This window comes from Phodopus roborovskii, unplaced genomic scaffold (assembly GCF_943737965.1).
Source record: "Phodopus roborovskii unplaced genomic scaffold, PHOROB, whole genome shotgun sequence".
Classification (NCBI taxonomy): domain Eukaryota; kingdom Metazoa; phylum Chordata; class Mammalia; order Rodentia; family Cricetidae; genus Phodopus; species Phodopus roborovskii.
In genome coordinates, this window is record NW_026125281.1 from 11,833,860 (window position 1) to 11,952,219 (window position 118,360).

The 118,360-nt window shown below is 45.9% G+C and overlaps 3 protein-coding genes across 3 annotated transcripts; all 3 read right to left on the reverse strand.

Annotated features, from left to right (window-relative positions):
* Positions 1-38,727: 38,727 nt before the first annotated feature.
* Positions 38,728-58,216, reverse strand: Vxn (vexin). The gene is made up of 6 exons (XM_051197304.1): positions 57,714-58,216; positions 54,881-54,936; positions 48,521-48,671; positions 43,669-43,730; positions 40,589-40,680; positions 38,728-39,280 (listed from the first exon to the last, which is right to left on the reverse strand). The coding sequence occupies exons 1-6, from the start codon at positions 57,778-57,780 to the stop codon at positions 39,097-39,099; spliced, it is 612 nt and encodes a 203-aa protein (XP_051053261.1). The 5' UTR covers positions 57,781-58,216; the 3' UTR covers positions 38,728-39,096.
* Positions 58,217-77,554: 19,338 nt separating this feature from the next.
* On the reverse strand, positions 77,555-103,943 carry Adhfe1 (alcohol dehydrogenase iron containing 1). Its single transcript, XM_051197292.1, has 14 exons — positions 103,885-103,943; positions 99,756-99,793; positions 98,403-98,449; positions 97,058-97,111; positions 96,743-96,897; positions 96,356-96,552; positions 94,607-94,684; positions 93,093-93,198; positions 91,933-92,085; positions 90,646-90,744; positions 88,386-88,464; positions 88,066-88,162; positions 85,047-85,204; positions 77,555-78,034 (listed from the first exon to the last, which is right to left on the reverse strand). The coding sequence occupies exons 1-14, from the start codon at positions 103,941-103,943 to the stop codon at positions 77,951-77,953; spliced, it is 1,404 nt and encodes a 467-aa protein (XP_051053249.1). The 3' UTR covers positions 77,555-77,950.
* Positions 103,944-105,424: 1,481 nt separating this feature from the next.
* On the reverse strand, positions 105,425-106,596 carry Rrs1 (ribosome biogenesis regulator 1 homolog). Its single transcript, XM_051197189.1, has one exon. It carries the CDS (start codon positions 106,578-106,580, stop codon positions 105,483-105,485), a length of 1,098 nt encoding a protein of 365 aa, XP_051053146.1. The 5' UTR covers positions 106,581-106,596; the 3' UTR covers positions 105,425-105,482.
* Positions 106,597-118,360: the final 11,764 nt, after the last annotated feature.

Genomic DNA, 118,360 nt, shown 5'->3' on the forward strand with positions numbered 1-118,360 from the left:
AGGAAAACTGTGTAAATTAGAAAGATGTCTGTTTTTATAATTTATTTTCATTTTTAAAGCTTAAATGTAGATATTTATATATGTATGTATGTGTATACACATACATACATATATATATTTATATACAGGGTGTCTAGAAGCCAGTGTTGCTCCTTGTCATTACAGCTACATAGTAAAGAATAACTTTGACTTTCAAGTATGAAATAGTTAAGTTATAGCTGCAAAGAATACAATATCTATACTGTATGTCACATCTACCTAAATATTGCACTATACCCTTTAAATCATGTTGGTTATAAAGTAGTTCTAAAATGTACTAAATAATAATTTAATATTTTCTTTTTAAATTATATTGGAGGTCATAAATTAATCTGGTGATTTGTGTATGTGTTTGAAATTTTCATTTTGTTTAAAAATGATATGGTACCCTGCTCCCTAAAAGAGTCTGCACTTAGAAAGTTTATTGTATTTACTCAATGTTTCAGAATTAGAAAATATTATCTTTTATTTATACAAATATTTTGTCCTTTTATAAATGTTTTGTGTTTCTAGGTTACAACAGTTGCTTCAGTTGCCTGTTTAGGTGTTTGCACTTATTTTATTTCTTTTTGAAAGAATGTCTTTGCTTATGTGGTAGAGATTTTAATCTAATTTTTGAGACATATAATGGTGTTCTGTCAACCTAAACACTGACAGGCAAATAGAATTGTACACTGTAGTTTGAATTATTTATAATTGACACACTCTCTCCCTCTCCACTCCTGAAGTATGCTGCTATAGAAAGTAGCAGCATCGGCTTGCTGCTATGAGAGATGGAAAGAGCGACCACCACTTGCACTGTGTGAAAAGATAAGCAAATGATGGCAAGTTCTCAAGTTAACTTAATGGGTTCAACTGTGACCAAGCAGATTCTTAGCAAGACCAAAACACTACTATGCCTCAAGACCAAACCAAACAAAACAGCTTAAGATTTTTTTAAATCTATTTTTCTGTTAATAGAAATGGGACTACTGAATATTTTAATGTCTAGTTCAACAGTAGACCTGAAAGGGTTTTAAGCTTTAAATCCAATTGCTAGTTTTGGTATACTATATGTTAGTGTGAAGGAAAGAGCACATGTGGTGGTACTAAGATTATGCCTTCTTGATAACCAATAGGTAAAGCAATTTGACTCTTCTTAGCATGTTAAATATGTTGATTTTTTCTAATTAATGAACTTCTCACAGAAATGTTGCTTTGTAAAACCAATGATTGTGAAAAGGCATACTATATCATTTCAGTTACTTTGGGGTAATAATAGCACATAATTCCTTTTAAAAATGTAGTCTTTAGCTGCATTGGATACAATAGTCTCCCATTGCCAAAGTAAACTATCTCAGAAACGCTACATATTTTAAAACAGAATTTTTCTTGAGCATTAAGTTAATACAAATGTTAATATGTTGTATATAAGCCGGAGCTTATGGAAAGTAGTACATATTTGGGTTGGTGTTGGTTGAATCCTCAAGTTAACTGCTTTGTTGCTTTTTTTTTTATTTCAAGATTTGTAATCATAAACATGTCAGGCATCTTAAGTCATCTTTTTTTACTATTCATTTGGATTCTTCAATTTTCTGAAGATGCCAGGCATACAGGTAGCAGCCATACACGCATGGAAACTGACTACACAATACCATACTGCATTTTATTGTAAGGTTTTTGCATTAATACAGCAATTACACTGACTAAATTGAGTTTTTTTTTAATATATGAGAAAACTTTGCATTGTAAGAGAATCTTGCAGACAATGTTGAAATCTATTAACATCTAAATAAAGCATCTGTGTACAAACTGACATGGTGTTGCTCATTCACTTTGGCTCTGTGTAATGGATTTGTTTGAACCTGTAAGACCTGAGTCCAACATTGAGTTCTTACTCTATGCACTCTTGGAACTCTTGTGCAGGTAATTTCCTCCACTAACAAATGTGGCTTCTCTACAAGGTTTCAAAATATTTCAAGTTCCTTTTAAATACTTCCATGTAACTGTTATTGACATTGGTAATAGAACGTTCAAACAGATTTCTTTTTTCCCACCTGGACCTGCCCTTCGTCATGCTTCTAAATGCAATTGCTTTGTTTATCCACTGAATAATTTCTCAGCTTCTCTCAACCTCCATATTGAAATCTGTCATAAAGACTCCCTGTATAAGGCCACTTTTATCTCTCTATTTGAATTATTACACATTGCACTGAGCACATTCTGTAGGAATAGCAAGAGACTGCCCTGGCATTAGAGTGTCTCCTGGGAAAGGCCAAGTGGCCACCAGTCAGGTATTGGCAATATTGCATCATCTAGTGAGTTCATCACTATTACTTAGTTTCCTAGGCCTAACAATCTGTTGGAATTAACTCACTGAAAATGAGTTTACCTCTCAGTAAACGACTTACATAATTTTTAAAAACTTGATATATGAAACCAGAATTCTACTCGTTTGTATGAAGCATCAAGCTGCAGAGGACTAGGTACATTCTCACTTTTAGATTTAAATAGAAAGAAATGATAACCACATGTAGATGTGATCAAATCTCTGAGGTTGCCTAAATAATGGTGATTCTTATTTGTTTTCTATTTGGGGCCAGTTTCCACACTTCATTTGCAATCCTACTGGTGACTTAGCTTTCCCAGGAACATGTATATACTCTACTTCTTTTTCTCATGTCTGTTTTTGCAATTTTACTTTTTTTTCCCCGCACTGTCTCTTTAGATTGTTAAAGTGTCAGCCATATAGCACAGGTCTGTGAAGCATTTCCTGAGTGCTTCATAAAATGTTAACCCTCTCCTTCATGCTGTTAATGAGTATTTCATTTCTAAGTCTTATCAGTGGGGCTAGAAAATCTTGGTAAATGTTGAAAGTCTTTTAATAATTAGGGGTTTTTTGTTGTTGTTTTTGTTTTCCAGGAAATAATAGCTATACTCACATAACAGGTTTATAAATAGCTTTGATTTCTTAGTCATTTTTCTTAAGTTTTGCCTTACAACTAAGAAACTTTCTGAGAATCTTTTAGCTCACTTTTTGTAACTGTGATTTATTGCTTGATTTAGTTAAGGAGTGATAAGCCAGCCAGGTAATCAGATCTTTAATTTCTAATATAAAACAGATGATAGTATTTGAAGAGGTACTTAGTCTCTGAGAAATGAAAATATATTCGGTAGTGGAGGTTGAGTTGAATCAAGAGATATACTTTGGGATATTAACTTTCCACTGTTTGGTTTTGAAAACAAGTACAGATATACTCAATGAGAACATGTGAGATAGAAAGGCAAGACTAAGAACGCTTGGGGAAGAAATTATGTGGCCAGTCTGATAGAAGACTTTGAAAACTTAGTATCTCAGTGCAAGCACTTTTAAAGCTATTGGGATTGAGGGAAACTTAGTTTCATGGTATATGCACTGCACTTCTTTCTGAAATTCCTAGGACTAGTGTGCTTCCTCAAGTGCCAAGTACACAGTGTGTTTGAATCACATGGGTTCCAGGAATGGAATTCAGGCAAGCATTTTTTTTTTTTTTATCTACTGCGCCATGTTGTCACTGTTCAATTTTAACTTCTACAGTTTTGCCTACCATAGCTTAAAGGGTTAAGTATTCTGGCAATTTCTTTTTTTTTTTTTTAATAAATTTTTATTTAAATTAAAAACAATCTTATTTTACACACCAATCCCAGTTCCTTCTCCCTTCTGCCCTCCCATGCTCCCCACCAACCCCCATCCACTCCCCAGGGAGGTTGAGGCCTCCCATGGGGAATCAAAGTCTGGTGTTCTGGCAACTTCTTAAGTTCTAATACAGTTAGCATTTACTTATTCAGCTAAACTCAGTACTTCGATGCTCCCCTGCTAGGTTCTGAGGATACTCTAGGAAGGTAGTGTGTGTGTAGCGGTTATAATGCTATTCGTTAAGGTCACCAGTAACAGAGAAGCTAATATTATAGAAAACATGTAACAGAAATAGTTCTCCTTTGGTCAAAAAGTGAGCTAGATCCAGCAGCCAAGTTTGCTATTACATATGAGTGGAATATTAGGACTCAGCCAAGAAAGTGAACCCCACCCCATCCCCAACCCACCAAACAGAACTAGGGTTATATGGCTCCTTGGAGGCTTTGGCAACTAAAAGTTTGAATTCCATATAGCAGCTGTAGGCACATGCTGGTTACTATGCTAAACCCTTACATACTTAATCTCATTTTAATCCTTACAGCACTCGTTTGAGATAAATACTCTTATAATCAATCCACTTCTGTGGATATGGAGTAGGCTTATGTTAAGAGACTTGTCCAAACACGATGCTGAAGCTGGGCTTCAGTTGGCCATGATTTAGACCGATTCTTCACAATTCAGCACAGGGTGCAAAAGGTTATATGGTATATGATTCCATTTATATGAAAGTATAAAGCCAGGCAAAGCTAATGCGTGCTGTTAGAAGTTGGGATGATGGTCACTCGGTGTGAGTTGGTCTGTAGGGAGCTGTAGGTGCTGATTTCGTGGATGTGCTCACAACTACAAGCTGCAGTGTTAACAACAGGGAAACTATTCTCTTTGTACATTACGTTTCAGTAAGTGGTAAAACTTAATCCTAAATTGGATTACAAGAAAACAAAAATGTTCAGGCATTCAGAGCAAAATGTAATGAAGTATTCCCAGTACTGTTCTACCTACATGCAACAACTTAGACCTTCATGCCATTATTCCCCAGCATATGGCAGGCTCATTTCTCCTGCTAAACTGATCTTAAAAGCTTCTGCATGGCATAAATGACTTCTTCCCGTGTAATTATGTATTGCATTTTTATGAGTAAGAGCTTATTCTGTTCCACTAACCTTTGAAAGACCCCCCCCTGCCTTGTAAATATCCGCGGTTTGTGCAGTTGCCCATCTGCTAACTTTTCCCAGCCTTTCCCCTCAATCTGGTTTATGCTTTCCTTCCCACCCCCCACAGAAATGCCCACACTCACCAGATCTCTGGTCACCAAATAGTTATCGATGTAGCACACCACATGTCCACTAATTCCTTGTACTTTGTTAGCTGCTGTATTTCTTTATAACACCATGTGTTATATCTTGTTTATTTGGAGTTGACAATCTACCAATTTCACTTAATTCACTCGTCTTATTAACCCTTAGTCTTTGTTTCTCTCTTCACATAGGGCTGACTCTTGCTCTTATCTAAGCCCTGATAAAAGAGAAGATATCTAATTTTTCACAGTTAAATGATCTATTTTATTTAAATCAATATATTTAAAAGATTGACATGGGACCACTTCACAAAATTACAAATTGAGTATTTGTCTTTTCCTTTCTAATTCTTTGAAATTCAATGTTTATCACACTTCAAGCAAGGACCAATATCCAGAATTTACAAAGAATTGCAGAAATTAAAAAATAAGGAAATAAAACAGCCAATCAACAAATGGGCAAATGAACTGAGTAGACAGTTAAAAAAGAAAGAATGAAACACAAATGGCCAATAATTATTTTAAGGAGTGATCAGTATCCCTAGCCACCAGGGAAATGCAAATTAAAACTACTTTGAGATAGCACCTCATCCCAGTCAGAATGACAAAAGTTATAGAGATTATGGTGAAAAGGGGATCCTTATTCACTGCTGATGAGGGTGCAAATTGATACAGCCATTGTGATTTATCAAAAATTTTAAAATCAAAAAATTGAAATAGAACTATCATATGACCTGCGACTTCACTGTTGGCCATACACCCAGGGGACTCCACAGCCTATCATAGAGATGTTTGCCCGCCCATGTTTGTTGCTGCTTTATTTACAATAGCAAAGAAGTGGAATGAAAGTAGTTGTCCATCAAAAGATGAATTGATAATGAAAATTTTGTAATTATAAAAAATGGAACACTACTTAGCTACAAATGGATTTTTTTTCCAGGAAAATGGATGAACTTAGGATGTGTAATATTAAGTGAGGTCACACAATTTCAGAAAGAAACTTGCATGTTCTCTCTCATGTACTGTTATGAGCAGTTTTCCTGCCAGCCTGGACCCACAGCTGCGTCAGCCCCAAATAGCACACAGAGACGCTGTATTAGAGATAAAGCTGTTGGCCTGTTACTAGCACTTCTTATTGGCTAGCTCTGTCTTAAATATTAACCCATTTCCACTAATCTGAGTGTTTCCACATGGTCTTATCTTACCAGAGAGAGGGTCCGGGCTGCTTCTCTCAAGTCTCTACATCTTGAATCTCCTCTACTACATTTCCCAGAATCCTCCTTGTCTCCTAGTCCCACCTATCTTGCCTTCATATTTGCAAACAGTGCTTTATTCATTAACCAATAAGAGAAACATATTTGCAGAATGACATCTCCCATCAATGTATAGAATCTAACGTGTGTGTGTGTGTGTGTGTGTGTGTGTGTGTGTGTGTGTACATGTGAACAAATGTACATGTGGGCGCAGAATAACATTAAGAAAAACAAAACTAAGGGGCTGGAGAGATGGCTCAGATGTTAAGAGCTCTGGCTACTCTTCTAGAGGTCCTGAGTTTGATTCTTAGCTACCACGTGGTGACTTACAGCCATCTATAACACTTTAAAAAAAAAGCAAAGCTAAGGGGGGAAGGACTTAACACAGGTAATAGACAGGAGTTATAGAAGAGAATATAAAGTTAATTGTGCTAATTCTGTGATGGATTTTGTTTTGGGTGATAGATAAGTGCATAAAATGCTGAAAGTGAAATTTAATCCACAGTTCCACCACTTCCATTCCAAATGTTTATTCTAATTAGATAAAAATTCAAAGAGTTGTATAGACTTTGGTTTGGGTTACTTTTCATGTATGATGTTCTTTATTTTTTTTATAATGAAGTTTATAAAATTTGTACAAATAAATAAATAAATAAGTAAATAAAAGTAAAGTCTATTTCTCACATAAAGAATTCAGATCAGCCACATTTCATGGACTTGAAGGCCACATGTGGTAAGTGACTGTTGTATACCGCTCGGTACATTCATAGCTCTGGGCAATTCTAGATTATTGCCATCCACCGAAGAGACACCTGTGATTCATTAGGAATACTGTCTACTTTAGGTCACAGCCGATAATTTAGTAAGTGGTGGACAGTGTCTTCTCTCCCTCCCTGAATCTTTTGAGTCTGCTCTGAATCCTGTCTTTCTTGCCTGTGACCTTGAGCTAGCCACTGGCTTGGGTTTCTCCATTATGAAAATAGAGAAATATCCCATTTTCAATCCTCGTTCTCTCCCAGTAGATTGTAAGGCCCCGAAGCCAGCACAGTTTGTCTTAATCACTAGGACTTACCTAGCGTTTAGCAGACAGCCCAGACAAGCACTGCTGGGAGAACAGACAGAAAGTGCTATGCAGGGAATAATTGGAGTTTCGTAGGTGGTGACAAAAGGAAGAACCTGTCTTCCTGGGGAGACAATCATGTGTGAGGTGGTGAATCCCAGACTGACTGGCCTGAGGCAAATGGGTAAACAGATTGGGGAACACAAGGTAAAGACCTGGGGGGAAAAAGTCAGTTCCATATTTAAAGATCCTAAGGCAAGCCTGATGGAAGGTGCATGCCTTTAATCCCAGCACTTGGGAGACAGAGACAGGCGGATCTACAGAGTGAGTTCCAGGATAGCCACGACTACACAGAGAAACCCCGTCTCCAAAAAACAAACAAACAAAAACAAAAGCCCCAAGGTTAGGGGGTTAGTAGAGGGACTGGTGGGGGAAGGGATGGTAGAGGGGGCTTCCTGAAACCTCCTACCCTAGTAGGCTGTGCTTTCTATGGGAAGCAGACTGGAGACCAAAATTAGCATACAGCACAAGGGATCTAGAAGTGTAGCACGAATTCTATTTGATATTCGTAATAAAAACTCAGAGCCAGATATTGGGGTTAAAGCTGGAGATCAGAAAAGCAAAGCAGCCAGCCATTAGGTCAGACATAAAGGGGTGATCCTGTCTCCACCAAACCTAAACTTCTCTTGCCTCCTCCCATCTTATATTCCCCTCTAGTGCTGGGATTAAAGGTGCATCATCCCAACTGCTGCGATCAAAGGTGTGAGCTCTGTTTCTCTTTCAAACTGACTCACTCTCATGTAGATCAGGGTGGCTTTGAACTCACAGAGGTCCATCTGCCTCTATCTCCTCCTGAGTGTTGGGATTAAAGGTATGACTACTACTGCTTGTCCTTTCTTGGCTAACTAGTGGCTTAGGGGTGTGGCTAACTCCTGGCTTAGCTCTGCATTCTGGTCTTCAGGTAAGCTTTATTAGATCATAAATTAAGTCTCGCCACATAGAAGAAACAGAATTGACAGAGAAAAGCTGGGCTGTAAGGGGTCTCTATGGAGGCCTCTGCTAACTTCATGACTCTTCTGGTTATACAATTTGAGGTGAAGAGATCCAGGTCTTCATTGCATGTAAGGCTATCTAGGAATCAGATTTGCTCTTGGGTGAGGACGCATGTCAGAAGATGAAATTCCTTAAAATGCCCATGTGTTCTTTAAAAAGAAGATAGAAGCATCAGCTGCAAGGAAAGGAGGAATCATTGCAGTGTGTGTGAGATCATTGTCAATGACCTCAGAATAAAGACTGTTGGGTGCTTAGCCCTAAATGGCCACCCCTTCTGAGGTTCAGAGAGCATCACAGAAGAGGGGCGAAGTGAACATGAGAGCTGGAGGACTGGAAGGAGCGCTATGAAATGCTGCCTTTTGGATGTGACATGAGCATCGCACTCCTGAACTCAAAAGCAGCGGTGGACACCGGCACAAAATCCCACTGATACTCTCTCGTGGTAGGGAGGGACCTTGGAACCCCCGTCTCTCTCAGTGTGTGGACAGCTTAAATAAACAAGCCCCACCCATGCTCCTGAAAGTAACCCTAAATTAGACTCAGTGGGCCACACATCAAAGGAAAGAACAGGAAGGGGGAGGGGGAGGAAGGGGCTGGATGGGAGGGGAATTAGGACCACGTGCAGCAGTATGTTTAAGGAACACATGTGAATGAAATTGGGAAGGCATGGAGAAAATAAGTCCCCGAGAGAACGAGGAAGAGAGGTGACTAAGGAAACGCAGCTGCCGAGAACGCACAGGGCATGTTTCAGGCTGGTATGCGTGCGTCCTGGCCCTCTGCTTGGCTCCTAGCGATGCCCTGTGCTAATAAAGTTCTCTTTTCCTTTGGCACGCCATGGGCAGAAGAAGCCCTGCCTGCAGGCACAGTGACAGTGCAGGCATCGCCCTACAGGACAAGGATGATGTGGAGTAGCAGCAGAGGAAGCAGACAGCGTGCCCTTTGGTAAAAGGGCAAGGCAAAGGATAGAGAAGCAAATGGTGTGGGGGTATTACCAAGAGGCATGGTTCATGAACGAGGCAGGATAGTTCTCTATGGTAAGCCACTCTGTGAGGTGATGTATTATTTATGGCTTATTAAAGCATGCCTGAGGATTCAAAAAGCAAAGTCAGCCACAAGCTACAGAGGTCAGGAGGTGGTGGCACACACCTTTACTCCCACTCAGGAAATGAAAGCAGATGGATATCTGCTAGTTCAAGGCTACCCAGAGATACATTAGAGTGCATCAGGCTAAGAGAGAATTAGAGCTCACACCTGTGCTTACAGGACTCAGAATTAAGAGGTAGTTGGATCTCTGTTAGTTCAAGGCCACCCAGACAGATCTGCACAAGATCGATCCAGTCCCAAAGAGAAATAGCTCACACAAGGTGCTCAGCACCTTGGATCACACGCCTTCAATCCCAGCGTTAGAGGGTTATAAAAGATAGGAGCAGGGCCTTCAGTAGTATCAGGGATTCATTCTCCAGTCACATTGAGAATGAGAGCATTCATCTTCCAGCTACATTGAGGATAGGTGGGATTTGTTCTCCAGCCACTCTGGGAGGAAGACATTCAGTCTCAGGATTCTCCAGCCACGCTGAGGAGAGGCAGCAGGGCCAGCCCATTCAGCTGGAAGTAGAGGTAAGAACTAGTGGCCACTACTTTATTTTACTGACCTTCAGCTTGAAGCTTGAACGCCAATATCTGTCTCTGGGTCTTGTTACAATTCTACTTCTTCTGAATTTTTATCACCCCTTAACTACTCGCTTATTTGTACTGTAATTGCTGCCATAGTGTGCGTCTGTGCATACATGTACACTTGTGTGTGAAAGCTGGGTTTGTGTGTGTGTGTGTGTGTGTGTGTGTCTAAGATTCCTGCTGGAAGAATGCAATCAGAGCAGAGCTCACAGCTGCAGCAGACACAGATATGGGTATGATCTTCCAAAGTCTATCATACCGCATTTTTATTCCTTTGGGTGTAGTCCTAGGAATAGTTTAGCTGGGTCATAAGATAGTTACGTTTCAGTGACGTTTTAAAGACTCCGTCTGGTTTCTGTGGTGGTCACACTAATTCACATCCCCCCTCCAATGATGTGTAAAGATTCCTTCTCCTAACATTTTTCTCAGGTTTTATGATACAATAGGTTTATTTTGTTGTTATGGTTGTTTTGTTTCGTTTTTTTTCCTGGATGATGACCATTCTAATGGGGAAAGGACGAAATTGTAATGTCCTTTGAAGTTGCATCTCCTTGATGACTAAAGATTTTGAACATTTTCCACACATTTATTAGCCACTTGTATGTCTTTTGAGAAGTGTCTGCTTAGCTTTGCTAATCTATTGGTGGAATTACTTGTCCTTTGGGTGTTAAAATTTCTAGGATTTTTAACAGAATCTAGGTACTAATCCTTTATTGAAAGAGTGGCTGCACAGAATTTTCTCCCATTTGTAGGCTATCTCTCCACTCTGTTAATTGTTACTTTTGCTGAACAGAAGCATTTATTTATTTATTTATTTGCCTTCATGTAGATTGAACCCAAGGTTCTATGCACGTAAAACAAGTACCCTATCGCTGACTGTCAGTTTGGGTCAAGTTACTCAAGAGGTAAAATCTAAGGTTTACCACAGCATCACAAGGTAGTAAATCAAGCAAGTATCTCTTCTACTTTCACAGATTTTAAATTTAAAGATTCACAAATCTTAAATTTAAAATTTAGATAAGGTCTCTGTCTCACAGAGTGGGTAACTGATAGACGTCTACTATAAATGTGATCTGCTTATGTATATTCAACTATCTCATCTCTGTAATTTAAAACATATATTGCTTACCTCATCCCCACCCCCACCCCTTTTTGAGGAAAAATCCAGCCTATGTTGGACTCCAAAGGTGTTGAGCCTCTAATCCATCTTCCCTCCACCTTCCAAGTACTGAGATCATGGGCATGTGCCACCAAAGCGAGTTCATGATGTGTTGGGGATGCTGAGTAAGCACACTACCAGCTGAGCTCCATTCTCAACCCCGCACAGAGACATCAGGGGGTGAGAAGCGAAGTCACCCCCCCCCAACTTGCTTCCTCTCACCCCAAGCTGTATGTGGAAGTTTTCTTGCCCTGGCACCCAGAGCTGTTTGGGTTACTATTTCCTATCCACCTTGTAGCTCCTCCCTTCCATTGCGTCTGTGATTATTGCAGACAGGAAGCGCGCTCTGGGCTGTGGCTGCGGTAATCATAATTGCAAAGGGGTTTAGTAGACTGTGGAGTAGTACCTGAGTGACAACTTTCATTGGTCACTGCCAAGGCTTTGTTTTCCTTTTATTTCCTTAAAAACAAAACGAAACAAACAAACAAAACAACCTGCAGAGTTTTCATTTGTTTTTACAACAGTCACCCCAGGGAAGTATGTTTCTGGTCATGAAGCCTTTGTGGGTTAAGCTCAGAATATGGTATCCCAGCAGTAAGGAGAAAGTCTTTACAGCCCAAGCTGGATTTCCCTGTAGTGACTGTAAAAGCAACTCAGAGTCCCTTTGATGACTTTAGGCCACCAGAGAGGCCAGCCCTGGGCAGTGTGTACCTCCAACCGGGCGTGAAACACTGTGTCTCCAGGCTTTTGTTCAATATGCAGAGCAGCGTGGGCAGGAAATTCACTGGAGATGGTCCTCAATTAGATACCACAAAGTTATTACAAAGTTACGAATGGCCCGTCTGCGCACAGGCCAGAGCCGTTGAATCTCTGGGGGTCTCTAGATGCGTCAGTGCTCTGGGGGTGGGGGACCAGATCTTACTAGTTATTGTTTGCGGAAGGGATGATCAAGGGAACGACTCCAGATACAGCACTGCTTTATTGAATTCCAATGTTGGCCATTCATTGCCAGGGAAGCAAAAATATACAGTACCTGCTATTCTAAAAGAATCCATGAAAAATGACATACGACAGGAAGGGACGGATTGTTTGCCGAAAGCTGGCAATACTATACCGGGAAGAGCTGGTTTCTCCGAGGAGCAGAACACACTCCTGGGTGTTTCTGAGACAGTATTCACCACCTGGCCTCTGGGACCTAAGAATGCTAACTGACCTCCGTGGAGTTGCAAGCTTTCCAATACTACTTTCTGATTGGCATGTACTTGACTGTAGCTTCTGAGTCCTTTTGATGGATGAGCAAACCAAAGGCTGGAAGTTATTCCGGCTGCTCAAGTTCACACTGGTGGAGGTGAATTTATTGTTAACTGATGCTTAAATGTCAAGGCCGTCACTTGCACTGGTCCCTGTGAGCGCTGGGATTCTTGGGGTGTGGGAGGGAATCAGACTGCAGTCATTGAGAGGATCTAGCTAAGCATTTCTGGTTAAGTTGCCTAAAGAAATCTTAGGGAAGGGGATCTTAAATCTTGATGTCTCCAAATGTGTGTTTCTATTTTCTTTGCCACTGAAAAGCGATAGTCAATCCTACCTTTTCCTTTGCATCCTTGAAAGGGAGCTCCCACACCGTGATAATGTTGAGCACCACAAAAATTTCTCATGTCTGAAGCTACAGAGATGGGTTTGAATTTGGGTCTTCTGATTCAGAAACCTAACTTTACAGACTTTGTAAAAATAATAATAAAAAAAAGTATAAACAGGACATTTTGTTGAAAGTGTGAAGGTGGAGTGTGGGGATTGCAACAAACCCCCCACAGAACTGTGTCCAGTCAGAGATAAAAAGGGGACATTTTCAAGCTCAGAGGTGGTATGCTAGAATTTCTGTATTAGTGATTGTTCTGCCTTTCCTATACAGACAAGCTAAATTACTTTAATTGTATAGACAAGCTTGGAGATACACATGACTTACATTTAAAATGTTTACCATCATAACAAATTATAATGATAATTTTGAAAGATTTAAGTGATTCCAAAACAAATCCCAATAAGCAGTGTGAACTTCAGATGATGATATCCTTTAGATTTATATTTATCTTGGTGGAGAAGGGGGGGGGGGAGGATCTGGGATGAGTTGGAGGAGAAACCATAATCAGAACATATTGTATTAAAATCTGTTTTCAACAAAAATTTTATTTGCATATATTGACTGTGCACACTGGAATTTACTGTGGTATTTTCATGCATACATGTAATGTATTTTTTTTATCATTATCCATTAGCCTCTCCTATTCTCTTTCATTGATCCCTTCCTCTTCCCAATTAGTCTATCTTTTACTGCTTTCCCTTCTGTATTTCTGATGACCCAGTGAGTTTCATTAGGGTTTCTTACACGATTCTGGGTGAGGCTTATTTATCAGAGCACTTTGCCAGTGACTACACTACTGAAGAAATGACATCCCCTACCCAGTGACAATTAACTACCCATAGTTACTTGTTGGGGACCATCACCATCCTCACAACCTCAGGTCTCTGAGATAGAAAATTACGGCCTCTTAAAGAAATAAACAGGATGCAAGGTACAGGCAGTTTCACAGCCAGCTAAAGAAAGAATAGCTCAGGGCTATCTCTCCTGCCACAATTTACAGCCAATTACAGGCTAGCTAAACAACTTAGGGCATCCTTTCTACTGCCCTTCCTCACCTTGCCTACATGCCAGTGTCCATGCCCTGGCTACAGGCAAACCCTGCTCACATTCCTGCCCACAGTCCTATATAAGCCTCTCCTGAGAAAATAAAATTTGTCAGCTTGATTAGAATACTGTCTTGCTGTCCATTCTTTTTATCCCTTACTCCTCCATTCCCTTCTAGGTGTGTTCCCTGGTTCATCGTTGACTGCCCCGCAGGTTCGGGGCAGATACTCAGGATGGGGGTGGGCATCATGAAGCCTTCCTTTTATCTACCATTATCATTCTATAGGTTTTAGGAAAGGTGGTGGCTCAAGGACCCTTCTGTCTCCCATAAGGGAATGCTGATAATTCCAATCTTGTGTAGGTCTCCAGCCATTGGTTACAATTGTGTAAGATCAAGAGTGCAATAATCAAGTCATGTCCTAGTGACTGTGCTTGGCCTCACTCCACTTCCTCTTCTACATTCTTTCTGACCCATCTTCTGTGATGCTTCCTGAACCTTGGACGTGTTGATGTTGAGGCCCGATATATGGCTGAGTCCCTCATTGTGGCTGTTCAGATGGTTTAGTAGCTAAAAGCACTTGCTGTGCCAGCCTGATATCCTGAGTTCAGACTTCTACAACCATGTAAAAGCCAGGCATGGTGGCATGTGTTTGCAATCTGAGCACTTCTACAGTGGAACGGGAACTCAGTGGCCAGCTAGATTGGAATACACACTGTGGTGTCAGAGACAAGAGAGACCCTGTCTCCAACAAGATGGAAGGCAAAGACTGGCAGCCATGGTTGTTTTTGGACACAAACACACTGTGGCATGTGTATGCCCTCACACATGAACCTGTATATAAACATATTGTATGCATAAGTATATAGATGAGTAAACAAATGAGTAAAAAGTATTTTTAAAACACCAATCCCTTATTCTCTCAGCTCTTAGACAAGTTTTAGGTCACTGTAGTTATTTCTGCCCACCACAAAAAAAAAAAGATTCTCTGACAGATGATAGTACCAGTTATTTAGAAGGCCATTTGATGGACACATCAAGTCCATTGAGTGAAACGATAGTAGTGGCTTCTCCACTAGGGCCTATGAGGTCCCTAGTCACATGCTTTTGACCAGGTTTACAGTACCAGCTATGTAGTGGGCCTGCATTCTAACCAGAAGTTGGTTACCCCCGTATTGACTTGCCACTATTGCACGAGTGGGCACATTTTTCCGGGCTAGTTGGTAGTATAGTTCTCAGGGTTCATAGCCAAGTAGGATTCCAGAATATTTCCCCCAGTGGTCCTAGTTTTATATTTTGTGCACACACACACACACACACACACACACACACACACACACAGAGAGAGAGAGAGAGAGAGAGAGAGAGAGAGAGAGAGAGAGAGCACATTTGTATGTGCTTGTCATGGAACAAGTATGGAGGTTGGAAGACAACCTTTAGAGTCAGTGTTTCTTTCCCCTTTGAGTGAGGGATTCTTGCTTTCCTGCTGGGTACCAGGCTAGCTAGCCTGTGAGCTTCCAGGGCTCTCTTGTCTCTGCCCCCCCCCCCACTTCTCCACAGGAACACAGTGATGGAAGACACTCCTGTTATGCTTCTAGCTTTTCTGTAAGTTCTGGGGATTTGAATGTAGGTTTTCATCTTGTGCAGCATGTGCTTTTACTCTCAGAGCCGTCTTCCCAACCTGTTTTTTAAAATTATAAAATGAAATCCAAAACTTTGGGTACCACTCGAGCTTCTTAGATAAGAGGCTTTATCCATATAGCTTTTTGCTAGAGGGTCTTAGAAAGATCTCTTATATTTCTTTCTGGATACATTCTTGTTGTATTGCTCTTGAGTGGCATGTCATGAAACTTGCTGAGATTATTAGCCTTTATTTTCATTCTTTCCTTGGCAAATTGATATGAGAAAATACACTCATATTCTTACCCTAGTCAGTTTCACAATATTAAATACATAAGAACATGGCAACGCTGTATTTCAATTAAAATTATTGACACTGCAGCCAGGGTGATGCTTCATTAAGGTCACTGGTGAAAGAGAAGGAGGTTGGTGTTTTAAGATCTGGGATTTTCCTACAGGGCACAGAGCCATGGTGAAGGTCAAGGGGACACAGGGCCTATTGCATTCCCAGCAGCTGCACAGATTTTCTTCTTATAATCCGGAGAAAATAGCTTTAAATGACAAGGCGGGATGTCTAAGTAAAAAACCACAAGGCTAGGGGAGGAGATGTGATGCTGGTATTGGGATAAGAGGAGACCTGGGGTAGCATGGCTCTGGGCCCTCAATTAAATCATCAGGTGTCAGCTATCAGCTTTCTCCTGCAGTGTAAGGAGAGAGCCATCTCCTCATTTACGACTATGTTCCCTCCTTTCATTAAAATATAAGGTGGAGTGTGTCCTGGAAAGAGCTATGGAAGGGAATCACTCTCAAGACCATGGCTATTGTGTAATTCCCATTGAGTTGAAATTGTTCCCTGCAACTGATGTAAGTTATTCAACTGAGAAAAAAAAAAAAAAAAAAAAAAAAAAAAAAGAGTTAGGACATACATCTTTGGGGATGGAGTTATAGGTATTAGGCAACTCATTTCATTAAAGAAACTAATGATGTGTCTGACTTCAATTACATGAATACAATTAACACAAGCCCTGTGGTGTTGTCGTATAACTGTAAGTTTACTGAAAATTGTTGAACACTTAAAGTTAATGAAATTCGTGAAATATAATTACATTGCAATAGAGTTATTAAAATAATTGTGGAGCTAGCTCAGTAGCCCAGCAGCAGAGCTCCTGCCTACTATAGAAAAGAACCTGGGTTTAAGTCCTCATCAGCCAAATACCCCTCCTGCTCTTGCTCTCCCCCTTTCTTCTCTTAGTGTTTGTTGTGTGGTGTATATAGCTAATGAAATTGTAACAAAAGAAAATACAATAAGAAAATTAAAATACACAATTCATAGCCAGTCATGGTGGCTCACATCTCCAATTCCAACTCCAGTGGGCTGTGATTTCGAGGCCAGACTGGGTTCCATCTTGAGTGCCAGGTCAGTCTGGGCTATAGACTCAAAACAAAACCAATAGCATATAAATCAGCGTCTACTCACATGTAACATCGCAGAGCTAGCTAAAAGGGAGACCAGTAAAGACTGTTCGGGATATGTGGATCAGCATAACTACCCCAACCCTATTCAGTACTCAGACCACTGACAATTCCATCTGGGTGCTGAGATACCTAGGGGGCTGTTTTCGTGGGAGAATGACTCACTTTGAACACATAATCCATCATTTAAAATGGTACAGTTTGGAGCTCAAATGTGGCCCTATTAATAATGATGCTGGAACAAAACAAACAGATCATACGCACAGTCTCTCTAATTCCAAATTGTGTTTAATGATAAAGCAAATGTTTGTTTGCAACTCTTGGCTTACAAGAGTCGTAACTAGAAATACAGCTTCATGGCTGGGCCCTTGCCTGGCACCTATGAGGCCTCAAGTTCTGATCTTGGCGCTACAAAACTCCTGTCCTCAGTGGCAGGCCTCCCCCAGATTTCTGTGGGGTGTGGCCCCCAAATTAAGGCTTGAAGTCGGAACAAGTTTCAGGCAGGGGTGCGGAAGTTGTTCCCAGTATAGAGGTGAACGCCGCCTGGAGAATCATGCCAGCGCAGCCTTGAGCCCATGTGTGCAAATTTGGTGGAGGTCAGTAGGGTACCAACAGGAAAACTCCCAGACGTGTCCACTGCCTCGTGAAATGTGTGACGCCCAGAGAACCAAGAAGTCCCTTGTGTGGCTAGATAATCCTACCTACGGGGAATCCTCTCCTCCTGGCTCAGGGGATGGTTTTCTCGGGGCGGGGAGGCGGGGGGGGGGCTGGGAAAGGGGGGGAGTGGATCTAATGTCCTTTACTCTTCCAATCCATACTGCAAACATGCGACAGCTAGAAAAACCTCATTCGTATCCCCCACTTACCCACCAAATTCCCTGGGTCACGCCCATCTTTGCTTTACTGTCTCTCCCTGGCACGAGTGGACTTCCTGGCTCAAGCTACCGAAGAGCTTGAACCTGCGCCCCCTCCCCTCAGCTGCTCATGGTAGTGTCCTTGTCTGCATGTCCCCGCTCTCTCCTCCTGGTCATTTTCATTATGCCCCAGCTCCCACCATCACACTTACTTTGGTAATGTCCTCTCTCCAAACTGTGCGGGGTTCCCTCCATCTTTGACTGCCTCCTTGTAGGGGTCCCCAGAGCCCCCCTTCCTTTACGGGCCTGGCCTCTGGGACCCTGCTTGCTGCTCTCTTCTCCTGGACACTCTTACTTGGCTTCCTCTTGTCCCTTGCTGCTTCTTCCATGTGTAACTTGTAAATACTGGCGTCCCCAGGCTCCCTTCTCATTTCCCCGCGAAAACCAGTGACGTTTGTTAACGAGTGGAATATCTGTTTCCACAGGCAATGTCATACAGCCTGTGGCTTCATGTGACATCTACACAAAAACTCAATGGTCCCTAGAATGTCATACATTTCTCCTTTTCTGTTACACAAACAACACAGAGATAGATGAAAGTCATAAACTACAAATACCCAAAGCCAGAGAGTGAACCCAAGTTCACTACCTAGAAATAACCACTGCATCTTGATGTTCTGCTTTTTGTACATCACACATATATACAGGGATGCGGATACAAGTGCAGCATACGTTATGACAAATATTTTCTTTTGTAGGGATGCACCCTTGTGCATATCCTTTGATACCAACACTCAGCCAGTGCCATCTTTGATCACGTAGACTCTGTTACAGGGGTAATTGCTCCATGACTTGTGACCCGAAATATTTTTTCTTCACTCCCTTGTCTCATTCTCCTTCTTCCCAGCCCTTTCTGTTTTAAGGATAGAATGCAGGGCGTGGCTCTTAACTGGGTGGATGCTCTATGGCTGAGATGAGTCCTAACCCAACCCAACATCTCTCATTCTATCTGTCAGTCTATCTATCTATCTACCTACCTACCTACCTATCTATCCTATCTATCTATCTATCTATCTATCTATCTATCTATCTATCATCTGTCTATCATCTATCTATCATCTATCTATCTATCTATCTATCTTCATCATCATCATCTATCTATCATCTATCTATCTATCTATCTATCATCTATCTATCTATCTATCTATTTATCTATCTATCATCATCTATCTATCTATCATCATCATCATCATCATCATCATCATCATTATCTATCTATCTATCTATCTATCTATCTATCTATCTATCTATCTATCTATCATCTATCTATCTGTGCTCTTGATTTCTGAAGCAGGCTCTCCTCTGTAGCCCAGACTGACTTGGAACTCACTATGCCTCCCAAGATGACCTCAAACTCTTCCCTCAAATGCTTGGATTTCAGGCAAGAACTACCACGCCTGGCTCCTTCATTCTTCATTTTTATTGTGTTTTCAAAGTTTTGCTGCTACACACACACACACACACACACACACACACACACACACACACAAAGGGCAGTGCTCGGCACACTTGGCACCACTCTGTAGGCCATCATGTGTTCTATGCCAGGGAATTCCTAGATTGAACCTCTGAGCCAAAGGCGTGCGCGCATTAGAGTACCAATGCTAGACAGGGCTCTAGGGCCCCTAAATCCCCTGAGGGTTGCTGAAGGCCAATTGAACAAACGATGTCCCCTGTTTAGGCCTGAGGCTGACCAGCTGTCTTCTGTGCGGCCGAGGCAGGGGGCGGGGCCGAGGTCTTTGTTTGACTCTTTGCTCCCAGCCGGCACACGCCTGCCAGAAGGGTGTCGCATCCGCCTGGCGCGAGGCGGCTGTGGCCCGTGTGGCACAAACGCGCAGCCCGCCCGGTGCAGCGGCCGCCAGCCTTTGTGATTGCCAGACACCAGATGGGGCGGAATTAGGGATGGCACCCGCGGGTCAGATCGCAGGTGTCCCCGCGGACCCGCTGCTGATGCTGCAAGCATTTTGGCGGGAAAAGAAAATTAAAAATGAATAAAGAAGTAAAAGAGCTATTTTCTCTGTGACAGGCCTTTTGGACTATTGTCTTTTTGACTTTGTGTATGCATGCGGGGAGCAGTGGTGGCTCAGGACCGGCCTCTTCGCTTCTGAGATAAAAGCCATTTATTTGCCTGTGCTATCTGGGCCAACGAACGCGGGGGTGGGTGGGTCGGTGGGAGTTTCCATCTGGCCTTTGAGGGCAGAGACCAGGGCGATATTTGCACTCCAGCGAGCACTGATCACAGGCTGGTCCCACCCGCCATTGTTAAAAGCCTGAAAATCTATCAGGGATGATAGATTCGCACTGAGTCCAGGGTTGCCCCACGAGCTCCAAAGGAGTGTGCTTGTGCAGACAGGCAGGACTCTGGCAGAAGGGGACATTGAGATCTGCAAGTTTTCCCCAAGCACCAGAGTTTTTGGCCAGAACAAGACTTGGCGGGAAGGGGAGATGGCATTTCCAATGCGGGCTTCTGGTATGGCTGGAGCTGTGGGTAGGGGCCAGGAGAATGCGGCTGTATCCATGTACTCTGATTCTAGTGAACACGACTAACCGGGGCTTGGAGGTGACCTCTGTTTAGACGGAAAGGGAAAGGCACCATTTGAATTTGAACAGCAACAGTCAGCTCTAGAACACCTCTACCCTGGGGGCAGAAACTTTTCTTTTAAGCACTCCACCCACTGACTTCTTCTCAGCAGGCAGGCATTCCCTCTAGAAGGCCCATTATAGATGTAAAGATGGTCTGGTCACTGTGGCATGCCTCATCTTCCCCCTCTGTCCCTCCCCGGTCCTCTTCCTCCACGGTGGTGGTGCGTTTATTGCTATTGGAGAGCAGCACCCAGTTTGGGTGATACAGGTTTCGGTGCAGCACGGGACCTGGGAGAGAGCTGAGTTGCTGTGAGAGATAGAGACTAGGATATCAAGGTGAGTCCCCAGCAGAGGGTCCCTACTGTGGAGCTAGCTAGGAAAGACTGCCCACTAGGAGACCTGAAAAGCAGCTTCTGTGGATCGGTCCACAATTAGTCTGCTCGGCTACTGCCTGCACTACCGTCATTATGAGACGCTATCCTGGATAACATGCACAGGTGTGTTTGGGTGACATCACTGGTCTTCTAATGGTAAAATCTGGGCATGGTGGCTCCTGGCATTTGGAAGGCTCAGGTAGCAGGGTGAGCTTGAGGCAACCTTGGGCCTTGGAATGAGGCTGCCTCAAAAATAAGCAACCCCCACCCCCAGACTAAAGTCAAAGTCACAGAGGTGTGCTGTCATCTGCACACACCGTAACCCACGTTCACTGCTATGTGATATGACCTGGATAAGTCCTTAGTGTGTTGACGCTCTGTTCCTCCCTCTCCGACTCCTCCTCTTCCTTCCCATCCTCCGTTTGAGATACTTTAGTTTCTTTATTGACAATTAGAAAGGGGTCATACCCAATGCACAGGGTCGGGCTACAGATGGAAGAAGGTCTGTAAAGATCACTGCAGCATGGAATAAAGAGATGACCGTGACGATGCTGACCATGGCTGTCTCGGGACTTCCCAGAAGATTGGCCACTCTCCTCTGCCTTCCCTTCCTGAAATAGGCAGCCTTTTTTTTTTTTTTTTTTTTTTTTTTTTTAAATCCCTTAGAATACTGATATCCTTAGGTTATCTTTCTTACTCACGTTGACTTCTCCAACTCTGAGAGACTCAGTAGTAGCCATGCACCACAGGCTACCATTCATCACTCAAAATGAGGCTGGCTTGAACTGGAATGGTCTCTACGTGCAGAAAGCACATTACACCAGATCTCCAAGATTTAAAAAAAAAAAAGTTACACATCTTACTTATATTGAAATGACCGTATTTTATATATGTTTAGGTAAATTAAATATTTTTTTCTCTTTCCTTTTAAAGAATGTGGCTTCTAAACAATTAAGCTTATATATGAAATGTGTTAGAAACAGATCCAATTGTGATAGTTAAGAAAAGCAAACTCATCCCCCCTCAGAAAGCTGGCTGGGGACAGTAGCGGCGTTAGGGGCATGTGAGGGGACAGTGACAGAATGCTTTTATCTGTCTTTGCCTTGCCCTTGGGAAGCCCAGCCCTTCTGGCTTCAGTGTTTTCTGGGGAACCACAGTGAGGCCGAGCTCAGGTGACCCAAAGCTGTTCTGAAGTGGAAGTTCTGGCTCTGTGCCCGTTCTTCTTAGCCCGGGTTATTGGAGAAAGCCTGGATCAAATGGTGGATCAGAGATCTGTTGTTCTTGTTCGGAACAACAAAGCTATTAGGCCCTCACTGCAGCGTCTGAGGTGGCCTTTCTGCTGTCTTAGCATCCTGGGTCCTGGGATTACAGGACACACTCCCATTTCTAGCTCTGCCAATGACTTCTGATTCGAATGATTAGATAATTGAATCTAATTGTCACCTTACTTAGCTGACACCTTGTCTCTTCATCAGCTGACACCAAAACACAGTGAAGCTAAAGCCTTGCAGGGCGTTTTGGTGGGGGAGAGCTGGGGCTGTGTGGGGAAGGTGTCCTGACTTCTCTTCCTGAGCAGAGATAAGCCCTACATCCATCACCACGAAGGATCTACCCCACACATGCAGTGGGCGCTCCGTAGCAATCATGAAAAGATCTCCTCACCTCCAATGGGAAGCAATTGAATGTGTCTCCCCCCCCTTTCCCATCCAGGAAGTGATTTCACACCAATCTCTTCGTATTTGGTCTAGGCCAAGTGGAATAAATGTCATTTTCTTTATTTAAAACTTGCTTCTAACTAGTTGACTTATGTCACTGCATTTCTTTCTCAGAGTAAAAAGAGGCTTTGGAAGGGGCCAGGGTGCCCAGACCACATCACAGGTGGTCATAAATGCTACCTGCTCTGGCACTCTGTGTAAGCCCATATACAGCTGGCCTGCAGCCCACAGTGTGGCTAGAGCTGGCCGTGCCTAGAAATGGTCACAGCCTTACAGGTGTGGGTGACAAAGAACTCCCCCTTTCAGGGCAGGAGAATGTCAGACATTCTCTTCCAGTTTCATATTTGATATATATTTTTACAAAGGCAATACTCTAAGCTTGGCCCACCGCAATCGATAGGTCATTTGTGTTCTATATTAAGCAAGCGAGCAGAACGGCTCATTGTTCTCTCCAGATGCCAAGTACTGTCACCTACATTGCACAGCAAGCATGTGACCTTGTGGATCTTTCAGGGTCCACAACCAGATGCCTCAGCCCCTCAGAGAAATTATTCACCTTCCTCAATTTTGGGTATAAATTCCCTTCTAAGTTTAATTATTTTCTATCCATACATAGAACTCAAGTCTTCACAGATACCAGGCAAGTGCTCTCCTCCTGAGTTACATTCCCAGCCTCACACACCTTTAAAAAATGCTCTGGGGGGGGGGGGAGGGCAGAGAGATGGCTCAGTGGTTAAGAGAGCTTGAGGCTCTTGCAGAGGACCCGAGTTCAATTCCCAACATCCGTATCAGGCAGCTCTAGGAGATCCGGAACCTTCTTCTGGGTTCCATGTGTGCCTGTATATACACAGCACACACACTCATGAACATTCATGCTTAAAAGTAAAAATACAAAGACATTGTTAAAAAAAAAAATCTAGATCAGTGGTTCTCAACCTGTGGGTCGCAACCCCTTTCACAAGGGTTGTGTATCCGATATTTACATTCTGACTCATGAAAGTATCAAAATTACAGTTGTAAAGTAGCAACAGAAATAATTTTCTGGTCAGGGTCACTACAACACGAGACACAGTATTAAAGGGTCGAAGCATCAGGAAGGTGTGAGAACCACCTTCCTCTGCCTCTGCCACTTCCAAGTCTCCCCATCCAGTCAAGGCTTAGCCACTCTACTTTTCTCCTTCGTGAAGCCTGCCAGGATCTCCTGAGCCAGGACCCTGGTATCTGAATATCTTCCCCCTTGGCTTTGTATTTCCCTTTTGCTATGACTCCCTTCCTGTCTGTTCACAGTGCTCTCTGCGTGCACTTGGTGACATCTTTAGGCGCCCTGGAGTGTCAGCTCCTGCAATGGACATAGCTGCTGTCACGTGACTTAGTGTTCCAGTACTGACGTGGGCGGCAGCAGGACAGCTGGCAGACAGGTGAAACAGTGATCTGAGCTCCCAGGTCTCCTGCCCACCTCAAAGCAGCGGAGTCAGTTTCTAGCACTGGATCTAGCTGGGGCGGGGGTGGGGGGGTGAGGGTGGGGTGGGGTTGCCGCCAGCCCGATCTGCTTCCTCGGGAGGGCCCATTTTTCTCGTCTCTTTTCATCTTTGCGCACCCCACACCTGCATCCCCTCTTAGGGGGAGTACTATACGAATTAGAAATATAAGATGCACCGGAGGGAAAGGACTACTAATTTTGAAAGATTATATGGTGGTTAGACTAATCTTACCATATGGGCCGTTTGGTTTTCTGCTTACTTTCTGCTTACTTATTTTCTTAAGGACCACATTTAAAATGAACGGTAGTGTCTCACGAGCTTAATACCAGCACGCTTCCAGCTTGAATATGAACACATACCAGCAGAGAGTTCTCAGGAAAATGCAAATCCCAGTGTGGTAGCTCTGGGCATGCACTGTAATTCTGCATTTCTAACAGGCTCTGGTCTCTGGACTATAACTCAAAAAGCAAAGACTATAGGCAATTTTTAAAATTTTTTATTTAAATTAGAAGCAGCCATATATATCAATCCCAGTTCCCTCTCCCTCCCACCCTCTCATGCCCCTCACCAATGTAGTGATCACTATATTTTCCAAATCTTTTCTTTCATTTAAATTTTCTATAGTATCTTGTCTGTGCTGTTATGAAGGCCCATGTCTTGTTGGAGCTATGCCACACCCTAGAATCTCCCTTGGAATGGAAGCCATTTATTTTCTTGTTTTCTTTGTATTCTTATCACCTTTAGGTGGCTAGAACACAGGAGGTCTTGACAAATGTCTGTCCTCTGAGTTAAGTAATGAGTAAAACAAAACCGCAAGAAAAAGCCCAAGAGAGGAGACCATCCCTCCTGGAACTGACCTCCCATCTAAGAGGTAGCCGTTTTTATTAGTAATTTGATTAGGCCAAATGCCATTTTGGATGCTGTGAGTTTCTAGTCACACTTGAGGATGTGTCACCAGGTATAATGTGCCACTTAGCATATGGCAGCCCACTCTACAAAGGCTCCTGGTGTGTATGCTTCTGCAGTTTCTCTCTGTAGTCTTTATAATTATCCGAGGATGATTGGAGGACCCACGAAGTACCCAGATTCAGTTTCACTCCGTTTCTTCATTCTTGGTCGTCTTGGTCACTAACATCGTGGCATCACCTATCATGTTGCTCATGATCAACGTGACCTGCTGATGATCATACACAGTGCTCTCTCTAGGGGGCAGCTCGGTCATGTGGGCTTCCCATGACTCCCCGCTGTAATCACAGCAAATCCAAGGCTTAGCATGGCCCTCTCGGCCTTGCCTTCAGGGTCTCCACTATATGCTCTTCTCGGTTTTCCAGGGAAAGCTGATTTGTTTTAGTGCATCAGTCCTCTTATTCTATTAGATGCACCGTTCCCCTAAGCTCGTTCTCAGGCCTCAATGGCTTTGCTTTACTCGTTGTTTTGTCTAAAACTCTTTCCGTTCCGTTACTAAGCAACCTCCTTCTCCTGGCACTTCCCTATCCCAGCCTCCTCTGCGGCCCTGCCTCAGCTGCCCCGTGTCCCTGCATGCATCACACCACACTGCCACCGAAGCCTCAACTCTGTCCCATCTGCTTTTCCCCTGTGTCCTCATTCACCTCACAGAGAACGAAGTCAACAGGGATGCACTGTAGCTGAATGCTCTATTTATGTCAATATTTTCCCCTTCTTCTGACAACCGGAAAGAACTCGAATCGATTTGACACTTGTTGTTGTCAACGTCATGACTTCCCTAACATATATAATATCTTAGTTTCCTTTCTATTTCTCTGATAAAGTACTCTAACAAAAGAAATTCAAAGGAGAGATGGCTTACTCCGGCTCACAGCTGAAGGCACAGTCCATCCCGGCAGAGCAATGTAGAACCAAGGCAATTAAAACTTGCTAATTCAGCTGGATTTCTCCAATTTGGACAGACCAGGATCCTCTGCCCAGGAAATAGTCACGTCTGTAGTCTAGATGGCTCTTCTCACATCAACTAATGCCATCAAGATAATCCCTCACAGACATGGAAAGAGGCGGTCCTAGGATGAGTGAAGTTGATAGCTAACACTAATCATAAAGTGCAATTTCTCCTTGGACAAGTGTTAATCTGGACTCTAGCTCACAGCTGAGCCACCTGCTGAAAGCTGCGGCTCTGGAGGGCCAAGCCCTGCTGTTCTGCTCTGACTGTGTGTGTCTTCTTCCAAGGGGTGGCGGGTTGCCATGCTTGAGTCACCCATTCTTCAACTCAATGGAATCCCCCTTTGTCCTGTCCCTGCCACACTGGCATGACTCAAGTGGAGGCCACAGTAGGTTGGGAGGTCACTTACTAACTCCAAAGGTATGACATTGAGGACGGGGCAGGATTTCTCTTTCCTTCCTCATGGGGGTTATTACCAGTCATGCTCATGTGGCTGACAAGGGAAGGCATTTTCAAAAGGTTTCTGTTTTTCCTCTTCCCGTTAGACCTAAACTCAAGTGAGTTCACACTTGCTTGCTTGTGTTTCAGAGACACTGTAGCTGTTAGGTTACCGACCATCCAGGATCAGAGCAGACACAAATATACTCCAAGCCTCGTGTCCTTGAGCAAGTGGCTGAATCTCTGCCAGCCTCCAGTTTCTCACCTGAATATACCTGCTGGGTGGATTTCATGAGACTCTCTGTGATTTATTAAAAAGCCACTCTTTGCAGTCAGTGAGGGTCGGCATGTTTTTCTTCTCTGAAGTCACCCCTCACTGTAGACCTGCTCAAACGGTTCTGGAAACAGATTGGGCGTGACTGACAAGGCAATAGTCGATGACGTGTGGGATATTGAAGAGCCTGTTTAGGGTTCTTTTTTTTTCTCTGCAGGAAAGCCCAGGCTGTGGGAGCATGCAGGGGAAGGGAAATGGAAATGTTGGAACCCACTAAGGAGGTGGGGCCAATTGGCTCACTGGCACCCGGGTCCCCTGAGGTTTCATAGTAGCTGACACCTTTTCAAAGTTGTTCCCAAGCCTCTCATAACCTCTGGGCGAGAAGCCTAGGACTAAGCCTCTGCGAAAACTCAGTATGTGGCTGTAGGTGAAGGCTAAGAATTTGAGGTGACTCGGATGCTTTTCTTAGAAGTCACTACCGAAAAGGGCTTTACTGGTCTCCTCGTTGTGCCCCTCCGTCCTGCCATGAGGGTGCTGGGGACTGAAACCATCTCCTGCAAGAGTGGCAAGTTCCCCTAAAAGTTGAGCTATCGCTCTAGCCCTCGGTATGAACTTCTCCAAGCCCCTCCCTCTATTTGGCCTTTGCTTTCTTTCACAATCCCACGACTAATTCTCCACTTCTAAGATTTCCTGATGTGCTCGCTCTCTTTGAGCTCCCCCTTAGAGCTTATAAAAATTCCCTCCAGTGGATCCGCGCTTTTCAACACTTTCTCTCTTCCTCCAGGGACTCGGATGTGATCACCACAGCTTGGCCTCAGTACATATAAAGGGTTATTCAGATTAACAAAAGCTGATTTAGAGATATACACTAACTACTTATGTCTTTATTAGCTTTTCAACACCAAGCTTCTAGAAAATTTAGATAAGTAACAATACATGTTTGACAAATAAGGTATATTTGCTAATCAAGATCTATAAATTCCTATGCTCTGCTAAGGTGCACAGTAGTATTTGTTTAGTCTTATCTTTGTTTACTTTGTTAAACTTTAGCTATTTGGATAAACTAAATCATACAAGAAACTGTAATAATCTCCAATGGTGCAGTAAAAAAGGAAAGGTCACTTCATTATGGTTTATTTTGATGCTAAAAGAGCTTTGATTAAGTCTTCAACTTGAATTTTTAAAGCTGAAACTTAACAGGGATATAGCTGTAAACTCCTAATTGTAGAAAAACACTAACTTGTAATCTGCTCCTAAGTAATAAGCTTTATTTAGTCTTCTGTATGTGTTTTCACCGTTACACCAAAAATCAGGTATTCTTAATAGATGGTCCTCAAACTCTTCAGAGATCTGCTGAATATGGCATTTAAAATGGTTAAGCTTCCCATAATAGACTTGCCCCTTCCTAGTGGGAACCCAGTGGTCTCCCAGGAAGGAGAGAGACACTCCACCTGAATTGTGGTTACACTAACCACCGAGCATGACTGCCCTATGCCTTGCCTGCCCCAGTTTGGGTCCTGTTCAAACTGGGCATTTTGGGGTTGATTGCCTTACATTGCCTGGTCAACAAAAGGTCAGTTCTTACAAGTTCCACTACAGGAAAATCCTCAGGCCTGGGTCTGACAGCCAAAGCCATGCTGCTTTGTGTGACAGGCAAAGATCAAATGCTATCCCGTATGACAGTCCAAGATGGACCATTTCTGCCAGCAGTGAACTATAGGAGCTCAGGGTAGCCCATCTAGGTAATGGGTCGCAGTCATTTTAATTGATGCATAGACCATTGAGATCATACTTCCAGCTATAATCTATTCTTCTCAGATCTCTGAGGGTATGGACTGACTGTAGCTTCAACAGCAGCCAGCATACCAACTCCTTCCACAGGGCTTCAGCTGCTTTGTCCTTCTCTTCCTAAAATCAGGCTTGACTGGAGAGCTCCCAGGCTTCCAGCCCACATGTGCCTTGCTCCCAGGCTCTAAAAGGAGATAAACTCACAAAACAGGTTTGAAAGTAGCTCTTTACCATTCCTTTATTTCAAAGGAACTTGTTTTACAATGACTGCTGTCAGTAATCTGTGTCTGGTGGTAAAGAACTGAATTTTTTTTTAAATAAAGTTTATATAAGTTCTGAGGGACTGAAAAATGTTCTGTGGTATTATAAGTACAAGTTATAAAGATCTAAGGAAGCGATTTAAGGTATATAAAAAATGCTTCCAGTTTCTTTCCCTCTGTATGCTATTGTTATATTAAGGCTTCAAAAGTTCCATTAATATTAATCAATGGAATTCTGATAAACTATTAATCTAGCTCTGGTAAAGTGCTGCTAATATTATCATAGTCACAAAGTCAAGATTTTAAGTTTCCTCTGGTTGTCTTCTAAGTATAGACTTAAAAATTGCTTCCCATTGTGCTAAAAACATCAGTTCCATCTAACACACCCAGTGTTCTGGATACAGGAAAGAGTGTTTGTGCTTTTAATCCCAACTCACTTTCCGAGTCTGTCTTACTTAGGGTTCCTGTACAGAGACACCATGACCAAGGCAACTCGTTCAAAGGGAAGCTTTAATTGGGACCGGCTTATAGTTCAGAGGTTTAGTCCATTGTCGTCATGGTGGGACATGGTGGCATGTGGGCAGCGTGATGCTGGAGAGAGCTGAGAATTCTACATCTGGATGTTCAGGCGCCAGAAGGAGTCTGTGTTCCCACTGGGCGTAGCTTGAGCATAGGTGACCCCAAAGCCCGACCCCACAGTGACACACTTCCTTCAACAAGGTCAACCTGTTCCCCACAAGGCCACACCTCCTAATAGTGCCACTCCTTTGGGTTTATGGGGCACATTGCTTTCAAATGACCACAGTTCCCTAAGCTTTTACTACGACTCAAAGGCAGGAAGGAGGCTACTCTTTGTACAATGTGGATTTCAGTAAACACTGCAAACAACCATAATGCTAACACACCTGAAAAATTTTGCATTTTTCATAAACTTAAAATTTTCTTCCCAGTTGTCCAGGTGAGCAGAGGGCAGCCACAGGCCTGCCTGGGGCGCCATGGCCTGGGTGGGCTGGTGCCACTATGAAAACAGATAGGAGGCACAGAGTGGAGAGATGCATAACTGAAGACACCGTGGCCTGAAGAACAGGCTGATGTGGATGGCCTACTCTGTCGCCTGGAGCTATGTGATGTCCCAGCCCTTGCTGCCACTGAGGACCGCGTCTGGGCTCATGGCCCTACCACAACTGGGGCTTTTGTTGATGTCCATGGTCCATGACACCAATGAAGGCCACATGGATGCCTATGTTCTGGGACCCTACCTGAGGACACCCGCATTGGTGTCCGAGGGCCATCCTGCCGCTGGGCCACACTGATCTAAGAACCCTGTACTGCCACTCAGGGCCATGATGATGTCTAGGCCTATGCTGCTGCTGAGGGCCCTGTCTGGGTCTGGGGACATACTGCCGCTGGAGTCTGTATTGATGTCTCTGTGACCTCAGTGGAGCTGTCTCCCCCTCTTAGGAGAACTGGCCCCAGTGGTGTGGGTGTGGGAGATCCGGCTCCAACCCTTGATAGCCCTGGGAGAACTGGCCCCATCTCTCACCGTGTAGGGAGAGATGGACCTGACCCTTGCCTAAAGGGGGGGGGGTTGGAGTTTGTATGTGGTGTGTGTGTATGTGGGGTGTGTGTGTATGTGGGGTGTGTGTGTATGTGTGGTGTGTGTGTATGTGGTGTGTGTGTATGTGGGGTGTGTGTGTATGTGGGGTGTGTGTGTATGTGGTGTGTGTGTATGTGGTGTGTGTGTGTGTGTGTGTGTGTGTGTAGTGTGTGTATGTGGGGTGTGTGTGTATGTGGTGTGTGTGTATGTGGTGTGTGTGTATGTGGTGTGTGTGTGTGTGTGTGTGTGTGTAGTGTGTGTATGTGGGGTGTGTGTGTATGTGGGGTGTGTGTATGTGGGGTGTGTGTGTGTGTGTGTGTATGTGGTGTGTGTGTATGTGGTGTGTGTGTATGTGGGGTGTGTGTATGTGGTGTGTGTGTATGTGGGGTGTGTGTATGTGGGGTGTGTGTGTATGTGGTGTGTGTGTGTGGGGTGTGTGTGTGTGTAATATGTGTACGTGGTGTGTGTATGTGGGGTGTGTGTATGTGGGGTGTGTGTGTATGTGGTGTGTGTGTATGTGGTGTGTGTGTATGTGGTGTGTGTGTATGTGGGGTGTGTGTATGGTGTGTGTGTATGTGTGGTGTGTGTGTGTGTAGTGTGTGTATTATATTTATTTATTTGGAGGGGGAGGCTACAAGGGTGGAGGGCAGACATAGAAGGAACAGAAGATGCGTGGGATTGGGAGCAAGATGTGAAATTCCTAAAGAATCAATAAAAGATTTATGTTGATTTAAAAAGAAAAATGTCTTGTAAGCTCTAAGGAATGGACTTGGATCCACTTCTCACAGATCAAACAGACTCCAAATGAGTACACCTGTTCACCAACGGCCCAAGTTTCCCCACCTGCTGCCTGTTCTTGAGCGGGACCTCTCCACTTTTCCTGGTCTTGGGACTCCCCTCTTAAAACTGCCAGGACCATGGTGGCAGTTTCAAATGGTACACCTAAGAAAAAATTTCCCCTAAGCCCCTCAGCGACTTTCTTGCCATATAGTCTATCTGCCCCAGCAGATTTCAAACCAAACACAGACTGCTCCAGCCATTAGCTGGCTGCGGATATCCACTCAAAATCTGCATCCTAGACAGCTCCACTGTGGCTAGCCACAGGTGGTCCAGCCTCACGAACTGCCCCCCCCCCCAGCTGCTGCCTGCAGGTCCCTAACCTCAGATGGCCCTGCACAGCCTGGTCAGAGAGAAACAGCCAGCATCCCAGCTTCCTTGGGCACCCCCCCCCCACGACAGTGATGTTCTGCTTTCAGCAAGAAGCAGTTGTAGATTACTACCATCGCTTATCATTGTTTATTATCAACAAAAGGGCTAGAATGGTAGCTTTCAAACCTGGGGCTAATGGCCTATTTAACATGTCAAAGTGGCCTCTGGGTTCTTCCTGCATTCATCAGTCCCTTCCCGTTACAGGGCCTTCCTAGCAGCCATACCCTACCCACTATCCCAAATTTCTCCAGCCCAGGGCCCGGCTGCCCTTCCCTATATACTCCAACCATTCTGGTCACCGGCTCTTTTTACCTTCGGGCCTCCTCTCTTCCCATCTCTTCCCTCTCTCTTCCCCTCCCCCTCCCCCCACGATGCTCAGGGTCCTGACTACTCTGGGCTCTGCCAGATGTTCCTGAGATGGGTTACACTCTCCCTTTTATGTGCAATTAACTTTCTGCTCCACTGTACCTAGGAACAGCCGTGTCCTTCCTTTTTTTCGTTTTTCTTTGTTTTTCATTGAGTCTCATCGCATTGCTAAATTTATTTCTTTAAGGCGACTTTTGCTTTTTTGTCCTCTTCTCTGGAAGTGCAGCATTAAATTGTGGAAGGGGCACATGTTTCTGAGATCTCTGTCACAAATCCAGGTTTCCTGGTGGAGGAAGCCCCTCCCCCACACACTTGGAATCACCCCGGTGGGAAGCAGGCCTGTGGTTTTATTGACCGTACACTCAGGCAGAATGAGAGGTTAGAAATGTCCCTGGGTGGAGGAATGTTCTCACAGCATCGAGAGGCCTACCTGCTTCCCTGTCCCCTGCCCCCTCTCACCACACACGCCACAGGGGAACTTTTGTGTCAGGGAGGCCAGGGCATTGACCCGTGTTATGCACACTGTTTGTGCTGTTGCCCTGGACATTGGGATGACAACTGAGCCACTGTCTTTCCCAATTAGCTTACCTGCTGAGTAATGGGCTGGCTGAGGGCCATTCTTGGACTCCTGCCTTCCGGAGCCACAGGCAACATTTTCTTTTTGAAAAGAAGCAGCGGCTCCAGTCAGAAACATGGAGTTTCTGTCCTTCTAGTCATGTGTAGGGACAATGAGAGCCCTTGGTTGGAATATCACATGAGCTCTAGCTTAGAGCCTGGCACATGTAATCCGTGTATGTCAGCTCCTATTATCGGAGCTGCTTTTGTCTTCATACGCAGCAGTCCACTGATCCCAGAGTGGATGCTACAGAAAGATGTAGGGCTTCAACCTGAGGATTTGGGTCCATCATGACAAGCAGCCTCGGGTTGTATGTATCAGGGTATCCTCGCCCAGTTCAGGGACCAGGGACAGCTCTTTACATTCCTCCTTAGGCCGGGCAAACAGACTAAAACGTAGCCAGAACAGGAGCATTTCCCCTCATCCCAACTTCCTACTTTCCCTGGGCTTCAGCTCTAGCCACACCCTAGGGAAGAGCCAGATGGGGCAGGGTAGTTTCACAGTGGCATCCATCTCCCCGCAGCTGCAGAGCAGTCTGCCTCAAGAGCTGGCCAGGCCCTAGAGAACCAAAATGACAAGCAGCTTTGGCTTCCTTTTGGTATCTACACGGTAGCAAGGGGGCAGGTCCTTTCACTCCCGAGGCATAAGGGGAGGTCTCTCTAGATGAGACCCCCCCCAAGCCTCCACACCATACCTGCTGTTCCGCAAACAAGAGCTCTTGGGGGGGGCAGTTTTCATGGTACACAAGTCTCCCGGATTTGTGGGGCTTGTGTGTGACACTACATAGCTTGCTTTCCCGGTGAGGCCACTGTTTCTTGAGCTATTGTCTTTTTCTTGCCTTGGCCTGCGTGGACAGCAGGAATGTGATGTAGGAGCGTCTGTGACACACACCGAAGCCCTGCCTGGATTTACCCAACCAGCCCAGTTCCCGCCCCACTTGGTCTCTGAGTGGTATTTGCATCCTGGGGTCCTGGACCCTGTCTGGAAGCCTAGTGAGGCTGGATGAGCAGGGCTTGGCCTCCTTCCTCTGGGTTGGAGCACACAGACCGGGGCCTGTGATCTCCTGTACTTTGTAATTTTGATGGTAGGGAATGCAGGCGGGAGGCCAAGGGCAGCAGTTGGCAGCGAGTAGAACCTTTTGAATTCAAAAGAGTAGTCACCGCCCACGTCTTGCCTGTGAGCCAAGGGTCACTGGCCTGTGCTGACTTGGAACAGTGTGTGGCTACCTGGGGCTGCAGGATTAGCCCCGATGCTCAGGTGGGAAATGGGGAACCTTGGGTTCAGCCAGCTTGGAGCCCTTCCCCTGCCCACCATCGTCGTCTGAGAACGCTGGCCCCTGGGCTCAGGAAATGATTCTATTTCGGGTCCCTGTTTAGTGTTCAGTCCTCACGCCTGCCTGCTGCCTGAGTCACTTCTCCCCGCCCAGCTCTGTCTGCTTCTTCTGAATGGGGCGGATCATCACAACACCATATGTTAGCACAATTCACAATTTTCAAAGCCGGGTTAGGCCTGGGCTCGGTTGAGTTTTCATCGGCCTGTGAGGTAGATCGGGTAGGTAATTCAATTCTCGTGCATGGGTGAGGCAAAACAGAGGCCCAAAGAAACTCAAGCAGCAAGGACATGGTCTCAGTATGAGAAAAGTGAGCTGGGGTCTTGGCGCCCAGTCTTCTTGCCCGAGTCCGGCACGTGTCTGTCGTTTCTAAGCTGTCAGGGCTCCATAGCTATTGGGCTGAAGGGTGGGACCCTGCCAAGAGTTTTCTGTGTTCTATACAGAGGACATTCGCTTCTGAAGACTTATACTGTGAATGCAAAGAACTCGAAACATCACTTTGCAGTCCTGAAGACAGTCTCTCTTCTCCATCCCTCCAATACTTTCGGTAAGGGCTATATGACCTCTAACAAGGTGAAGAGCAAAGTCCACGGCTTGCTTATGTGGTCTATACTTCAGTCTGTAAGTCAGGCTCGTTCTAACGCATTGTCTCCAGGACAATCCCGCATTTAAGAACTGCCAGAGCCTTCAAAAGTGACGGGCGAGGGTAAATACTGGTCATAATACTAAGTGATTTCTGAGCCTCCAACCCTTCTGCCATGTGGGGCATTACCCATGAGTTCTGTCCATAGAAAAGTTGGTGAGAACCCCAAGGGAGGGGCCCAGTGACCAGAGACAACATGGGATGAAGGCTCAGTGTAGCCCCGGACATTTTCAGCTATCATGGAAGTGTTCCAATATTCTCCCTTGAGCAGTCACACTAAATTCAGCGGCATATTGGCACAGGTGAATTTGTTCAATCATTTCTGGGACACAGAGGAAGGTAGGACATTTTGTTTTCAACCAAGGAAGAAAGTGGACTCATAAGTCTTCAGGGGTTGCACAATGAGACCCAAGTTCTCATTGTCAGGGTCTCTGCGGTTGGAAGTGCAGAGCATGGGGTACTCAAGACTGGGAGAGATAAGAGTCCTGGGTGGCCAAAGGGCCCTGGGGTCTGAGGTCAAGGTGTAGTGTGTGGGGAAAGCAAGGAAGGGAACAGAAAGTGTGTGGGTGTGTGGGTGTGTGGGTGTGTGTGTGGCAACATGGGGTTGCAGAGAACAAGCTTGCCCTCATGATTAGCTTTGGTCTGAACTAGTCCTGGGTGGTACCAAGAACAACCATGCATAGCTTATGCAGGCTCTTGTCTTTATCTAAAGGCTGGCATGTGGGGAACACGCTTGTTCTTGGAGCATTATCTGTAGGATCTAGTATGCTACAAATAGCTGGGTTTTGTGGAGTGAGTGTTGCTGCTGGACTGATGTCCCCCCCAGCCCTCTTTCTGCCAAGCCCCTCCATTTCCTGGTGGGTAGAGTGCTTAGCTCTGTGGAGTGAGACATGAACAAAACGGGGCGACATTGAGGTGGGCCTCTCCCTGGAGCTCAGGTGGTTGGAAAGGACACTCAACTTGTTTCTCATGGGTAGAATCCCCACATGCTGGTCAGCACTCCAGGGACAGGTGTCTATGGAGAGGGGGGGTCAGGCAGGATTCAGACCACCTGCCCCACTGGAAAATGGCGGCTTCTTTAACCTCAGCCACCTGGGGACAGGAGAATTTGCAAACATCCTCTCTGTGGGCCGGCCCAGAGCTCAGTACAGTGACCCCTGCCCGTAATCCCAGCTATTTGGGAGCCCAGTGTGAGGGGACTGTCTATACAATGTAGTGACAACTTGATTGAAAATACACTTTAAAAAATGAGACGGGGAAGGCTGAATGTGTGGCCCAGCAGCAGGGCCTTGCCTAGTGCTAGAGGACCCTGGATTCAATCCTACCACTGAAGGGAACTGGGGGGAGCGGTGTGCTGGTGGTGTCCCAGAAAGGGCCCTTGCCTTGGCCTGAGAAATCTGAGGGGTGTGGGGAGAGACTTGGACACAGAGTTGTAAGAGCCTCTCAGCTTGGATCTTCTACAGAGCCCAACAAGGGCCAAGGGTGTGGCCAGGGTAGGCTTAGCCATCCTGTCCATGACTGTGCCGGTGTCAGAGTTCAGTCTGTAGCTGTTTATCCACTTTCCTGCCCCATCCCAAGGAAGGGATAAGAATCTCGTCCCAGGCCCCATGTGTCGTCAAACCAAAAGGCCAGGTGTGGAGGCTGCTCTTCAGAGCAGTCCTCCTTGTCCTTTGAGAGGGACGGGGACACCCTCGTCAGGGTGGAGGATGGCATGCTGGAGACTAATTAGAGATGGAGTGCTATTCTATCCCCCCCCCCTTGCCTGTGCCCTTCCTTTTTTCTCTCTCTCTCTAAGTCTGCCAACTTTATGTCAGAGACGACCTGCCGCATTCACATGATTCCTTTTTAAAACTGGGCTTGGCTGCCTTGCTTTTCCTACCCACTGCCCATCTGCCGGCTCCCGGCAACCTTGGTGCTGGCTGGGGTGGGCCATCTCCAGACAGAGTACGAGCTGAAATATGGGACTGGCCACTGTCCTAACAGAGGCAATGTTATTACCCTACATGTCCTGGAAATGCTGTCTCCGGCTCAGGCAGACTCCAGTCTTGGCTATTGCCAGACAGCAGCCTGTAGTCAGCCTTGGCACCCTTCTGTGAGTGGCTGTGCTCTGAGTCACGGGGCAGTCTCCAGCTAGAAGCATGAGGTGGGCACAGAGGAGGAAGTTTGCATCTTTCCAGGCCAGGGGAGAAGCCAGCAGGCCCGGGATGGTCACTGGAACCCTGGAAGTTGTGCTGGGTACTGAAAGGTCTGAGCAGTGGAGGAAGGCAAGCCCTGGGAGCATAGGTCATTCAGCCAGTCCCTTCAGAGGAGACCCTGGTACTGACTGGTGGGCGGGGCCTATAATATCAGACCCAGACATTGCCTCAGGATGGAAAGAGCATGCTGGCTTCATATTTCCTGTGAAGCCCAAATGCATAATCTTTTCCCATTGTGCAAATCTTCTCTAATGGGATGTGGGAGCCTCAGATACATTCTTCAAGTGGTTTATTAGTGTCACAAACAAGGCATACTTTATTTTGATTTGAATTAGCCATTTGAATTGAAATGTTCTACACAAGGCAAACGCTTCACCATGAAATACTTAAAGATAAATGAGTTCCAGCCTGTACAGAAATCTGCAGGTACCACACACGCACATTGAAGATATCCATTTTTAAGTTAAATAAATCCAACCATTGGAGACTCTTTGACCTGTTTGTTCCCTAACTTCCTTCTAGATTCCAGCTTAATATTGGGTATAACATCAGATAGTCCACAGGGACTGTCCCCTTAGTGAGAAAGCCCTTGAAGCCCAAATTCCAGACTGTTGGGCTGTGAGGGTCAGGTGCTGGGAGTCTCAAGTGGTGTTGAAGATGAGGAGTGAGCAGGATGAGAGCTTGGAGGTCCGGGTACTGACCTACCCTGCCACATGACAGTTCACCTCGAGGGCCAGACTCGAGAGAGCAGACGCCACATGACACTGGGCAGCAGTGAGTTCAAGACCCAAACTGCTCAAACTCTTTCTGTGCCAAGACATGGCGATTCTCAACACAGCCGTAGGGTCGGTTTTAGCACGGTGCTTCTGCTTTCTATATTAATTTAAGCCTCTTAATGAGGACATAAGACTTCTGGGGCAGAGGAGAAATATAGAAGGTCTGTGTTACCGATCACTCCACACGCAGACGCCACTCATCAAGTTAGTCTAATACCTCACATTCCATCTCCATCCTGTCTCCTCCAGGCAGCCTCTCCCAGGCCACTGAGATGATTCATTGCTGATTTTGGTCCTTCCCTGTCCCTTGTTTTGTGCCAAGGAGCAGATAGCTATAACATGGGCATCGAAGACAGGTGACTTCGAACTAATCATTTAACCATTTGGAACTGATGTCTTCATATACAGTGGGCAAATTCTCCTAACTGAGTTGTTAGGAAGGATAGAGTACTTCACGTGAATGGCTCAGCACTGTGCCTGGACAGGCAGGCAGTTAATACAGATAGCTATAGTTACCATCATTTCTTATATGATCATTTTCAATGAGAGTGATTATTAGTTTGAGCCACAGCAAATAGGTTTTCAGCTGTTTTCAAGCTATAAAAATGGCAATTTCTTCTGGTTTCTCTTTGTGTCCTCTTTCTCTCTGTCTCTGTCTCTCTCTGTGTGTGTCTCTCTGTGTTGTTTTGAGACAGGGTCTTGCTAATCTGCCCAGGCATATCTCAAACATGTGATCCCCTTGCCTAACTCTCTTGGGAAGCTGGGATCCTGCCCTCTGCTACCATACAGTGCATTTTAATAATCTAGTGCATAATGATACATCCCATTTATTTTAGTCTGCCTTTATCAGAATCTTCTTTCCATTGAAAATTTCCCTTACATCAGTTATTAGAGAGAAGCTAAGACCCGGTGATACTCTGCAGTCTAGTCCCATGACATCCAGAGGCCCTGGTCTTCCCATCTGTTGTTGGGAGCCACAGTGCTTTCTAACGGTGGCTTTGCAATGGTAGGAAGATACGACAAAGGGGAAAATCACTCTAAGCTGGTCAATTTCACCGCTTCACAAAATGGAAGACACCAAAATTAACACTGAAGTTCTATAGAGAAACCCCACGTAAGAGAACTCATGCCTCCATGCCCGTGGCTAGCAAAGCAGAGATGATGCTGTTAGGTAGCTATTGGGACAAAGTAAAGATGAAGTGCCTTGTATCTCATCAAGGCAAAAGCCACATGGAACAGGGAAAGTAAGAACCACTGTGTCAGGAGTGTCTCAGAGCCACGCATGTCTTTACATTTACACCAGAAATCACACGTTTTGGGAAAACTCACAAAGGAGACAGAACAACCACCTTCTGTTTTCCTGGGAGGGCTTTCAAACGGGCCAGGAAGGTTTGCTTTTGGTTTCCTAAAGACAGGGGTATAGCCTTTATAACCTCCCAACAAGACTTTATACCCATGGCTTTAGCAGGTCTGGGGAACAGCTTTCCTGCCTTCCCGGAAGGTACTTTCGTTACTTTCCACGGCTCATGCCAGAGTGTGAAGGAGGGTGATGTGTTTGGACTAGCAACCAAGCAGAGGGGAGGGTGGCTCAGTCCCAATCCTCAACTCTTCTCTCCTTCTGTGACCCTTGGCCAATGCAAGGTACCCAAGAAAGGGCACCTTTAGTCGGCTTCAAAGGCGCTGTTGGTGGCTCCCACGTATTCCGACTTCTTCTTATGTCTGGTCCATATTTTTCGTAGGATGCCAGGGACACCGCAGGAGGCACTGCCTGTCAATGGCAGGGAGGCTTCGGCTCCCTGGGGAAGGGCTGGGAAATCTTCCGCTATCTTCTTGAGGTGTCTGGATCTAAACGGAAAATCAAAGAGCGGGGTGGGGATTGGTCGGGGATGGGGTGGGGGTGGGGTTTGCCTCATGAGTGGATTAACTGATTCTCGGGTTAATGGGCTTTCTCAAGAGAGGATCTGCTGTAAAAGGCAGTTTGAATATGTCTCTCAGGTGTTTTCTATTACCTCAGCCCACAGAGAGGCCATCTTTGGGTATAGTCCATTGGCATTGGATCACATCTATTCTTTATAATGTACCAGTCTGTAGTATTTTGTAGTTAACAAGAGAAAACGAATTATATGCTACTGTTGTTTTTAAGGTTATTTATTTATTATGTATGCAGTGTTCTGCCTGCATGTCTGCCTGCACACCTGAAGAGGGCACCAGCTCTCATTATAGACGGTTGTGAGCCACTTTGTGGTTGCTGGGAATAGAACTCAGGACCTCTAGAAGAGCAGCCCTCTTAACCTCTGAGCCATCTCTTCAGCCCTTACTATATTGTTTTAGCCTGCATCTCTTCATATGTGTACTGAGGTATAAGAATCCATGTTGAGCCAGTCGATGGTGGTGGGCACCTTTAGTCCCAGCACCGGGGAGGCAGAGGTAGGTGGATCTCTGTGAGTTTGAGGTCTGCCTGGTCTATAAAGTGAGTGTCAGGTCAGCCTGTTACACAGAGAAGCCCTGTCTTGGGAAAAAAAAAAAAAAAGAAAAACAAACAAACAAAAAGTCCACATTGAGACTCAAACTCTGGGGTTCTTACTACACTGAAGGCCTATAGCATACTGCGGGAATAACCTTCTTGCTACCCTAGGCTGGCTCTTTATCAGATGGAATTAAAAGGAGCCATGGTTACAGTGTGTTTTACCGCCCCCTGTTTTTGTTTGTTTTGTTTTTACAGCACTAGAGATATAAGCCAGGACCTCACTCAGGCTAGGCAGGTGCTGGGCCACAGAGCTGCATCCTCATCCCAAAAACTATTGGAGCCATTTCTGCACCTGTGGAGGAGGGTCCCTAAAAGAATTCATGAGGTGTTTCTGACACCGTCTACGGAGGTTCTAGCTATGGCTCCTGAATCCATTCAGCAAAGCCACACAGCAGTGTTAATGGAGTAGAGTCTATGAAAAGTGCTCTAGTTTAATCCTAGGCAAGCAGTTGATGCATCTGTAGCTGGACACATGACTGTAGGCTTCACTGCAAGGTCATTTAAAGCCGGCAGGGGTTTTGTTGGGTACATAAAGTGTGAGGACTGTAGGCTACCTGTTCTCCCCTCCATGACTGGGACGGGTGGAGAGCTGTTCAGGCAGTATAGTGTGAAGGCATGATACTTACCCTCTTCCCAGAACAGCTCCACTTTCTGAGCCCTTGCCTGCCACCTCCACCACAGCTGGAGCTTTCACTGAGATCCGGGCCACTGGAGAGATCTGCGCCGTGGGGAAAGAGACTGGGGGTGGAGACACATTCCCACTCCGGCACTTATTGGAGCCATTTATAAGAGGGCTGTCTGGAAGTACCACCTCCAGCCTCACTCGGTCAGCATCAGACATGCTGGGGGCCTTCCGAGGGTAGTGTCGAAACCACTGATTTAGCAGGCCAGACATTGCCTGAGTCGCTGAATTGAACAAGGCCTGTGAAACTGTTGGTCCTGGGATTCTACTTCAGCCATTCAGTCTCCCAAGGGAACCCTCACTCTCCCACCCGCTCTGTGGCTTCTGCTCGTCACCAGCACAGCCTTGCCATTTGCCTTCTTGCTCCCTTCCAAAGATGTCTCCTCAGACCTCATTTGTGCCCAGGCTGGCTACAATCTCCATGTCCCACTTGGACTCTCTAACTGTCAGGTGTCCCCATCCAACAACTCAGCATGGAAGACTCGTGCACCCTTCTCCCTGAGGTCTTGCAAAGCTGACTCGCAACTTGGCCTTCTATGACTACGAGAGTCAGCTGACCCAGGGTTACCTCTAGTGGGCACCCTGTCTTGTCTACTGCCGACCCACAGCTCTACACGGCTTTGTCCTTCTTTGGATCAAGGCCTCGTTTCCGTCAGCCTTTCAAGCACACCTTCCCCTAGGCTGCTAGCTGTGTCCTTCTTTCTCTGTGCCAGTGTCCCCAGAGCACTACATGGACTGTGACACATTGTGCCTTCTCATTTTTGCCCTCTCTAGTTCTCTCTTGCCCCGGCCCCAGACAAGTGGGAGAGTACGAGACGGAGTGCTCACCATCCCTTCCAACGGCCCAGCCCTGAACTGAAAATTAGCAGATGACCTAATCAGGGCTAAGTCCAGAGGTTGCTTCATCACGGGCACCCACTATGCTTTGTTCTTCGGTTCCAAGCCTCATCAAAGTGTCAAGTCACCACATTTCCTGCAGCCTCTGGAAAAATTCCAGGTCAAGGACACCACTCTTTACCACCTCTCTCCTGGGGCGGGGGAGGCTGAGGGCAGAGTTACTGTACCACCTAGCGGCCCTCCCTAGCTGTTACTCCTTCCCATCATGCCACCGCTCAGCCTGAGGCTCCTTAGCTGGGGAAGGAGAGCCTGGTCCCCATCCCTTATCCTCCTTAGTCCTGTCTCATCCCTGTCAACCCTGAATCAGAATTAGGTGGGCAGGCTCTGTGTCTCTCTCTTGCCCAGGACAGCTGGCGTCAGGTGAGGGCTGGGGCATAGCTCCACTGGTTTCAAGCACATGGACACACTGCCCCTCTGCCTCTTCACCTTCGTCACCGCCCCTCACTACCCCAGCTTCCTCTGGTCCCTTGCTGCAGCTGTGCATCTTCCAAGGGCACCATCTAAGCCGGTCTGGAGGCCGGGGAACAGAAATCCCAAGCCACTAGACACTCTTTGCTCCTTCATCCCCACCTCATTTTTTTGTTTTTTGTTTGTTTGTTTTTGTTTTTTCTTCCATCTCAGCAACTCTAAAGTCTGCCTTCCTTCCCTCTCTGCCTTCCTTCCCTCTGCCAGTGGCCTAGCCACCCTGTTTGCTGAGTCACATTGCAAAGTTTCCCCCATCCCATCCTTTGTATGGGTTTTCAATACAATGACCTTACTGAAATCCGTGGGTCAGCTCTCCCGCCCAGAGCGTAAGTACCCATAGCTGTCTAATTTGTTCCATATGGATGAGGGGCTGGCCCAGTTGACTTCTGGCGTCTTTGTAATTTTCATGTTGAGTAGTAGCAGCTGCAAGGGCCTAGGGTGTCTGAGATGATCTCACCTCCGTCCACTCCTGGCTCTATTACGTGAGAGGGAACCCCACATGCATTCCTAGAAGACTACAAAGGAGAAGAGGAGATAAATCGGGGGGCATGCCCCCGATTTCTCTTTTAAGAAGGACAAACTATTCAACTCTGGGCGGGCAAAGGATAGGCAAGTTTCTCTCTGCTGCAGGGGACCACCTTGCTCAGAGTCACATGCTTGCTGGGACAGCCTACAGACCCTACTGGAGTGACCAAGAAAGACGAAAGTTGGGCCATTTGAGACCTGTTTGTATAGGCAGCTCACACCTTAGGTCCTACACTTAAAGGTGCTAAGCCTGGATCATGGTCCAGCGACTCCCTGCATGCAAGCTACCTCTCTACTCCTAAGACTGGTATTGATGCCTAATGAACATCTTAAACCTTGGTCCTCAGTGAACCTGACCTGTACGGGATGCTCTGAGAAGCACCCTGCCCTCAAATGACTGGCTGTTAGGGACCGATGTTCGAAAGTGACTCACTCTTTTGCTAAGGTGGGCCTTACCCGCCCCTGGCGTGGGGGTGTTTAGAGGTGGACCCTCTGGGCAGTACCTAGGCTTAGATGAGGCTGTTGAGGTGGGGCATCTATGATAAGATTAATACCCTCAGAAGAAGGGAGAGTTTCAGCACTGCCTCTACTTGTATGCCCAGAAAACACAGTGGAAACGCGTACACCTGCCAGGCAAGAGGAAGGCCCTCCCCAGACACCAAACCCGCTGTCACTTAGATCTGGGACTCCCCAGAGTGAGCCATGCCTCAGTGCCCCAGGCTGCCGTGTGTGATGGCAGCCAGGCTGACCGAGCCTCCGGCGATTTGTGCTTGTATGGTGCCGGAGCCACTCTTAGCGCCCGGGATCTTTGCATCACTTGACCTCAGAGCCGCCGCACCTGGGAGTCAGTCAGGCATTGCTGTCTGGCCACACCTCACAGTTCTCCCCCATGCGTGAGATGCCAGCAAGTCACAGCTTCTGTTTGCGATTGTGAACCCAGCTCTTGTTGAGAAAGAGAAGCAGCCAGTGGTGTGTCCTAAGTACACAGCGTGGCGTCAATGGCGAGTCCCAAAAGCAAAGAACCACTGTGATTCTCAGCCTAGGGCAAAGGACACCAGCCCCCTTTCTGGCACCAGAGAGACATTTCAAGATGTTTCCAGCACAGCAGAGACAACCAATGTGGCTTCTTGTACTTACCAGCGATTTCCCATATGCTCGATTCCCACACAGACTTGAAGCTTTGGGTTCAGAAATCCCCGCTGTGCAATTGAACAGAAGAGGTATTACTCAGTTGTACTCTGAGCTCTGCCTCCCTCTGCTTCTGAATCAATTATCTGGCTGGCCATCAGTCTCAGAAGGCTTTCATACCCAGCAGCCAGGCACTGTGGTGCTGGCCAGGCAACACTAGCCGCCCAGTGGGGTCACCCCCCGACCCCTGCCACTCCTCCAGGAAGCTGGAGCTAAGGTCAGTGTGGTTCAGCAACGGTGACAAGCACGCCATGGTGGTGGAGCTGACTGCATGTGTGCAGGCAGAAGGCAGAGCTCAGCTTTGCTGTGACCCTCACAGTGCCGGGAGAAAATGAAGTCAATTCACAGAGAGCATTTAGCACTGTATCAGCGGGCCACGGGTGCTCAGCACCTCCTACTTTCCGGAGACCTCAGCTCCTAAGAAATTAGTTGCATTACTAGGGTGTTTGTTTCTTCTCACGGGCCCCTCCTCCGCTACCCTCCCGAGTCCCCTCTCACTTCCTCTTGGTCTCCTTCCTTCCCTCATCTCTCCCATCTCTCCCGTATGTTCTTAACCCCCCCCCCCAGATCTCTCCTTGTCTTCTCACATTCTCTTCGAATCTCGTCACACACACAGGCCCATATAAAAAGACCATCTTAGGATGTGCGAGGTGGCTCGGTTGGTAGAAGTAAGTAGCTGCCATGCAGACCTGATGGCCTGAGTTTGGAAGTCGGAACCCGTGTGCTACTGTGGATCTGTAAATTGTGTAGGCAGCCTTAGATTGGATGCCCAAAGACCAAGCAAATAGCGTTCAATCACAGTAACCGAGTTTAAATGGTTGACTATGGCCAGATGACTATTTGGGTTGGAAACTAGTTAAATGGGAACCAACCGGCTGCTTGATTGACTGGGTTGTAGCCAAGTCCGTTGTTTTCTGAGCTTTTGTGTAGACACTGCTTTGTTCTCTGTAGACGCTGCCTGCCAGTGGTACAGGGTACAGGGAGGGCCCTGTCCAGGAATTGCCTAATTTTTCCTACGACTTTACACACAAACACATGCTACTAAATTCAGTTGGTCTTGGAAAATTCCCCCTTGACATTACCAAGATCAAACCACAGACAGCAAGTGGTGCCCTTGAATAAACAGTAACAGCGGCTCACTTTCAAAGTGTGCCAGGCATTGTGCTGAGCATAAACTAACCGCACAAAAGGGGTTGGCTTCACTACCTGTAGGCCCCACATTCTTAGCTGAAAAGTACTTCAAAATGTTGCGTGGGGGGGGGGCTTGCCCAGCATAGGAAAGACCATGGCTTCAATTCCCAGATAAAGATGATTTTAGGAATTGTTAGGCCTCCTGTGGGCCTGGACAAGCTTGGTCAAGGAATGGCATGTCTCAACTCAGGAGTTTTTCTCACAGAGAACGAGAGCCCCAGAAAGAGCATTAGCGAAGGTTTGGGGAGACACGATGGAATGGGCCACCAGGGAATTAGCCTGCACTTCAGGGTTAGTCTACCTTACAGAATGGCCAGGGCAGGGGTTCCACAGGGGGTGGCCGTGGGATGTCGTGGCTGGGAAGATAGATGGGAGAGAAGTGGCAGGCAGCGGTGTTAAAAATGGAAGATGACAGAGGGAACTTCCTGTCTCAGGAGAACATTCTGGGAGTTTTGTGGAGAGAGGCTGCGGACTGAGGCCCTTCCCTGGCATTGTCTACATATGGGAGGTGTTGGGGTCTGAGCCTGGGACGCTTGAGGTAGGTTTACAAGAGTGTCAAGGCAAGAGCTGTCTGGGGCGACACTGGGGTTAGTGTGCAATGTAGGTGGGGGGGGGGACAAGTTTCAGGGAAGAAACGGAAAGCTGGACAATCATGCTTGATAAAAGGTCACTCCTTGTAGCTTGTTCAGATAAATTCGTCATCTCTGAGAAAAAGTCCTACAAACAGCTAGTTTCCCAGGCCCGGGAGGTGGGCACGGTCTCTTTCCAGCATCTAAGCCCTTGTGGTGAGAATGTCTTACTTGGTTCTACCTACAGCATCCCCGTGATCTCCAGGTTTCCTCACTTCTCCCCTACCTGAGAAAGCTGTAGCATCCAAAAGCTTATTCTACAGTTCAGAGGAAGAGCAGGCCCCTAGACTTGAGGTCCCCAGAGAAATGCAGCTTACTGACAGGAGAAAGTAAGAATTGACACTCATGGGCTGGTGCCTAGCCTTTCCTTGGAGAGCACTGGATTTGGCTTCCGCTCAGCAACACTCCCTCCTACCCATCCTGGAATCTATCAGATTGGAGGCGCTGAGGGAACTGAATCAATGCCCAGCTGAATCTGCCCCCCCCCATCCAAACCTGACTAGCACACCCTGTGTGAGCTGACTGTCACATGTCGGGCAGACTCACCATTTCGTAACTGACTGATCTTGTCGTTTAGATTAAAAGGCTGACTTGGGCAGTACAAGATGACAGCAGCTCCCTACAAAGTTGTGAACGCAGTCAAGCATGGTAGTGCACTCATAATCCCGGCTCTTGGGATGATGTAGCAGGGGGACCACGACCTTGAGGTCAGCTTAGGCTCTGCTATGAAATACTGTCTTTTAAAGACTCCAAAAGTGACCCCTAACACTAGACAGTTGGGGAAAGAAGCACTGGACACAATAACACCAGGGGACTGGAAATTATATGCTGCCAAGGGATGTCTGTCACCTTGGATGGGGCAAACCATTTCTACAGCATTGGCTTTTCTGTTCTGTGAATTGGTAGAAGGATGCTGCAGAGGTCAAAAGGAAGGAAGATTTTGAAAACCCACAATCTCCCTTGTGGCATGAATAAGAACTATTTCAAGGTCTCTTTCTCTCCCCGTGTGTGTGTGTGTGTGTGTGTGTGTGTGTGTGTGTGCGTGCGTGCGTGCGTGCGTGCGTGTGTGTGTATGCGTGTATGCAACAAATTTACGGGTGCTGCTCCTGGGACCCCACTTTGAAAGTCTGCAGTAATTTCTTTCTAAAACCTTGCTACTCAGTGTGTTGACCCTGTAGCTGTAATAACAGCATCATCCAAGAGCAGGTCAGTAATGAAACCTGGGCATCCACAATGATCTAGCGTCCTTCTCAATTACACTCTGCATCACAGAAAGGCCCCTAGCTGATTCTTGTGTACACAGTAATTCAAGAGGTAAGGCTTCTAAATCCCCCTTTTGAATTTTGGAGCAAAGAGGAATATTCTGCCTATTTTTCTCTTTCCACATGCACACACACCCACTCACCTATACATAGACACCGAGAAAAAGCTATCTTCTCTTAATTTGCAAGGCAGATTGTGACTTTTCTAATGCTTCATCCTATTTACATGTATGCAATCCATCGTAACTGAGAACATAGCTTGGTTTGTATGCTCTGATACTGATGATCATGAGTGCAGGGTGAGACCAAAGAAATCTAATATGACACCTACAAAAAGCAACAATTAAAGCAAGCAGCCACTATAACAAAACTTGGAACAAATACAACCAAAGGAGGTTTCACAACATTTTGGTGCATATGCACGCGCATTTTAGTGCGTGTGCATGTGGGTGTTGCAGGTGTGTGTTCATGTTAGTGTGTGTGGGTGCATGAAATGAAGGGGGACATGTGGAGACCAGAGGTTAACCTTAGGTGTCATCCATCCTGGTTTTGAACAGTCTTTCATTGAGATCTGAAGCTTGTCTATTAGGCTGGACAGGGAGCCCTGGGGTTCTCCTGCCTCTGCCTCCACAGCATGGAGGCATTCACACTGCACACCCAGCACGGGGCTGCACCCACACTGCACACCCAGCATGGGGTTGCATTCACACTGCACACCCAGCACGGGGCTGCACCCACACTGCACACTCAGCACGGGGTTGCACTCACACTTGCACACCCAGCACGGGGCTGCACCCACACTGCACACTCAGCACGGGGCTGCACCCACACTGCACACCCAGCATGGGGTTTCACTCACACTGCACTCACACTTGCACACCCAGCACGGGGCTGCACCCACACTGCACACCCAGCACGGGGCTGCACCCACACTGCACACCCAGCACGGGGCTGCACCCACACTGCACACTCAGCACGGGTTTCACTCACACTGCACTCACACTTGCACACCCAGCACGGGGTTGCACTCACACTGCACACTCCAGCTCCTCATTCCCAGGCTGACCTTGAACTCATGACAGTCCTCCTGCCTCAGCCTCTCAAATGCTGAGGTTACACGTGTAAGCCATCATTCTCAACTAGGTAGTTTTGGAATTAAAACATGAATGATTTTAGGTTGTTGGCACATCAGAAAGAAGCCTAAACTATCAATTAAAGAGAAACTATTATTAGAAACTCTGGAAGGCTAGAATGTGAATAGTCTGTTACTGTTCAGAGTGGAAACCAGTTCAGAAAAAAGAGTATCCAAGGTACCGTTACTGTTTCCAGATTTCAAAAAGGTTCGCTCCTAAATTCTTCTTACAGATTATTAAGTCACTCAAGTGTGGGGGAAAAGTGGTACAATTTGGGTGTTATGGCTGTGGTGCCGGTCCCAGGGCCTTTTATTGAACCTCTCATGCTGCACCTAGGGAGGCAGAGCCGCTGTAGGGAGGTAAAGGTGTTGGCCGTCTTGTGTCTATAGGTGAGACCCAACAGCCGATGCTTCCTTAACACTAACAGGGTCTTTTGCTTTTAGTTTTTGTTTTGAAAACTGGATGCTCAGTCCTCCTGCCAGGGAGGCTCACAGGATAGACACATGAGCAACTGCTGTGCTTTTGGTGGAGTGTCACTGGCTCTCAGGGGTCCCTGATTCCTGGGGAACCTGAGGAACTCACTTACCAGGTCTGACCGGGGTTTTGGTAGAATGACTCCCAGGTGGCCTGGCGGTCTGCAGCCTGCCAAACCTGCGGTCTCCTGTGTCCCTGCGCTCACAGCGTTGTGGCAGCAGCTCCAAGGGTCTTGGTGGATACAGGTCCGACTCGATCACCACCTACAGGGAGCAAGAAACACGGTCAGTCATCCTCCCCTGAGTCCTCCAGTGCTTGGAGCTGCCCCGCACCCACCTCATGTCCATGGGCAACTGTAACTAGCCTGGACCAGAGTGGCGGTAAGTGAATTGTCACTGAGTAGAGATTGCAAAAACCCAGAAGAGAGTGTTAAAAGCTAAGGTGGTTTCATTACAATAGTCTGTTAGTACTCATCCACAAATGGTTCATCAATAACCTGACCCCAGGACTCAGGGACCATTGGGGAACTCACAGTAGCTGTGGCTACAAGATCAAGCCAATCCACATTCCAGCATAGAGGGAGGAGAGCATCAGAAGCCCCATTCCTAGCCAAAAACCCATGGACAGTTGTTGGCTGCTCGGGGAAGAAGAGTTTGTTTACTTCAGTGATGTCACCTCTGGTAGGTCAACCATGCTTCGGTGGATGGCCCATAAGCATATAGACAGCACAAAGGAGGGACTTATCAGATTGTTTTTTAAAAAGGGACATGACCCTGGGAGGTGGGGTGGATGTGAGAGGGGTTGGAAGAGGAGTGGTGGTAAATGTGATCAAAATACATGGTATGAAAAGAATCAACAGAAGATTATATTTGCCTATGCAGAGAAGGGGAAAGATGGTAAGAACCAGAGGTGGTGGGTGACTTCGAGGACACAGGTCTTCTAGAAGCATATGACGACTTACAGAGACACTGCAGCATGTGCATGCTCAAACCGGGCAAACCCAGTATGGAGGAAAGGGCCAAGGGCATGAAGCCCCGCCCCTCGCCCAGAAGCGATTCACAACTGACAGCCACTAGGAGAGGAAAACTCAGTTTTTTTTTTCCGATGGAGTGACACTGGGTATATATATCAGCCACACTCCAGAGCAGGTGACCCGCTCAGGAGTTGTCAGCCAACACTGATCTGATCCCATGATTGGATGTTTCTGCTTGTTTTAAAGAGAGAGAAGGAACTGAAGTTGGGCGGGTTTGGGAGGATGGGGCCGGGAGTTGGAGGGAGAGGAGATAGGATCGAACTATGGTATGAAAATCTTTATAGACTGCTTTAAAGACACCCACCTCTGCACTGAACACACACAGGGAACTTAAGCATGTGAATGTTGGTTTCTGTGGATGTCTTGGAACCAATCCCTGAGGGTCCTGAGGGACAGCTGTACTTAAACCACTGGAATAATTTAAATGTGAAAACAGGAGAGAAATAATAGCAGGCATTTTATCTTAATGTGGGGAGTCATGGGGGACTCTTGGCAGCCAGGGGACAGATGCTGCATATTTTATCCATTTGCAGGACACAGGGCCATTCATTCTGATTGCCCTTACTCCATGGGGCTCATTCATTAGAAGCTCCAGTATTCCATAACTCCACAGCCTCCCTGAGGCTTGCATGGCCCGCCACTTCCTTCTGTGCACGGCTGTCCTGCAAGGGCCTGTCCTGTGTCAGCTTCCGGCTCCTGTGCATCTGCGAGCGAGGCGGATGGGCTCGGCCCTGATAGTTTAGCTTTTGGCAGACCCCCTTCAGTTGAGTACACAGAACTGTAGTGTTGCTTTTTGGGAGATGCCAGAGTGAAAAATAAATGGGCTTTTAAAGACGTGATAACAGGGTGGTATTTCAAGTCAGTGGAGGAAACTGTATCTTGAATGATATTGTTGGAATAAGTATCAGGTCACTGGGGGAGAGCAATTCTGTTTGGTTTGGGTGATGAGCCATGTCAAAGCTGTGTGTTGAGTAACAAACACTGAAGTAGAATGTAGCTTAATATGACATAGCATTACATATGATGAGCAATTACCCTATGCTCATAAAAGTCTCTACCAAACAATAGAAAATGGAGGGAAAATATGAGTAAAGCCTGTAAATTTTCTGAACATTAGTGACTAAATGCATATTAAAACAATAAAATCTCCCTTTCCTATCAGATTGCCAATGAAAAACAAACGTTCTGCTAACCGAGGCATGTTCTAAGCCCCAGGTTTGACAGGAGTTAACAGAGCAGGGGTATTCATGCCCACCCTTGCTGGGCTGGCAAAATCAATGCCCATTATTATTAGCAAAGATTCCTGATATCTTCAGAGCACGTATTCACCTGTCACATTTGCAAGTGGTTTTTCCTGTTCTAGGACATCACGATGTCTACTGAGGGCATCCATCCCCTGACATCCCAAATCCATCCTTCCATCTCCCAGCTTGGAGATCAGATGAGGAATTAGAGGCCGAGACCTAGATGGTGGGACACAGTCATGGCCTGGGTCAGAAGGAATCTATAGGAATGTTCAAGCTGGCTCTAATAGGAAAACTGATGTCCGGAGGAGCTTTGTGTCTTTCTTGATGCCATAGAGCTGCACTTGCAGAACCAATGTGTACCATGGCTTCATGCCTTCTGAGTAAAACCTCAGAAGCTCCTACACCCAGCTGGGAATGTTCAAGTGCAATTGAAGGTTTAGTGCATAAGCCAGGAGCTTCCACCCACATGTCCCCACACAAGCATCAAGTCTTGGGACAAAGCGATATTTACAATCCTGTTTCTCTGTTCTTCCTCTTGCTAGCTTCCCTGATGATTATCAAAGGGCTCCATTATCCTGGGATGCTAAACAGACCCATTCCTCATCTGGGTGCATTCTCTTGAGATATTTCTATGACATCCACAGACATCAGGATGATTCAGACGTCAATAAAGCAGAGGGAGGCAGGGAGGGAGAGAAAGCACCCTGGAGTAGTGGATGCGCTTTAGGATTTGGAAGAAGATGCAACTCCAGTGACATCCAAGAGGAAGTGGCTCAGTAGGAAAGTGGTATTCACAGAGGAGGAAGAGAATACATCTCTGTCCAATGGCAGCCCAGCCCAAGGGAGATGCAAATGAGCACTGGGAGCCAAAGAACTCTGTAAATGTTAGCATCTGTGCACAGTAGGATAGGTTTTCCTGGGGCACTTTCAGAAGAGGACAGAAACCCTTGTCTCACCAAGACAGGGATTTCACGCTTGTGTCACCCTGCCCAGCCTGGCCTGTGTGTTCTGTGCCTTGGCCTGAGCTTTGTAAACAGAGGGGGAGCTGGGCAGCTTGGCCAAGGCTTGAACACCCTCAGTGAAGTTTCCTGACCCTGAGTTAACTGTGAACAAGCCTATCCTCTCCACCCCCCTTATGAACTAGGTTGTTAATTCTCAGGGTTTATGACTGAGGTCAGGAGCGCATGACTCAAACCCTTCTCTTTCCTAGTATAGCAAATGCTCCCCAAAGTCCTTATGAAAGGACCTACAACTGACATAAAAGCAGGCAAAGGAGATGAATAACAAGTCCACAGGGAAAAATATTGAGTGGTCAATAAACCTATGAAGGACATTAAGAATTACACTCAAACAATAAGGCATTTCCACCTATCAGCCCATGAAAGCTGAACAACAGGAATATCCTGCAGTATTGGTGTGGTGTTCTAGAACAGCAGGACTTTGGCAACAAATACAAAAGTCTTCTCATCCTCCTGACTAGTCTCTTCACATCCACAAATTTACCCTCAAAGACGTGTAAGAGTAAATGTCTAAGAACATAATGAAGGGCCTGGGCCCTGCTCCAAATGATGTGACAGACTTTGAAGATCTTCCATGGAAGGCCTCACCCTCCCTGGGGAGCAGAAAGGGGATGAGATTGGGGGTTGGTGGGGGACAGGGGAGGAAGGGAGGGAGAGGGAACTGGGATTGACATGTAAAACAAGGTTGTAATATAAATTAAAAAGTTAAAAAAAGAGAGAACATAACAATATTGTCAAGAACCTTCCTTGGGGTATCATCTTTATAGAAAAGTGGAGAAACACTATTTATTTATGACTTTGGACAATGAATTTTAAAATTCCAGATTTGACTCGGTAATTCATATATTGGAATACTATGCAATCATTAAGAGAGGGACATAATATATATGTATATATGTATATATGTATGTATGTATGTATGTATCCTATACAATATATTACACACATGGATATTCACATATTTTTTGGCATGGAAAGATATTCAAGATCTGTTGTTAATTCAATAAAAGCAATTCACAAAAGTAGTCCATTGCCAGACAATGAGCATAATTATACAGTAGTATATGGAAAATTTTCACTTAAAAAAGCACCAGTGACTGGAGTGGTGCTTTGAATAGGCATGGTCCTCATAGACTCCTGTGTTTAAATGCTTGGCCCATAGGGAGTGACACTATTAGGAGGTGTGGCCTTGTTGGAGGAAGTGTGTCACTTTGGGGATGGCCTTTGAGGTCTCACATGCTCAAGGTAGGCCTAGTGTAGTAGTCTCTTTCTGCTGCCTGCAGATCAAGATGTAGAACTCTCAGCTTCTTCTCCGGCACTAAGTCTGCCCATGTGCTGCCATGCTCCCTGCCCTGATGATAATGGACTGAGCCTCTGAAACTGTAAGCCAGACCCAATTAAATGTTTTCCTTTATAAGAATTGCCATGGTCATGGCGTCTCTTCACAGCGATAAAACTCTAAGACAGCTGGGTACAGTGACACACACCTTTAATTTAGCACTTGGAAGGCAGAGGTAGGTAGATTTTCCTCTTGCCAGCTTTCCTATTTATTATCAAAGGCTCCATTCTCCTAGAATGCTTAACAGACCCGCTCTTTATGTGGGTGACTTCTTTTGAGCTACTTCTGTGATATCTATGTGCATCAGCTAAAGGTTGCAACTTCAAGGCCATCCTGGTCTACATGAAGAGTTCTAGGCCAGCCAAAACTAAAGATTGAGACCCTGTCTCAATAAAATAAAATAAACCCAAATCAGAAAACCATACCAACATCTATTGAATACTTGATATGTGGCAGTCTCTGAACCAGATAGTTGCTGTATGTTAAGTCATTTGTCCCTTGTCCTTGAGAGACACGTTTGTAATAACCTCATCTTAAAGCCAAGGAAGTGGGATTCCAGGGCAGCTAGGCAACTAACCCACAGAAATAGAAGCCAAAGGAGCTGGGCTTTACACGTAGGAATTTGACCATAAAGTCCCTGCATCTTCTACTCTGTTGTACAATGTCTCAGAATTTTGTGATGCTAAATTTAAAATCCTTGCAGTATTTGAGGTTTTGCAGTAGATACATGCTGGTTTGGAATTGGGGTTTAGCAAAGCTGGAGGCAATGTTCTTATTACTGCCTGGCCACTCTGCCCTGTTCAGGGTGATTAATGTACCTGTGTTCTTTAAAACAAAAGTATAAAGAATGTTTCTAGGAACAACAAATACACCCCCTTTAATTAAAAAAGGAAACACATTTTTAAAACGGAGAAAAGATTTTTTTAAAATCACAATCCTTAAAAATCCATAATAGTATTGTCTAAAATTTGTGATAGCAACTCCACATCATGAAGAGGAACCAATCAGTCTTCATTTCAAAACACAGTGCAGATATATTGATAATTTTGACATAAATAAATATGTATGTAAAATGGAAGTGTATAGCATCATTAGCCTGTAAGAGAATGTAAACAACTTTACTGCATTAAAAAAAATACCAAAACACAATTTAAAAGTCTAAAGGAGGCTGCCATGAAGGGACAGTACAGGGCTGGACACCCCCAAACTGCTCAGAATTTCTGGCCTTACCAGACAAACATGTAAGCAAAAGCCATTGTTTGAAACATCGTACCTATCGTCCCAGCATTTTGGAGGTTAAGGCAAGAGAATTTTGTGTTTTAGGCTAGCTTGGGTTATGTGGTGGGCTTGAGGACAGCCTGAGGTACACAAGGACTATCTCCAACAACGAAGCAAACAAACACCAACAAAATTACTCTCATACTCTGGGCATCTACTACAACTTCTCTAGCATAACAGAAATGCAAATACCCGAGGGATGGATAGGTGGGCATATGGATGACTGTTGTTCTGCTAGGAGGCCTCTGTGATAAGGAATTGTATGAGTGGTTCTCATGGTGAGAATATAGAACATGACAAACACATGCCATGAACTCTGTGCATGCAGAGTGTGGTCTCCCCTGTGCCTGGAAATAATGCCAAAATGAGGGAATCTCTCAGGGGACTCTGGTGTATGTTTGGTACTGTTGGTTATTTTGACTAAATGATCAAGCAACCATATGAGAGACCCTTGCCTCCTCATCCTTGAGAGCAGCGGAGGGGCTGGGCGTCAAGAAGCCACCATTGTTTTAGCACTGAAAGTCAAAGAGGGTCAAAACCAAATGAGTTTCCTTACATTCTTGGTCAAGAGATGTTGAGCGCTCTTGACTCTTCTCCTGGATGGACTGGACACTGAAAGAGATAAAGAAATGGTTTTAGAAAACGCCTGAAGCCTGGTACCGAGCTGAGAATGAGAATGGTTGGAGGGTTATTGGGAAAGGGGTGGAAAGGAGAGCAGAGTTCCACTGCGAGTTAAGATGTCACTCGGCTTGACTACAACAAAATTTCTTTAGCATCATTTACAATAGCTAAAAGGTTGGTAAGAACCCAGCGCCCATCAGCAGATGAATGGATAAATATGGTTTACCCACACATTAGAACTCTGCTCAGCCTTAAACAGTAAAGAGAAGATGCTTAAACCCCGAAGACTGTGCTAGGTTAAGTGAGACACAAAAGAGCTATCCCATGCACCCATCTGGGGTATTTAGAGCAGTTGATCTCATAGAGATGCAAAGTAGAGTGGCCACTCCCAGGGCCTGGGAGGCGGGGGAAGTGCAGCAGTGTTGTTAGTTGACATAGAGTTCCAGTTTGGGCTGATGAAAAAGTCAGGACCACCGACTGCTCCACCACAGCAGGCTTAGGCCTTTCACCCCTAACCACTAGGCTATGTAAGGCTATACTCTCAGTGATGCTATCCTGATCTGGTGAGACTTGTTGGTCATTGTCGTGCATAGCTTCTGGGAAATGGCCCACTCAGGGGACTCAGACCCTGTTGCACAAGGTCGAGCAAACTTGCCTTTCTGCAGTCCTGTAGGCAACCTGGGATCTGGGTCATTTGTTGCTTTCATATGCAGTGACTCAGAATTGAGAGCATCAGCTCCTCTCTGTGGGAGCCTTCTGCTTGAAGACTCTCAGGAGGCCCCAGGATGAAGCAAGGCATGGAAAGAGATGTGCTTCATCCATTGAGGTCTCTACAAAAGCCACGATTAATCCTCTCTAGAAGATCAGTCCCCAGCAGTGAAGTGCCTATGGGTACTTAGCTTAAGGCAGATGAAGACAGAAGAATGTAGGACCAAACACTTATCTCTAATGAACATACTCATGGCCACACACACAGGCTGAAAACACTAATCACTTTGTATGTGGTATGCTTGATGCTGTGTAATCATGCCAGCTCCATTACAATTGTTCCGTGTATCAATCCATTTATTTTCCGTGATAACCTTGGAGGCTAAACTGTGTTTATCTTTTACAGAAGTGGGAACCCATGCCGGGAGAAGTAGCTGCTCCAAGGTCACACAGTACAGAAATGGCAGAAATCTAAACACTTTATCAAGGACTTTTTCTTCCTACTTGTTCTTTTCCTGTTGGGACATTGTGTTGCTCTATGTCCAGCTGGCCGTGGTCCTGAGGTCCTCAGGCCTCAGCATTCTTGGGCTACAGACATGAGTCACCCTTCTCAGTGAAAGCAGACATGCTAATATTTTTGATTCCCAAAAATTAGCAAGGAGGTCTTGGGCCCTCCTTCACCTCATCCTAACTCTCCTCCCAGCCTTCCCCAGGGTCTCTGGCCTTACTGGTTTTATCGCCTATGGGCCTTTCTAGTCTTCTTTTCATACTTTGCTCCAAAAATGTGCTCCTAAACACGATGCAGAGTTATCTGTGGTCCCAAGTGTGCTATCAAGCATATATATGTTTTCAGCTTGCTTTTTGTTTCTCACTCAACATCCATTTTCAGGTCTTGGGAGGTAGCTCAGGGGTCCAGCCCTTGCTTTCCATTCATGGGCTCCTGGTTCACCACTCGTAATGCATCCCCCTCCCCCCCCCCATACACAAACACAAGAAAGCAGAGATAAAGTAAATGGAAAGGACCTTCCTATTCACCCAGATCCAGTCACTCCTCAGATGGGTTGACTTTCAGAATCTCCAGAGAAAATTCCAACTCCTACACATGGGCAAAGTCCCAAACCCTCTCCTTCTCTCCCCTCCCTCTGCAGTAGGTGTGGAGAGCTCAGTTTATGCTCAGCTATCTGTCTATGTCCTGGCTGAGTCTCTCCCCCGCCCCACTCCCCCCTCCACCACCGCAAGCAAGGCCCCTGTCTGGCTGACATCGGCAGGAAGACAAGAGTTGTTTGAATGCGGGCTCACAGCACCAGCCAACATCCAGACCATTTCAGCCAGACCATCACAGTGACACCAGAGGCGATCTGTGCCACAACAGGGCAAGGGGCTGCAGGGTCAGAACAATGTCAAGGCAGAGGGCTCTCTACTGAATCACCAGCACTCCCCTGGAAGGCCGTCTCCTAAGCCCTGCCCAGGGCTTTCACCTATAGCCAGGAACCAGAGCCTGTAAAGTCAGGTGGTGGCTGTTGGTGGCAGGGAGTGAGACAGAGGACCCCGGGGTTCTGTGAAGAAGTCAGCCTGGGGTCAGGGTCCAGTTTCATTGCCTTCCCTGAGTGTCAGGCCACCCCGGGGCCTTCCTCCTCCCAAGTCAGACAGAGTTGGCTTTGGGACAGCTGATTCCCCTCTCAGAATCTGCTTTCTCACTGCAGACCATGAAAAAGCCTATCGGGTACCCTGGAAATTTTGTTTCCATCTCTGTCTGCTTAACAGTAGGTCGCTTGCTGCCGGTCACTGAGCCTGCTGGGTTGCCGGTATTGAATTAAGTGAAGGAGGAAGCGCTACCCTGCGCTCATCTCCTCCTTGATAGATTGTTCCCCTGTGATTGATATTTATTCTTGTCTCCCCCCACCCGAGAAAGTGGGGGCATCAAAGCCATCAAAACGGAGAAGCTGGCAGAGCTCGGGACCCGTGGGTACTGTGCACCAGTGTGCCTTAGCCCCAAAGCAATCGGTCACCTCCCACATGAGATGCCACAGTAGGGGACTCCAAGGGCGATTGTTACTCACCCTTGGATGGAATCACGGTGGTGAAGACTTCAATATTCTCATCGCTGCAGCTGTAAATTTGGTGCATGGTCTCAGCCTCCTGCCCTGCAGGGTGTCCGGGAGCCGGTGGCCTCTCTCTGGCACCCTAGTCCCAGGCTGTCCTAAGCCAGTCTGGTTCTGGGATCTTTGTGCAGGTCCACAAAAGGCAGGCTGACTGAGCCTCTCACGACAGTCTCCACTGCAACATTTCCTAATCCCATCTGTCCTTTCTTTTTTCTTTTAAAAAATGAATCCTATTATTGCAAACCTTTGATTGAACACGAAGGCTTCCGTCTCCCCGCCAGCTAGGATGTACTTAACATTTTTATTTTGCAGTGTCTGCTGCAGTGAATTTGGAAGTCTTTTGTGAAGCGATGAAGTGAAATCGCCTACTCGGTTAGCGCCCAGCTTGGCTGGAGGATTTCACTGAAGAGGAAACGTCAATTTTGCTATCAGTCATTCCCGGGTCGCATCCCAAAAAGGAAGAATTTTTCTTTTCTTTTCTTTTTTGTCTTCCTTTTTCCCCTCCAGGGGAACTGGATCTTGGTTTGTCATGTGTCCATTTGGTCCCCTTCAAAGTTTCTATTTTAAACAAAAGGACTGTTTCTCCACCCCATATTTGCTTCAATCCATATGACAACAAGGCTTACATTTCAGGAGGTGAGACATTTAGTGTTTCTTTGTACAACCCTACAGGTGTGCACAGCTGTGCAACAGGCAGTGCACACGCTCTAGACCCATTTATAGGATAGTTATATTTTTATTATCTCCTGTATTTGGATATTGATTACTGTCTCTTTCTATGTTATATATCCTCGGGATATGTTGCATTTTCCCAATATATATGCAAATAAATATCATGGTTGATATATGTTTCATAGACAAACGTAAGCATCTACATTTTATCCAGTCCCCACTACCTTTTGCTATGCTGTAACTTCACAATACTTTTTATTTTACTTCACAATACTGATGAGATATACTGATATTAACAATGGCAGCTGCCCTATTAAATATCTGTTACACGCCAGGCAGCTTACCATATGATCTCATTTAATATCTGTAACTAACCAATAGCACTTATTATTTTACCATGGTCTACTGGAGAAAACTGAAGTAAGAACACCTTAGATTTTCTGGTGATTAGAAAAGCTAATTTACGTCAAAATTGAAAAGTTAATGTACTAACTCCTCAAATTCTCTCTCTCTCCCTCCCTCCACTCCCCCTCTGTGTGTGTGTGCGTGTATGTGTGTGTATGTGTGTGTGTGTCTGTGTGTATGTGTGTGTGTCTGTGTGTGTATGTGTGTGTGTATCTCATTCTGTGTGTGTGTATATGTGTGTGTGTATGTGTGTGTGTCTGTGTGTGTATGTGTATGTGTGCGTGTGTGTGTGTATGTGTGTATGTGTGTGTGTGTATGTGTGTATGTGTGTGTGTATGTGTGTATGTATGTGTATGTGTGTTTGTGCGTGTGTATGTGTGTGTGTGTATATCTCATTCTGTGGTGTATGTGTGTATGTGTGTATGTGTGTGTATGTGTGTGTGTATGTGTGTATGTGTGTGTGTGTGTGTGTGTGTGTGTCTCATTCTGTAGCCCAGGTTGGCTCTGAAGTGATAGCATGCACACCATGTTCTATTTTTAAAAAAAATGTTTTTAATTTAATACATATGAGTGTTTTGCTTGCATAGGACATCAGATCCCCCGAACTAGAGTTACAAATAGTTGTGAGTTGCCATGTGGGTGCTGGGAATTAAACCCTGCTCCTTTAGATGAACAGTTGGCATTCTTAACCGCTGAACCATCTCTCCAGCCCCTTGCCTTCTAGTCTTTAGTCTTAAGACTCGTCCTCCTTTGACCTTGGATGAACCTAGTTCACACTTTAGACATGGAGTTATGTCCACTAATATTCCCATACTGGGCACATTTGGAGCATTTGTTCCCTAGGTAGTTTTCTGCACTTCAGCTCTTTCTCTGAAAATCGCACCTCTCATCAAGGGTGCCTTTGAGTAGCCATGCTTGCTCAGCCTGGACTTACGCCCGTGGCCATATTTGATTGAGCCAAGGTGGATGGCTAATCCTAACCCCTGCCTCCAGAGTGACTGCAATGGAGCTTTGGACTCAGGTGTGAACTCCAATACCAGAGGTGTGATCTGGGCCTGTAAATCCCAATCCCAACAGTAGAGGCTGGGGAAGAGGATCACAGCATGGGTAATATAGAGAGTTCGAGGCCAGAATAAGCCACACAGCCAGACCTTGTTTCAAAGAGGAAGCAAAACACAAGAAACAGATGGGACCACATGATACTGCAGAGGGAGAATTCTTGTTGTGCAAGTCTGAGAAGCTGAGTTTAATCCCCAGATCCCACAGTGAAAGGAGAGGATTGTGGTGATATATTGTTTGTGACCTAATAAAGCGGCCAAAGATGAGAATGCAAAGCCAGGCACTAGTTAGCCACTGAAGCTGGACATTGGTGGCCACACCTTTAATCCCAGGACTCAGGAGACAAAGCCTCAAGGTCACCCAGGCTACAATAAGAGTGAATCAATCTAAGAGAAACAGAGTTCACGCCTTTAATCCCAGCACTAGGGAGGTATGTAAGATAGGATCAGGGTCTTGGATTCTGGGAATTAGTCTCCAGCCACAGTGAGGACAGGATCCCCCTGCCAGGCTTGGTAGAGGTAAGAGCTCTCTGGCGGCTTGGCTGCTATGTTTTTCTGATCTTCAGCTTGAACCCCAGTATCTGTCTCTGGGTCCATATTATTTGTGCTACAGAGAACCGAGTCCTAAAGTTGTCCTCTGACCTCCACATGTCCACATGCACCCACACACTCACCCGCAGCAACAACAATAATCAAATAATAGTAATGGCAGACTTGCCCTAAATACCAGGTAAGGAGTTCTAGCTGAGGAGGGCTAGTGTTGACATCAAGACACACACTTGTGTGTGTGGTCGTTCACACACACTTGAGGGCCGGGTGGGAGGCAGCTAGGAGTGAGGTAGTATGTATTGGGGGTGGAGGTTGAGGTGTAGCATGAAGAAGCAGAAATAAGACAAGAAGAAACAGCTGGGCAGTGGTAGTGCGCACCTTTAATCCCAGCACAGGCAGAGGCAGAGAAAGTTGGACCTCTGTGAGTGGATCTCTGTGAATTTAAGGCCAGCCTGGTCTACAAAGCTGCATAGCGAAACCCTCTCTTGAAAAAAAAGAAAAGAAAGAAAAGACAAGGCCTTGCCTCTGGCCCAGTGTCCTTCTTCTCTTGGGTGTAAAAATAAGTAGGTTTCTGTCATTTTCAACTGAAAAGTCTGAAAGACTTGCTGCCATTTATTGTGCATACATTTTATGACCTTTCCAGTGATTACATTTTCACGTACTGTCCAACCTAGAGGAGCATCTCCTGGGATAGGATAAAACATGCAGAATTACCTTAGTGAACGTCAATGGTTGACCAGAACTCACTAGACGGAATTTAGCAGAAAGATCTGGCCTTGTATTTGTAAAAACAGCTGATCTTGATTCAGTAGTAATTTATTAATAAGAAATCTGAGGTTGTAATAAGCCATAAGCTTAATATGTAGAAATATTAAAGTGCAGGCACTAAAATACACAAATAAAGACATGAGGACCCATCATTAGTTAAAATGAACTTGAGGCTGGACAGGTTGTTTGGTGGTTGGTGAGGACTAGAGTTCGGGTACCATTCCAGCTGCTATAACCCTAGCTCCAGGGATGTGATGCCTTCTTTTGACCTCTGAGGCATCTGCATGCACATGTGTGTACACGTGAGAGAGAGACAGAGGCAGACACACAGAGAGACACACACAGAGAGAGAGAGCACACAGAGTGAATCTTTAAATATTAAGAACTTTGGGGGGGTTGTAGTATATCTAATTCCAAGGGATGGAAATTGGATTAGATTTTATCAAAAAAAAAAAAAAAAAAAAAAAAAAAAAAGCCAAACTTTTGTGTTACATCTAGTTAATGAGCCTGAAATATGTAACTGAATAGGCTGATGTTGGAAAACACTCTCAGAAAACATAGTTTTATTTGTTTGAGATATTTTTAACTAGTAAGAATAACATGTGGTCTCATTACCCCTCCCCTCCCACTTAACACCACCCCCACTGCCCCCCCCCAGTTTACCCAGTAGATCTCATCTATTTTTCCTTTCCAGGGTGACCATGCGTCTCTCTTAGGGTCCTCCTTGTTACCTAGCTTCTCTGGAGCTGTGGATTGTAGTTTGGTTATCATTTGCTTTACATTTAATATCCACTTACGAGTGAATACATACTGTGTTTGTCTTTCTGAGTCTGGCTTACCTCATTCAAGATGTTTTGTTTTGTTTTAGTTTCATCCATTTGCCTGCAAATTTCATGATGTCATTGTTCCTTACTACTGAGTAATACTCCATTATGTAAATGTACCACATTTTCTTTATCCATTCTTCAGTTGAGGGGCATCTAGGTTGTTTTCAGGTTCTGGCTATTATGAATAACACTGCTATGAATATTGTTAAGCAAGTGTTCTTGTGGTGTGATTGAATGTCCTTTGGATACATGCCCAAGAGTGTATTGCTGGGTCTTGAGGTAGATTGATTCCCATTTTCTCAGAAGCTGGCATACTGATTTCCAAAACGGCTATACAGGTTTGCACTCCCACCAGCAGTGGAGGAGTGTTCCCCTGACCCCATATCCTCTCCAGTATAAGCTGTCCTCAATACACACACACACACACACACACACACACACACACACACACATATATATATTTAATCTTAACCATTCTGGCAGGTGTAAGATGGTATCTCAGAGTCATTTTGATTTGCATTTCCCTGATGATTAGGGATGTTGAACACTTCCTTAAATGTCTTCTGGCCATTTATGTCTTTTCTGGTGAGAATTCTCTGTTTAGCTCTGTACCCCATTTTTCAGTTGGGTTATTTTGTATTTTGATCTCTGGTTTCTTGAGTTCTTTATATAATTTGGAGTTCAGCCCTCTGTCAGATGTGGTGAAGAGTTGGTGAAGATCTTTTCCCATTCTGTAGGCTTTTGTCTTATTGGCAGCATCCTTTGCTTTACAGAGGTTTTCAGTTCCGGGAGGACCCACTTATTGAGATCAGTGTCTGCGCTACTGGTGTCTATTTAGGAAGTGGTCTCCTGTGCCAATGCATTCCAAGGTACTTCCCACTTTCTCTTCTATCAAGTTCAGTGTAACCAGATTTATGCTGAGGTCCTTGACCCACTTGGATTTGAATTTTGTGCATGGTGATAGATATGGATCTATTTGAGATCTTAGGGAGGAATCTAGTAGAAGAACAATGAAAGAGATATCTTACTAGAGAGGCCATTATGAGGTTAGGGAGAAACCTGGTATTGGGGTAATTTATAAGTTTCCACACGGATGACCCCAGCTAAGACTCCTAGCAGTAGTGGAGAGGATGCCTGGACTGCCTCCTATAATCAGATTGGTGAATGCCCCAACTGTCATCATAGAGCCCTCATCCAGCAATTGATGGAACCAGACACAGAGATCCACAGCCAAGAACCAGGCTGAGCTCCAGGCATCCAGTGAAAGAGAGGCAGGAGGGAATATATGAGCAAGGGAGGTCAAGGTCATGATGGAAAAATCTACAGAGGCAGCCGTATCAAGCTTGTGGAAACTCATGAACTCCAGACCGACAATATGGAGAGTCCAGGAGGCTGAACTATGCCCTCCGTATGTGGGAAACAGCTGTGAAGCTTGGACTAGCTGAGGGGCCCCTGGCAGTAGAACCATGATACAAACCTGGTGCATGAGCTGGCTTGTGGGAGCCCATTCCCTATGGTGGGATGCGATGCTCAGTCTTAATGCCTGGGAGAGGGGCTTGGCCCCGCCCCAACCTATTGTGCCAGACTTTGCTGACTCCTCATGGGAGCCCTTACCCATGAGGAGGAGTGCACTGGGGGTGGGCTGGGGGGAGGTAAGGGGAGGTGGAAGAGGAGTGGGGGGGAGAACTGTGGTTGGAAAGTAAAATGAAATTCAAAAGGATAAGCAAATTATATGGCAAAAGAGTAACATGTGATTGCTATATCAAATACAAACACTGTAGATGGGTCTACTGCAAAATCAAAATCTGCTTCGTGTGACACAGTTTCAGTTCTGCAGAGTGTTCTCTGTATATATTGGTGGGCATATTAGCAGATTCTCACATTTATTTATAAGTCTATGTTATGGCTTTTTAAAAAACAGAAACTGAGTTATATTATACGCACAAACGTCAACATAGACAATTCTGGTCCTTCATGTAGGGGACCTCTGTATTCTAAGCATCCATGCATCCCTTTCTATAGCTCATTTCTCCTTTAAAAATTAGGAACGAGCCGCAGGACAGGTGGCCCCTTGTTCACGTGCATACTGTGAAGCCATGAAGACCCATGTCTGGTCCCCAGTGTTCTTATGAACATCTAGCAGTGGTAAAGACTCATAATGCAGGCGCTGTGGAGGAACATGCAGGAAGATTACTGGACCAGTCAGTCCAGCCCAATCAGTTAGCTCTGGGCAAGGGGGAGATCCTGTCTCAAAGGAAGCTAATGACATTGCAGAGGATAATATGCAGGTTGTTTTCTAGCTTACACACACACTCTCTCATTTAAAAAAAAAAAAAAAAACTACGACACAATGTATACTTGTATGTGTTCTTTTTTCAAATGTTCTTGTTTGTCCTCTGTGCTCAGAGCCCAGAATCTTGGAGGGGTGAATGGCTGAGCCATTTTAGAAATGCAAAGGGTATGATCCATAAGAAACAGCAAGCATACATCACACCTATGAATATTAATGTCAACCCATGCCCAGGATGAAGCCACACACAGTTAGACATGCTATGGCTTGAGTACCAACTTCTCCTAAGGCCTGGCAATCACCATGAGGCTTCCTCCATGATTACACAGGGGGCTCACTTAGTGACTTTTTAGATAGACATTTGATCTCCGTAGTTACTCCAAGGGCAGTCATATCAGGGGAAGGGTTTCTTTCTTTCATGCTCTGAGAAATGCTTGCTACTTATTGGGGAATGAGAGTTACTTCATGGGGTAGTCTCTCTCTCTCTCTCTCTCTCTCTCTCTCTCTCTAGCCTGAGAGCTCACCCACAAAAAGTGCTATGAGAATCCTTCTCTGATGAAACAGTGTTTAGGGTGATACCGAGGCTGGGCTGAGATCCAGAGGTGTCTGAACCACCTGGGAGCACTTCCTAAAATGCACATTCCAGTCCCAATGGTCTAATGCAGGTGGTGCTGGTCCCAGGGTACATTTTAGAATCAGAGAAATACCTATCGAGAGATCTGTCTGTCTGTCTATGGAGGCAGGGTCTGCTTGGCCTGCAACTCACTGTTGTGTAGCTCAAGCTGGCCTCAAGCTCACAGAAACTTACATGCCTCTGCTTCCTGAATGCTGGTTAAAGGTATGCACCATCACAACACCCAGCACAAGTTTGTAGCCCAAGTGCACTAAAATTGAGAGGAGGTTCCAAGCCAATTATAAAAAGATACATATGCAAAAATAAAGCCAGTTATCTATAACCAAGGGATATATTTGAAAGTGTTCTGGCCACTAAAATATGCTAGGGTTGAGAGCCCTGGTGGTTTTCAGATCATCCCCACACAGAAGCAGCAAGTCTCTGGAGAGCTTGTTAGACATGCAAATTTCTCAGGTCCCTCCTGCCTGCCAAGCAGAAACTCTGATTTGGGTGGAGGCCAGCGGTCTGCTTGACTAAGCTCTCCAGGGGATGCTCTTCCTCAAGGAAGTCAGAAAGCCTCTGGTACACAGAGGGAGGCCCGGCACTGCCTACAGATCCATCCTCCTAGGTTTGGACCTGTGGATCAACACTCCACGGCAACAGACACCTCTTGGTGCATATCCGGATGCCTGGACACCTTTATGATCCCAAAGTTTGCATTTGTTCCCATGAATACATGGCTTTAGAAGCAGAGGGCACCGATTCCGTGCCTGGTCAGAGATGGCCGTTTCCAGGCTGAGTGGTGGCCTGCGTGTCAGTTCCTGGCTTGTGATGACAGTGCTCTATGCACTTATCTCACGTGTGTTCGACCCCATCGCAGCCAGACATGGTGATAGGCTAGTGATCAGACACTTTACACATGAGCCCAACAACCTGGCAAGGCATACTCACCATTGCAGGGGGCGGGGCTTGACTTGGGAGAGTTGCAGCCATGCCATGGGGCCCTCAGAGGCGTCTTGACGGGCTAACTGTGAAATGCATTCATAAAGTGAGCAGGTGCGATATCCTCTTTCAGTTCCTCTAAGAGAAGCAGGGTCCAGTCTTTGACTTAGGCAAATTGATGCTCTTTTGGGTTTGAAGAAGGCACATGATCCCGCAGCAGGTGCTTGGAGAGTAGCGGTGGTCAGACCAAGGGTACCCAGGTCAATTCACTGTACAAAAAACAACAAATAGGGCTCTAAAAACTAAGTCTGCCGGACATTGGTGGTGAACGCCTTTAATCCCAGCACTCGAGAGGCAGAGGCAGGAGTTCGAGACCAGCCTGGTCTACAAGAGCTAGTTCCAGGACAAGCTCCAAAGCAATACAGAGAAACCCTGTCTCGAAAAGAAAAAAAGAAAAAACAAAACACGCAACAACAACAGAAACCCAAAGAGCCAAAAGTGTGCCCCCCGAATTTGGCATAGGTCACTTACACTAAAAACGATCGTTTATTGGAATTTAAAGCTTCCTGGCTGGTTTAAAATTTATTCTTGAACGATTTTTATAAAAGTATGCAATGTATTTTGATTACATCCAACTCAAATCCTCCCTCGACTCCTCCCCCCTGCTCCTCCCTTCTTTTATTTTATATATTCTGTAACCCTTTGAGTCTAATCACTGCTGCTTTTATGTGCGTAGGCGTCTGGCTAGTCACCGGGGCATGCACGGACAACCTACCAGCAGCCACATATCCCTGCACCAAGAGCACCCCTTTCCCCAACAGCCATCACAAGTGCTCCTTTGATAGGGGCGGCTCCCACACTGTCTGAGATGGTTGACTGGCTTGATCTTGCAGGTAACCAGAGCTGTGGGTTCATGAGGGTGACTGCCATGCCATGTCCAAGGACTGCGCCTCACAGTACCTGTCCCCAACTCTGGCTCTTACATTCATTCCTTCTGCCCCCCCCCCATTTCTTCAGTGTTCCCTGAGCTTTGAGGGAACAGGTGATGCAGATGTGAAATTTAGGGCTGAGCACTCAATAGCTATTTGTTCTCAGCACTTTCGCCGTTTGTGAGTCTCTATTGACGACTGTGGCCACTGCAAAAAGAAGCTGCTCTGAACAGGACTGAGCCCAGCACTAATCTATATGAACAAAGACAGATATTTAGAAGATGGTTTGGTAACATATGCATTTAGTAAAACAAACTGTAGTGGCATCTCTTCTGGGGCCTATGATTCCAGCCGTCCGCTTCTGACCAGGTTTACAATACCATACACGAGTTTCTTCTTGTGGAACAGCTCACTGACTCAAAGTTGCTACATGAAGCAAGCCAATTAAAGCCGGTGTTGTGCCTTGCTACAGGTCTGTGTTCTCCCTGACTTTTAAAGCAAATGGATTGTTGTTGGTATTACTATTATTCTGAGATGATCCTTCAATATTTTGCCTAGGCTGCTCTTGAACTCCTGAATTCATGTGATCCTTCTGCTTTAGCCTCCTAAGCAGCTGGGACAATTGCTATGCATTACCACATCTGGTAAAAAGAGAATGCCCAGATACCACACAGCCATGCCTCACTGCTCCAAAAGTATGGCTTCTTTCCTTTTCCTTACTCTGTTCTTTCCTTTCTTTTTTTCTTTATTTCTTACTTTTTTTTGTTTGTTTTATTTCTTCCTTGAAATAAGACTCACGTACCACAAACCACCCATTTTGATGTATGCGTTTGGTGGAATTTAGTATATCACAATATTTTGATGTATGCGTTTGGTGGAATTTAGTATATCACAGTATTTTGATGTATGCGTTTGGTGGAATTTAGTATATCACAGTATTGTGCTACCCACTACCTAATTCCAAAGCTGTATCAGGTGTGATAATTTCGCTGTCATTTTGATGAGGCTTGGAGTCACCTGGGAGCGTGCGGGAGGATGATTCGTGTAATCAGGAGGGAGGACCTGCCCATGGGGAGCACCATCCCACAAAAGGTGCTAAATAAAAAGGGAAAGGAGGACACCAACCAAGTGTCAGCTCTTTTTCTCTTCTCTTATATTGACACAGAGTGACCAGCACCCCAGAGTCCTGCTGCGTCTCACCACTGTGAAGGGCAGAGTCCTCTCAAACCCAAGTTGAAATGAACTCTTCCTCCGGTAAGTTGCTTTGGCCAAGCATTTTATTAGAACAACGAAACTGTAACTAACACTTCGCCTGAAAAGAAAACCCCATACCCATAAAACGGTTACTACCCCATGTTTCAGCAAGCATGAGTCTGCATTCTGTTGCTAAGGATTTACCTCCTGAATGACTGAAATCACATGAATAGAACTGCCTGTGTCTGGCTTCCTTTGTCTAGCATAATATTTTAAAGTTTATTCATGTTCCTTTCATTCATAATTTTCTTTCTTGGGTGTAAAAGACTTATTTATTCTGTATAGTGTTCTGCCAGCTTGTCTGCCCGAAGGCCAGAAGAGGGCACCGGATTTCAGCAGAGATGGTTGTGAGCCAGCTACCATGTGGTTGCTGGGAATTGAACTCGGAATCTTTGCAAGAGCAGACAGTGCTCTTAACCACTGAACCATCTCTCTAGACCCTCATTTATGATTTTCAACGAATGTTTATTGAACATGCCTATGCATGAGGCCTTGGGGTTAACGGGATGTAACTTGGTGGATTTTATGTGCTACTGAGTGAGGGAAATGGTAAGATAAGCAATATGTGAGCACAGTAGACGGTGACACATAGAAAAAGAGAAAGAGAAAAACCGGTAGGGCTGGAGTGAAAAACTAAAACGTCACAGGCCAGGAGAAAACCGCACCTTGGGGAGTAGGCTCAGTGGGTAAAGGTGCAAGCCCTACAAGCATGAGAAACTGAGTTTGAATCCCTAGCACACATGTAAAAGCTGGGTATGGCAGCACATGCCTCTAACCTCACCGTGGGAGGCAGAAACAAGTTGATCCTGGGAACTCATTGGTTAGCCCCTGTAACAGGATTAATGAACTTTGGGTGAAGGGAGAGACCCTGTCTCAAGGGAACACAGTGGAGAACATTAAAGGAAGATACTAGATACTCTTCACTGATTTCCGTGTGCCCATACATGCACACAGGCACACACATAAATCTCTCTCTCTCTCTCTCTCTCTCTCTCTCTCTCACACACACACACACACACACACACACACACACAAAACCAAGGGATTTTAAGACAGGGTGATTGCTCAATCACCCAATTGCCCAGTTCAAGATTCTCCATCTAAACATCAAAACCAAAAATAAAACAAACAAAAATATGATCTTGAAAAACAGCTCAAGTGAGTGAGGGGCCTGCAAACATCTGGGAAAAGCATCTGTTGCAGCAGGGGAAATCCAACGCTAAGCATACAGCCAACTTAAAATGTGGTAGGTAGTAATACACTGCAGGAATGAAAAGAAACAGGAAGAGAGAATTGTAATATTTGTATGTGGTGTATCATGTAGGCACATATTCATACTTTAAAAACATTTTATATTATCCAATATGAATTTCCTTTATAACTAACCCAGTTTATGTTGGATTTTCTATAACTAGCAACGTAAGGGCTCTTAAATTATTCAGTACAATATCTCTACCTTGTTTTGAGTTTTTTTTTTAAACACAAGGTCTTACTTTTTCCTGTGACATCTGTGCACAGTCATGCCTAGTTTCTATGGCATTCTCTTCAGTGGCTTTGGCTTGAGTGTGTCATAATGTACTTAATGAAAGTTGAGATATTACTGTAGTTGTTTCTAGTGCTAACTTACACACACACACAGGCCTGTCAGTACGTCGTCAAGTTCTTAGAAGTCAAATTGGAGATCTTTGGTTGATATCTAGGGATGTGTTTCTAACTATGAAGTAAAAAGTGGTTGCCTCTAGGACAGGAAATTTGGTGAATGAAGAATGATTGTTCTCCATATATTAAAAGTGTATAAATTTTAATCTATGAGGGAAAGGGTGAAAATAGAAACGTATGTGGAACATAGACTTCAAAGCTAAAAATATGATGTGTAACAGTTTTTAAAAAGAGGCCTGGGAACTAGTTTCATGGTAGAATTCTTGCCTAGTTGCATAGGTATTAGGTTGATGTTTAGCACTGTCAAATGTTATACAAACTACATAATAGGTGAAATCAATAGTAAGACAAGCTAGTTGGGTATAAATTAAAAAGCTGCAAGTTCATAGAGTGTGTAGTTTAGTGGTAGAAGTATGTGCAAGATACTAAGTTAGCTGCCCAGTGCTGAGAAAAACCTACAAAGAAAGAATAGAAGAAAGCCATAATAAGTTCAGATGAAGAGAGGTTAAAAGATTTACTTAATTGAAAATACCAAAATATCCTCATTTTTAACCATGTAACCAATATAAGAAAATCATTAATGAGGTAGTTCAATTACTTCAAGTTTTCACAAAACAGTTAATTTTGATTCACTGTATATTTTTCACGGTGTCTTTGGTGTGGGAAGCTGTGTTTGTGGGACCAGCCAACTAGCCCATGGTTCATACCAGGGGCGGTATGGATTAAGAAAGGATAGCTAAAGTTGTTAAGAGAAAAGCCAGAGGATAATATTGGGAGAGCTAAAATTTAGTCCATACTGAACAAACTGAGTTTAACCTTCAACATTCTTAAGTACCCAATCAAAAGTGTGGACAATGGCAGAAGACTTCTATTATCATGTATAGGGGCAAACAGACTTACTTCCCATAATCCTCCAGGTATTTTGTAGCCACACCTGCTGTCAAGTCTTCAGGTTCAAGAGTAAACACACCTGAGCCTCTATCTGTTGCTATTTAGCTAAATACATCCCACACTAGGGCTGAAACATCCTGCAGCGCCAAGCTATAGACTTGTAGGTATAAGGGAGTTTTGAACTCCCTGATCTCGAGGCAAGATGGCCCTGACACTTTGGGATATGACGTGCATTTCCTACGACCGCAATTCATGTGGTCGTTGGCCACCATATTGAAAGATGCTGATTCTCATTAGCTCCTAGACTTTGTACTTGACATTCTTGGTGCCAGCATCCATTCTCAATGTAGGGCACATGAGCCAGGCAAAGACCCTACTGAGGACAAGTCAGATGGGCGAGTCCTGAGTTGTTTTCTAAAAGATGATTGGTTGCCTAGATTGAGCCAGATGAGGTCACTGCATGAACAGATTGTGTTCACCAGGTAAAGCATAGGGCGCCTAGGCGCACGATAGGCTGACTTGTAAAACCATTGGCTGGCTGTTTTCCCGCTCTATGAGTTTTTCCTTTAAAAGATGCTTGCTATGGGACAATAAATGAGTTCCTGCTTTACTAGACTCCCTGTTGCATCTAATTGTCTCCAGGATTCTGGGAGGCTGGGAAATAGATGAGCAGCACACTTAACCTTTCCTCAGACCCAGCTGTGGTTGGGCTAAACGGTCTACTTTGATTTCTGTTGCTCTGAACAAAAGCATCTTGGGGAGGGAAGGGTTGTTTTATACAGTGCATCATTTGGGGAAGCCAAGACAAGAACTCCAGGCAGGAACTCAGAGGCAGTAACTGAAAGAGAGATAACATAGGAATGCTGTTTACTATCTCTGCGGCTTCTGTAAACATGCTGTTTCCTAGAATTTTATTGTGATGCCAGAAATAAAAAGTGAGGTCACCAGGCCCAATGTCAAGGTAAATGCTTAGGCATTTAACCGGATGGGTTGTTCGTGACATGAGCAAACCAGTATTGCCATTAACTCTTGATTTATGAAGCCACATGTTCAGTTGTATGACTGTCATTGACATCGGTGTGGCAGGCTCGCTCATCTGTGCCTGCCCTGCCCTCTTGAGTCATGAATGCACTCAACAGATGGGGAATTTCATGGTACAAATGCAATTATTTATCCTTTCATTGTTTCCATGTCAGCAACCAGACTACATCCATTACCCGCCAATAAAAAGATCAGCCTGCTGCTGGTTCAGCTGCGGAAGAAATGACGCTATGTTAAGGGATTTAGAGTTTTAAAAGAGATAAAAGATGTAATAAGAAGCCACATAAAAATTAAGACCCCAGAGAAAAATCCGAGTCTCATTCTAAACCCAAAGGATTAAGGGATTTGAAAGGGAAGGCCCAGAGAGTCTGCTTTTTCTTGAACGTAAGTATGTTAGGGCCCGCTTTAATTGTGAACATTGCATAGCTTTCACTGTGTGCTGATGGCTTTATTATGTCGTTTTAAAATTCACGAACACTCAGATTGGGCTCTGAAGAAGGCGGGAATGTCTGCTTCATAACGGCAAGGCTGCTGAGGTGGACATTCGCCAGGGCTGTTGTAAGGCTCGCATGTCAATAACCGGGCTCTTGCTCTTCAGAAAGTTCTTCAGGCTTCTCCGTGCACTGATCTGGTAGTTCCGTGGCTCCTCCAGGCTGACCTAATGTCTGAAGCAGACTCTGGCACCTTGGTTCTGAATGTGAATTCTAGAAGACTTCTTACCTTTTGTTCTGATAGGATATTATGGGAAAGAGATGTTGGCTCCAGCACTTATCCATAGCAGCTGAGGATCTGGACACCAAGTCTTCCTCACTCAGAATGTGAAACTTTGGTCAACAAAAATAGTCTAAGAAAAGATTAGGCTAGCTGTTTTATTTGTATTCTGTTTCTATTCTTCAAATATACTTTGCCAGCCAACTGTGATGGTCCTGGCTCTGAAGGGAAAGGAAGGAGGACTTTGGGGATAAAAACAAGGTCCTTTGCCCCTAGCTGACATAGAAATACAGACAGAGCAGCTAACAAATGGCAGGCGCACAGGTGCACAGGGTATCTTCTGGAGTTCAGGGGACACCTCAAGTAGGGTTCCTTGATTTCTCCAGGGAGGAAGACAGCCACTGGGAGATTTTGTTTTCTTCCCTCCCTTTCTCTTCCCTTCCTCCCTCCCTCCTTCCCTTTTTCTTCCTCCTTCCCTCCCTCCTTTCCTTTTTCTTCCTCCTTCCCTCCCTCCTTTCCTTTTTCTTTCTCCCTCCTTTCCTCCCTCCTTCCCTTACTCTTCCTCCCTCCCTTCCTCCTGTTCTTCTCTTTCTGCAGTTTGGCGGTGTGGATGATCACACCCAGGGACTCCAATGCTCTTTAGATGCTCTGCCATCGAGCCATCCTCTACTGAAAGATATTGATGAAGGTGTATCTTATGAAGATCATTCTGGAACAGGGAAGAGAATGGCTTATAAGATGTTAAGAGACAGAAGCAGGAAACCCTTAGGAAGATGACCGCTACAACCATGTCTTGTGCCCCAACAGGTCTCGGCCAGCACAAGGACCATCAGCACACGTAGCCCTAGATCTTGTGTCTCCAGAAGCCAGTTTCTGCCACCTCCAGCTCACTGAGCGCCAGCTAATGGCAGCCAGGTGGGCAAGGGCGGAGTCTCCCGTGCTGCAGCTTGTTCTAAGATGGCTGCCTACGAATCAGCCATCGGGTGAGGATATCTGCCGAGTATGACGTGGCTAGAGAAAAAGATGTGGTTTTACGTTCACAGGACCCTTGCTGTGCAGAGGCCTCTTCAAGGGCTCGGTGTGAAAAAACAGGATTTTAACACCAACCTTTATTGGTTATTGGTGTTCTGCAGCAGGAAGTCAAATCAAATTGGCCTGGGAGGGTTTTAGCACTCGTCTGTCCGTCCGTCCGTCTGTCTGTCTGTCTGTCTGTCTTTCTGTCCCCGTGTTGGGCAGACTTTCCTCATTCTTGACATGCCCTAAACAACACAAAGTAACTTCTTACACTGTACCAGACAATATATGTCATCTCCAGGTGATGTAGGTTACGTAAGATTATAAGTAAAGTCTGTATCATTTTATAAAAAGGACTTGAGCATCTTAGGGTTTTTGGTATCCAAGCAGTGTTCGGAAAACTCCATGGATACCAAGTGTATGCTCTCCTGACATAAAAAGAAAACTGGCAGTTGGTTTCTGGGGGTCCATGAACGTAAGTGAAACTCCACTGCATTTATCCTTACGCTGGGGTTTGTTCTGAAGAGAAATAAGAGGAAAGAAACGAGGAAACGATACCTACGGTGAAGTGCTACATATATTTAGAAAATATGAATCAAAAGTTCATGCTTAAAATGTAAAACTTCAGCGTGGGAAAATTGAACTTAAGAAAGTGACTGAAAAAATGAAAACTCCGCATACATGACCATCATCTGCCCTCTGCTATGGCTCTGGTGGGAATGAAAATTTGGAAGTCATTTCAATTACTTTTTGAATTAGTAAAATCCCATCCTGTGGACCATTGTGTGTTCATGAAGGTTATGTGGAAACACAGGAAAGCTTACAGTGTCCTAGCTTCTGAGAAGAGAGCTAAGGAGAAACTGGAAAGAGGAGACCAAGTTTAACAGTCATATTTGGGCAAGGGGATTATGTGACATTTTTCTTTTCCCTTGAGTATTTTAATTCGTTTCCAAGGTATAAAAGTTTCTACAGATTGGAAAGTGATTGGAACCACCCAATTAAAAATGCAGTTCTTAAAGCCTGAAAGAATGAAGATCTGAAGCTAGCTGTCCGAGCCTCATGAGGGATGCCACAGGGGACATTTCAAGCAGGCGCTGCAGTTTGAAGGGAGAGTTCGTTTAATCTGAGAGTAGTTGGAGTTGAAAAATCGGAAGAATAATAGCAGAGGACGCCAGGCCCTCCCAAACCCAGCTGCCAGCAATTTAACAGGGGGGGGGGGGTGGGTGCTTAAAGAACTAATTTCTGCCCATTCACTGTGGTTGTCCTCAGGAGACTGCCCGAGGGGTCATTGTGATGGTGATGGTTTTGTTTGCCAGTGACTCCCAAGGACCAGGCACTTCATGGCAGCTGTCTGGGTTGGATTGCTGGGCACCAGAGACTCACAGCCTGTGCAGAGTTGACCTGGAGGTGAACAGTTACCCTGCAAACCTCCTCTCCAGGGTTAGCATGCCTCATTAGGTGACAGTTTCTAATCCAAACAACCATTCATCGTTTTTTTTTTCAGGGTTAAAAGGCCAGCAAAGCAATCTTTGCGCACACGCTTTCTGTTTTGACGCTGTACTTGTCTGTGTCTTACAGGTGCAGATGTATTTCACTGAACACTTAGAAACACCTTACAGCTGTGTCCAGAGCTATAAACACAATGCCAAACTCAACACAGCCCTTCCTGTTCATGGAGAAGGGAGGAAACTAGTCATCTGTTTATTGTGGTACTTGACAACCAGTCACAGTAACGAGGCTTAACTTAGAACTCCTGTTACCTCATAAGTAAATTAGAGATGTATGGTTTAAGTAAAAATTCTGTCGTATGTGGTAATCCTACGAGGGTAGCATCACATAAACTTTCCCTCCCTTGCCAAGTAAACCAGGTAAGTGAACCTGTACCTCCAGAAATGTCTTTAAAAGGAAACTGACAGGAAACTAGGATCTGAAATGAGAAAAATGCACTTGTCATCTCTGTGAAAGTATTTGATGTGCAGACATTGGCCGCATCTCATATTTAAAATAGTAGGCAAGTTACAAAACACTTCTTTTTCCATGTGTTCACATTTTAAAGAGCAGAATGATGAGTCTTAAGATAAAAAGATCATGGAGGCCTCCTAAATCTGTTTCCTAATGCATGGCCTTTAAGGGTTCCCTTTGCGGAGTCAGCGTCAATATGAATACCAGACATTTCCGGTGAGTCACATTTAGGCATCTGTACTGTTAGGAAAGGCATCAGATATTTGAGGGATAAAGAATTTGTTTTTATATCTCAAATTGTTTTTCACTAAATTTCTCTAATTCAGAATCTTACATTCAAGAGTAAAGAATGTATCAAACAGAAAAGGCATCCTCTGTGGGCTCTTCATCTGTGAGTCAATCATAAAATTGAGGATACTGAGGAGAAGGGCTTCACAAATTCCCGAGGACCAAACTTGAATCAGTGGTGTAGACACACCCTGCCAGAGCCTGTCCCGGCATAGCTCTCCTGTGGCCAGCAATGCCTGCCTTTGACCCACAATAACTTATAAAATTTAAAGTACTGCCTTCTTATCTTTGTCATTCCCTCACAGTGCAGCCGAGCAAGCAATTACATAGTGTCATTTTGTGTTAGATAGATGGAATCTAGAAATGATTGAAGCGCTAGAAGGATGTTCATGGGTTACACGGAGATGTGGCTCATAGGTATATGTATGTGTATGTATGTGTGTGTGTGTATGCATGTGTGTGTGTATATGTATGAGTGTACATGCATGCATGTATGTATGTGGGTATTCATGTGTATGTGTATATATTTATATATTTTGTGTGCTTGTGTGTGTGTATGTGAGTGTGTGCATGTGTGTGTGTATGTGTATGTGAGTATGTGTATGTATGTAGGTGTGTGTGTATATGAGTGTGTGCATGTGTGTGTGTATGTGAGTGTGTGTATGTATGTAGGTGTGTGTATGTGTGTGAGTGTGTGTGTGAGTGTGTGCATGTGTGAGTGTGTGTATGTGTATGTGAGTATGTGTATGTATGTAGGTGTGTGTGTATATGAGTGTGTATGTGAGTGTGTGCATGTGTGAGTGTGTGTATGTGTATGTGAGTATGTGTATGTATGTAGGTGTGTGTGTATATGAGTGTGTGTGTGAGTGTGTGCATGTGTGTGTGTATGTGAGTGTGTGTATGTAGGTGTGTGTATGTGTGTGAGTGTGTGTGTGAATGTGTGAGTGTGTGTATGTGTATAGGTGTGTGTGTGAATGTGTGTGTGTGTAGGTGTAGGTGTGTGTGAATGTGTGTGTGTGTGTGTTCACTTTGTGCATGTGTCATGTGCCAAGCATGTGCTCTACCACTGAGTTATATCCAAGCCCCTCCTTCTCTTTGTGTGTGTGGTATATGTGGGTGCACATGTGTGTGTAGCTGCACACTGTACATGTGTATATGCGTATGTGGAAGACAAAGGTTGACACTGGGCGCCTTGTTGTATTCTCCACCTTTTCTGAGACAGTGTCTCTTAGTGAATCTGGAGTGGCTGACGGTGGGCCTTGGGCATCTGCTAGTCTCTACCTGCCACCCCAGTGGCAAGGTTACAGACGTATGAAGCTGTGGCTGTCATTTACATGGATGGATGTGGGGAGGCTCTGAACTCAGGTATTCATGCATGAATGATGAGCGCTTTTTTACCTAATGAACTATCTTCTCAACTTCACCTTCCCCTTTAAGATTAGGAAATGGCTTTCTTTAACAAACTCAGACAATATAGGCATTCAGGAACTATAAAGTGAGAGAATAGGCCAGGCGTGGTGCACATTTATAATCTCAGTGCTGCGAAGACAGAGGCAGAAAGACCCCAAATTCAAGACCAGCTTTGGCTACAGAGAGTCTGCCAGCCTTAAGCTACAGCTACACACTGAGACTCTGCCTGAAAGTCTAGGGGCCTAGGGCGTTGCTCTAGATCATTTTCCTAATGTGTGCAAGGGTCTGAGTTCTAATCTCAGCATCATAAAAAACTGAAAGCATGAAACACTACACGCACATTTCCCCTTGATTATCTGTAACCCAACTTCATTTCTTCAATGACATCTTTTAGCATTATATCTTTTTCTCTATCTAGACACATTAATATCTAGTTTAAAAGGTGAGTCAAACCATACTAACGTATAATTGTTGCCACTTGTTTCCTGCCAACATCTTTTATGAAGCAGACATATATTTCCAAGAGATTTACTTCATCTTTATTAATAACACCAAAGTATTCTACCATATTTAGACTTTTAAATTTTATTACCCCCAAAAGTACTGTCAGAGATATTCTGGTCATTTTTTTTTTTGCACACTAATGCTAGTATTTATGCAGGATAAACTTCTAGACACAGGCTATGCATAGACAGTGTTTGTCCATTTGACACACAGACTGAGAGCCAGCGTGTTCAGCCGGGTTTGGTGCAGGGACACTGACCCCTGAGGTGTGGCCCCCAGGTTTTACTTCATGAGCATCAAGGAATCTCCCGGTTAGAATCACATCGCATTCAAGCCAGCAGCAGGTGACCCACTTCCCCTATCTGTGACTTGTGTTATGAAGGCGACAGTGATTGTTTCTGCTGACAGTTAGTACAGTTTCATTGATGCTTCGAACAAGGCAGACAAGTCCTCTTCTGACTGGGCACGGGGTGCAAGCTTGGTGACCCTTTCCTGAGACAGTAAAAAAAGGAGGTTATCTGGAACTTGGAAGCGACAGTGTCAATACTAAATGCTTATGGAAATTAGCTTGGTCATCAGAAACAGTGACTAGATACTTTAAATACTCTATAGAAATACCTGGTGTAACCCAGCACTTGAGGGTCAGGGAATAATGAATTCAAAGACAGCCTGGGGTATATAGAAATCTTCTAGCTAAAAACAAAACAAACCCCAAAAAAACAAAAATCACAATGAGCAAAGAAACTCTCCAGCCCCAGGTCCCAAGCTGTCTTCCTTGACTGGCTTGGTCTAATTCCCAGCTCAGGATTCTCAAGAACTATTTCTTTCTCACGAGGCTTTTGGAAGCTACCAGCCTTTGCCTTCTGCTCAAATGTATAGAACAGACCATTCTGTCCACTGATCAAGCTGGACCTGCCAATGGCCTGTGCCAGCTGTCCCTGTATGGACAATTTTATCCCTGGTAATGTATGACAGGGCTGCTAAGAAAAATGTAACTGCTGATTCTCGTCTCCAGACAACTTACTTCACAACTGGGTCTTAAGATGCATCCAAAAGGACTTTCTGCAGGACAGGACCCTTTAGGCTATGTGCGACAGGAATCCATGAACCAAAGTTTCCTATTTACTTTTCCAAATCGGGTTAGCGTTTTACTTAATTTCTCTGGCGCTCATCATGGGTGGAGTTGGTGATGTCAACAGCCTATGACTATGTGACTGAAAGATACTGTTACCTGCCCCCTAGATGAACCATCACACAGCAGGGGTTTGGGTGTATACCCCATTAGCCGGCAAGCACAGGATGAAAGCCTGGCTGTGTTTGGTGCTCTGGTCTGGTACCCATCACAATGCTCCACATACAGTAAATGCATTATCAGCAGTTAACTGTTGAGTTAATGAAGATGGTGAGGGGGGAGATACCGGCATCTGACAGGTAGGTCCCATACACAAGACGGACTGCTGACTCTGTCCAGTCCCTCCCATTTTCTTCAGTTCAGCAATGACACTCAGTGGGTAGTTCAGAGAACAACAAAACATCTCAAGGATATAGTCGTGTACATGCAAGTCTGTTAGAGCCACCTTCAAGATGAATCGAACCCCTTTAAGTAATCCATCTCCAAGGCACCACCAGCCCTGGCCCACAATGGGCTGTTTCCATTTTTGCTCCACTATCGCCCCCTAGAGGTTATTCTCTTCACAGTAGCCAGCTCGCTTTTTGCCTTAGCAGAGACCTGGGCTTAACAAGCTCTGGATAAAGTCTGGGGCTGCCATGTAGCTCAGCTGGTGGAGTACCTGCCTAGTTATGTGAGAAGCTCGGATTCTGTTTCCAACAGAACAAAAACTAGGAATGGTGGCCCCTGCTGCTGATTTAGTACTAAGGAGATAGAGGCAGGTGGGTCAGAAATCTAAGGTCATCCTTAGATTCAAGACCATCTTGGGGAAACACGAGATTCAGTCTCAGAAAGGACAATAACAACAACAACCAAAAAAGCCATGATATCTGATATCTTCTCAATCTGGCTCTGTCTCTCAACCCTCCCTCCCCCAACTAGCTCATCCCCCACCCCACCGGTTCACCCCCCCCCCCACTGGTTCACATCCCCCTTCTCCTACTAATCCACTCCCTAGTCCTTCCACCGCGCCCCCCCTTCCCACAAGCTCATGTACCCTCTTCCCCCTCCCTCTGGCTCACTCCCCCTCCCCACTCCCCCTCCTCACTTCCCCTACTAGTTTACTCGAGACAGGATCCTATGAAGCCCAGACTGGCTTCAAATTCACTCTTTATCAGATCCTTCTGCTCCTACCTCCAGAGTGCTGGGATGGCAAGTGTGCATCACCACACCCAGATCCACCATCCCGTTTATGTTTTAGCCTTTCTCTTCATCTATTCTTTCCCTAGCTGCCATGCCTGGGCTGGGGATGCCACAACAGACTCTCGACTACCCTCACTGGAATTCCCTGCACATGGTCCCTATGGGATTTCTTCCTATTTCATTACTTAGGCACTCCATCCCACCAGTGACCATCATCTGAAAATTCTTATATCTCACCGGTACAAGCCCACTGCCTGTTTCTCCAGGCACAAGCCCTAAAACCCCTGAAAGAATATAAGACTCCTTGGATATGACACAGAGCTCAAGCCAGGCCCTCCTGATCCAGATGTAGAGCTCCCCTCCAGCACCACATCTGCCTGCAGGCTGCCATGCTGCCCTCCATGATGATAACGGACTGAACCTCTGAACTGTAAGCCACTCAATTAAATGTTTTCCTTTGTAAGAGGTGTCATGGTCACAGTGTCTCTTCACAGCAGTAGGGACCCTAACTAAGATAATATACTTGTGCATAGTGTTCAAAATAGCCAGAAGGTAGGAACAACCCACATGTCTTTTAACACACGTATGGGATAGATAAACAAAATGTAGTGTATCCACACAAGGAAATATTATTACTTAGCCATACACAGGAACAGAATTCTGACACATGCTACGATGTTGGTCAACACATTACAATAAAATACACCGGTCACAGAACGACGGGCACTGTACGATCCCATGTACATGTGGTGCCATGTACGTGATGCATTTTGAGAGACAGGGAAAAGATCTTAAGTACTAGGGACTGTGAGAAAGGCAATGAAGCAGCTGTTCAGTGGATAGAGAGCTATTTGGGATGCAAAAACAAAAAGTTCAACAGCAGATAGTGGTTATTGCACAGCACCATGGATATATTAAGTACCATTGAACTATGTACATGAAGTCATTATAATGATAAAATAGTTTTAATTTACTACAATTAAAAATAAAAATGGGATGGAGGGATGGATGACATCTTACAGAAAGTGAGAGGAAACACTGCTGAATATAGATGAGACAAAGGCAAAATTTTTATATTCTAGCAGATCTTATTAATAGTTATTTATCAATCTACCATCTATCTATTGTCTATCCTATCTACATACCTATCTATTTATCATCTACCTATTTGCAGTTGATCATTTATTTTATAGTCAGTCTACCTACCACCTACCTGCTTGCCTATCTGTCTGTCTGTCTATTTATCACCCATTCATCCACCCACCCACCCATCCATCCATCCATCCACCCATCCATCCATCCATCCATCCACCTACCCACCCATCCATCTACCCGCCCACCCATCCATCCAGTCTGTGGCAGGACGAAGAGCTGGCTTTTGGTATGTGTTATGGCCTGAGATGATGGTGATGATGGTAACAACACTTTGTTTAACAAAGAAGAGTCCTCTGATGAGCTCGGAGTCTTTGGCCAGGATCTTTCCTCTTTGGGGAGGCAGCTCTGGACTTTGAGGAGCAGTTATTCAAGCCTCTCTAGCCTTCTCTTTCCCATTTCCAATCCCAGTGATTGGGCAAACACAAAGTGTGTGATCCTATGCCAAATAAAGGCCAAATGATTTCAGAATGAAGGTGTGTTGTGCAATGTGCTATTATTTACAGACATGAAGACCAAAGAGCAACTGATTAGCATGGGCACTGAAATAAACCCTTCTACTTTTAGCACATTCACGAAATGATAGCATTTGGTCTGTCTACCGAGAGTGGGTGCTCATTTGGGCAGACAGCTCTCCCCAGTAATGAAATGTTTTCATTTGAAATGTAAATGTTTCTTTCCAGAGGTTTCGGAAATCTAGCTCCAAAGATTAATTTGTTCTTGCCTGCTCCCTCTGCAGCTGGCCCATGCAGTTAGTTAGAAGCCTCTGCATGCAAGACTGCCACTCGCTTCGTGTTTGGTTAAGAAAACTGGCCTGCTCGTTCTTTCTAGAGAAAACTGACCCCTGGCTGCTGAACATAAAAGAGTCTCTATCAAACACGGACTATGTAAAACAAACTTTCTGGCCAGGCTCTTTGCAGGGACCAGTGTATCCACTACCTTAAATCTGGTAGATATTAATGAGCAGAGACTGGCCTACTGTATGTGTAAAATTCCGAGGTTGCCATGGCATTCCTGTAAAATGTTCACTGCTGCCAAGAAGGAAAATAAAAGCCCTCACACCAGCTCCTCGTCTGCAGGTTATTTCTGTTCTGTCGAGGACTCTCTGTTGCTGCGATAAAACACTGACTAAAACCAACTCGGGGGAGGAAAGGGCTTACTTCATCTTAACATCTCTCCAGGTCACAGGCTAATACTTCAGGAAAGCAGGGCAGGAGCTCGGGGCAGGAATCTGGAGGCAGGACCAGAAGCAGTGATGGCTGTTTCCTGGTGGCTTGCTCTCATGTTGCCAAAACCGAGTCATGTGGGAGGCTCTGACACACTGCCAAGTTTGGCCACCAGCTTGAGATGCAGCTGTGGGCCCCTCTGGACCACAGCGTCTATGTGCTGACCCTGGGGAAGTAATCCCTAGGAAGTCTCTCCGGGATATTGGTCTCTGAGGTTAATCACAGTTGATTTCCAGCCCCAGCTAACCAGAATCAATTATTTCAGGAAAGCAAAGGCTCCACTCCGGTGGTGCTGATCTCTTGGATTCTTAATTCAAAATCTCAACCAAATGGCTCAATAGGCTTTGAGGGACTCTCTATCTTCCCAGTGAACTTGGAAAGCCAGACCTCCATCATCTGCCCCTTTCTTCAACACAGTTTTTCTTCCGGGCTCCCATAATAGCTCCGTAAGCTCTGAGCACCCAGTGGCCTTTTCAAGTCCAACGTTCCCAAATTCTTCCACAATTCTCCCCCAAACTTCATGGCCGTGTCCGTCAACCACAATATCACACTCTCTGGTGCTGATTTCTGCCCTAGTTTGGTTTTGGTTGCTGTGCTAATCACCATGACCAAAAGCAACTTGGGGAGGAAAGGGTTTCTTTTGGTTTATACATTCTAGTTTGTCATCAAGAGGAGTCAAAGCAGGCACTGAATAAGAACGCGATGGGGGTGGGGGCTGCCTCCTGTCCCGTTCTCCAGGGCTTGCTCAGCTGGCTTTCTTACATGCACTAAAGGCCACCTGCCCAGGGGTAGCGGGGTGGGCCCGCCCACATCATTATTTAAAAAAAAGTCCTACAGACAAGAGCAACAATGGAGGCAATTCCTCAGTTGGGATTTTCCCTCCTATGGGGATTCCTGTTGGTTTCAAGTTTCAAAAACTAGCATAATCATTCTTGGCAGTAAGCAAATTCGTATTCTTTTATGTTTAAAAACCGCATTACTATTTATTATGTGCATGCATGTGTGTGCCCCAGGGCACATGAGTGGTGGTCAGAGGACAATTTGTGGCAGTCAGTTAGTTCTCTCTACCACGTGGGTCCTAGGAATTGACTCAAGTCATTCAGGGTTAGCCGCGAGTTATCTTCACATGCTGAATCACCTCATCGGCCTTGGCATGTTTGTATTCTTGATCATAGCCCTGGGATAAATTCAGCAGAGACAGTATCCCTGAGACATGAAACCAGAAGCCACATTGAAGTCATGGTGGCCCCTAGGTCTGCAGAATTCCTGGACAAGTTCCCACAGCTGTCTTTGGTTCGCTCCATCTTAGGAAACACTTAGTTCTAGTTACCACCACCAACCACCGGCTCACCTGGACCGAGGTTTCGGAAGGAGAAGCTGCAAGCATGGGTTCATTCCACAAGTCTGCTAGCCTGCTCTGGGTGCAGCGGAGGATGGAGGAGCAAGGAAAAGTCCTGCTTTCTTCAGTAGGCTTGGCTAGAACAGCTACAACGGCCTTGCGTGGTCTTACAATTTGGCTCGGCAGGCTAGAACTGTGGATGTGTGGGGTGGCTCAGCACCTACGCTGTATCTCGAGATGCCTGTGTTTCTCACTCGTTATATGGTCAGATGCAATTGGATCCACTGGCCTTGAATCTAAGTCAGGGAAACCAGGAGCCCATGGGCTGTATTTCACTAGTAAGCACACTGAGAAGCCAAGAATCCGGGAGCACCCAGCTGATGATTTTTCTTAAAAGTAGCAAAGTCTACCCACCCAGGAATCTAAACTTATACTTAATGGTAATAATAATTGTTGCTAAAGGTTGCTCCTCCAGTTAGATGGGGTGTGTTTCCAGTTTTCCTAGGTTCCGTTGCCTCAAATGACTTTGTTCACTGCTTCTGTGGGCATAGGAACCTGTGAGCTGGAACTGTACAAACATCTGTGAGTGGTGAGGTCCTCAACAGTCTGCACAGTGATGGGCTGGGGAAGATGGGGCTAGTCTGAGCCCTTGCCTTCCTGGAGTGCCATGAGGGGAAGTCACCGCTGGCTGGCCCTGTGGGTAGTCTAGCTATGAAGGCTTAACGCTGGTCAAACGAGCCGCACGGTGACCCCTGCTTTCCTGTTCTTCCGCGTTGACTAGGACTCAGGGAGCACACTGGGTGTGGTAAGCAGGGTGTAGCCCATGGACTCGGTGCTTGAGGATCCCAGCGCCCTACTTTATAGTTCATTGCAACAAATCAGGACCTTGGCCCATTGTGATGTGGTGTAGGTCCAGAAAGGTCCAGGCAGAGGTCACATCTTCATGTAGTTCTTGGGGGAGGGAGTTTAATAGCCATACTTTATAAATATGAGTCATTTAGTGTATTTTCTTTAGCAAACTCTGAATAAATGAAATAAGGCTCAGAGGGGGCACAGATGTGTATGAAATATACAGTTTCCCCAAATGATCCAAGTGCAAACTTGGAATAAATTCAACTTAAGAGCCATGCTTGAATTCTACAGAACAGTGGGAGGCTGTGATGATTTATAGTGGAAAATACCATGGGCGTTCCTTTTGGAATGGCTTTGCTCCGTCTTATGGGGAGCTCCTGAAACAGCGGAAGTGTGGGAAAGGGCGGGGCTTACATAGCTCAAGTCAGATTGGAGTTTTCACAAGGGATCCTTTCAGTTTGGTCACATGGATGAACATTAAGGCGCAGGGACCAGGCTGCTTTTGCACTGTGGGTTCTCTAGCGGCCGAGAGGGGTGTTACAAGGTCACTAGAAGATCCAAGGTGTTGGTTGGTTCCCACCAGCTCTGTGTGTAGTGGCAGGAAGGCCATGCTGTGCATCTTACCTGGGGCAGTGTCCCTTTCACCAGTGAAGGGATGTCATCCTTGGAGTAACCAAGGGCAGCAAGACCGTCATCCACATTCAGGTCAAACAGGAATTGTCGGAGGGTATCTGCCAACACAGGCCCGGCATCTTGGGTCCTGGTAGTGCGGATGTCAGCTCCTAGAAGAAAGGTGGAGACCATTGGAAGAGAGGGAGACAACTTCAGTCACAATATCAGCTGAGTACGTAAACTGTACTCAATGCCACCTCCAGACACCAAGGCCCAGGGCACTGCTAGGCTCACCTGTGGTCAGCGGTCAAGCCTACAGATGGCGAGACCAGGCTGAGCCGCCAACGGCTCTTTAAGCTGGCTGGGGCACTCAGTTCTCACAGTTTTGGGGACTTGTGATTTCTCCCTGTCCACCCCATGTGGTGAGGGAGCAGAGTGACAGGGCCAAGAAAGGAGGGTACTGAACAGAGGGCAGGAAAGGTGGCTGGTGCTAGGATGTGGGGGCTGCCACATCTGGTGGGGGTGGAGGGTGGGGGCTGCCACATCTGGTGGGGGGTGGGGGGAAGGGTCGGGCACAGCTTACAGTTTCAGGAGTTGGCATTTACTGACATCTAGAGGTGTACCTGTCTTCTAAGAGCAACACAGAAAACACAAGGTTTTTGGAAACACCTTGAGGCAAGGGTGTTGCCTTAAGCAACCCGAGGCAAATGCCACATGTTAACCACCAAAAAGGAGAAAATACGATAACAGAACTGTGTTACATGCGACTGGGAAAGAAAGCTTTCCTTTTCCTCTTTCTTTCTTTCTTTTTTGTCTATGTTGCCAAAGGATGGGGGATGTTCCTCTTAGTAAATGTCTAAGTGCCAGCCAGGCAGAACAAAGAACGCGAAGACTCTGAGAATCCTGCTTCCTGTGACGATGACGACGTGAAGTAGGTTGCCAAGGTTTGGAGACTTTTTAAGGACAGAAGTTTAATGATTCATAGCACAAACAATATTAGAGATGTCGGTACAGAAGGGGCATGGAGTTCTGTTCTTAGGCAGGGGAGTGTGAACTTCCCAGGGGAAAGGGATTACCCCACCCTGTACTTAGCACCCACCCTGCCGCCCATTTATCTAAGTAGAACGCCTGTGCAGCCCACACGACTAGCATTCTGCAAACGAGGGTAGCATTGGACCATGCGTTAACAAAATGCCCACAAAGGAGAGGCGCCTCCTTCTCCTCCCCCTCCTCCTCCTCCTCGCTGCAGCACACGGTTAGTCAGACCCAAGCCTCTTCCTTCTGTGAGGGTCAGGGCAGCTTTAGTTCCAGAAGTAGGTAAACGGAAGCCGATATGGGGCCAGACGGAGAGCAACAGGATGAAAGGCAAACCAGGCCTGGCAAGATCGTCTGCAATACCCAGCGGTAGCTAAGAGCGGATTAGGTAGAGGTGTGACACGGGATATGGGATTGCGGGTTTATGATCCTGGGATAGCTGCCATTGAACACACCATACAAACGTCCATGCTTTCCTATGAAGCATGTTTTTAGAAAAGAAAAAGATGCTATGAAAGAAAATGGCCTAAGCGGTTAGGAAGAGCTGTTGCGTTCTCCCAGTTTTCTGTAACAGAGGATCTGCTGTGGAACATGCCCTGTAAGTTCACTAAGGTCTCCTCCATTTACAGTAGGTCTCGCCTACAGTTTGGGACACACACTCCCCCTTTAATCTTCACCGTTCTTGTATTTACAAAGGCCACAGCTACACCCCGGCACATTCCCCTCCCTAAAGGAGAAAGGGAGGCAGGCCCTGGTAACAGAAGCCTGGGTTTGGCTCCAAGTCCGGGGTCTCTGACATGACCATTCCCAGCATACACCTGGAGCTGTGGGGCACACAAAGGGCTGGTGTGAGAGGGAGGGCCTGGCAGTAGCCTTGTGGGAGGGTGTCTGCGGTCGCTCCTGCCTCCTTGGGAATAATCTTTCCAACGGCTCAAGCTACAAGGGCATAATGAAGAATGGAGTTTTCATTATAGCCTTTCTTTTCCTACCCACCCTAAACACAAGTAGGGCAAGAAGACATTTTACACGTTGATCAAGTTCTCCAAGTCACTAAAAAAAGAGTTCTTGTTTCAGAAAAATACTAAGATTTCTTTTTTTTTTTTATTTTTAATCCCTACTACAGCTATCCAGAGTATAATTTCATTTCTGCAAGAGTCAAAAGCACAGTGGGCTTCTCACTAGAGAGGTTACATACTTGACAGTATGGCAAATAGGTTGCTCATTTGGAATGGCTTTTATCCCTTGCTCAGCTTCTCTGTGATTGGGAGTTACTGCTGCTTTCTTGACTTATTTTATCAGCAACTCAGCATTACTAAAGAAAGCGATACTTTCTTTAGAGGCAAAAGCAGGGCAAATAGCATCAGGACACAATAGAATCAGTATATTCCGTTCCAGTCCATCACGGATCCTGAGAACCCTAAAATTATGGTATTTAATGCCTGCTGCCCAGAGCTTCAGGCAAGTTGTTAACGTTTCATGACTGAGCTACTCCAAAGAGATAGCTTTTGTTACTGCTCACAGGAAATACTCTGTTGCAGAATATTTGTTTAACTATGTAAAGATGTATTGCATTTGTTTGATTACGTAAAGATGCATTGCTGTTTTTACTTTGCCTGCCTAAGGCACCTGATTGGCCTAATAAAAAGTGAGGGAGGAGGCAGAACTTCTGGGCAGGGAGAGTAAGTAGGAGGAGGGATTTAGGCTTGAAGAAGAAAGAAAGGGGATGACAGGGAGGTAGATGCCAGGAGCCAGCCAGACCTGTAGGAAGCAGGAAAGTAGGACATACAGAATGAAAGAAAGGTAAAAAGCCCCAAGGCAGAACGTAGATGAACAGAAACAGGTTAAATTAAGTTAAAAGTGCTAGTGGGCCATGCCTACGCTAAGGTCGAGCATTCATAATCAATAGTAAGTCTCCGTGACTTTGGTGTCCCCAAGGAAGCACCAACTACAACCCTCCACCTCGGAGGGCCACAGGTTTGTGAGTAATGGGTCATACCTAATATTTCTGCTGTCTCCAGGTGCCGCTCTGGAAACATCTGGGCTGTGAAGGTGAACACAGCTGGAGACGTGAGCACCACGGAGAGGCCATGGGGCTGGGAAGAGATGGACAGAAAAGCCTTCTTCCTTAACACTCTAGATAGAGTACGCAGAACAGTACAGCTCACAGCACGGGCTGGGGTACAGCTCAGTGACACAGTTCTTGACAGTATGCGTCAGGCCCCGAGTTCCATCCCCACCCCCACCCCCACTAAAAATGCACCTAGAGGAATTGTGACAGTTCTAAGATTTAGCTGAGTGACTAGTAAGTGTTTTTACCACCAGAGGGTGATCCACATTGTAGTCCTTGGCTTTATACGTCTTCACTAACCCTGAAATTGGGTAAGACATGCCATGGCTGGAAGAGAGTGGAAATAAAAATCTGTTGACACACAGATGCCAGACATCAATAACACAGACACTGTGCAGGAGCGCCTCTCTTGTCTCTGGACTGTACCGCCACCTCACGGGGTTGCATGAGATGCACCTCTTGGATGCAGAGATGTACTGTGATGCACTCCAAGTTTAGTGTATTCGTTAGCAAAAACCTCTGAAATGGTCTGACTCCAGTGATCAGCGAGTTGCTAGATCCACTAGTGACCCATTCTGCAAACAACTGACAGACTGTTTCAAATGGTGTTTATTAACGGCGCTGGATTAAAAAGGACTGGCCTAGCCTATGAAGCTCAGCTGACCAGTTCTATTTAACTGACTTTCATTTGCCTGCATTTTACCTTTGCAAAGCAGTGTGCACTCCCACAGGCTGGGAGTGAGTGGATTCTGAGTGTTCTGCTCTATTATCCTTTCTTCCTTAAAGACAGGGCTGTGAACCTACAGCTCGGCTGGTAGCGTCAAGCCCCAGAGACTTTGAACCCCATAGTGATGGTCATGGGGAGTTGTGGCCATGCCCAGCTTTAGACTTTTATGTGTGCTGGAATCCAAACTCATTCTCCAGCCCACAGTGGGTTTTGCTTTTGCCAGAAAATAGGAACTTTATAGCCTCTTGAATTTTTAATAAACGACTAGGAAGACATTATGGTTTAATAGATGTTTCAGAATATAAATGTTATAACAGGTTAATATGTATTATTCACAATTAATATTGTAAAAATAAAATGCTCAACAAGAGCAAAGGGGTCTCATTCTTTTAATATAGGCTATTAGGAGATTGCATGCTTACTCAGCAAAAGATTTCATAAGAGGAAGTATTTTGATGAATTACAAGAATACTTATCCAAAAGTTCTCAGGTATCCTGCATGAGATAAATGGGAAAGTCCTGCTTCTCTAAGTGACTGGATAATTTAGAATGCACTTAATTCTCTTGGCATCTGAAAGGTACTGCTTAGTATGCTTCAAGAAGTTCTAGTGTTCATGTGGCTTTCAAAGGCAACTTGATAGCAATATCTAAAATTGCAGTTTTTAATAGTTGTGTACATTCTTTGTACAAAATAAAAATTATTCACATTACCTTTCCTTCTAGCCATTTTATGCATATATTTGTCTTATGATCACATTGAACATTTAGTTTCTAGATGTTTTTTCTTCCCATATTTTTTTTTTACTTAGTGTGTTTTGCCTGTATGTATGTCTATGTACCCCATGCCTGCGGTGCTCATGGAGGCCAGAAGAGAGCATTTGATCATCTAGAACTGGAGTTATAAAAGGCAGTGAACTGCCACACGGCAGGCAGATTTCTGCGAGTTCTGGTTTAAAGAGTGAGTTCCAGGCCAGCCAGGGCTACACAGAGAACCCTGTCTCAGGGTGGGGGTTGGGGGTTGGGGAGTGGCATCTCCATACAATAGACTATTATTTGGGGGTACAAAGAAATGAAGTAGGTTCTAGCAGTGTCTAAATAAACATGGTAGATATAGAGGACCACGCGTGTTCATGTCTGTGACATGCCCCAAATGGGAAATTCCACAGAGATGGAAAGTTGCTCGGTGGTCGCTAGGCAGTGAGGGCGGTGTGGGCATTGGCAGTGAGGGCGGTGTGGGCATTGGCAGTGAGGGCGGTGTGGGCATTGGCAGTGAGGGCGGTGTGGGCATTGGCAGTGAGGGCGGTGTGGGCATTGGCAGTGAGGGCGGTGTGGGCATTGGCAGTGAGGGCGGTGTGGGCATTGGCAGTGAGGGCGGTGTGGGCATTGGCAGTGAGGGCGGTGTGGGCATTGGCAGTGAGGGCGGTGTGGGCATTGGCAGTGAGGGCGGTGTGGGCATTGTTGAGCAGTAGTGGGGTTGTGAGATTGTTTTGTAAATGGGGGAAATAAAATGTTCTAAAACTAACGTCGCAGGACTTTGTGCATAAACTAAAAACCATTGAATTAAATATGTTTCATATGAGCAGACAGTATAGTATATGCATAGCATTTTTTAAAAAGCTGTTATAAGGAAATCCATGAATTCAAATCAAGAAAATATTTGGGAAACCTTAGGTTTCTTCCTTGTATAGCATCGTTAAACTCTGCCACATGCCCTGAATTATATATATTAAAATTTAGGAGCAGTACCTTGAGTTAAGAAAATAAATCGCATGTTCACTTACCACAGATGAACCCCAGCATTTCCAAAGCCGATGCCAGCAAAAGCACTCGCCAAGTGCATACTTGACCTTGCTTCCAGATCATCGGGGTTTCTGACAGCCCTGTGGATTATGTAAACACCAGCATTGGCATCCCCCCACCCCCAATAACGAGCTGCCCTAAGGAAAGGCGGGAAAGGGTGACTGTCCCCCAGCAGGAAGAAAAATTAGGCAGGTTACCCAAACAACTTCTTGTCTTCTCAATGAAAACTGAAGGCAAACATATTTTTCTCATCAGTGGTTTCATCGAGGGCATAATAAATACACTGTCAGACGCTCAACTGATAGAAAGCTACCAGGGACACAATGTCCTGGCCCGCCTCTGTGAACAGCCTCCTTGTTACCCCAGGCTCCCTGCAGGCCAAGCCAGCCTAGACATCTTTCTCTCTGTGACATTGATCGAGATTGGACCGTATGCTTTTGCTGTTTCAGGGGTCTATTCCCATTCGCTCTTGCATAAATAATGGCTGTAAAGATGCATCCTTACATATTTGTATTCCGCAAAAGATGTAAAGATCAGTCAACTTTTACAATATTTAAATTTTCGTTTTTAGACGTGAGGTCTTGTTGTATTGGCCAGGCTATCTCAAATTCCCATGCTTGAGTGACCCTCTGCCTCAGGCTCCCAGCAGCCGGGACTCCAGATGTCGCTGCTACACCCAGTTTGTCCTGTGCTCTTAAATCTTAAAAGCTCCCGGGGATCCCTTTTCGCCTTCCGTCTTTTCTGTCTCCTGAGTGGCTACATTTTTTTTGTTTTTCTTTCTTGACTTTAGTTCACTCGAGTTTTCTCAGTGGGTGACTCCTGCGTGCCCTTGGGGTGGAGATGATGCAGTCAACATATGCCTGTGTGGGCCTCAATCCTGCTCGGTCTCAAAAACCTTTCCCCTTCCTTGCTGTAGCTCTTATTTGGAAAGTCTGGCTTGGTCGCCCTGGCTGGTTTACTATTCACTATGTAGCACAGACTGGCCTCATCCTGTATCAGGCTCCTCTGAGTTCTGGGGTTACAGGTGTGCACCACTATGTTTGGCTAGCCTGGGGGCTTTGGTAAGCACCCCCCTTTTTAAATCTGTTTACATATTAGATGCTTCAGTTATCCCCGAAACTGTTGCCTTTCGGGACTGGCAGCTCCGGGTTTCACCTGCCTGTCCTCAGGCCCCTTCAGAGGCCTAGTGATGGCCCTGGTGAGCAGGGGACACCGTGTCTTCTCGCTGTGTCAGCACCAGGCATCTCTTTCTACTCAGGGTGACCTACCTCTGCAGGTACTTGGCAACAATCCGCAGTGCGTGGACTGCCCAGATGTCGCTGATTGGGTTGCTGCCCTGGTAGGCTGGGCGCTGGATGGGGTTGGAAGGGCAGGGGCTCCGCATGTTATAGGGAATGGCTGTGTACGACTCCAGAGCATGGCTGAAGAGAAATGTTTAAAATGCACGGAATGAGCATTGCCTTCCGCCTCACCCTTCATCTCTCACAAAGCTTATTATTATAACTACATTTCATTTTTTTTTTTTGTTTTGGTTTTTCAATACAGGGTTTCTCTGTGTAGCCCTGGCTATCCTGGAACTCACTCTGTAGACCAGGCTGGCCTCACAACTCAACTGCCTGCCTCTGCCTCCTGAGTGCTGGGATTAAAGGCATGTGCCACCACTGCCTGGTCGTGAGTTTGAGGTCGGCCTGGTCTACATAGAGAGTTCCAGGTCAGTCAGGGCTGTATAGAGAGACCTTACCTCAAAATTAAAAACGAAAAAGAAAAAATTCTGATTTCAAGCACACAAAAAATGTAGCAAAATGTTCTCGGAGCAGCGGACGAACCACGGTGGTTTGAGACTGGCCGAGAGTAAAAAACCTGGGGTGCTCCCCGAGGAGCCTGGCAATGATGGCCTAGCTCAGGGACAGGCTCTGCAGTGGATACACAGACGGGATCTTGGTACATCACAGCCAAAACCACAGGGGCTGACTGTGAGCCTGGGCACGTTACCAAATCCCGAGAGCCCAGTCTCCCTTTCCATCCGTGAATGTCACAGTGCAGTGTTTCCGAGGGGTGATGTTCCTGAGAACATGCATAATGGTCCAGCCCCCTTTACTGATCCTCCCTGGTTTGCGTGGCCATAGAGCCAGGTGTAGTCCAGAGGTGTTTCATGTCATCTTAAACTGACCCTTTCTCTGTGGCCCTAAGTCACAGATGTTGTCTAGGGTGGGGTGGCCTGTCTGAGGTAGGCTTTTGGGCTCTAACTTGACTGCATCCAGTCATCAACGTTTCTATCTAGGAGAGGGGACAATGACAGCCAGCATGAGGGGTGTGATGTAGTGCTAATCAGGTAAGTCTTATCACTGACTGTATACTGCTCCTTGGATGACAAAATACTGTTCACAGACAAGTCCGGAAAGCCCCTCCAGGTGACACCGGTACCTACCAAAGGACATCAAAGCCACTGTTGGCAACCACCCGACAAGGCATGTGGAGAGTATGCAGTGGATCAACCAGGCCCAGCGTGGGTTTGATGGCTCGTGAAGCAATGCCTAGGACATAAGGAGTTTTAGTATATTAAAGGTGTGGCACTATTATAAAAGTAACCTTAGGACAAAAAAGTTAAAGACAAACCTATGAGGAAAGGTTCATTTCCATGTAGCGATGCACAGAGCAGCATAAAGGGGTCTGAGACCAGAGTCTGTGCTTTCAGTGGTGGCCTGCCCGCTGACTTCCCGCATCCCAGGGACAGCCCCTGCCCTTCTTTCAGCCGCCGGGAGGAGGGACCCTGCGGGCCCCGGTGACGGTGCTTATTACTACACAGAAACTAACAAGAGCTCCAAACCCGGGTTTATTTCTTATTCAGTCTGCGATGTTGTTCACTAGCATGTCACTGGCCATTGTTCTCCATCTAGCTATGTGACGCTGGACAAGTCACTTAACCATTTGGAGTTATCCTACCATTAGGCCTTACACAGATGTACGCACACATGCACGTGCGCATGCACTCGCTCTCTCTCTCTCTCTCTCTCTCTCTCACACACACACACACACAAACAACACTTGAAGCTGCAAGAATACGATTAGATAATATGTATATGAGCATTTAAAAACCTGAAGGCTGAATTTAAATGTTGCTTGTTTTTGTTAACGATGCCAAGGGCCATGGGATTTAGTTAAAATGAAGAAGTTATTTGAAAATGTGCAGTTGAACGTCAGCTTAGTTTGCTATAAAGGCCAGGAGAAGTATATTGAGCCTAACTCAAGGAGAGGGCCATTTCTACCACAGCAGTCAGGGGTCATGGGGTAACCCCCAATTGACCAAGTAGATGGAAAACAGAACAGACGTGAACTGGAGATGGGTGTAGGGCTGGCTGGGAAGAAATGCGAGGCAACTTTGTGGCGTTATGGGCATGTCTAAAATCTGCTGCTAGCTGCTGCTAGAATATCTTGAAAAGTGTGTGTCTTATTGTATAAAATCATGTTTTGATAAATTAATTTAAAATGTTAAAAAAATATCAAAGGGAGGGAACACCCATTTATCCTTGCTCTAACCACTGATATGGGCAGGACAATGGCCTATTGAAACTCACGGCATTTGAGGTTAGGGAGATGGCTCAGTGGCTAAGAGCAATTATTGCCCTTAGGTCAAGGGGCTCACTACTGACTGTAACCCCAGCTCCGGGGCTCTGACATTTCCACAGCGATGGAGTACATTTACACATGCACATAAATAAGGATGTGTATGAAAAGAGGTTTGTGGCGTTTTGATAGACTTTTCCGGTAATTCTCAACAAGAAGTGTGAGGCCCATTTTCATATATGCTTGGGAAGGGAAAATGTGTGTCTGAGTTCCCTTGATTCCTTGATTTCTAAATGACAGTCTCAAAGACAAGGGGATGATGTAGAAAGGTGTGTGTGAGAGAGAGAATTACAAGAGAATTATGAATAAAATTCTTACCAGTTTTTACTTTCATATGTTCATAGTCAAAAATGGCAACCCCTGTGGTCTCACTGCCGGTCCCTGAGGTAGTTGGAACTTGAACAAAATAATATTAGTGTTAGAAGGGATCTGAACAGAGGTCAGTGGAGACATTTAATTCTACCTCAGCAATAAGGAGCAAAGATAGAAAGCAATCATCACGGACCTCGCTGTTTGTCTGACATCTGTGTAACATATATGCTGAGGAGTCATGTGAGGTCCATGCTTGCATTAATACCCCTGTGTGTTCTCTTCAGCATGTTATGTGTGTGGCTATGCATGTATGCAATCTGTATCTGTGCTAGCACATATATGTTTAACATACATTATGATGTTTGAATGTATATGCATGTTTAATATATATCATATCTGTATTAACATGTGTTCTACTTAACATTTACATGGCATCTACATCTGCTAACATAATATACATGGCTTCATAAACATGTATGTGGGGTTAACATGAATGTATGTTTATTATGCATGCTATCTGTATATGTAGAAATGTGTTTTGTGAATTTATATTAAACATATGATAAGTTAACATACATGTATGGTTAACATGCATGTTTATTGAACACACATGCAGTCTGTATCTGTGTAAAAGGTTTTATACATATGTAGTCTGTGTCTGTACTAACATGCAACTGTGTTGAATGGATGATCATATCTGTCAGTACTAACATGTATATGTTAATCATATCTGTGTGGGAAGTCTGCACCATATTAACAGTGATGGGCTCTGAGAAGCTTGGTTCTCTAGAGTCAGAGATCAATTTGTCCAGCACCTCTGGTAGGAACGCTAGCACATCCTGCCTCTAAAAGACATCTTTATTCCCTCTTGGCAATAGGCACAGGAACGAGCTGCTTTTGCTGGGCCCTGTGGTTTTGTAGTTCTGTCAAGTTTCTAAACTTTACTAATCACCTCTCTGTGTGACGCCGACACAGCTTCACCAGTGGGTTCCATTTGCCAGACTCCAATTATGCTGCTCCCTGCTGAGTGGGCATTCATGTCACAGCCGTTCATCTGACACTGACTCCCTCAAGTCCCTACCAGGGTTGTTTACAGCAGGGGCAGAAAAGGGGTGAGCAAGGTGAAAGTTAAACGGAATGCTGTCTCTATTCCTAGTCAGTGTATTTAAACAACAGAGCTTCTGTGAGCAGAGTGCCAATGGCTGTAAAATGAGAGGGAAGAAAAGAGAAAATCCCGAGGCCCCCGTGGAAGGTTCCGGCTATTTTTGGAGTGGAGCTGAGCACTGGGAACACGCACACGCTGGCCACATGTCCCAGGGAAGTCACAAAGCTCCAGGTCAGCTGCAGAGCCATTATGTGCAAGAAAGGGTCGAGTCGCTGAGAGAAAACAATTATTCTCCCCAAGCTCCATGGTGTCTGGGAGAGGAGGCAAAGCAGATGGGTCTGGGGACAAGGCTGTCAACAGAGGGACCCACCAAATGTCAAGGAGGACCCTTCCTCCCCCGTGCAGTGACATCATGGCCTACAATTACAAGGTTGCTCCCACTGACCTAAATTGTCTATTTGTGCTGCTCTGCTTTGTTCTCTAGTGCACTGATTTGAAATGAACAAAGCAGAGGTTCTGGGAATGGAGACTTTGAAATTAATAGTTAGCATAGTAACCAAGGCTCTCCCTCCCTCCCTCCCTTCTTCCCTCCTCCCCTCTTTCTCTCCCTCCCTGCCAGTTGTAAAAGAAAGCAAATGAGCAGCGTTTACCTGCTATCAGAGGTTTCAGAGGCACAGTCACTGGCTTCCCCTTCCCAATGGGGGCATTGACATAATCAAGGAACTCAGAGTGAGGGCTGGATGCATACAGATTAGCGGCTTTACAGGTGTCCATGGTGGAACCCCCACCCACAGCCACATAGGCGTCAAAGGCTCCCTTTTTGGCAAATTCAATCGCATCCATGAAGCTTAGAGAACAGAAAACAAAAATGCATTATGATATATATCTAGATAGATAGATAGGTAGATAGAGATAGATAGATAGATAGATAGACAGATAGATAGATATTTGTTAAGTAAGGCCTGGGACAGATTTTCCACAGCAGCCATTTTTGTTGGCTTCTGCTTAAGTAACTACGCCACACACTAGGACCTTACCTTTCGTCCGTGGGCTCCACTCTCACGCTGTCATAAACCTGAAAGCTGATGCCATTTTTCACTAGGGAATCCATGACTGTGTGCACAGGAGGGAGCAGGGAGAGGTTCTTGTCTGTCATCAAGCAAACCTTCTTAGCGCCCATATTCTGTAGATCCTGTAATAAAAATGAACTCATACGTTAGGCTTGAGTACACTAGCACTGTGCTAGATACGTTGGGAGGGTTTAATGTGATCTTTAAGAGCAAAGAATTCAATTACTGTCCATTAGTGCTCCTGTTTCCAAGACAGAGGCTACAGACATCTCAAATACTTGCCATGCCCACTTCCTTTGTAACTCCTGCTCCATATCTAATATTTGAAACAGCCATCTGAAAAAAGAAAGGAGATTTAGGTGTGTTAGAGTTGGCCAACGTGTTACGGAAAACCAGAATGGCTCCTCATTGTTTAGAGAATAAATGATCCACTCTTTAGCGTGGTCCCCAGCTTTCTCACATTCTGGCACCCGGCTTCTTTAAGCAAACCTCGACTCCAGTCCCACTGAAACTGTGTAGTGTCTTTTCCCAAACACACAATAAATTCCCACTTCTTCCTTCAGCTTCAAATGTCTGTCTCCCCTGACCCTCCCAGCAAAACTAACTCTCTATTTTCTTCTTTCCAACCGAAACTTCTGTTCTGCAGGGCTTTGCCCCTTCATTTAGCCACGTAGCCTCCCACCCGCCAACCCCACCGAGGGGCGCTCTGTTGAAGGCCTTCTGCTGGACTCTAACTAAAACAAGACCTGTGGGCTTCGGAGTTGGCATACAAAAGAAGAGCTTTCATACTAATGTACACAGGCCACTTTTCAGTTAGACAAATCAACCACTGTTTTCGGGGTGTTAATGGCTCACACCTTTAATCCCAGCACTTGGGAGGCAGAGGCAGGAGGATCTCTGTGAGTGTGAAGCCAGCCTGGTCTACAGAGCGAGTGCCCTGTCTCAAAAAATAAACAAACAAACAAACAAACAAACAAAACCAACAACAAAAACATGGTTTGTTTGATTCACGATAAAAGATAAAATTCAGATTTCTTTCTTTTTTTTTTTTTTTAAAGTTAATGACTCTTTGAAACAGAGATTTAAACAATCTAAAAGGGTCACCCATATCTCTTTTTCACTCTTAATTGATCTAGAAACCACCACACATTTTTCAAGCGTCAGCGATCAGATATGGTTTGGGCTGTCAGAGGGCACCTAATGACCTGTAATAATCATTACAGGAGGGGCCGGGAGTTGAATAAGCAATTGAAGTAATTATGTAGTTATATGGCAAAGTGCAGCACAATAAGCTGCCCTTTCTCTCTTCTTCCAGAAGATGGCTTTTCTTAAATAAGGCCCAAGGCAAATTTCAGAGACTCAATATATAACACAGAGACTTTGGAGAGTCTGTAGAACTGGGAGTTCGCCGTATTTTAATAGCTATATGAAAGGCAGCAGCGCTTTAAACATTACCCCTGTTCCCACTGTCTTCAAATGCACATTGCTGCACAGCGCCTGATCGGATTGAGACTGTAGGACACCAGTTAACAACAGATCTCAAATGAATCAGTAACGAATCAGCAAATAAATACTGCAGTGTTTCTCAGGCCACCCATAAAAGAAAGAATGAATTGATGAAATCTACCTCAAACGCATAATCTGTTGTTTTTCCAGAAGGCGAGAGTCCAGGGGCTGGAAGTGCAGAGAGGAGCATCAGAAACACATCATAAAACACGCCTAAATCATTGTTCTTAATAGAACATAAATATCTTCCTGAAATGTTACCTTTTCTAGCATTTCATGGTTGCACATAAACTGTAGATCAATGTATAAAGCTGATTGCAATATTGGGGCAATAGGGGGCCATCAGTGAGTTTCATATTTTAATATTTAACAATATTTCACATTGTTGCTGTGTGCCCCATGTTCATGCAGACTCTGGGGATCTATCTAACACTAGTCAAGCGTCCTCACTTGCTGAGCCATCTCCCTGAGCTCTTACCTTCCCTTTTATTCTACTTATCTATAATCAGCATAAGATAAAGGGAAGTCAACAGAATAATTTGTACTGCCCATTTTTTTTCCCCCCGTTAAAGAAAAAGACACCAAAACTAGACAAAGCCACCATCACTACGTTGTTCCCTGAGGGCAAAGGCACCATCTAATCAAAATCCACACGCATCTGATTCCTCTAAGACTTCTAGTGTTGCTGCTTCTGCTGCTAAAGTTTAGGTCAAACACTAAGTTGGAGTTCTCGATAAGCCATTTTCCCCAAGCAGGAAAAAAAAAAAAAAAAAAAAAAAAAAATTAGCACAACAGTCGAATACAAAATCCTGCCTGTGGTTAGAGGGAGGAAGTGCTCACAAAGCAGGAAAGCGCCTTGGTCGCTGAGCCCCCTTTAACTCCTCACCAGGCCTGCTGTGCGCTCTGTTAGGAGCTAGCTTCGGCTAACCTCCCCTCCCTTTCTGTATATAGCTCACCTCCTTCCAAGAAGAGACTCTATAATTCATGTGACACCCTGGGGACAGGCTTCAGGGAATTTTATGGACCACGGAGTCTGACAAGGACTAAGGTGGTGGCAGCTGAAAACTTTTGTTTCTACTTTTAATTATTAAGGGATGGATTATTTAAAACATGGATTAAAACAAGGTTTTCCCTTCTAGCAATCACCTTACTTTAGCTTTCACGGTTGTCTTTGAACCCAAAGCCTTGTTCCCGAAGAGCCTAAACATTCTTAAAATATCCCAAGTGTGTTTTCAGTTTTGAAAAAATAATTGTATTTTAAACGGAAAGCCTAGCATGAGATGTCACGCACTCAGCTAACCTGGCACCCTTGGAGCCCTGTGTCACCAGTTTGGCCGTGAGAGCCACTGCTGTTTACATAATCTTCCCTCCCACAGGCCTTGATTTCCCCTTTCCACACCTGACCCGAATGTACCGCACAGGCTAGTGGGCGGAAAGCAAACCGAAGCTGATGTAAAAACTCAAAATGCATTACCTTGGGAGTAAGTATGAGAATGTGTTGGGCACTGGCATCTAGGGAAAAGGCAAAAGAAAAATATAAATAGAAACAGGAAGACAAAAAGCAAGAAACCTTAAAGTAACTCTTACACTACATCCTAATCCCGGGACTAACTAACCGGGGTCACTCTGGCAGAGTAAAGAACAGAAAGCAATAGAAACTCCAGATTCACCATCACACCAACGACAAAACCTCGGTCTTGTCAACGCCGAGGCAACACTTTTCATGAGGGCATTTATTGAAGTGATACCTAGGCACGGCCAGCTTTGACTAAACCACGTGGCTCTTCTCACTCTGCTAGCTTTCAACCCTGGGAACTTTCTATGTAATTCTCTCTCCTCTTCAAGGGATTTAGTTTAGTTTATCTTCAAACTGGCTCTGCACTTGAGCTTCCAGAAGCTTTTAGCCCCCTGGCTTCCCGGGTCAGCTATTCGTGTCTTTCTACCGCAGCCCCAGGCTCTGTGAGCTGGTCCTGTCTCTACACACACACACTTGGCACCTTCTCCTTCCTGAAGCCTGGTCGCCCTTGCACTTGCCACGTTCTCTTTTCTGGAGACTTCCTTCCCTGCCACACCCGCTATTTCTTGAACAGTTCCTCCTTCTGGCTTCAATTGCTCCTATTTGTTTGTTTTTTTATGGCTCACAGGACCTTGCCATAGCGGGATGTCGGCAAATACCTGACAGCATAGCGTGCTCCCCACCGCGCCAAAATTCAAATCTGGAATTGGAACACCCAAGGAGGGAAAAGGGCGGTTACCCGAGTGGGTATCAGGATCTCAGACCTTCCCCAGGTCAAGACACAAATACAAAGCAAGGCTGCCACCTAGTGGCCACCTGCTTCCTGCAGGGACAGGAAAGGTGGCCAGGCCCAACTGACCTAGCTCTTTCCAGAACTTGCCCCGAATTAAACTTTCTAAGGACAAGACAAGAGAAGCAAAGGGAAGACAGACATCTGAAATATAATGCCGGGGACATGGCTGCCCCTTCCCACTATTTGTGTTAAAGTTCTAAGACTAATTGTTTCACTTGTAACCCTTAGGGGAGGTTCCCGTTTTGTCCTCTCTTGCCTTCTGAGGATGCTCACCCGTGTTGATTTCCCTCCTCCTGTCCTGTCCTGTCCAGTCCCATCCCCAGGCCTACATTTGCAAACTGTTTCCTTTCTCAGCACTCTCCCTGGTCCCTGAAATCAAGTCAGAGCTTCCAGGGGAACCTTTACTTCATTCCTGAGCCTTTCACACAGGAGCCTGAGCCTGGCAGCCTTAAGTGGGACGGGTCACTTGTCCTTAGTAGGCCAATTAAGGAGTCGACAAAGTCAAAAGCAGAGAGAGATTTATTCAATGAGGTTGAACGGGGAAGGGGTCTCCAGTGAAGCCCCTCCTGTCCCCATCCATCATCCAGGGTCCTGATAATGATGTCTAGGTTTAAACGGGGGCGTGGCTCATCTTAAGTGACACAGCTCTCCCAGAGGACCCCGTGGGCAGGCAGTAGTTTCTTTTCCGGAGGACCGGGACAGCCACTTCTGCTCCTTCCTCGTTCTGCCCACCACACACACACACACACACACACACACACACACACACACACACACACACACTCTCTCTCTCTCTCTCTCTCACACACACTCTCACACACTCACACACACGCACTCACACTCTCTCACACACTCTCACACACACACACTCTCACACACTCACACACATACACTCACACACGCACACACACATACGCACTCACTCTCTCTCACACACACACTCTCACACACACACACGCACACACACTCTCTCTCTCACACGCACTCACACTCTCTCACACACACTCTCACACACACGCACTCACACTCTCTCACACACACTCACACACATACACTCACACTCACACACAACACACTCACACACACACGCACTCACACAACACACTCACACACACATACGCACTCACTCTCTCACACACACTCTCACACACACTCACACTCTCTCACACACTCACACTCTCTCACACACTCACACTCACACGCACTCACTCTCTCACACTCACACACTCTCACACTCACTCTCTCACACACTCACACTCACGCACACACTCACACGCACATACACACACTCAAACGCATACACACTCACACACACTCACTCACACTCACACACACTCACACACTCATACACTCTCTCACACACTCACACGCACACTCATACATTCACACACACCCCCCCCCACACACAGTTGGCTGCCTTCAGCCATCTGACCCTTCTTTCTCCCTTAAGCTTTATGTCTCACAAACCAAGGCCCCAGGTATTTCTCCACTTTCGGCTCAGCTTTTGCCATGGTGTGCGTGCACCGTCATTTCTCACTCAGATGCTTCCTACTTTCCAAACTGGCTTCTCGCTGCACCTTTGTTAGCTCTATTCCCAGTGGGGCGGGGGCGGGGGCGGGGGCGGGGTTCCCAATGACCTCACCCCTTCAAAGCTGCTTCCATGGCAAGTAAGGTGCAGACCCAGCCCAGCCCACTTCTTCATCTTTGGGTTTTCGCCCCTGGAAAATTAACCATCTCCCCTTCCTCCTCACCTCCCTCCCTCATCATGAACTTTGCCCTAGTGATTTCCCTGCTTGGAATCCACCTTCCTTTTGTTCCTGACCCTTTCCTTCCAGATTAGCCTGTTCTTTCCTGTCTGTTCTCAGGCAGTCTTCTGAGGCCCCGGGAGGAAGCCTTTCTTTGCGACCTCAGGGACTGCACTGGGCAGAAGGCTGAGAGCTGGAGAGCACTGGCTGCTCTTCCAGAGGACTTGGGTTCGATTCCCAGCACCCACAAGGTGGCTCACCACCTTCTGCAACTTCAGTGCTAGGGAATCAAATGGCCTCTTTTATCCTCTCCAGGAACAGGACTCACGCACTCACACTCACGCACGCACTCAGGCAAGACAGCCATGTGCCTAACAAACTGCTTCTAAACTCACTCCACACTTACTTTTCCACGCCAGTTCCCACGGCAGAGTGTGCTGACTTAACTGTGCTCACCCCATATCCCCTCCCATGTGGGTGTCCCAAACACAATCTGGGTGACATTGGTTCTAATGGCGATGGCGGGTTTTTGTTTAAGTATGAACGCACAGGTTTAACACAGAATGATCCTCTCGAGGGACGACTCAAAGCACTTCACACACTCACACAGACATCAACACAGAGAGCAGCTCCGCACATTTACTTGGCCATGGAATTATCACCTGGAGAAGTGAGGCATGTGGCTTTCGTAGCTTTCTGTTATTCATAGAGTGCAATTTTACAATTTTACTGTAGGCTAGGGGACAAGGATTGCAAAGCCAAAGTTCAACAAATGGCTGTGTCACTGTTCAGCTGTGTGACACCGAACACGTTCTTTTTGTGGTTTTCTTATGCTAGAGGATAATGCCAGAGTTACCATAAAGATTATTTACTGCTACCAATACTACATGTGCAGCGGATACATGCCAGCTAGTACACACCAGCCGTGTTCCTACTCACGACTCAGTCCTTACTGCCTTCTAAGAAGGCGGGCCCAGACTGTACACTTCTGGGCCCTGGAACTACAACCCTCCTTCTCTGGTGTGGCTCTCTCCCCTCTGCCGGAATTCCTCTCCAGTCCCTGCCCTTTCCCTACCCCCACTCACCAGCTCAGACTTCTGGCTCCCAAGCTGACTCTAGCACTTACACATTCACTTAGGGCTCAGCCTTTCTGGAAGGAACCAGGTGAGGGAGGGTAACTGCAACTCATCTGCTGGAGTAAGCCACAGGTGTGTCCCGGTACTAGATCCCTAGGTGGCCTGTGACTTCATTACTGTATTCTCAGAAACGAGCTGTCTCGGCACACAGACCCAGTATTTATGTGAGGCTTTGATGTTAAGTGTCTTAGGGGCAATGCCAAGTTCTAAGCTGCCGTCATGCTGGGTGGGACCAGGCCGGCTTCTCTGGGAACATTTTTCTTAATGCAAGCCATACCACACTGCACCATCCTGTCCTCCCACGGTTTCAGGCCCCGCACAGCTCAACTGTGATGCTGTCAGGGTCTGCCTGCCTGCCTGTGTGCTGCAGTCAGGGTTGCCACTGTGGCGAGCTCGGTGCAGCCTGTACTCACGCTGTGCTTTGCAGGTGCCTCAGCAAGTGTGCAACTCGAGCGCGTGCAGCTGCGGCCATGGCAGTTTTCTCCGTGTCCCCTGGCCGCTCCACCCCCACTGCCAGCCAATCCTGGCGGCTGGACACGAGGAGGAAAACATCAGCTTCCAACTCGCCCAGCAAAGTCACCTGATCCAACTTTAGCCCACTTCCCGGGAGTCAGAAATGGCATCTGGCCCAGCTGGCAACTCTGAAAACGCAAGGACCCCATAGGGGTTGTGTAGACTTAAACCAGGGCTGTGTTTCACTAGGAAACTAAACCCGAGCAATCAAAAACGCCCAAAGCAAGTCTTTGAAAGTTCTCTGTGAACGGTCTTGGGACCCCCAGTGCCTCATCTGCCACGCCCCAAGGGGAGAATTCACTAAAGTCCAATGCGTCATTAGATCATCCAAACAATCGAGTATTTTCACTATTATGAAACAACCCGAGCTTTCCGTGCATCTCCTGAAAGCAACCTTACCGGTGAAATGAATGCTAAGCATGTACCCAACTCCAACCCCCCAAGCTGCTATCAACCGACAAACGAAAGAGCAGGGTGGCCACCGGCTTTACAGAAAACAGCCCTCCCTCAATCCTGGATTTGCTGCTAATAAGTTTTAGGAGGCACTTATGCAAAGATAACTTTATTAGGATAAAAATAAGACATTGACAAAGGGAAAACACCCAGGGCAGCAATAAACATGAACTCTCTGGCTGGTGTAGCAGCTCACTTCTAATCTCAGACTTGGGAGACAGCTACAAGGCCTCAAGTTCCAGGTCAGCACAGGCTCCATAGTGAATTCCAGGCCAGCATGGCTAAAAACTGAAACCCAAGCCAGCTAAACAAAAAACACCGATAAAAAAAAAAAAAAAATGGCAAGTATCTAGAATAACAAGGTTAGTTACCAGTTGGTGTGGCTCCAATTTATCATTTGAAGCAACGTGTTCATTTGGCAAAACACACCACCTTAATAAACATCATTTTCACTAAAGAACTTTCGAGTTCCCTTAATACAAACAGCCTTCCTGTAAGCCACTGTGTAGCCACGTTGTGTATTTTCAAGGACACTCTATCTATATTGGCATCTAGGTCGCTGGCTTCATACACAACGTGTACAGACAATGAAATTTAAAAGCAACACCAGTTACTGGCATACTTTTATTAAGTAACCTGTACAACCCCTGTAAAACACAGGGAGACTTGGGTTTTCTCCCTGCTTTGATAAATATACAAGCTTTGTTAGAAAACAACAACAAAAAAATTGTTGAAACCCATCTACCATACCCCAGAAATCTGACCCACGGTCGAGATGAGAAAGCAAGCTGTTAGCTTCCCTCCCTGGTCTGACCACACCATTTCTCTAATGGTCACGTTCTCCTACACACCCTTAACTTCCGGCCAGTGTCTCCGTTGCGGGAAGAGTATTATTAACTCGTGGTCCAGCACTGACTCTCCCGAGGGGAGGCGAACCTGTCCCTTCAATCCCAAGTTCAGCGAGGGCAGCGGCCTGCACTGGGCACAACTTAACCCTTAGCACAGCCGGCGGTAGCTTGGCCGAACAGGTCCGGCGGGGAGAATACTACTTCCTCCTCTTGCCACCTTGGTGCGGACCCCCCTTCTTGGCACCCCCGCCGGGAGGCCTGGGATGCTTCCTGCCCGCCAAGCCTCCTTTCCTCCGCTCTCCCTGGCCGGGCGGCCCGCCCTTTCTCTTGCTCGCAGGCCCGGGCCGGCCCCCCTTCCTCTTCTTGCCCTTCTGGCCCAGTTTCCTCCTCTTGGCGGCCTCCTCTTGCTCCTCCTCCCTCATCTGCTTGTTGGTGGCCCGTGTCACGTCCAGCGGAGGCTTCTTGCTGCTCATGGCTCGAAGCAGCTCCAACTGGTTCTTCTTCTCGGCTGCAAAGTCCCCAAAGAGGGGCTGGAACTTCCTCTTCTTGCCGGCGCCCCGGGGCGCCTTCTCCCTGGGGAGGCGCTCCTGGAAGCGCCCCGCCGACGCGGTGGAGACCCTGGCCACCTGCATGGCGCGGCCCAGCTCCTCCTTCCTCTGGTGCCCCGTGGGGTGCAGGCCGGCCGTGCTGGGCACCTGGACCTTGTGCGCCCGGGCCAGGTTCCGCAGCCGGTTCAGCTCGTTCTTGGCCACGCGTTCCTTCTTGGCCTGAAGCCGCTTGGCGAACTGGTCTTCCATGGGGTCGGCGCCGCCGGGCACCTCGATCAGCCAGTCCTTGGTGTCGTCCCGGGCGCGCTCGTAACCCCAGCGGCGGCGCCACTGGCCGCTCGGCTCGTCCCACACCAGGTTGCTCTTCTTCCTGGGGCGGATGCCCTTGAGGCGCGCGAACTGCTGCCAGCGGGTGAGCGGCCGCGGCCGGGGCAGCGGCTTCTCGCGGGGCAGGCGAGTGGCGGGCTCGGGCAGGCGCGCCACCACCGCCTCCTGCACGCGCTCGCTCGGCAGCTGCCACAGCCGGTTGACGAGCAGCTGCGCGTTGTCGCGCGCCAGGGCCCGCAGCTCGGCCTCGGGCGACGGCCCGGCCTGGCGCAGCACCGTCGGGGGGTTGCGGTCCGAAGCCAGCAGGTTGCCCAGGTCGAACTCGAGCTCCAGCTCCTTGTGCACCGTGATGCGCTGCAGCTTCTCCGCCTCCTCCTGCTCCGCCCTGGCCAGCAGCTCCTCCACGCTCTGGCCCGCCATGGCCGCCGCGGCTCCCACCCGCAAGCCGGCGACCGCGTGTGGACGTCCCGGGTCGAAATCCGGAAGACGGGCGTTCGCTTCCGGGTAACCCGGAAGCGGAGCGGCTCGCCGGTGGCAGGCTCCGGGGAAAGGCCGGCAGAGGGCAGCGTTGGAGAGCGGATGGGCTTACAGGCGGACCCGGCCTCGCAGCCGGAAGTGAGCGGGGGTGGGTGGGGAGATGGCCGCAGGAAGACGGACTAGCTAGCTCTGGGCCCGGCTGGACTACGTTTCCCAGAATGCTGCGGGGCAGGGGCGGCCGCGGTGGGTAGGACGCGGGCTGCTCAAACTCCTGGGGCTGCCGGCGGGCGTGGTGGCTTCCGAGGGAGCTTGCTTAACACTGCGTGTAGAGCTAGTGCGAAGGTGTTTGGCTAATCGGCTCTTCCTAGAGGGGGCGATCCCCTCCCCCAGGTATAGAAGACTGTTTGCTTTGCGACGTAGGGCTGGCAGTTGGGCTGTGTGAGGCGGTGCCAGCGCCGCGGACCCCAGCTGGCTGAGGACTTGCATTCCTGTCTGGGCAGAGCGCTGAACTCTGCAGGCTGCAGAGCCCTGGGCTCCGATTCTGGTTGGTTGTACCACTGTTTGATCCTGGGGTATTTATTTAGGCCTGAAACATCATGAAAGATGGAGTCTGTTCATCGTTCTTCGTATTCAGGACGAGTTTAAAGGAAAATGTGTTGATGTGCTTTAAAGGCTTACAGTCGGTGAAAACCAATCAGTTTTTATTCAGTAGCCATGGCGGCTTGGGGAGTTGAGGCGGTATTATAGCCTCTCTCAGGTTATTACTGTTTCCTGCCATCGACTTTGTTAGGCTATTTTACCTCCGTCCTGCTCATACTCTGGTGAATATGAAACCTAAGTAGTAACTGGTGCACAGGAAGGACTCAATAAATGAGATCTACTGTTGTTCCACTAAATCTAGCCCAGGCAAACGTTTTTGCATATGACAGAGTTCTGGTTACTTTTGGTCTTGTATGCCTGTCATCTGGGCTTCAAGTCACTGTGAAAAATCCTGTCAGAATGGTCCTCAGATTTGTCTCTAACCCCACGCTTTCCATTTTAGCTGTCTCCAGAGCTTCAGGGATTTTCCTCAAGAAAGGCAAAATGAGATGCAGGGCAGAAAAAGCTGCTGTTAGTATTCAGGCATCTGTCAGGGTACGCCCTCAGCTGCAAGCCACTAAGAGCACCACCTGTGCACATTCACTAAGTTCCATCTCCCTCCCTCTCCGCTCTTTCCTTCTCTGCCTGTCTCCCTGGCCCTCCTCCCATCCCTCTCTCTTCCCTTTCCTTCCCTCCCCTCCCGCCTGTCCCCTCCCCTCCTCTCTTCTGCTGCTCCTGTCCCCAGAGGTCACCTCCTCACTTTTCCTATTCACTTTCCCCCAGTAAAACAAAACAAAACAAAACAAAACAACAACAACAACAAAAAAAAAACCAAAACAAAAACCCTCCACCCAAGCCCTGTCAAATGGTGTCTTTCTCTCATGCGCTGCTTTTAAAAATTACAGCAGCTGCCAGCCATTGGAGTTTTGTGACAGCTTTGTGAAATTTCTCAGGAACAGATGTAAAGAGAGGTTTTCTGGGTTTTGTTCCAACCTCACCCCAAAGAGGGACAAGAGGGTTGAAGGCCTCACGATCTCTCGATGTGTGGTTTGTCAGTAAACTAGTTCTTAACACAGTTTCATCCATCTTTAGTATCATATTAACTTAGATTTACTTCCTACTTAAAATATTAAATTAAGTAACTGGTTTATTTGTTGGGTATATGGGCATGTGTACGCTATTGGCCATACATGGAGGTCAGAGGTCAGTTTGCTTTGGGTGCTGGGAATTGAACTCAGGTTGTGAGGTTTGGCAGCAAGTGTCTTTGTCCAGTGAGCCATCTTGTTGGCCCTCGATTCTCAATCTGATCACTTGTTTCTCTTTGATGGTGGGAATTATTAAGGATGATCCAGCTGGTTTTTAATTGTTTTTTTTTCCTCTCTGATTATTTTTGTTCAAGAAATCCAGTATACCAGCTAATTTGATAAAATATTAGCTAAGGAATCTTAAACAACTTAAATGATTTCCAGATGGTTCAGTTTTACTGATTCATAATTTTATGTTGGAAGTACTCCAATGAAGAATTTTTGAAATTATTTTTATACATCCTGTGTGATGTATAAACTATGCATGTGAGAGTATATCTGTCTCTCTGTGTGTGTGCCTGCATGTGGGGCATGTGTGTGTACATGTCTATGTGTATGATCACTGCCTCGGGAGGACACTGGGTTTCTTGTTCTGTGGGTCTCTACCTCATTCCCCTGAGACAGTATCTCTCCCTGAACCTGGATCCAGGTGGTGACAGCAAACTCCCAAGACCCTCCTATGCATGCTTCCTACAGCTCTGAGACCACAGACATAAACAGCCACCCTGACCTTTAGGTCTGTTCTGAGTATTTGGATTCTGGTCTTCATGCTTGTACAGCAAATGCTCTTACCTATACGTTGTCTCTCTAGCCCTACTTTAGAAAAATTTCTTCATCATATACAAATTTTTTTTTTTTTAGTTTTAGTCAGAAATCTATACTAAAATCCATTATTTTAAAAAGAAACCAAGAAAGCATATAGTAGATGTTCTGTAGTTTGTGGAGAAGCAGTTAGACTGTCTACCAAACACCACCTTTGTCTACAAGGAACTTTGGGTTTTAACAACAAAACAGTCAACTTGTTTTGCTGTCTGGAGAGGCTTAATATTCTTTGTTTTCTGAAAACTGATCAATGAAGCTTTTCTGCAGTTGCCATAATCTTATTGCCATCTATAAGATGATTTTTTTTTTAATTTAGAAAACATCATATCCCAAGAGAATGAGATTTGTGTTAGCTTTGAGATGTTAATTTTAGAAGGAGGTTAATTCATAGATGAGAGATTGAGAGATTCATGTATAAAGAAAAGCTGTAGTTCTAGAATTTTAGAGGTATTTGTACTCGGTGCATCCAGTAAGATAGAAAGTTTAGGCCTACTTACTAAGTAATTATTTTTAATTACATTTAAATTTATGAAAACAAGATTGCAATGAGCAAGAAATCCTAACTGGTTATGGGAGTGTATACTTATAGTCTGTGCATGCAGGAACATTCTGGATTGAGGCCAGTAGCTGTCTCTAACTAAATAAACAAATAGTGTGTGTGTGTGTGTGTGTGTGTGTGTGTGTGTGTGAGTGTGTGTGAACATGAGTGGGGATCTTTACTTTTTTGAAGTGTAGATTCACTTAAGACCTAGCAATTGGGTCCTCAGTAACTTTGTCTTAAGTTTTCGTTATAGTCGTAGGCCCTGTGTGAGTATGTATTAATCTTGGCAGTGGAAGTTTCAACCAGGCAAAGTGTTCTTCTAAATGTTCTGTGCTAGCAACATTAAAAAAAAATGGCGTGGAAGCTATGGTGATATCTCAAACAGTAGCTGTTGGCTCCTGCTAACAGTGGTTTGTTTCTAACGATGAACTCATTATTTTGTAGCCTACCGTGAACGGTGAAAGCAATAAGAATGCTAATGGGAGACAGACAGCAAGGACAAGAAACTCCTAGTGGCAAGTAGGTGTCACTGTGTCCTTGGACATCTGAGCATATGCAGCCTCCCGGGCTCTGGGTGCCTCAGAGCTACAGAAGAGCCCCCATGGCTTGCATGTGTAAACAAAGACCCTGCCGCTTCCCAGACTTGACTTCCTTTGTCTCATTATCTAGCATATGTGGGTTAGGGATGGACAAGCTGAGTTAGGGATGCTTCTGGTTTCCTTTGGAATTTCAGCAGGCTCTACCTTATTCATTTGGAAAATGAAGGGTTTAACTAGGCAGGTTTTACAGCTCACTTCCGTGACTTTTTCCTCTTGCTGCAGTCCTGTATCCCTTAGGTGTTCCAATATTACTTTTTTCATAAAGCACTTTCGTCTCTGGATGTCCTGCCCCCGGTCATGAATAGACTTTTCTATGTGCGACGACGGTGATTCTCACTCACAACACTCATCTCAAGGGTGTTCCCAGCTGATGGCTTCTGGCACTGATACGGGCAGAGAAAGTCCCGTCCTCCTTGGGAGGTTGGCTACCGGGAATCTGAGCCTGTTCCACAACTATATGGACAGTACAAAATGGACTTTTTTTTTGAAGGGGGGAGGTCATAGGGGAAAAGGGATGGATATGGGCCAACTGGGAGATGGGTGTGATCAGGGTGCATGATGTAAGATTCCCAAATAATCAATAAAATAATTAAGAAGAAAAGGTAGCACGCCTTTCATCCCAGCACTTGGAACGCAGAGGCAGGTGGATCTCAGTGAGGCCAGCCTGGTCTACAAGGGCGAGATCCAGGACAGGCAAGGCTGTCACCAGAGAAACCCATCTCAAAAACCAAATAGTGCTTTCCAGATAATCTTTACCGCTGGCTCGAAGGCGGGGAAACTTTGCTCTTTTAATGAACAGTCCCTTTAGCTGATGGCATGTTCTCTGTTGGACAGTGGTGTCACTAAAAAGCTTTAAGATGACAGAAATTAATTGCAAATATCAGGACAGTGTTCTCAGTTTTGGCAAAGATAGCTAGAGATGAATGGCTCCTATCTGAGCAATGACTGATGTTCAGAGCAAAACGTTACAATAATAAACATAATCTAAGGTGAAATCTAGTGGCTCATCCTTAGGCAGACTTAAAACACAAAGGCATAGAAATGCTAGTTTAAGAGAGTATTAATTTCAGGAAATACAGAGAAGCCTAAAAAGAAAAGTATACATGCAAAAAACATGACCATTGTAGCAGAGAAGACATAATTCTAAATACATACAAACATCTACATATATGTACATACACTCATATATACACATAGACATATCCAAAATCCAAAAAATTGGTGAAATTAAATTGAACATGTAAAAGCTTTATTAAAAAAAAAACAATGGAAGGAAAATGCATTTTTTAAAAAAGAGCATTAACTAGGTAATAAGATGCAAAACAAAGTTACAATGAGACGTATCAACTGGACAAAAGAAGAATCGTTGAAATAAAATAATAAGATAATAATAGCATAGAACAGTGAGAATCTGTTTTATGTTTATATACGCTTTATATATAAAAATAAAGTATATCCTTTATGCTTAAAAATACTTCTTGAGGCTAGAGAGATGGCTTAGTTGTTGAGTGTGTACTATTGTTACAGAGGTCTCAAAATCTGTTCCTTGGAATAAGCATCCATGTTGGATGGTTCACAGCTTTCTGTAACTCCAGGTCCAGAGGGATCTTCTGGTTGTTAGGGTTACCTGCACAGATGAACACATCTACAGATAAATCAAGCTTTTTAGATCTTAAAGCTATCTTTGACTTCTTTTGTGGTCTGAGCCATAAGACCAAGGCATTCAGGGGGAGCAGACCACCAATGACAGGCCTCCTCAGAATCCAGTAAATGACATTTTCATCAGACACTGGATTCTTGAATCTTCAAAAGTCTCTAAATACTGATATCTGGGTGCAGTGGGTACCTCTGGAGGAAGTCTAGGTCCTTTGTCCTGGAGTGAGAAATTGGACAGAGACGGGTGGGTGGTAGTGGGAGCAGAGACATGTTATTGGAGCAAGATTCACTTCCAAGACAAGAAGCAGGCTGGAGCATGGGCGGGGTCAATAGCTCAAAGGGCAAGGCTTTTATATCAGACTTCCTGGCTATTTGCATGGCACAAGCTGTCTTGCACATGTGTGGTCAAGTGCAGTACATGCTGTGTGTGTCCTTAGCATCCTACATCTTCTGCAAGTGTGTGTGTTTTAGTATCAGGGGTCGTAGGTCACCTCCAGGCACTGCAGGGCCTCTGCACACTCTGCCCAGTCTTCTGGCCTCAGTATTATTCCCTTTCTTCCCCCTGGGTTCTAATATCTAAAACTACCAGAGAGAAATATGTCACAATCCTAATTCTCTTTCCTTTTTCATTTAGCTTTGACGTGTATGTGTGTGTGTGTGTGTGTGTGTGTGTATACAGGAGACGGGGAGGGAGGGATGGAGAGAGGGAGGGAGGGAGGGAAAGAGATAGATGATCTCCACACCTTGAATCTTATTCCCTGCTATGGTTACAGCAGGATGGGGGCATCTCAACTATGCTAAAACAATGGGCCACAACACTCAATTTCTGGTGCCATTCTTAGCCTTTGGGCCGGTGAAAGCTAGCAGTATGCTAAGTTAAACTGCAAACGGTTTTTATGGGTACGGTCACAGATGTCAGTTCTACCCACAGGTCGGCGGAGCATGGCTCTGGACCGGCAGCACCACAGCCTCCCTGCACCACTTCGGTTCTAATCAGGCAGTCAGGCACTGCAGACACAGCTTCTTTCTAGAAGCTCTCTAGTACTTTTGGTTGTGTGTGAGCCTAGCGTTTAACAGCTGAGCCATCTCTCCAGCTCTAGAAATTCTCAATTACATCTCTCATTTCACTTAAAACTTGTTGATCTGGCTAGGCTTACTGGCCAATGTGTCCCAAGAGTCCTGACTCCATGTCCCCAGCTCTGGGATAATATGTTAGTGCCACTATGTATGTGCTTCCCGGGGTCAGAACGTAGAACTTGTGTGGCAGGCAGTTTGCTGATTGGGCCATCACCCCAGCTCTTTCCTGTTAAGGTAGCTAACTCAATTCTAAAAGTGTGTGTATATATATATACACACACACACATATATACATATACACACATATATACACACACATATATATACATATATACGTATATGTATATGTATATATATGTACACACATATGTATATATATGTATATGTATGTTTATATATATACATACATATATATTGTGTGTGTATATGTATACACATAAATATATGTGTCTGTTGGTATGTGTGTATGTATTTATGTTCTCATCTTTGAAGTCAGGCATTTCAACAGGAAGTACCTACATTTGTCATTAATTCCACCTGTTCTTCTGCAACTTGAAATCTCTTGACTCCTTTTCTCTTGGGAAAGAAGAAAATTGACTTTGATTTTGGCATCTTGCCTTTTCTTCACTCTGTAAACCTTAATGTTGTGTGTGTGTGTGTGTGTGTGTGTGTGTGTGTGTGTCTGTGTGTTCCTCAGAGCTGCTTCCTTATCTCTTTCCTGTGAGCACCTATGGAGGGATACTCTCTCAGCCTAGACACATGGAGGAGGGCCTAGGTCCTACCCTGAATGATGTAGCAGACTTTGATGATCCCCCATGGGAGTCCTCACCCTCTCTGGGGAGTGGGATGGGGAGATGGTGGGGGGAATGTGAAGATGGGAGGGAGAGAGGGGACTGGGATTGGTATGTAAAATAAGATTGTTTTTAATTTAAATAAAAAAATTTAAAAATCATAAGAATATATATTTAAGTTTTTTATTTTATTTTTAATCATGTGAAGTATGTGTGTGTTTGTGTGTGCGTGCATGCATAACATGTGAATGCAGGTGCCCTCAGTCATCAAATGCCCTGGAGTTCGAGTTACAGACCCTGCTGTGGGTCCAGGGATCAAACGAGAGTTCTCTACAAGAGCAGCAAGCACTCTTCAACCCTGAAGATTGAGTCCAGGTAGGAATAGAAGACAGAAGAGAGAGACAGAGACAGACAGACAGAGAGAGAGAGAACATAAAAGAGGAAGCCAATATTGGTTTGAAGAGAAAATTGAAACCAAAGAAAGGTCTAGAGACCCACAAGACTGCCGCCCACTAACAGTTTGAGCTTCCGTGGAAAGGCTACCATAAATGCCTTTCCCGGATAGTGAGATCAACAACTTACTTATCCATGGAGCCCTCATCTAATACCTGTTGGAAATAGAAGCAAACACCCATACATAAACACTGAGTCGAACTAGAACCCAGATGCAGAGGGAGAGGACAAGACCAGGTTGCAGAAACACATACAGACAGCTTACCTGAACAAGGAGGAGCTAACAGGCCCCCAGACTGATAGCTGGGAAGCCATCATGGGACTGACTAAGGCCCCCTGAACATGGGTCTCAGCCAGAAGGACTGAGCAGCCTAAGGGACCTCAGACAGTAGAGCCAGGATGTATCCCTGGTGCACAAAAGGACTTTGTGAACACATCCCCCATGGAGGGATAACTGCCTTAATCTAGAGACAGGAGAGAAATCCTAGTCCCTACTTCAAACGACCTGTCAGATCTACATGACCCCACCTGGATGGCATTGCCCTACATGTGGAATTGGGGTGGGGGGATGGGAGGGGAGGGTGGTTAGGGTGCATGTGAGGGGGCAGAGAGGGTAAAAGGGAGGGAGGGAACTGGGATCGACATGTAATAAATTAAGTAAAAAAACAAACAAACAAAAAACAAAATGGCTTCATCCAAGCTCAGATATGTAAGAGTGCACAGTGTATTTGGGACACAGAACAGTTCAGAGCTGCAGGCTTATCTGGAGAGACAATGAGACTGAGCAAGTTGCGCCAGATTGCAAAGGGGTTTCATGACAACTTTTATTCCAGAAACTTTCAGCTGTGTGGCAGAATCTGTGCTGAGTTGTGAGGATGTGAGAGAATTCCTGCCTTCCAGATACTGTAGGCACTGAGCCGCTGGCAGTGGAAATACCATGACTTTAGATTGATGGAGAGTTCACTCTGGTGCCCTGGAAGCAGAGGACACTCAGAGCAGACAGTGCAGACAGGAGATGGTGGCAGTAGTTGGGCACTGGGGTGGAGGGGATGGATGGGATGGATGGGGAGGGGGGATGCAGTGGGGATGGGGAGGGGATGCAGTGGGGGTGGGGAGGGGGATGCAGTGGGGAGGGGGATGCAGTGGGGATGGGGATGGGGATGCAGCAGGGGTGGGGAAGGAGATGCAGTGGGGAGGGGGATGGGGATGGGGATGCAGTGGGGGTGGGGAAGGAGATGCAGTGGGGAGGGGGATGGGGAGGGGGATGCAGTGAGGAGGGGGAGGGGGATGCAGTGGGGTGGGGAGGGGGATGCAGTGAGGATGGGGAGGGGGATGCAGTGGGGTGGGGAGGGGGAAGGGGTTGAGCCTGGACCATGCAGAGGGACAAACAGCAGTTGACTGACAGGATACAGTGGACATGGAGGGGATGGGGAGAGGCGGAGCTGCCTGGGCCTGGAGAGAGGGGCATCACGTTTGTGTGGACTGATGAATGGGAATGGCGTGTTGTAGTGTTCATTTCTGGAGACAGAGGGAGGAAGGAAAGGGGGAGGGGCCTGGCATCCCTAGTCCTGCTATCTTTGTGTATGCCGCGCTCAGGCATGCTATATTATTTTTGTATCATAATGGACTTGTGGAAATACTCCTGTGGAGGGATAAAAAGTAAATTATTTCATATGAACGCTGTGAAAACGAAACAGCAGCCTACCCTTCAATTAAGAATTATATTACGTGAAATATTTAGGGATTACTAATTTTTGTTGCCACTGTGGCCTTTTAATAGGATTCAGTGGGGGAGATGGCAATTGGTGTTTTAACAAAGGGCATTTATCAACATCCTTTCCCTTATTTCCCTACCTTGAGCATCTTGCTTCCTACACTATGCAACAAAAAGATTTATTCCCGCGACAATACATTAAACAACAATTTAGCAGACACTATCAATATCTTCCACATCTCGATTTCTCAAGTTTTCCTAAGCAAATAAATGTTAAGAACATTTTGTTCCATTATATTTTTCTCAGCTTGTAGCTCCCAGGTTAGCCATCTATGTAAACTATACTGCAGCTGTTTTGTGAATGCTGTTTGCTGCTTTGGAATGGACATGTGAAAGAGGGTTTTACTTCCCCCGTCTTACTCTGCTCCTGTCAATCATGACTCAATAAATACTTGGCGAGTCTCTAATGCCGGGCAACACAGGTGCCCTGGAGAGACAAGACTGCAGTGCAGAGGCGGTCAGGCTAATTGAAAAGACGACATGCCACCATTGGAAAGCATATACCATGAAAGGTATGGCTGAACACTCCAGATATTGTAATATGGTTTGGTTCACGTATTTACTCCCTTCCCATAACTCCCAGTACCAATCCCAGATCCTATCATTGACCAGGTGTGGCCTACACCCTAGTGTTAAAAGGGTAACAAGTAGCTGGGCGGTGGTGGCTCATGCCTTTAATCCCAGCACTTGGGAGGCAGAGGCAGGTGGATCTCTGTGAGTTCGAGGCCAGCCTAGTCTACAGAGCTGTACTTTGGTATTTTGAAAGTAAAACTGAAGACCTTACAGAGAGAAATAGTTTTTATGAGTTTCCCTTTAAAAAAATTTGTAGAGTGGGGGCTGGAGAGATGGCTCAGCTGTTAAGAGGGGTCCCCAGAACTCACCTGGCATTTCATAACCTACAGTAACTACAGTTTCAGAAGATGCAACATCCGTTTCTAAATTTAGTAGGCACCAACCATGCATGTGGTACACAGACAGACATACATGCAGACAAAACACTCATATACATACAATAGAACAAAGGAATCTAAAAATAAATCTCTAAAAACTAAAACAGGGAGCAAAACATATTTATGAAATCCTTTCTGATAGGCTGAGTAGTAACCAGAAAATTAAAAACCAAACCAAACCTACCTTCAATTGCTATAACAGCGTAGTAGATAGAGGCTCTGTAACCTATAAACCAATTTTGGAGACTTGGGAACACACTGCTAGCATCAGCTCTGCTCTGGTGAATATCGGCCCCGCAGATGCATAGTCTCATTGATGGCAGCTCAGTGAAGAGGGGGTACATAGCCTGTGGCTGACAGGACAAGAAGGCACAGAGACAGAAAAGCCAGGCTCACGCTTTTATAGCGACCTCGCAGGGGAACTCAGTAGGTAGAGCTGCACTCATTCCTTCAAGGGGGCACTGACAGAGCTCCAGTAGCCCTCCCTCAGGCTCGGCCTCCTGGGGGCCCCACGCTGTTTCACAGGAGGGCTGTGTTAGGAACCACATTTCCAAAGCACCGATGCACAGGGCACACCAAACCATATCCAACCACAGCAGCTTTGCCGCCTTCATATACAGGTTCCACCAAGAAAACCTTGAGCACGAAGGTTTAAATCGCCAGTGTAAGTGCTGTCACCTCATTCCGTGAAGCTGCTGTGCTCTGGTTTGCAGACAGACTTCCGGCCTCACTTGGAAATGTACTCCTGTTATAGTCTCTAACCCAGGCTGGGCTGTGTGCTACCAGCACCAGACACAGGACCAGAGCAGGAGCTCTGGGACGTCCTCAGAGTGTCCTCTCAGCTCTGCCATTTGCAGCCCCTTCTGATGGGTCCTGTGCCTCTGGGTCCCTTCTCAGGCAAGTCTGAGAACATTTTGGGTTTTTACGGTCTGATGGCCTCAGGCTGCCTCTGGCCACACACCACCATTCCTCTGAGATCTTATTTCTCTGCTGGGTCCCACTCCCCATGTGCTCCCGCTGAATTTAGGCACAACCTATAAATCAAGCGCAGCGATGCTTCGCACGCTCAAATTATTTAATGCAGTCGATTATTATTTTAGACTTTGAGACAAATGAAGAGTGATTGCTATAATTTAAAACATAAATCTCGTTCTAGCAAAGCTGAAGTCAGAGATACTTAGGATTTGAGGGTGGTGGTGGTGGGGTTATGCCTAGAAATACGTTTGAGTTCTGTTATTTGAAAATGGTAAAGACACTTTCTTAGGGTTCTTTAATAAAGGGTAAATTGTTTCCCTCTGACATATCATGACTATGCTTTTCCTCCCATCTCCTCTCTCCGCTTCGATTGCAACAAAGTAGCTGGAAAATGTAGTTTCAATGGATCAGAGCCCCGAAA

What these genes read in the sequence shown, in the direction of transcription:
- Rrs1 (XM_051197189.1), bottom strand. Translation starts at nt 106,580, where the DNA reads ATGGCGGGCCAGAGCGTGGAGGAGCTGCTGGCCAGGGCGGAGCAGGAG.
- Vxn (XM_051197304.1), bottom strand. Translation starts at nt 57,780, where the DNA reads ATGCACCAAATTTACAGCTGCAGCGATGAGAATATTGAAGTCTTCACC. An exon ending in CACCGTGATTCCATCCAAGG is followed by an intron (nt 54,937 to 57,713) that starts GTGAGTAACAAT and finishes TATCTCTTTCAG; the next exon opens with TGTCCAGTCCATCCAGGAGA. An exon ending in AACATCTCTTGACCAAGAAT is followed by an intron (nt 48,672 to 54,880) that starts GTAAGGAAACTC and finishes TGCTCCCTGTAG; the next exon opens with GTGGTGATCGAGTCGGACCT.
- Adhfe1 (XM_051197292.1), bottom strand. Translation starts at nt 103,943, where the DNA reads ATGGCCGCAGCTGCACGCGCTCGAGTTGCACACTTGCTGAGGCACCTG. An exon ending in TTCTCATACTTACTCCCAAG is followed by an intron (nt 98,450 to 99,755) that starts GTAATGCATTTT and finishes CTGCACTTCCAG; the next exon opens with CCCCTGGACTCTCGCCTTCT. An exon ending in CAACAGATTATGCGTTTGAG is followed by an intron (nt 97,112 to 98,402) that starts GTAGATTTCATC and finishes TTCTTTTTTCAG; the next exon opens with ATGGCTGTTTCAAATATTAG.